General features: G+C 42.0%; 1 protein-coding gene across 4 annotated transcripts; it reads right to left on the bottom strand.

The window, feature by feature from the left end:
* Positions 1 to 224: 224 nt before the first annotated feature.
* On the bottom strand, positions 225 to 84822 carry SGMS2 (sphingomyelin synthase 2). 4 transcript variants are annotated; one of them, XM_084872766.1, is made up of 6 exons: positions 84402 to 84822; positions 18386 to 19063; positions 14255 to 14372; positions 8050 to 8203; positions 6761 to 6927; positions 225 to 4973 (listed from the first exon to the last, which is right to left on the bottom strand). In XM_084872766.1, the coding sequence occupies exons 2-6, from the start codon at positions 18838 to 18840 to the stop codon at positions 4770 to 4772; spliced, it is 1098 nt and encodes a 365-aa protein (XP_084728892.1). In that variant the 5' UTR covers positions 18841 to 19063; positions 84402 to 84822; the 3' UTR covers positions 225 to 4769. The 4 variants fall into 4 exon arrangements, with proteins under 4 accessions (XP_084728892.1, XP_084728891.1, XP_084728890.1 ...); XM_084872765.1 differs by lacking the exon at positions 84402 to 84822 and adding an exon at positions 84014 to 84139; XM_084872764.1 differs by lacking the exon at positions 84402 to 84822 and adding an exon at positions 52591 to 52699.
* Between the last annotated feature and the right edge of the window lie 59357 nt (positions 84823 to 144179).

Raw genomic sequence — 144179 nt, forward strand, 5'->3', positions numbered from 1 at the left:
GCAGGGACCAACACTCCAACTAACTGAGTTACCTGGCCAGGGCTGAATTGTTTTTTTCACCTTAAATCCAACGGCAGGAAAAATAACACTCAGTTTAAGTTATCAGCTCACTTTAAAAACAGTACTTGAAAAAAATAATCCACTTGTGGACTAAACTTTTTAAGTCTTTAAAGAAAGCAACGATTTTTTTAATTGAAAGAAATAGTAGTACTGATTTTGAAAATATTGTTGCTGTCATGGTGGTTTATTGGGAAAATAGGAAGTAGAGGCTCTTGTTTTTTTGTGTGTTTTTTTTTTTTTTTTTTTTTAAAGCAAAGCCAAAGAGACTAGAAACCAAGTACACATATGTCTTTAGAATAAAAACATAAATTAGTTTTAACTAACAATTAGGCACTTAAAATGTAAATGTAAAATGGCATTTTGAAGTACAAACTATAGTTACACTTCTAAATTCCTCCTGAAATGTTTTTACAAATACAAAAGCACAAGCATGGAAAACATACTTCTAAACAAAGATAATTTCCTCTTTAAAAAAAAAAAAAGACCTGACTTCAAATCCCATGATAGACCAACGATTAAGGTACTGGTGGGTAGGAGAAAAGAGCTTCTGAAATTCGCATATTTGATTAAAACATAAGCATTTAATAAAACTATTATAATAACATACAGTATATATCATAATGAAAAATATATGTCAGGAAAATAACGCATTCTAGGCTTAAAATTTTACTTTACAACAAGGCACTTAACACATTGGAACAGTACAGTAAGTTTCTGAAAGAAGACAATAGGCTACACCTCTCAAATCTCGCAGTCATATTTCTTTTGAGAACATACCATGACATAACCATACATTTTGCAGCATTAATCATTGCATAGGAGGTAAATTAAATAATGAATCCCAACTTGGCAACTAGATTAGCTTATATTTATAGCTTCCTCTTATTCTTTTAAAGGACAATTTTAAATAATTCCAGAATAAAGAACTAGTCTCATTCATGATTCATTTAGAACACAGCATAGTTAAATTAATGAATAATTTAACAGATCCCAACTTATAAGGTGTAAATCTATCGAAAAACTTATCTTTGGGCACCTTAGACACAATTTTCAGTGTTTAGGTATTGAAGTCAAGAGCACTTCTTAACAGACAAAATATTTTTAGCAAGTAAATCAAATGAGTTAAATTATTGCAACACAATGACATTAGACAAAAATGCTAGGAATCTTTATACATACAAACAGAAAAACCCTCAACACATGGCATATTACTTTTAATATGCTTGATTTTTAAACATGCACACACATTTAATTCCTTCTTTCACTTCCTGTGCTAAGACCGGCTTAAATTTTTAATCGGTTTTACAGTGCAAAACAAAAATAAACGATAAAAAAATAATTCAAAAAAATGTTCAAAATATTCAAGGAACAAGATGTGAACTTTCAATAAAAAAAGAAAACTGCATGAGTTCTATCTAACATGTAAAATAAAAAAAGGCAGCCAACTTGGTGTTTCGAAGTAAACAAAGTGTCGGTTATAAAGAGAGACATTAATGATTGTGACAGTGAGAGGTAAAAATGGCCTGCAAATTTTCTTCAATCAAATGGATAAAAGATTAGAATTGCAACTCCCTGTGATATACGTATATTTTCCCTTTGGGAAAGGTTTAAAATACCTTTAACATAATTCCTTTTGCATTATGCTTTCAAGATTATTGGCAAAAAAATAAATAAAAAACATACGCCTTTTAAAAACTTGAAAATACACTTTAAAAAGTGGCAGGTTTGCGTTCCAAGTCATATAACATATTTTCACTAGGGGACGCTGGTATGCAGCCCAAGAACCTAATGCAAAGTCATCCATAAAGCAGACTAGACTCGCCCTTACTCAAAACAGCCTTCCACAGCAAAACTTGTTTTCCAAGATGCCAGTGAATTATAAATTCAAATTACTTCCACTGGATTTGAGGAAGAATGCTTTATTTCCAGAGCTAGTGGAGGAGCTCCAAAATTACAATGAGAGGAATTCATTTCCATTTCAAAGAATTTAGGAAAGAAGTAGTATAATTTAAAGGAATTATATGTTACAGATACTGCACAAGGGACTAAATTATAGGAAAAGCTTCCAAGAGGAGCACTAATTCACAAAAAGAATAATTGGTAGGATGTTATATCTTGATTAGCAAGGGAAAGGAGCTCCAGAAGTTTATTGTTTCAAAGACAAGATCGAAAAAAAATTTTTTTTTTAAAAACAGAGATATAAGGGACGTATTAATTTCAGGTTTACAACATAATGATTTGCTATTTCTATATACTGTGAAATGATCACCACCCTAAGTCTAGTAATGGTTCACATTTCATATTCCAAAGTGGCATGTTGGGTTAGATCTCAAGTTTGCTTCCTTAAATGTAAATGAGATTCGCTATTCTCACCTTCCCACCTTGAAACCTGATTGTTTTCCCTTCACCCTTGTTCTGGTACCACGCGCTTCCGCAGCGTCTAAGAGACAGCTATGGCACACACTGCCAGGAACACGGGGCAGCAGTGCCCACAGGCGGAGTCAGAAGCTTTTTTACAAGTTCTTTAAAAGGTGATGGCATTATTTAAAAACAAAACTAGTTACCTGGCTAAAATGCAAGTTTTACAATTTCGAGGGCCTCCAGCAACCAATGCACCAGGATTTTAAAAGCTTAAATACGTCCCCTAATTTGATTTGATGAAGAGGGGGCTCTCTCAGACAGACCGGGTTGCCTCATTGAACGCAGAGGCTCCATGGACCGGTGTCAGGAGAGCCAGGCCCAGGCTTCCCAGCCAGATGTTCTTCCTCACAGTCAGCCTGCAGGAATCTAACCTCCGTGTCTTCACACGGAACACCTTGTTTTTTCACCCGTGCCCCTACTTAGTATGCGAAAATGATGTGGGGTTCCAGCTAACCATCTGGCAAGGTATGGTTATGTTTCTTACTGGCTTAGTGATAAATACCAGAAGAACTTCTTGCATTTCAAAACCTGTCAAGAAGGTTTAAGGGTTTTTGCTTCTTGTTTTAAATACCAGGTGAGAGACTCTTTCTTCCTGGTGCTGCATTCAGCTACGTGTCGTTTAGTGATTCTTCTAGCACACAGGGCAGGCGCCACACCGGAAGCACAGAGAATGTTAGCACCAAAGCATCGTGACCCTTCCTGAACACATTGAAGTTTGTTCTGTGCTTCACTCAAGTAATTTAAAGGTCCGTTTTGTACATCCAATCAGGGGCTGACTAGTTCATGACACCTTCAGGGGTGGTTTCTGTTATTTTGTTGTTTGCTTTTCCTTCTCCGTGGCGGGAAATGTTTACCTTCAATGTCAATGTAACTGTCTTCCCTCACAGTCAGCCTCTCTCGTCTCTGTGGGGATGACTGTGTAACTTCAGATAGTTGCCTAAGGTCCTAGAAGTTGTAAGAAATTAAGAACTGTCCGCCATCCCAACAGCATGAAACCATGCACTAACTCTGACAGCGTTAAGTCTGATCCAGTCCCTCTCTGTTTGCATCACCTGAGAGGACTTTAGAAACGACGACGGGCCCCTGTATCGACTAGCTGCACTCACAGCTGGATTCCAACTGCAGGTTCGAGTGCAGCACCGCGGTGTGATTTCAGGGTCAGAGTAAAATGATTCCATGGTGGTGTGTCTCCTTAGCCCTTCCTTCCTATACACACCCCGTTTACAAGAAACTGGGCCTCTTGCAAAAAAAGGCAAGGATGCATTCATTAAACTTTTGGACCCCGTCTTGCTTTTCCCACAAAGCAGACTGTAACCAGGAAGAAGTGGGTCTAGTGAAATGTGACCAATTGCATGTCTGAGTTCCAATGAGCAGCCCTGAAACAGGCCTCACGGGGGGGGGGGGGGAGGGGGAATGCAGGCTGGTTCCCCACGTGGCACGGGCAACCGTTTGCCCACGCGTTGATCAGCCTGTGCCCGGCAGTCTGCCACCCTGGGGCACCGGGTGCAAATGCACCGGGCAGACGGCAGGCCAGGGCGCACACAGGGACCGCTGTGAGCAGACACAGCCCTGTGCCCTGTGCATCTGTCACGGAGCTCTGAAAACTAAATATTTACATCCAAGCAAACTCTGTGGGATGTGCCAAATATTCCCATATTTCCTTAGATCACATTTCTTTTAACGTTTTAAATAAAATGATCTGTTTAAAAAATAAAAATAAAAGTGAAGGTGACACACAGTACCTCGGGTGGTAGCAGCAGTACGTATCCGCAGACCTGACCCTGATGACCCTGATGAGGGCGGGGCGAATACGTTCACCCCAAGTTTACTCACAACCCCTGCGTCTCCCCCCTCCTCGAGAGGCCCAACGCTCAAATCCACTCTGGACATCAGGCTATTCTAGTGACACGGCAGTTGTATCCGCCCAGATAGTTTATTGAAAACCTTGGCAGGTTCTTCTGACGTTGGAGGAAAAGAAATCCTGAAAAAAAAGCTTCGGTGGAGAAAGACGCAGGAAAGGCGGCGTGTTCTTCGGAGGCACCTCTTCACCAGCTCGCCAGGAAGTCCCGGGGGAGGGCAGCTGGCCTCCCGCGGAGGAAGAGCCACAGGAGAGGACTTTCTCGGGAGGCATAAAAAACCAGTTCATCTTTCTAACCGTTTACACAAAATTTGGTCCACGTCTTCAATGACCAGTCAGTTCTCCTAACATAAAAAAAACTCACAAAACTATACCTTTGGTTACAGCGATACCTCTTTTGGCGTGAGAGCCGAAGCCGTGGTGCGGCTCCTCAGGTAGATTTCTCGCTGTCCTCCCCGATCTTCTGGACCCGGGAGTACTTCTTGCATGAAGACTTAAAGCAGCCGGGAGGCCAGGAGAGCGGCCAGGAGAAGCAGCAAGGAATCGAGCCTTGTACGTTTTTCTCAAAAAAGTAGAAGATGGGGAACCACCACGCACGCGATAGGAAATTAGTCTGCGAAGAGACCTTCAGGTTCTGCAAAAGGCGGGGGGGGGGGGGGGGGGAGGGGGGAGGGGGGGGGAGTAAAATGAGAAGTGTTTTTCATGCATCCCGATTCCCCCCGTTCATTAAACTGTCACAGCTTGCCGAAACCGGTTTGGCTCAATGGATAGAGCGTCGGTCTGGGGACTAAAAGGTCTTGGGTTCGATTCCTGTCAAGGGCATGTACCTTGGTTGCGGGCACATCTCCAGTAGGGGGTGTGCAAGAGGCAGCTGATCGATGACTCTCTCATCGATGTTTCTAACTCTCTATCTCTCTCCCTTCCTCTCTGTACAAAATCAATAAAATATATATATATTTAAAAATAAATAAAATAAAAAAATAAACTGTCACAGCTGTAGCAGCAGAGGAGCAGCAGCACCCGGACCCCAAGGCACACTGTCCGCGCCTCCTCTCAACTCAGATGTGACCTGGTCCCATCCCTCCCCAGCCCCTCCGTCTTCCCTCCTGGGGCTCATGCCAATCGCCTGCCTGCAATTCCAGCCACCACGGGGCCTGAGGAATGCAGGTGGCAGTTACCCGGGAGGAACAGTTTGCAGGAACTGAGTAGTGGGATGTGTGGGTCAGGGAGGATGGCAGAGGGAGAAGAGCACTCACAAGGGTGGGCTCTTTCAAGAGGAAAGATTGTGAGTTTGATTCCGTGGTGTCAGCTGACCCCTGAGTGGAAGATGGCAACAGGAGACTACCCAGCAGGAAACAGAGCTGCGAGACAGACCCGCAGAGAGGGCCTTTATCGGCGGGCACCTCTACTTGAGAACTGGACGTGGAGCCTTTGGGAAGGACACGTTTCAATCTCTCCCACACCCTCCAAACGCTGCATGCAACGGACAAAACGGCAAGACGGCCCAGGGTAGGTCATGGCGCACAGACTAACGGCTGGACACGCACCGAGGCTAGGAAAGCACAGGGAGGGGAGGAACAATTCCATGTGGGGACTCGCGGCAGAGAGCGGAGCCCGGGAAGGCTTCCCAGATCAGGTGGCCTTGGGGCGAGCTCTCTCAGAATGTGTGGGAGAAGAAAAAAGGGCATCTGCAAACAGGATGCAGCAGAAACCAAACAAGAAAGAAGGCAGAGAGCACCACGTCCCCCAAAGAGGCACGAACCCCGCTTATTCACAGGGGCTCTATCTGCCTGGCTTCCCAAAACAGTTGCCAAGCTGTTCTCAAGCTTAAGTTCTCTGAAGGCAACGGTTTGCCTAATTGCACCTCAGTGCTGCTCCAGAGAAGGTGCCTGCATTTTTTAAAAAATATATATATTTTATTGATTTTTTACAGAGAGGAAGAGAGAGGGATAGAGAGTTAGAAACATCGATGAGAGAGAATCATCCATCAGCTGCCTCTTGCATATCCCCACTGGGGATGTGCCCGCAACCAAGGTACATGCCCTTGACCGGAATCGAACCTGGGACCTTTCAGTCCGCAGGCCGATGCTCTATCCACTGAGCCAAACTGGTTTTGGCATGTGCCAGCATTTTCATTTAGTATGTGCTCTTCTTTAATTCTCATATAAACTACTGAAGGTGAATTATTATAACACTGTGCTCTGTAATCATACATTTTTGTCCTTAAATGTTATTTATACTTGTGACGTTATTTATTTTAAGACGCGATAGTGGCTATAAGTGCAAGAACTGAACCGAGCTAACCACACGCCTGGGCAGCAACAGCAGCCACTCCCACGAAGCCACCAAGACCCCGCTGTACGAAGGGGCTCCTTGCACGGAGAGAGGTTATTTATCCGAGGGCTGCCTCGGCGCTCTCACCTTCTCGTTGGCCATCGAATGGTACCACCAGAACAGCCGCGTGGTGATGTAATAGGCAACGACGACGTCGACCGTGTAGTGCTCGTGAGCGACGAGGATGCAGATGATCCCGGCGGCGCTCAGCAGCCAGCAGACCAGGTGGTACCACCAGAAGTGCCGGGGCGAGTCTGCGCGGGAGAGAACCGGAGGAATGAGGTCCCCGGAGAGGAGCTTACTGACCCGTCCCTCCTACCGGCCTCAGGCAGAACAAGTCTCCAGAGATGGAAACTAATAACCCAAAACGAGTGGCTGGGACAGCCCAGGGCTCGTTCAGGTAGGAAGGAAGGAAGGAAGGAAGGGGAGAGGGGATGCCACAGGGAGCAGGTGTAAAAGTGGATGACACACATATTAATAACTCCACCGTCTGTGGGACCCTAGCCCAGCTGTCAAGTGAACAGAGACGATGGACTTGGTGTGATAGCAAGGTTAAAAAGATGTCTTCTCAACCAGCAGGACATAGAGTACGAGGAGCCAGGCTGATTCTATAGGAACCCAGGCCCAATGACAGTATCTGCCCGGGGGGTGGGGGGGAACCTTCTGAAGTGGCCCTGCTCCCACGTTTTCATCTGCCTGTGTGACTGAATTCAAACCCACTCACGGCAACGGCACAAATGAGGAGGAGTCCAAATTGGTCAAAAGGCGGGAAAGCAAAGCATGCATAAACGATGCATCGCATCGAATCCCAGAAGCAGGCTGTTCCGAGAGACCACTGGGACCACTGCTTACTCAGGACGACGGCACATGTATAATTTAGAAAGTGACTGTTTCCCCAATTGCATAGGACACGGGCATAACCATGGAGTGCCCTGTTGATGTGGAGAGCCGACTTTAAAGCTGAGTTGTATTAAGATAACAGATTTGCCGTTTTACTTCAAAGACTGGAACGAGGAGAATGTAATTCTCTCCTTGCTCCATGGAAACTTACACAATTTAAAAGATCTCAAGCCAGCCCTGGGCGGGTAGCTCAGCTGGTTAGAGCCGCCATCCCACCAAGGTTGTGGGTTTGATCCCCAGGCAGGGCACACACAAGAAGCAACCAATGGATGCATCAATAAGTGGAACAACAAATTCCCTTTCTCTCTCTCTCTCTCTCTCTCTCTCTCTCTCTCTCTCTCTCTCACACACACACACACACACACACACACACACACACCCCTATCAATTCTAACAGAATAAGGGCTCCCACCGGTTTCGGCGCCCAGCGATCCCTCCCACTACAACGACCCACCAAGTGGGGATGAGTTCCTTACATTCTTTGATGAACAGATACGTCAATGTCAGCACAACCGTGTGGCCGCTGAAGAGGAAATCTCCGCACAGGATGTGCGATCCCGTGATGGACAGCCCGCCCCCGGAGATCAGCCGCAGGATCCGCTGCACTTTGGCCTGAGAGTCTCCGTTGAGCTGAGTGACCCAAGAAGATCGGGAGGAAAATTTACAAGCTGATAAAATCGTATTTCAGCCTAATTTATGTGATGCTTGGAAAGGTCACCAGGTGTGACTTTTTCTTTTTAACTTAAAAAGTAAAAAAAGAATCCCGGGGGGGGGGGGAAGTGCCCAAACTTGGCTTTTATTCATTATATTGGCCAGTTTTAGTGACAGGTTTTTAATTATTCAATGCGTTACTAATAATACATTTTGGAGACGCCGTATCCTGAGCAAAGCTTTTAAAAACATTAATAACGATGACCTCACCACAGCTATGTGCTAAAAAAGATCAAAGCTACGCTCTTCCCTCCTTGCCGGGAGGTGTCATGGTTTCGATGGTTAATATTTGATTTAGCTGAATAGCACCTCACTAATATTGAACAGTGTGTTCATACCTTGTGTTAAGTGGGCAGTCCGAGTGTGTAGATAGCTAAATTAAGATTTGATCAGACACAGTCTAAAAGGGAAGCTGCAATACTTTAAATAATTTTGGAAATAATGGATTAGCGATGCTTGTAGCCATTAACACGTAAGCCTACAAGGAGGCGGAGTGGGCCGAGGTGCTCCCTACGGTGGGGGTGGAAAAGTGAAACACTGACATTCTGGGAGGCCAGAGGGAGGATTTAAGATCAATCTAGAATAAACCGACTATGTTTAGAAAAATAAAGGGTGGTACTCAGAAATAAGACTGAGAAACAGCACATGAGAAGAGAATTATAGGCAGAGCATTAATGACTATTTTGGGGACCTGAGGGAACAGCTGAATGACAGGAGGCCCTTTATACTCAACACCGACCCTCCGGGCAGCCGTCCCCACAGCACGGCCAGCTCCCCATGGCGGCAGCTCGGCTGTGTGGTGGGAAGGACAGGGGAGTCTAGTCCGGGAAGACGTGAGAGAAGGACAGGAAGAGAGTCCAGGGGCAGGGAAATGAAGGTAGCCTCAAGCACGCGGAAACCCATCCCATCCAGGACGGTGGGAATTGGGGCAGGAGAGCTGACCAAAAATACCCACAACGGGAGCCTACACCTTTCCCCAGGGATAGCCACCTGATGGGCCTGGGGAGCTTTCCGGTGTTCGGTGAACCTTGTGGAAAAGCCCACACCACGATCGTTAGCAGCTGAGAAAAAGACGTCAACCAGGATCACAGGGCAGGCTGGAGACTGGGGTTTTGCAGAAATTTAACCATGAAAAGCTTACTTAGGGCCAAAACAGGTTTGGCTCAGTGGATGGAGCGTCGGCCTACGGACCAAAAGGTCCCGGGTTCGATTCAGGTCAGGGGCATGTACCTTGGTTGCAGGCACATCCCCAGTGGGGGGTGCGCAGGAGGCAGCTGATGGATGATTCTCTCTCATCGATGTTTCTGTGTATCCCTCTCTCTTCCAGGACAGCTGACAGCTCAGGACGAGGCTCAGGTGCAGCTCCGAGACATGCCGCCAGCCACACGCAACTCTGTGGAGGACACGATCCGGCCACGTGCCTCATCGGACGAACCACAGCCCTTGAGGAATTTGTCACACGGCTGGTGCAAACAACTGTCAACTCTGAGATCAAATAAGGTCCATACGCTCTGCTCCCAGTCTAAAAGGACACGTTATTCTTTATTTCAAAACCTAATAATTTTTTTTTTCATTTACTCACTCATCCCAACTCAATACTCTAGATTTCTAAGAGCAGAAACACTTGGAGCCATTCCAGGCTAGATGACCCCAAGGCACATACAAACTAGGAGCCAAAACAAGCAGACACGCTCTTCTCTCTTTCAGCTACTCTGGTGACTGGAGCTTGAGAGCATCTGACGCAATACCCTCCACAGGACAGAGGGGGGCACTCTCTCCTCGCCGTCTCTCTCAGGGTTTCGTCCCTCAGGGTGTCACCCCTAGATGTCAGATCACACCCAGAATAAATAGAACAAAAAGTTTTTAAAAAAGAGTGTAGAAAGAATATTGAGAAATGGGGGGGGGGGGATAATTAGGTAAATACTGGATTGTTTCCTCCTCCTGTTCTAATTCTCTTCTAGTTCACTGGAACCCCCGCCACACACCACATAAGAACCCAGTTCCGCCAAATCCGGTCTGGCTCAGTAGATAGAGCATCAGCCTGCGGACTGAAGGGTCCCGGGTTCGATTCCGGTCAAGGACATGTACCTTGGTTTTGGGCACATCCCCAGTAAGGGTTGTGCAAGAGGCAGCTGATTGATGATGCTCTCTCATCCATGTTTCTAACTCTCTATCCCTCTCTCTTCCTCTCTGTAAAAAATCAATAAAATATATTAAAAAAAGAAAAAAAAAGAAAGAGAAAAAGAAAAAAGAACCCAGTTTCTATTCCTTCCCTCATTTTTCAGACACTATTCTATGCCATTACAGCAGGGGTGGGGAACCTTTTTTCTGCCAAGGACAATTTGGAGATTTATCACATCATTGGCGGGCCACACAACATTATCAACTTAAGCGTTCGCCTGCTGTATTTGATCACTTAATTAGCTCCCCGCTAAGGCCTTGGCAGGCCCAGACCAAACGATCTGGGCCTACTGGCCGGATGTTCTCCACACCTGCACCACTGACTATGGAACTGAAGGTGTAGAAAGCTGAGAGGAGAAGCATCAATCATAACAGCCAAAGCAGATGCGGCTCAGTGACCTTCAGGACTCCTCAAACTGTGACCACCACATCCCGTTTTCCACAAAAATAAATAAGGTTCAAGAGAGCCCAGCCTGACGACTGCCAAACCGAAACCTTCCCCTGCACACGTCCCTTCAGCGAAGGTAAGTGCAGTGGCATCCGCAGCCAGGGTGACCGGGGGCTTCTCAGGGCTGGGGCTGTAACTGTGCCAGCCCAGCATGCTTGTACGTGGCCACATGGGCTTAACGAGCTATGTAATTTCATGCGCTATTTATTTATTTATTTATTATTTTTAAAAATATATTTTTTTGATTGTTTACAGAGAGGATAGAGAGTTAGAAATATCAATGCGAGAGAAGCATCGAGCAGCCGCCTCCTGCACACCCCCCACAACCAAGATATATGCCCTTGACCGGAATCGAACCCGTCCGGGACCTTTCAGTCCAAAGGCCAATGCTCTATCCACTGAGCCAAACCCGTTTCAGCTCATGTGCAATTTATTTAAACACACTTTTCAGAACAAAGGTTTTGTGACTGCTAACAAAAGCTTGGGCTGGTGGCTTAACGCAAATCACAAACAGAGGACTTAAGGGAACCCAGAGGGTAGGTATGGGGCAAGGCAGCTGGAAGGAAGACCGTGAGAGCCACGATGTCCCCAGGGACCCGGAGCCGTGATGGCTGCTGGGGCGGCCACAGCCGGCGAGGAGCGAGCTGGGTGAGGCCTGTGAGGAGACCTGACATCCTCCCACAGCAAGTGGGGTCCGTACACACAGCTCTGCCATTGCCTACAGTCTTTTTTTAATCTATTTTTATCACATATTCTTTTTTAAAAAATATATTTTATTGATTTTTCACAGAGAGGAAGGGAGAGAGATAGAGAGCCAGAAATGTCGATGAGAGAGAAACATCGACCAGCTGCCTCTTGCACACCCCCCACCGGGGATGTGCCCGCAACCAACGTACATGCCCTTGACCAGAATCGAACCTGGGACCTTTCAGTCCACAGACCGACGCTCTACCGCTGAGCCAAACCGGTTTCAGCATTGCCTACAGTCTTGAAGGGTGTTCTAGAGAGTCAGCAACAAAGGAGGCAGGCAGATTACCTAGCAGCCCGGTAAGCACATCGACGGAGCACTGGAAGCCACATGCGGGATGCAATTCTCATTCCTGGTCTAACGCAGCGATCGCTTCTGTCGAACAGAGCGGCCATGTCTGCCTCACGGAGTCACAGGTCGGGCACTGAGCACCTGCTCAGACTCCAGGAGCGCGGGGGCTGGTTGGTAAGGATGCCGCCAGAGCCCCCGCTGTCTGTGTGGCCGGGTTATCCAGGGCGACGTTTACTAACGTGGCTTCTGGAAATGGCAGCTCCTCCACCGAGGACACTGTCTGTCCGTAATCACCACTGCAAACCTCACCCACTAGGATGGATGCCTGCGTTTTTCCCCTGAGGCCGTTTCTCCATTTACCACGTTGCAAGAACCCCTTAGAAATGTTTATTATGCTTCTGAACTTCTCCTGTGCCTTAATTTAGCTCTGCTAAAAAATCAGCCAATGTTTAAATTCAATATGTACACTGTTTTAATCACAGACACTCTCTGCTTTGATGGCTTCGGAAAATTACAGCTTCTCCAAACCACACCTATATTTGGGGCGGGAGACTGTTGACTGCTTCACAACAACTCTGTTTTTCCGTCCACCTTGGACATCTGCTTAGTGTCCAGTGAAATACGGTGTCAGACTCCATCCCCTTGTCCAGGGAGCACAGGCAGGATTTGTAAGTCTCCTTTGTTATAAACCAGGGTGCACCGGGGCTGGGATGATTAAAATCTCTCTCGAGAAGCGACTCTCCCCAGAGAAGCTGTAAATCCTGCTTAAGGCAGCTTCAGTGCCTCACACTGTCTCAGCAAAAGGCCACTCTGCCTTTCCAATTGCTGAAAACTGGGGTCATCCTTGGCTTCTTTCTCTTAAACCCACATCTTACTTATTAGCACAACCAGCTGGCCCTACCTTCACCATGTCCCAAAGGGAACGACTCCTCACTTCTTACTCACTTGCCACGACCATGGTTCAAGTGCCTGCGATGGCCACGAGGCCCCATGGGATCTGTGGCTGCACCACCTTGATCTACACAGTTCCATCAGCCGCATGACCTCTTCTCTCTCTCTCTCTCTCTCTCTCTCTCTCTCTCTCTCTCTCTCTCTCTCTCTCTCTCGGACGCACCGTGACTGAGCTGTTTCCTCGGCCTGGGGCTCTCACCCTGTCCACAGGCTCCCTCCCTCCTGTGATTGCTGCCCAGATGCTTTCTCATTGAAGGGGCTTTCTGACCCCTCTGCGAACTAACACCTACCCTCACAGTCCCTTTCACTGGGATTCAGGTTTACCATGCATCTGATAGCCGCCTGGCTTATCACCATGTGACAAGTTATACAGTTCTTTTTAAAAGTATGTTCTTATTGATTTTAGAGAGAGAGAAAGGGAGAAGGAAAGAGAGACAGAAACACTGATGAGAGAGGATCTGCTGCCTCCTGCATACTCCCACTGGGTGTAAAGCCCGAAACCCGGGCATGTACTCTGCCAGGAATCAAACTGCAATTCCTTGGTGCATAGAGTGACGCTCAATCACTGAGCCACACCGGCCGGGCACAATTTATACATTTATCCGTTGTCATCCCTCAATAGAATGTAAGCTGTAAGGGAAGAACTGTTTTAGTCACTGCTGCTACACAGTGCCTGGAACATAACAGGAGCGGAGCACTTGCAGAGTGAATGCATAGGCCAGTAAGTAAAGGTACAACAGTGGAGTCAAATTCCCAACAGCAACTTTGAGGTAGCAGAAAAAATGAATTTTTTATGTATGAAGATACACATTTTATGAACACATTTTAATTTTCTTACCCCTAAATCTAAAGAAAAACAGAAAATATCCTATATAATAAAAGCCTAATGTGCTAAGTGCCCAGTCGTCCGTTGTTCAATCATTCAAAGCTTAACATGCTAAGGTATGCTAAGGCTGCTCAACTGCTTGCTATGATGTTCACTGACCACCAGGGGGCAGACACTCTGACCGGTAGGTTAGCTTGCTTCTGGGGTCTGGGAGATCAGATGGGGACTGAGTGAGCCAGGCAGGACATGCCCTGGAGCCCTCCTGTGCAGTCCCTCCTTGGCTGGCCAACCTTCCCCATCCCTCAGCCTGGCCTATGCCCTTTTACAATCCAGGACCCTTCAGAGGATGTCAGAGAGCTGGTTTCAGCCAGATCCCACAGGCTGGACCAAGGGACCCCACTGGTGCATGAATTCATGCACCAGGCCTCTAATCCTATACAATATTTCAGTTAACAGGTGAAAGTGTTCTGAAGACCGTAACGGAGAACAGGTGTTTAGTAAGTGTTTTCAGTCAGAGGTGCTTACCTTCGGAGCGCACTGGAAGTGCATGCCAGGCACGGGCAGCGTGGTGACGTACATGGTGACACAGCGGTACAGGTACAACGTTCCGATAATAAAGAAGAACCTGCGCCCCACTATGGACCTGAGGGAATCAGAGGAATGGGGGGGAGACAAGGTCACTCGCTGTTTCTGTCCCTAATGTTATACGAGAGTGTGTAACACAGGGGTCTTCAAACTACGGCCCGCGGGCCACATGCGGCCCGCAGAGGAGTCTGATCCGGCCCGCCAGGTTTTTTGGGTAGTGAGCGCAGCCGAGGTGTTACAGTAGGAATTAGTAGTTCATATAGTCCGGCCCTCCAGCTCTCTGAGGGACCGTGATCTGGCCCCCACTTTAAAAAGTTTGAGGACCCCTGGTAACAGAATAAAAAGTAACGCAGAATGGCATTAACAGACCCCAGTCTCACCGCTCATTTCTGAGCCGCCCCTCCCCACAAGCCCTCAGAGGCGCCGCACGCAGTCCTCACCTGCTGTCGTCAGCCCAGGTGGGCTGGGCCCAAGGGGAGCTGAGTTTGTGGGGACTGAGGGTTCTAGAAAACCACCTCTCTGAAAAAAAGTCACTCTCTGAGGGAAAATTCAATGAGCCACTCTGTTTTCAGCCAACTCAGTGCATTAATAAAACTCTCCCGAGGACATATCAAAGGTATAAGCCACCCACAGCCACGGGGGATTAATTGCAATGAGCTCAGGTCATGCCACGTAATTGGACACGCAGGGAAATGGGACAACGCATTAGACCTGTTATATAAGAAACAAGGCTTATTTGGGGACCACCCAGAAGTGTTTTGACAACCTGGGCATTAACTATTTTGTCTATGACGACACTATAGATTTTTCTGAGAATATGATGAAGATGTTCAGAGTATCCTTGTGCATGTAAGAATATTTGATAATGAAGTTATAAACTCATTAGTCTACCCTTATTCAATCTTGACCAAAAAAAAAAAAAAAAAGCAAACAAACAAACTCCAAAAAAAATCCAAAACAAAAGCACCACAAGTCCTTTTCCACTTTATAATTTTTGGCGGAGATTGTTGTCTTGACTGACATTAGCCCGTCCTACACCATCCATGTCCTCGCTCTGAGGCAGTGGTTCCCAGAGGCTGACCCTGAGTGCACTGTTCGTACTACAGCCGCAGAGGGACGGAGTGGGCAACAAAATGAAGACGGAAGCTCCTCTTCTGTTGTGTAGTTCGGGGGTGGGTCTACAGACTCTGGGCTCCGGGGATTAAGAGGCCGGTGGGATCCCTAGAATTCCCAGTTGGAACTTCCCTATTACACACACTCTATTATTCCAGGTCTCCCCTTTTCAGAGCTCTCAAACTTCCAAAGCTGGTAATGGTCAGACTTCTGGACAAACAGGCAGATCCATGCATGTGGCAAATTTTTATGTATGTATGTATGTATGTATGTATGTATGTATGTATGTATATTTTAATCCTAACCCGAGGACAGACATGCTTATTGTGTGTGTGTGTGAGAGAGAGAGAGAGAGAGAGAGAGAACGAGAACATTGGCCAACATAGTACCATGGGCCAGGAGAGAGAGAGAGAGAGAGAGAGAGAGAACAAGAACATTGGCCAACATAGTCCCATGGGCCAGGAGAGAAAGAGAGAGAGAGAGAGAGAGAGAAAGAGAGAGAGAGAGAGAGAGAGAGAGAGAGAACGAACAAGAACATTGGCCAACATAGTCCCATGGACCAGGGCGAATATTTTAAATTTTCTACAAAACTGAGGTCTGAAAAAAATACATGCTGGGACTTCTCATTTAAAGGATCATGTACAAATATAATTTTAGATGCTTATTTCCAGTACCTATTTTAAGAATATTCCAGGGTTTCTGGAGCTAAAATAGAGAGGATCGCCACCTCAAGGAGTTGATGAAAGTATGTATTTATTGCAAGGCTCTGCTTTCAAAGGCTTGCTATTCAGGCTCTGCCTTTTTTAGCACCGAAAGGGACAGGGGACAGACACGGCTGAGTCTCTCCATGTGGTTGAGTGAAAGATGATTCACGTTTTGATTCAACCCCAGGCCCCAAAGAGGTCTGAGCTGGGCTCCATGTGCTAGGCAAGGGGAAGTGATAAGCAGGAATTATATGAGTCAATTATACTCATTCCAGCGTTCTGAGTCCAGCTGTAGAGAAACCTAACTAAGAAGGTAAGGCATTCACTTCTGCAGCCTTGTTGAGGAAAGGAGCTATTACCAATGACATTTCCCATAACCAAGAAGGAGCTTGAGAGAGAAAGAGAGATTTCTCATTCAGCCGGGATGCTCAAAGCAGGTTATAAAAATTACTCCACTAGTTCCTAAAACATACGCTCCAATTCTACCTCAAAAATGAAAATAAAAATTAGTGTGATTTCCCCAGCATCTTTACGATGATGGGTTGTGACCAAAGCAGTATGTATGACTAAAATATGTGGCCAGCTGTGTGACCACAAGTTTTGACATGGTGAAATCTCAGGTAATAATGGAGGGGTAGTCAGCAACAATCAGGTGAAGATTCAAACAAATTAAGATCCTCAGGTTGGCAGCTAGAAAATTTCTTTTCACACATATATGCATACACTTGGCTCTAAATTAAAGGAGAAAGCAGGTCTTTGGCCCAAGCAGTCTCTCTTCTATTCAGAGTAAATTCCAGACACAGAAAAGAAAAATGCTAAAGCTCAGTGCTGTGAAGGCCTATGAGGGGTGGGGGGCAACATGGGGGCTGGGTAGAAGGGGTCAATGGGGGTAAACAGGGAGACATCTACAGTACTGTCAATAATAAAGATAAATTTAAAAAATACACTGAAGTTCAACAAATATAGTTCACTTTTAGCATAAGCATGACATTACTGACAATTTTAGCGGCAAAAAATTCTACTAAGTAAAAGAAAACTGACAGCTATTTTACTTACACATATTAAGAAACACATTAAGAGACACACTTTAAGGAAAATGCTTAGGAATGACTTGCTGGTGGGCTAAGTTTTTTGAAACTGCAAACTTGCATGTAGGGGACTGTTGAGCAAAAATAGATTGAATATTTCTAACCTCAAAGCAACAACCAGCTGAAAGAACAATATAGCATAAATTCCCTCTTCTAAAAATGATCTTGTGGCATCAGCATTGAAATCCTACTGACCTCTGAGTTTTTGAATTGTACTGATTAAACCGGCATACATTACATTTTCAAAGGCCTCAGTTTGTGCCTAATGTTTTGATCAAACTTTTACTTTAGTGGTTTCATTACTAGCATCTTATTAGAGAACATATATCTGAACACGAATAAGGCGAGAAGGGAAAGAGAAGGGCTTTATTTTTTTTAGGGAGTTAACAGGAAAGAAACCACCACTTGAGAGCTATGTCCTATTTTCAAGTGTCTTCAAAGCACAAGTATCTGGCTTAGGACTTCCTGATTCTGCTATACCTGAACAGGGAGACCGAAACCGGGAACTAAAAGCTCCTTTGTGGCGCCCTGGAAACCAGACGTTTGCTTTAGAAATCTAAAACCAAAACCGCACGGCCCGCTTCTAAATCCAGTTTCTGAGACGGATTCTTGGGGCTGGATTGCCAACAGGCCCATGGAAAAGAAGTGCAAAATGTGAGAACTCCTGGACAGAAGTAAACCTCAAAACACACGCTCCCGTCTAGGGTCTCACACAGTCATCGCATTGTGAGTAACGGGGAGAAAAGCTCCCCACACGCCCCTGGCCCCACCTGTCAAGAGCCTGAAATAATTCAGGCATGATGAAGCGAATGTTCCTCCTCCCCACAGCCCTTGATTTATCATACAAATACCATAGTGCCGCGTTGCCTGAAATCAGAACTGCACCTTCAATTCACAAGCCCTGAGTCACCGACCACAGCACCTCTGTTCCTTCCTATACAACTGTCACTTTCGGGCACATAAATGCTTATTGGGTAGTGAACTGGTTATCCAATGTGGCGGGCCTTTCTAGTGATTCCTTTCATCAAGTGCCTGGATAAGACTGAATTGATGAGATAAAGCCAAGGAAGGTTAATTCCAAGTAACACATCTACTCACATCAGTACAATGGTGCATGCCCCCCAACACCCCCCTCAAACCACCCCAAACGTGTCAGACCTACTTACTTGTATCTCAGAAAAAGCCACTGGGTGATCCATAGACCGACTAATATAATCCCATTTATTTCTGATACAGAAAACGCCCACTTCACCCGGTCAATGTAATCGAAGAACTTGTCTGGGAGCGGCGGGCTGAGCTCCTTGGGAGGCACCCTCTCGTGCACCACCGTGATCATGACGGTGGTCAGGACGAGGTTGAAGAGCGCGTACACGAAGGCCACGCCCGTTTTCCACCACTCCAGGGGGAACTTGCTCCTGGAGTCCGTGGGCATGGAGATCTGGATGTAGTCCGGGTACTTCTTGGTGCCCTTGCGCAGCCCGTTGGACAGGCTCTTGGGTTTCCCGTTGCCATTTTTCTCCTCTTCCTCGGCAGGCTCCGCGGGCCGTGGGTACGTGTTGGCCGGGTCGTTGGTTTGGTTTTCCATGTGCTCTTCCAGCTTTGCTGTCTCTATGACATCCATTGTCCCCCCCCCCCCAGGCTTCAGATCCAGAAGGAGACGGGAATGTTCTCAGTAGACACGTTTTCTAATCCTTCTGCTTCCAGGATAAACATGGGCTCTCCGACCGATTCTGTCTCCCGGTGTGAAGCACAGACAGCGGCCCCCAGACGCCGGGGCCTCCCATGCAGCTCTCCGCTCAGGGACGCAGGCCGGCCGTCTTCCCCCCGAGACCTCACTGAGGCTCCTGTGAGAACAAAGCAACACTGCGGTCAGAGACCGTGCCCCTCCACCTGCCAACCACCCAGAAAAGAACACGATCAAGACACAGAAACCAATACCAAAGCCGTTCGCTCTACAAAGGTATCGTCAGAACATCACTAGAGCTGCCGAGGTGGATTTATAAAGTACTGAATTGGTTTGTCTCAGAATTCTTCTCTTTTTCAGCTGATGTCAGTATAAATGGGAACATTTTAATAATCAATTCTTTCAAAGTTTCTTTACAAAGAAGCCAGGACCCAACACTGCAGCCACTTCATCAGCCACTGACACCTGTTGCTAACCATGAAGTCACAATAAGCCGGAACCTTCCCCCGATCACATCACTCCTTCCTAAGACTGCATCTTTTCCAGGACCCTGACAGGACAAAAAACTGTGATGAATGCCCCGCCTAGTGGTGGAGCACAGACCCTTGAACCAGGAGGTGGCCAGTTCCATTCTGAGTCAGGGCACATGCCTGGGTTGCATGCAGGAGGCAGCGGATTGAAGTTTCTCTCTCATCGATGTTTCTATCTTTCTGTCCCTCTCCCTTCCTCTCTAAAAAAAAAAAAAAAAGAAGAGAAAAAAATCAAACATGGTTGGTGTTGCTTAGTGGTCATGGTTTGATTCCCGGTCAGGGCACGTGCCCAGGTTGGGATGTGCAGGAGGCAGCCAATCAATGATTCTCTCTCATCATTGATGTTTCTATCTTTCTCTTACTCTCCTTTTCTCTCTCAAATCAATTAAAAAAATAAAATATTTTAAAAACCAATAAATACATATTTTTTTTTAAAAAACACTGTGATGATTACATGCTCTGAATAACTGTTACCCTCTGCATTTGACAAAAAGTCAGCTTTCTATTTTCTTTTTAAAACTCTGGAATCTTGTTCTGGCTGGGTGGCTCAGTTGGTTGGTTCTCTTCTTGAGACCCAACCCCTGCACCAAAAGGTTGTGGGTTCGATTCGCAGTTAGAACACACACCTAGTAGGTTTGCAGGTTCAATCCCTAGCTGGGGCTCACATGGGGGGCAATCAATCAATGTTTCTCTCTCTCTCTCTCTCTCTCTCTCTCTCTCTCTCTCTCTCTCTCTCTAAAAATCAATATACATATCCTCAGGTAAAGATTAAAAAAAAACACACACAAAAAAAAACCCTGTAATCTTTTTAAGTGACCACTTCAGAATATTTGAGAACTAAATGACACTGCCTCAGTTCACCCTTTTATAGTCAGAGATGCACACCATACACCAGGAAAGCGGACAGCCTTCGAAATAATGCAAAGCCTTAGAGACACAAAGCCCGAGCTATCTCACTGAGGTGACACACCCCACTTGTTTCCTGCAGGATAAAAGCACACACCACAAACGGCATGGCAAAGTAGTCATATTTGGGCGCAGCCACCACAACTTCACAGCAGACACAGGCACCGCGAGGACCCCGCGCAGGCACTTACCCGCCGGCCCCGGGGAGGGCAGGGCGCCTGCAGCAGCAGCTCCACGGACTCCGGAGAGCAGAGACTGCTCCACAGCCCCGAGCACCAGCACCCCCTCTTTATACGCGCCGGCCACACGGCCCAGCTGTTCTCAATCTAGGAAGGCAGCATTTAGCCAGCCTGCGGCCTGGCCACCCGAAGAGGCTCCCACGCCTTCTAATTAGTCCTCGGCCTGAGCACACTGTGCAATTTAAGCACAATCCTCTGCACTTTAGAGGCCTCTCTTTCAGGGTAACTTCAGGGAAACATCAAGGAGGAGGAAAAACTCAAAGCGGTGACAGCTAAGCCTTCATTTGCCGAGAGGGAAAAAAAAGTTGTTAAAATGACACAGTTAATAAGTACAGGCCACGTTTGTTGGGAGCCGGGGACGGTAAACAGAGTGACCACAAGTGTTGACTGTGCACCCAAATGCCCCAGTGGTGCGGGGGACCAGGACAAATTAAAAGGAGTTAAAAGAAAAAAAACCAACGAAATGATACCGGCCTGAAGAGCCACCCAAAGGGCTCCCAGTCTAACCCAAGGGACCAGACTCTTTGGGGAGACTGAAGGGCACGTTGTGCAGGGAACGAGGTGGTCCCTGGACAAAGGCAGCTTTACTCTCTCCCGCTCCCCTGCCGGGACGTGTCCACAGAGAGGCTCAGGCCGTCCGGGGGAGGCAGATGCCGGAGCAAGGTGGGCCTGGCAGAGACACGAGGGACGGAGGACATACGTTGCCGCCGAGGGAGAGCACGAAGCCTCTCGGACATGTCCCTTACTCTGGCCCCTGTGAACACCCCCGCTGCCAGCACACAGGAGTCGGATGAGAAAGAAGCCGTGCCCCTCTGTAAAACGGGGCTCCCTGACACTCTCTGTGGCAACCTGGCCCACGGCCGTGGGGAGAGTAAACATAACGAAGAGGTGCCTCAGGAAGGCAGGGTCCACAGCAAGCCTCCCACACCACGGGGCACTATCCCTAACGGAGGGAGCAAAGCACCAACGCAGCCATTACCTGTCTCGTTTTGCCGACTCTAGGCTATCCCAGTCATCGCATCTTGCCAAACGCCACCCGAATGTCCCCCACTTTCCCGCTCCACATTCTGTTCCAAATGCGAGCCTGGCATTTGTATGGGAAAGAAGCCTGTGATTTTTAAAACCCAGGGCCACCCGTGGACACACAGATGGTCTTTAGAAGGTGGCTACCCAGTTCTAGAACACAGAATGTGGAACAGAAGAAAATCCAATTAGTCACCTTTCAATTTTTTTTTTTTTTTAAAGAGGAAGTGCTCTGCCACTCACCTCATGGGACAACGGTGAGGATGACTGAAATAATTAATCTTGAAGAGCTCTGCACTCCTGGGAGAAAGAGCACTCTGTGAGTGCAGAACCCATTTGTCGTCATTAGTGGCTCGATTGATATTTTCCTTGGGACTTCATTAGGAAGATTCAATACACCAACCACAATCAGCAAGTGTCAGCCAATCCCGGGCCCACTGTTTGTCAGCGAGATGATGATTGCAACAGACTCATTCCTGTGGTCACCCTGCCCTGCCAGTAAGCATCTGGGGAAGTGACAAAGGCCACAGCGCTTCCTCTCCATGGATGGCAATCCCATTAGCTCATTTGCTTAGGGCGCCACACCTGAGCACAGGGCGGATGGAGGGCTCTCAAGGCCTCTTACCCTGCGAAGTACTAGAAGTTAACCTGGATAATTAAAGAGCTAAAGATCTCTAGAAACTAACCTTCCTTTGGAAGACAAATGCAAAACTCTGAATCTTTTAGTTCACCGATATTGTTCTGCTAAGGTATTTTTGTTTGTTTGTTTGTTTTTAGAAATAGGTATGATTTATTCCAGAAATGCAAAGAAGGTTTCGAATTAATAAATGATTGTAATAAAATATATGTAAAAATATATCATCTTGAGTGAAATCAAAAAGGCATTTGATAAGAAAAACTTTTGGGAAAGTTTTCGGTAGTAGAAATAGTAGTATACTCTGAGTGGCCAGATTATGATGATCTCTGAACACATAATAATCTGGCCATTCAGTGTATATCCTATATAATAAAAGGATAATATGTAAATTGTCCCCTTGACCAGGAGTTTGACCAGCAGGCAGGCCGGCCAACTGCCTATGACCCCTCCCCCTGGCCATGCTGGCTGGAGCCCATCCATGCACGAATTCATGCACCAGGCCTGTAATGTAACACACACACACACACACACACACACACGCACACACACACACACTCTTAATGGATTCAAGGCATTCTATCGCAGAAGCACCACAACATTTGTTAAACATTTTTACTACAGTGTTTTTGAAACCTGAAAAGAAGACACATGCTTACTAAAAAAAATCATGTATATACTAGCATGTGTGTGACATACTTTCCCAACAAAAGTAACATGCAGAAGAGTCCTTGAAAAACCAGCAGACCCCACACTTGTGTAGGTAACTGATAGATTTAAATTAGGGAAAGGGGCGGGCTTGTGCGGTAGCTTGGTGACACTATTCTGAGAACAGGTTATGGAAAACATTTTATTTTTTAAAAAAATATATTTTATTGATTTTTTACAGAGAGGAAGGGAGAGGGCGAGAGAGCTAGAAACATTGATGAGAGAGAATCATTGACCAGCTGCCTCTTGCACACCCCCTACTGGGAATGTGCCCAAAACCAAGGTACATGCCCTTGACAGGAATCAAACCGGAGACCTTTCAGTCCGCAGGCCGGCACTCTATCCACTGAGCCAAACCAGTTTCGGCGAGGCTGGAAGTTTCTTTTCGGGTGATGGAAATGTTTTAAAAAATTAGTGACGATGGCTGCACAATTCGGTAAATTTACTAAAAATCATTGCATTGTGCCCTTTTAAAACAAATGAATTTAATAGTAAGTTATAGTTCATTTAAGCTGTTAAAAGGAAGACAGAGCTCATCAAGATAAATGGTTCCTAAAGAATTAGAAAATCAAGGACTATCCCATATTCTGTTACAATCCAGGCTCACGTGTCCCTTACCAGCTGAGCACTTCTTCAGCAGTGATTCTGAAATCACACACACTTCTACAGACAAGACCAAGGCCAATGAAGAGCAGACTTAACAAGATTTGTGAAAACTGTGCTCCAAAAATAAATTTGTAACTAAATAATATAAAGTGACAAAAAAAAACAAACAACCAGGTGAGTTTTCTAACAGAACTCATCAAAATTTACTAGGAGTTAAATGAAAAGATGACCCGTCTTATTTCTCACTAAATAGGATTGCTCACTTTAACAGGCGAGGTAGACAGTTTAATTCTCACTAAAATGAATGCGTGTTTGCACAGAGCAAATATTAGCTGTGTAAGTGTGAAAACAATGCCTGTGAGATTGGAAGTATCTCCCAAGAAGGAGTTTTTGTAGGAGCCCAACGTATTGAGGGGGGGAGCAGTCCTCAGCACATCAACTGCTTCTGATTTCTAAGTTTGAGTCAAAAGTTGCCTTGAAAAATGTTCCACAGGATGTGCTACAATGTGGCTTCTATGTCCTAGCTGTTACTCTTTTTACTGGTGGCTGGAGAATTCCCACGGTCAGATTCAGATCAGACCGAGTTGCATTTTGGAAAGACAACGCTGCAGCCTGGGCCCAAGGGAAGGGAAGCGCTGCAGACTGGGGAGAGGAAGCTCACAGAGCAGTGGAGTCACACGGAAAGACAATTTAGGAATAAACAAATGAATGAATACCTGGGTAAGCAGGGAAGACAGGATAAATAAATTAGAATTATGGAGTGGATGGATTAGGTAGGTAAGGAGGACAGACAGGCAGGCTGACTGGGGCCGTGAAGATAGAAGAGGGCTGTACGAGGAGGTCAAAGATTAGGAATATCTAAAATAATCCTTTCAGTGTCCTTTGGGACACACTGTAAATCACAAATTCTCAGAATTAAAGGGTACTATGGGGACACATCATGCTCTTTTCCCAAAAGCTGGCCTATGCTTGCCCCTGCCCATTTCCCCAGCCCTATTCCTGTTCTGTCTAAAGCTTATGTCTGGAGGGTGGGAGTGGGGAGAATGCCAGTGATTTCTTTCTCTTTCTTTCCTTCTTTCTTTCTTTCCTTCTTTCTTTCTTTCTTTCTTTCTTTCTTTCTTTCTTTCTTTCTTTCTTTCTTTCTTTTCTCTTTCTTTCTTTCTTTTTCTTTCTTTCTTTTCCTTCCTTCCTTCCTTCCTTCCTTCCTTCCTTCCTTCCTTCCTTCCTTCCTTCCTTCCTTCCTTCCTTCTTAAAAAATATATATTTTAGTAATTTTTTTTTACAGAGAGGAAGAGAGGGATAGAGAGTTAGAAATATCCATGAGAGAATCATCGATCAGTTGCCTCTTGCACACCTTCCACTAGGGATGTGCCCACAACCAAGGTACCGGAATCGAACCTGGGACCTTTCAGTCCGCAGGCTGACGCTCTATCCACTGAGCAAAACTGGTTTCGGTGGTTTCTTCCTTTCAGTGTTGAGGAAAAAGAACTAGGCTGGAATTCTCTACTTCCCACCACTTCCAATGTACCCAGGGCCTCAGAGAATAAGCTGGGTTGCAGGCTTATCTTTGAGTTTAAATGCTTATCTACTTTAGCGGTGAGCCAAAGACATCCTCTATAATGTTGAGGCAGTGTTGAATAATCTTCAGGGTAGGTGTCACTACAATCACGGCTCCATGTTTCATGGTCAAACAAAGGCAGCCAGCACTTGCAGAGCAATAACACGCGGAGGCTTTATCAGAAAGGCTAAATCTTGGTCCGACAGTGATAAAGACCTGCTTCCACATGCCTCTTCTTTCTTACATGCCCCAAAGGCTTACGCACCCAGAAGTCGATTCCTGTAGGTCTGAATACTCATTTCTCTGGGATAGGTGTCTATGCAGATTACTCATTAAAGTGAGAAGTTTCTGGTAACGATAAAAAAAATTCCATTTAATATTTTTAGAAGAGATCTAAGTCTGATATTGGAGCTTGTATGTTCTCTTAAGAGCAGTGGCTGGTCTAAGAAAGACAGAAGCAGAAGCTGGATCTAACCATTTAGTATCATACTCCCCTGACCACACTTTTTCTAAATGATGTTAGAGATCTCATCCTAAGTAAACAAACAGATCACCACCAGAGCCAACAGTGTATTTCCTTGTCAACAAAAACAAAAATGTTTTCAAGTTTGGAAGCATAGTATCTTATTACAGGAAAACCATGCTAAGAAAAAAGAAGAAAAAGAATAGTTTCTTAAAAATAATTTCAAATTATTGAAATTTGAATGGTTTGGCTCAGTGGATACACCATTGGCCTAGGGACTGAGGGGCCCTGGATTCGATTTCAGCCAGGGGCACAGGCCTGGTTGCAGGCTCAATCCACAGCATGGGGCATGCAGGAGGCAGCTGATCAATGATTCCCTCTCATCATTGATGTTTCTATCTCCCTCTCCCTTCCTATCTGAAATCAATAAAAATATATTTTAAAAAATAATTTCATAATTGTCTACTTTTACAAATAAAGCTCATTTATTCCATGTCGTTCAGATTACATAGAAATATACCTATTGGTTTCTCTGTCTACCACATGCTGACCAAACTGTGTGTACATTTTATATGATTTCAAAAAAGTTTGCACTGAATAATATGAACGGGCTACTGAAATGGATATTTTAAAATAGCATCTTGAAACACTGCTTGCTGTTTACTAGTGCATTAGAGTGAGACTGAGGTGAAATTACCTGTAAGCAAGAATCCAGAGCAAGGAGTTCAATAACCCTGCTCTAGTGTGGAGGCAAAAGCAGAGACTTTAGGGGAAACATTTAACCCGGTGCCTGTGGGCAGTACATGTTGTGGTTACAGCGGAGAGCAGATGTCTAAGAACAGGAAAGGATGCTTACTCAGTCCCAGCGCTGCTGTGCAAATGACACAAGCTACACAATTTCCTTGTAGAGTTCTGAAGTCTAGAAATAGACATCAACGGGTTATTGGTTATCATATTTCTGCCTAGTGCTCTGTGCCAGCAACACAAATGCAAGAAGTATCTTAATGCAGCCTCAGAGATTTAGGGGAGCACTACCTGATATCCAGAATTAACACTGAAAAATTAAGGAGAAGGAAGGTTCTAGAATGTGCACCTTTGACAGGTTAGCCCCATCTGCTTGTGGCCATTTTGGTGTGCTTCCACAGGCCCTGGTAGAGGGCAGAGGTGAGGAGGGGGCATGAGGAAGGCTAGGTGGCCCTGTGATTCTGGAAGTTGTGTGATTCAGCCCACCTGGGTCCTCCAGGAAAAGAAGAAACATGAAAGGAAAGGGACCATGGTAGACCCAGAAAGCCCTGTAAAAGCCAACCTTTCTCATTCACATTCGCCAATCACAAAAAAGTTCTACAAATAAACAGAGAATATATTCTACTCATAGACAGTATATGCTATTTTCAGCTTCCATAAAAAACACAGATCTCATTCATTTTCTAGAGTTGCTTTTACATGACTTGCAGAATGAGCCATTGCTCTCAAATGGTATCTATCTATCTATCTATCTATCTATCTATCTATCTACCTACCTACCTATCTATCTACCTACCTACCTACCTACCTGAAAGCCCAGAGATCAAATGGCAAACAATCAGAACAGCTGGTTGACCAGTTGCTATGATGTACACTGACCACCAGGGGGCAGACACTCAATGCAGGAGCTGCCCCCTGGTGGTCACAGCTGACCAGGATGAGCAGCTGCTCAGGAGCAGCTGCTAACAGGCCTAGGATGAGGCCGAGTCTCTGCATTTATCAAATACCTGAGACAATCCAGACTCTGGCCCGATCCCCCCAGCTGATGCAGGACTTCTAAGGTATGTTCTAGAAAACCAGGACAGTCCTGCCCTGCCAGTGAGGCTCAGTGGCTGAGCATCAACTCACGCACCAAGAGTCCTGGTCTGAGCAGGTTCAACTCCTGGTCTGGGCACAAGCCAGAGTTACGGGCTTCATCCCAGTAGGGTGAATACAGGAGGCAGCAGATTGATGTTTTTTTTTCTCTCTCTCTCTTTCTCCCTCTCCCTTCCTCTTTCTCTAAAGTCAATTAAAAAACAACAACAACATGAAAAAACCGAAAGCAAAAAAAGCAGGACAGCCCTGAATATCTGGACGGAAAACCAAACTGGGGTAGGGTTTAGAAGTAGGCGCAGCAACACAGTCTTGAAAATCTGGGACAACCTACACTGCCGTTTATACCTTAACAATCGTAAACACAACTACAATTGAAATTAAGTTTGCGTGTCACAAGAGTCCGTCTATTTAGCAGAAATTGTTAGTTATCATATATAAATAATCAAATAGACATAATTAAGTCATGAATATAAGTAAATTCTACACAAACAATATATTCAAGACTTTTCCTTGGCACCTTGGCTCCCATCTTTCTTGGCACGTTAAGTCAGCTTTTCATTCTTGCACCCTTTGCAGTGAAGGCCAGTGATTCTAGGGACCTAACCTGGAAGCCACCCTCATACACACCACTGCGAGCACGTGGGAGGAGACGGAGGCAGAGAGAAATGCATGCAGTGAGTGGGGATGTGTGAGCAAGAAGGCAGAAGAAGGGGGGAACATTGCAGGGGCCCAGCCTCACAGCCATAACTCATTTCCTTGCTTTCTACTTGGAGTTGATTTCCCCTAATCCTCTGCTGACAAATCCTAGGACAAAGCTCCTATGACTAAATATTTCCCAATATTTATAACAAAACCTTCCTCCACAATGTCATACTGACAAATTAACACACACACTTCTGCCCATAATAATCCAAGGATAGGAATACTGGAAGGTGACCTTGACACAAAGCCCATTAAATGCCATTTAAGCCGTAATTGGAAAACAGCCTGAAAACTGAAATGCATTGCTGGTGGGAGCATAGGTTGGTACAATTATTTTGAAGGTATATCTGTCTTTAACCATACGCTGAGTTTTGTTTGTTTTTGTTTTTTAAAGTTAGTATCTCTTGACATAGTAACTCTATGACTGAGAATTTTGGAGCATGTCTTAATTATAGAAAAAATAAACACATTACCCAACAACATACTCAGTGAAACAATCTAAATCCAAGTAGGAGAGTAAAATTTCCATACAATATATTAAATTTATTGTTTTAAAAACAGCCCTGTATTCTTATTTTCTTTTTTCTTTTTTTTAATATATTTTATTGATTTTACACAGAGAGGAATTGAGAGGGATAGAGAGTTAGAAACGTCGATGAGAGAGAAACATCTGCCAGCTGCCTCTTGCACAGCCCCCACTGGGGATGTACCCACAACCAAAGTACGTGCCCTTGATCAGAATAGAACCCAGGAATTTTCAGTCCGCAGGCCGACGCTCTATCCACTGAGCCAAACCAGTTTTGGCTGTATTCTTATTTTCATAAAAATGTAAAAATATGCACTAAAAAGAGACCAAATAAATACACCAAAAGAATATCAGATATTAATGCTGGTGGTAGGGTTTAGAAGTTATTTTTTTTAACTTTCTTTTGTACTTTCCTATTTTCTCCAAATCTTCTGTGATAAAAGGATTCATCTTTGCATATGCTTATGAAAGCATTTTAAAATAGTTTCTAAAAATTATGCTTAAGGTTTAATGACAAAGAAACAGCAGTTATAATTTCAGTGATGCAAAGATGTATATTACACATATAAAAAAGAATCAGAAAAAATATAGCAACTATTAACACCATTTGATGAACTTATGGGCAGTTTTATTTTTTATTTATTCTCAACTGCATTTTCTAATTTTCCACACTGAACATTCTTATAATCAGGAAAATACTAATGGCTATCTTAACTATACAAGTACTGACAGAGTTCACTGGGAGAATGTGCTTTGGTTTTAAAAAGGTCTTGTGTTCTGTACAATCTGAAGTATGTAAAAAATGCATGTATAGAAAAGTCCGCACAAGTTCACAAAAATATTAAGAATGGCTGCCGAAGTGGTAGGAGGGAGGGTGAGATTTTTTCCCCTTCCTACATTTGTGCATGGTCCCTATTTTTGAAATGTTCATTTTAAATGTGTTAATTTATAGCTAAAAGTATCAGAAACCAGGTATAGTTGTTACTATGCTGCCACAGAAGTATTTGTTAACTGAAATCTCTATTTCATGTTTTCAACTCAGCCTCAATGAACTGCAGTAAAAAAATGTATGTTTTGATTGTTGTGTTTTTGGGAAAGTCTGCATTGTTGCTGCTGCTGAAGGAAGCCCGATAAACTAATAACTATTTGGATGTATCAGCCCCAATCTGAAATACATGTATTCGATTCAATTAAGTCTTTATTTAGTGTCAACTTCCATGAAGAGACTTAACTGTGCAAAAGAGTGATGTCTTTTCTGCAGGGTTTATGAGCGAGAAAGGAGTGAGCACTGCTTTATAACAAACCATTTTCATATAATGGGTGTCACTCAGTACGTCACAAACTAAAAACCAGTCACTTATTTGGCAGTGTTCTCCTGAAGAAAACCAGCTGCCAAATAGAAAATCAGGCTAAACTGCGTTTGATGGAAAAGAGGATTCAGTCAAAAATGCAAATCCCTAAGCTAGCTTTTATGAATATTGGTAATCTTTGTGCACCAAGGATGTTTTAATGAGCTTGTGCATTTGAGCATTTTTAAAAACATTTTTCCTGGTATGTGGTGGGTTCTTGCCTTATTGTACTCATTCATTACCAGCTAACAGTTTCTGTCCTCTACTCTCTGTGATAACAAAACTTTGGATATAAGCTAAAATTACCAAATGATTAGTTAAGTCAAGTACAGCATTCAAGAGTATGGACCCTATTTATAGAAATCATTTTAACAAATTCAAAGAACCATTGGAAACATTAACTTAATCCAGTTTGCAAAAATCCATTACAATTTACTGAGTTACAATCCCGAGTGTTCCAAAATTCTAATTTCATATTTTTTTTTTTTTTTTTTTAATAGTATTGTTGCCCTAGCTGGTTTGGCTCAGTGAATAGAGTGTCAGCCTGCGGACTGAAGAGGGGCCCCAGGTTCCATCCATTCAGGTTAAGGGCACATGCCCTAGTTTGGGATCAATCCCTAATAGGAGGCAGTCAATCAATGATTCTCTCTTATCAATGCAATGATCTCTCTCTCTCTCTCTCTCTCTTTCTCTCTCTCTCTCTCTCTCCATTCCTCTATGAAATAAATTAAAAAATAAACTTAAAAAAAAACTAGCATTGTTCCTCCTAATTTCAAAAGCTATTTGTTGCCTACTTTGAATCACTTCTAGGAATGTATCTTAAAGATACTGCATAAACATGAAAAGACTGTTCTCCAAATTCACTAATCAGAATTTTTTGGAAAAGATGCACTTAAAAATTCACAACTTTGGAAAGTTGTAGGTACATATAACATATATTAGATATATTATATAATCTTCAGAAAGATTGTAGATTGAAGATTAGATATATAATCTTCAGAAAGATTATAGGTACATATACCATATATTTGGCATATTGGGTCACATAGCTCATACTGGATTTGGGAGCCACTAGATAACCAAACATTAATATATCTGAATGAGACATAGGGATATATTCACATTAAATTGGGTGAATAAAGACTGTAAAGAAATTTTGGTCCGTTCAAGAAGGGTGTTAACACTAAAGTTTATTAAAGGAAGGAGGGAAGAAAGAAAGGAAAGAAGGGAGGGGAGGGAGGGAGGGAGAGAGGGAGGAAGATAAGGAGGGGAGGGAGGAGAGGGAAGCAGGGAGAGGAGGGAGGGGAGGAAGGAGGAGCATTTTGTTTTTAGAGTTTAGATTTTGAAATACAGAGAAATTATTCTGGACCTATTAAGACTAAAACCATACTGTCCAACAAGATGGGACTGGAGTTTCCTTTTTACTTTTACTTCTATCTAGTGTATGGTTTTACTAAACTTCAAATACTTTTTCAGGCACTTCTCTAAAAGTTGTTACAAAAGTATTTTTCATTGCTCACTGTTTCATTGTAAATATGTTTATAAACAATAAAATAACATCACACAATGTTGGTTGAGGGAATGAAGTTGCAAAATAGTGAGGAAACACTGTGTTATGTATAAATAAATAAATTACATGGTTGCTTGAAAGGGGCTACTACATGGAACAGTTACTTTACCTTTTTTGTACTGGAAAATAAAATAACACCACGCTCTGATTTTAACTGCCTAAAAAGTCAGACAATTACTCACTCAACAATATTTAGTAAGTACCTCCTCTGAACTGGGCACTGTTGTAAGGATACAACAGTTTTTAAAAAATCACTTTCCTCTTGCTTACTTTCTGTTAGCATATAACAGGAACAATAATAATGAAAAGATGAAGTGCCATGAAGAAAAATAAAGCAGGATGGGGCAACAAAAAAACAGGAGGGATATTCAAACTAGCCTTATGAGGTAACAGTCCATACAAACATTTTAAATGAATACTCTTTATCCTGGGGAAAATCAAAGTACCATCAAGTCAAAGGACTATCGAGGACATTTATATTCCAACCTGCTGAAACCCAAGCAAACAAAATAATGTACATCTGTGTACAATATTCTAATTATACTGGTCATCATGGACTTTTATTTCACCAATCATCCGAGTGCTGTCCTCTAAGGAATGTTTGACCCACATGAGGTTTTTAAGAAAAGGTTAAAGATGCAATCTTATGAAGACAGGAAGAATAAAAACGAAGACATTACGTAGGGACAGAAAAGCTGAAGCTATCAAATATCTAATGAGGTGTCGAGATTCCATTTCAATGCAGAAATTTTACAATTTTATCTTAAATAGGTGGGATAGAAGCTAGCAACATTGAAAACTTTAAAAACCACACGAGGTTAATGAAAAGACAGAACTCAAGTTAAGCAGTCCTTGAGGGTAAGTATGTAGTAACTGCGCTGCCCGGGAAAGCCTGGGCGGGAAGGCAGAGGAGTGCACAGCCACGTGGGAGACCGCCTTTTCTGGCTTCCGTCCTGGGCAGAGTGGGCTCGAGTGCTAAGCAAGGAAGGTAACAGAAGTGAAGGCTGGCTCCTATCCTCAAGCGAGTTTTGACTAAGTAACTTTCCCATTTTCCAACCAGAAGTCACTTAAAAACAAACAAACAAACAAACAAAAAACACAACAACAATGAGCCAGGAAAACAATTTTTGTAACAACTTTTAGAGAAGTGCCTGAAAAAGTATTTGAAGTTTAGTAAAACCATACACCAGATAGAAGTAAAAGTAAAAAGAAAACTCAAATAATGAATATAAAATGGGGGGGGGGGGGTCTGGTTATGTATCATTTAAGAAGTTTATAAATCTAGGGTATACAGATGAATTTTTTTTTTTTTTTTAGAGAGAGAGAGAACCATTAATGTGACAGAGAAACATGGATCAGTAGTCTCCTGTACATGCCCCAAATGAGGACCAAACCCGCAGCCTAGGCATGTGTCCTGACCGGGAATTGAACACAACCTTTCAGTGCACGGGACAATGCTCCAACCAACTGAGCCATCTGGCCAGGGCTGCAAACAAAAATTTAAAACTAAGAGCACTCACTTATTAGGTCTAGTAGTTTTTTGATAGAGTCTTTAGGGTTTTCTATATACAGTATCATGTCATCTGTGAATAAGGACAGTTTTACTTCTTCTTTTCCAATCTGGATGCCTTTTATTCCTCCTTCTTGTCTGATCGCTATGGCTAGCACTTCTAGTACTATGTCAAACAGGAGTGGTCAAAGTGGACATTCCTGTCTTGTTCCTGTTCTTAGGGAAAATGGCTTTGGTTCTTACCTGCTGAGTATGATGTTGGCTGTAGGTATGTCATACAGGCTTTTATTATGTTGAGGTATAAAAAAGAAGAAACTTTTACCATGTGCAACAGCATGGATGGACCTGGAAAGCATTATGCTAAGCCAGTCAGAAAAAGGTAAACATACGATCTCACTCATTTGTGGAATATAATGATCAACATAAACTGATGAACAAAAATAGATCCAGAGACAAAGAAACACCGAACAGACCATCCAACCTCAGAGAAGGCAGGGAAGGGTGTGTGTGTGTGTGTGTGTGTGTGTGTGTGGTATGGTGAGGGGCAAGAGATCAACCAAAGGACTTGTATGCATGCATATTAGCATAACCAATGGACACAGACACAGGGGAGGTGAGGGCTTGTCCTGGAGAGTAGGAGTGGCTGGGAAGGGATCAATTGGGGAAAAAGAAGACATATGTAATTAATACTTTAAAGAATTAAAAAACAAAACAAAACAAAACAAAAACAAAAACTAAGAGTACCTTTATTTTTTAAAGAGCCTTTAAAAACGCCAAGCTCCAAAACTTAATAGTGGACAGAAAAGCAGTGAAGTAGTTATCTATGCAGGTTAGCACTGGTCTGTCCCGGGGAGCCAGCTGCAGGCGGAGCTGTTTTCTGTGGAGGGAGGCAGACTTAGCGGGATGATTAAAAACACTGTGAAGGGGAGTCAGGAAACACTTGAAACTCGATGTCCAATTAGTACCAGGAAGCTAAAAGAGGTAATTCCATATTTAACCTTATTCCATGGAATCTAATTTTCATTGATGGCCCTGCACAAATAAAAATATTGGACTATAAATAATTACTTAAAATTGGCTTGTAAGCATAGATATGTTATAAAAAACAAAACAAAAAAGACAACACACCCATAGTTTAAAAAACTAAAAGTAACAGCATAGAACATGAGAGGTTATTTATTTTCTGTGGATTTTTCTGGGAGGGCTGGGGGGGCGGGGGCTGGGGCTTGTTTTTGCTTCCAAAATATCTGTATTAGTAAACTGGGGCCCAAAGCTTGTACTGAACAAGATCAAAAGTGATATTCTGACTAACATGTATCTGCACTTTAGGGGCACAACTTCAGAATTTCAAGGATTATGGGTTGGAGTATCTTTAAAGGAAGAGTGAATTCCATTGCAAGCATGTCAAACTCACGATGGGCAGGCTGGTGGGCTGCATGCAGCCCGCCTGCCCTGCGTTGGATATGCTTGAGAAGGGTTCGTGGCCCTAACAACAGAAAAAGCAGGTGCTTACAACTCATGTCCCCAACTGCCACGGTCCTTTCCCTCCACCAGGCAGGCGCCTCCTCTTTGGTTCCTTATCTCTGCAAACTGCCCCACCACCGACACAGGGTAAATAAAGTCACAGCTATCACCTCAGCTTCACACTCCCCCGTCCGCTCCCCGGACAATCGCCCCAGGTCCTGTCCATTTTAATCGACCGTCTAGTATTAATACTTCTTGCTCCCTCGAGCCTAGTTCAGTTCACAAACACCTCTTCCTTGCAGAGGACAGGAATGAGTCCAAACACATGTCAACAGTCACAAGAAATCAAATCCATCCACCGGAAAAGACACATTTACGTTATTTATTTAGCGAAAAGAAAGCCCACATAGTCCTAGGAACATCAGGCACTGTCAGGATGCTGCACTGCTAGAGTGCAGAGTGACCGTGTGAAGAGAAAAATGGGTAATAAACAGCCAACAGTCTACTGAGAAGGCCAAGCCATGAGCATTCCTGCACCAGAGAAACGGAAGCGCCACAATCAGGGGCTGCTTAGGTATTTAACCAGACTCCCTCCCTCCCTCGCTTTATTTGTTTCCAGTCCATTTTCTGCTTTATTGACTTACTGAAAGCCCTTAAATCTCTCCCCATGGTCAAAAATCCATTGCTTATTTCGACTTAAAAAAGCAAATTATAATAGAATTTTTCAAACATATTATCCTGAAAGTAGAGAGAATAGGGCAGTGAACAACCTCATCAGGTACGATTATCATGGAAAAATCTTTTTAATTTCTCCTCTACCCTGGATTTCCTTTGGAAGCAATCCCAGAGATCATATTTCATCTGGAAATATGTCAGTACACCTCAATAAAATAAAGGCTCTCTTAAAAAAAAAAAAAAAAAAAAGCAACCCTTAATGCCATTGTTACATCCGCTCAAAATTAACATAAATTTCACAATAACAAATACCCTGCCAGCCCGCCTTTCCCGATTATCTTATTGTTTCTCCAGACTGCTTCGCGGTGGTGTGTCCTTCTGGCATCCCTTACGAGGACCTTCATGGTCTGGCCTCTGCCTTCCTTCCAGGCTCGGTTTTTGTGCTTCCAGCCATATTTAATCAATTTCTGTTCCCTTTTATTATTAGGTCTTTACATATTAGGCTTCATGCCAACATTTTCAAAGCCTGGTTACTCATTTATATGTTTGCCATTTGACCTATATATTCATGCACCATTATTATACACATCCCTTATAGATGTTCTACAGATGCAAATCAGACATTAGTTCAGAGGTTGTCAAGAGTAAGCAAATCCACCGAATTAAACAGTACATTTAATAATCATAAAGCCTTTCCAATTTGCATTAGATATTTGGCTAATATGTGGGTGTGATACAGACAGGGACAATAGAGCTAGCCCGAACTCTTAAAGCAGGCTCTGGATTCCTGTTGTTAAAGGAACACAAAACGGCTTCATCTTATTCTGAAAGTGCCACCAACTCCTAAAAATATAAATCAAAAAATAAAAATCAAGGATGCTACTGTTACCGTTTTTCAACAGATAACTGACCAGCTAACTAGACGTTCTCTCTGGAGATTTTCACTCAAGTGCAATCAGACACCTATATTTGAAGATCACCTACCAAATAATTTTTAAAAAAATGTTGGTTGACTACTTTGTGCCACTTGCCTTATCTATAACACAAGATCATGAATAATAACCAGGTAAAAGTAAAAATTTCTCTGGATCTTTAACAAGTCTAATTTATATTGTGAAGTGTTGGGAGCAGCTATAGGGTTAAGCCTCTGACTGGCCTGTTGGCAAAGCCACAAGCAAGTCCCACCTTAGAGGGCATAGCCCTCTTTGCATAATTAAACTTGACCTTATGATGCCCCCTAGATCCTATCTGGGTAGCCAATGGGCTGTGGGAGGTGCAGCAAGTGCTGCCCAAACAAGTGAAACTCACAAGAACATTGTAACTATGGTGACCACTACCTTGTTTACCTCTGGCTATAAAATAAAGGCTCAGCTTACAGTCTGGATCTTTCTCTGTGGCCCCAACCAGGCACAGGGGATCCACCTAGACCCAGCTTATTCTCTTTGTCTGTCTTTTCTTCATCCTTCGCCGGCCCTCCCTCAGGCTTGCCGAACCCTTGGCTGAGCTGGCACAGCACAGTGAAACTAATTGATTATTATATTTCTGGCTTTGTAATTACTTTAAGAAAGCTTTTGTTTGAAAAAGTACTTATAAACACATACACTTTAAATACGACATTGAAATACTTAAGTGTTTAAAAAATGTTGACTTTGTATTCTATTACTGATTTATATTTACATGGTCTAAACTTAAGAATAAGAGCTATAGCTAACACTGACATATAATAGTATTTATTAATTGCCCAAACACTATTCTAAATATTTTATCTTATTTAATCTTCACCACAACTCTATGAGGTAGAGATCATTACTATCCGATTGTACAGATAAGCAGAGAGGTTAAGTGAATTGCCTAAGATCACCAGCTAGTAAGTAGTAGGACCAGCATTCGGTACTTTGGTCATTTCTGACTCAGAATGTCCTTCTACCACTTTTTAGGGAAAGCATCTACAAATAAGCACACAGCTTCAGGGCAAATTCTTACAGTAAATACAAAGAAAAGGGGTAGGGCAGCCCTCCTCAGTCAGAAGAACCAACCTCCGAGTACAGGTCTTTTACCTCTTCAGTTAAGTCTAAGTATCTTAATTTTTTGGTGCAATAGTAAATGGGATTACTTTCTTAATTTCTCTTTCTGAGATGTATAAAAATGCCATACATTCTGGGTGTTAATCTTGTATCCTGCTATGTTGCCAAATTCATTTATTCAATTTAGTACTTTTTGGGTGGAGTCTTTTAGGGTTTTGTCTGTACAATAGTATGCCATCTGTGAATAATGATGGCATGATATTGAAGAGTTTTAATTCCTCCTTTCCAATTTTATTTTTTCTTATCTGATCACTGAAGCTAGTACTTCCAGTACCATCTATACTAATGGTACAGGAATATGCAAATTTTCTGGGACACCATCACGTAATGACCATTCAGCAGGCTGCGTCCCCACCCTCTGCTCAGTCAGCTGCAAGGCCCGGGGTAGGATAGGATAGATAGGAGGGGATAAGAAAGGAGAGGGAGAGGAAGGCAGGCCTGGATGCAGGAGAAACAGAAATACAGAAAGGGAACAAGAAAAAGATGCAGGAACGGAAGAGGGGAAGGAAATGCGGGGCTGCACACGGGAGAGGGTGGCGACCACGGGGAGGGGGGGAGGGCGGAGCAGCTGCACCCGGCCAGGGGCAGGGCACAGGTGGCGCAGAGCCCCGCGCAGATGCGGGAGGATGGCGGTGGTCTCCAGCATGAGCTGTTGGGACGGAGGGGTGGATGGTTGAAGGACTTCGGGGCAGAGGCGCTCCTGCTCCGTGGCAGCAGCGCCCGAGCCACAGGGGCCTCGGCCACCCTCGCTGGGCCAGGCGCCCCGTGCTGTGAGGGAAGGCACAGCTGGGGTGGAGTTAGATACTAAGGAGGGGACGGCTTTTGTCCCTGAGGGCTGGACCCCAAAGACACTGGCCAGGGTTAGGTTGGTGGTGCGTTAAGTGTACTTTGATGACTAGAAGTTGGAGCGTCCCAGGCAGGGAATGGGAAGCCAGGGGAGGGGTGAGGGGGGTGCATTGAAGGCCTGGCTGGGCCTGGGCGTTAACACCCCCAGAACGGAAGCTTTAATATCAAAGTGCGCCCAGGCAGGTCTGGAAGCAGGTCCCAGAGAGGAAAGGGGAAGGTTTCAAAGAGAAACCAGTGAACATGGTGGGGGGGTGGAGGGCTGGGGGGGGAGGGGTTGAGGGCGGAGGGGGGGTGATAATAGGGAAGGAGGGAGGGAGGCAGGGTTCAGGCTCATAAGGGAAAGGGAAGGTGGGAGGAGTAAGAAGGAGACAGACACAGGGAATAAAGGGAGAGAAGGGAGGTGGGAGGGAGGGAGTGGGGAATGGGGCCGCAGGAGGTTCAAAGGGAGGGAGGGAAAGAAAGCAGGAGAGAGAAGGATGCTAATATGGGGTGAAGCCAGGAAAATGGTTAAATAAAAAGAAGAAACAGAATGGGAGAGTAAGGGGAGTTTAAGAGGAGGAGTTAGTATGAAAATTAAGTACAGAGTGATTTTTTAAAAATGTAGTCAATCATCCCTGAGGTCTCGCAGATTGTGAAATGGTACAGGCTTGGCTGAGGGCCCCCCAGATCCCTCTCCATGCACAAATTTCATGCACCAGGCCTCTAGTATTGAATAATAGTGGTAAAAGCAGACATCTCTGCTTTGTTCCTGTTTTTAGGGGAAATGGTTTTAGTTTTTGCCCACTGAGTATGATGTTGACTATAGATCTGTCATATACGTCCTTTATTACGTTGAGGTATGATCCCTCACAGTTTGCTGAGAATTTTCATCAAAAAAGGGTGTTAGATTTTGTCGGATGCTTTTTCTGCATCAATTGATACGCTTAATGTGATTTTTGTCTTCCAATTTGTTTATGAGATGTATCACACTTATTGACTTGCGAATATTGTACCAGCCTGGCATCCCTGGAATAAAGCCCACTGGCCCACGGTGTATGAGCTTTTGAAGGACTACTGCGTGCAATTTGCTAATGTTTTGTTAAGGATTTTAGCATCTACGTTCATCAAACATATTGGCCTGTAGTTGTCTTTCTCTGTAGTGCCTGGTTTTGCAATTAGGTTAAGCTAGCCACGTAAAAAGAGCTTAGAAATGTTCCTTCCTCTTGGATTTTCTGGAATAGTTTGAAGAGGATAGGTGTTAGTTCTTTGCATGTTTGGTAAAACTCCCTTGTGATGCCATCTGGACCAGAGCTTTTGTTTGCTGTAATTTTTTTTAAATTACTGCTTCAATTCCATTAGTAGTTATGGGCCTATTCAAGTTTTTTTTTATCCCTCCTGATTGAGTTTTGGAAGACTGTATTTTTCTAGCACTATGTCCATTTCATCCATGTTGTCCAGCTTGTTGAAATATAATTGTTCATAGTTGTTTTGTTTGTTTCTTTTTGGTTTTTTTTTTTTTTTTTTTTTTTTTTTTTTTAACATTCCTTTGTATTTCTGTGGGGTCAGTGTTACTTCACCTCTTATTTCTGATTTTGTTTATTTGGATCCTCTTTCTTTGTTTCCCCCCCCCCCCTCCATTTTCCACCTAGAAGATCTATCCAGTGATGTTAATGGGGTGGTGAAGTCCCATACTATGATTACATTACTGTTCATCTCTCCTTTAAAGTCCTCCATAAGTTTTTTTTTTTTTTAATATATATATATATTTGGATGCTCCTGAATTAGGTGCATATATGCTTACCAGAATTATATCCACTTATTGTATTGATCCCATCAGTATTATGAAGTAACCTTCATTGTCCCTTGTTATGGCCCTCACTGTGAAGTCTATTTTGTCAGATATGAATATTACTACCCCATGTTTTTTTTTCCACTTCCATATGCCTGGAAAAAATTTTTCTATCCCTTCATTTTCATTCTGTGTGAGTCATTTGTTCTAAGTTTCTTGTAGGCATTATATCTATGGGTCATGTTTTCTTATTCCTTCAACTACTCTATGCCTTTTAACTGGACTATTTAATCCATTTACATTTAAGGTTACTATTTATAGGTACTTATTTGTTACCATTCTTACTCTTTATCCATTTCTTTGAAGAGATAGAGAAATATATAAACAAGTGGAAGAAACTAGTGTGTCCATAGGTTGGTAGAAATCAACATCATTAAAATGTCCATACTCTCCAAAGCCATCTATACAGTCAATGCAATCTTTCACCGATCTAAAACAAACACTCCAAAAACTTATATGGAACCAAAAAAGATACTGAATAGCTGCAGCAATCCTGAGAAAAAAGAACAAAGTTGGAGGGGTCATAATACCACATATCAAGTTATATTACAAAGCAACTGCATCGAAACAACCTGGTACTGGCATAAGAACAGGCATATAGATCGATGGAAGAGAACAGAAACCCCAGAAATTAACACAAGCCATTATGTTCAATTAATATTGACAAAGACAAGACAGTCTCCTCCAATAAATGGTGTTGGGAAAACTGGATGGGTACATGCAAAAAAGAGGAAACTAGGCCACCAATTTACATAATATACACAAGGATAAACTCAAAATGGATAAAAAGGCCTAAATTTAAGTCATAAAACCATAAACATCTTAGAAGAAACTAAAGGCAGTAAAATCTCAGACATCTCTCATAGCAATATGTTTACTGATATATCTCTAGGGCAGAGGGAACTAAGGAGAAAATAAACAAATGGGACTACATCAAAATAACAAGCTTATGCAGAGCAAAAGAAACCATCAACAAAGTGAAAAGGGAGCCCACTGCATGGGAGAACATGTTACCATGATACAACCGATAAGGGTTTTTCCCCCAAAAAATATGTAATGTACTCAAACAATTTAACAAAAGAAAGACAAACAATCTAATTTAAAAATGGGCAAAAGACCTAAAATGGATATACAGAAGGCCAAGAGACATATGGAAAAATGCTCTAAGTCACTAATCATTCAAGAGATGCAAATTAAAATGACAATGAGGTATCATCTTGCACCTGTCAGAATGGCTATCATCAAAAATTCAACAAAAGACAAGTGTTGGTGTGGATGTGGAAAAAAAGGTGGGAATTCAGACTGGTGCAGCCACTGTGGAAAATAGTATGGAGTTTCCTCAAAAAATTAAAAATGGAACTCCCATTTGACCCAGTAATCCCACTTCTAAGAATATATCCTAAGAAATCTGAAATATCAAGCAGAAAGAATATATGCATTCGTATGTTCATAGCAGCACAATTTGCCATAGCTAAGATTTGGAAATAGCCTAAATGCCCATCAGCAGATGAGTGGATAAAAAAAAAAAAACAACAAAAAAAAACAACAACTGTGGTACATCTACACAATGGAATACTACACAGTGGCAAAAAAGAAGGAACTCTTACCATTTGCAACAGCATGGATGGAACTGGAGAGTACTATGCTAAGCGAAATAAGCCAGTCAGAGAAAGGTAAATATCATATGATCTCACTCATATGTGGAAGCTACTGAACAAAATAAACTGATGAACAAAATAGATCCAGAGACACAGAACCATGAACAGACTGATGAATCTCTGAGGGAACGTAGGGGTAATTATCAGGGAACTTATATGCATAGCCCATGGACACAGACAATAGTGTGGCAAAGGCTTGGGAGGGATGGCTGCAGGAAGAGGGGATAAACGAGGAAAAACAACAACAACAACAACAACAACAACAACAACACCCAAAGCGGACATCTGTAATACTTTCAACAATAAAGGTAATTTTTTTAAAAAAGGAACCAACCTTGGAGACCAGTAGATTTGCACAGCCAGAGTGCCCCTGCCGCTTCCTCTGGACACACAGTAAAAACGTTCTGAGCCACCTGGGAACACCTGGCATTTCCTTTATAGCTGTGACTCCCAGTCTGAGTCAGCTCACCGCCCCCAGCATTTCCATGTATGTTCACTTTCAGATATGGGGGGGGTGGAGGGCTGGGGGGTGGAAGAATGCTCAAGAGAAATAGAACAAGGCCAGGGTACGTTAGACCTGAGGGGTGGGCGAAGGGCCAGGGCCTTTCCCTGTGTTGTGATAAGAAGTCCGTTACAGTGATGTGTCTCAGGAAGACCACATGGACATGTCTGCAGGCCCCATCTTGCTTCAACTAGAAGAGCTCTACTTTGCTTTCTATTTTTACCCACAATCTCAGCTGAAATCTGAGTTCCACGGCCAAAAGGTTTAAAAACAAATGATGTCAATGCAAGGCCCTGAAGCAGAAGTTAACAGACCACCATCCTTATCTACACCGAGTGGCCAGATTATTGTGATCTCTGAACGCATAATAATCTGGCCACTCAATGAATTCATGTATGGGTGGGGTCCGGCCAGCCTGGCCAGGGGGAGGGGACATGGGCGGTTGGCTGGCCTGCCTGCTGGTCTAACTCCTGGTCGAGGGGACAATTTACATATTAGCCTTTTATTATATAGGATATACACTGAGTGGCCAGATTATATGCATTCAGAGATCATCATAATCTGGCCATTCCATGTATATTTGGCCACAGAGAAACCATGACTAACCCTGGGTAGGTCATTTAGCAACCTCAGGTTCCAGTTTCCTCACTAACACAACCCTATTATAAGAAGGCTTTCTAATACATTTTGTCATATTCAAATATATACAGGGTAGGGCCAAGTAGGTTTACAGTAATGGGTACGTGAAACACAGAGTTTATTCTTATTATTAATTAGTGTGTTATTTTCCATATGAACAACTGTAAACCTACATGTGCCCCACCCTGGACATACAAATAACTCTATAGAAAGAAAGCAAAAATATGTTAGTGATCACCCCAAAGACAGTTAAAGAAAGCAAGTAAAAATCCCATTTCCACAGAAAGAAAGGAAGTAGGGTGAGGTATCTTATTAATGAGTGTACTACAACCATCAGAAGTTCTAGGTATTTCCTCTTAGTCCTCAAAATACTACCATGTGATTGGTCCCAGGATGTGAGAAATCGATTCCCTCAAAGATTTAAAAATTTGGAGTATTTTAATTTAGCTTGATGTAGATAACTGATGGGCAACAGCTCCATATGATTTTCTGACCATGAAATGTCTTTATTAAGACACAGGCTCTTACCCTGACTTTATCACTTGATGAAAATTAAAGCAATCTGTATATTGTATTGTGTGTCCACTACCCAAAGTCAAGCCTTCTTCCATCACCATATATTTATCACAGAATTGCACACTTGAAACCTATATAATCTTATTAACCATTGTCACCCCAACAAATTTAACTTTTTTAAAAAGGGGGAAAAAATAAAACAATCTCCTTTGACCTCAGTTTCTTCTGCCTTTCTCACAATTCTCAAATGAGGGACTTTGTTAAATGATCGCTCACTTGCATATTACAATAAGAAAACATCGTTTATCTTATATCTTTATTTCTCATGGTCAGAAATCACGTTGTGGAATAGGCCACATGAAAAGGAAAATAAATTCATGGGAGAATCAGGCATTAGGTTCCATTCACTATTTAGGCATCTGAATGGAGTACATTCATCTCATGCAGAACCTCCTTTCCCACCAGGACTGAGCCAATAAAATAACATACCGTATTAATGAATAGCTCCTGATCTCAGGCTTAAAAAAATAGATTTAAAAAAATCAATAAGGTGGAAGGTAAAAGGTCATATCTCCTAGAATAAGAGATAGCTAATTAGATGCAAGGTAACTAGCTGACAGAAAGTTACTAGGTGAGCTCAGAGGTCAACACCAAAGACTATAAAAGAATAAAGTATTATGTTTTATGATACCAATTGACCATTATATGAATGCAGGTTCAAAATTAGATAATAATATGATACCGATTAGTTTAAACACAAGCTATATTTAAAATACTTGATGCTTAAAAAGGTCTTTTCTGAAATATTTAAAATTGAAAAAAAAATTTCCCAAATGATCTGAAATTTTATATCTTGATTTAGAGTTAATCTATTCTGCTAGCATTAATGTTTTAAGACAGACAATTTACATTATCAAACAAAACCAGATGTCTCTGGTAATGGATCAGCAATCCATTTAAGTTTATTTTTTTTCTGGGTAACAGGCTATTCCAGGTTTAATCCCAGACCTGACACATACTCCTGAGCTATATGACTTCTGAAAAGCAGCTGGTCATATGTTAGAATGCTGAGGCATTATTTATGGCTTCTTCCATTTTTGAATAGAAGTTGTCTTTTCATTATTATTAATACAACTTTTCATCAAGTACAATAAAGATTTCCAATGAAAGATTGATAATCTAAATTAATGGGGAAACTCTAGGCTCTCTATAAAACAAGCCAAACTTGAAAGCATTTCTCCTAAAGTGATATTCTAAACTCATAGAAAAGTTACTCAAGGTTTAAGAGTGCATATACAGCACGGATTCTACCTTCAATGCCAAATTCAGTGGAGCACTATGTATTGTGGCTTCGAGGAATGTCACAAAATTTTAGAGTTCAATAAGTTTTTTTCTTACTTTTTACAGAGACCCAAAAGTTAACCTTAAGTCATGAGGCCATTATTTTGGCAATAAAGAAGTCTCGATAGTTATTGAATAAGATAGTATCATGTACTTATTTTTTTACCACTGACCAGGGCTTTTAATAATTTTGAAATTAACTGTAGTACACAACGCTGAAAACCTTTGGAGAGGTTTCTTCAATGATGCTATAATTATAATTTCTATAATTACAGTTCTCAAAGTCATAAAAGAATAGACAAGTCGTTTAAAAGTTCTTACCTGTCTTTGGCTTTTCCTTCATTTCCTCACAATTCTGCCCCCACCACTTAGGGAGTTACCTAGTGCCTTTTGAATTTCCCCGGAGGATATGAGGCAACTGCCCTCAAGGTTTCTGATAAGAGACTGGACTTCCCAAATACTAACGTTAATATGCATAATCACTTTATGGGGTAGGTACCCTTATCAGCACCAGGTGTGGTAAGAGGAAGTGAAACTTAGAAATTCAAGTCCAGCATTCAAGTTCCTAGCTACTATGCTATGATCGATTTTCCAAGATTTTGGTCTGCTTTATAATTAGAAATGTACTAATATTTTTTTCTACTAAGAGCAATGGATTTCTCTTCCTCACGAGTCCTTCTGGGGAGAGATTCCAGCATGCCCGCCTCCAATCTTCTTCCCCATAGTTACCAAGCAGGTTGTAGTCAGCTTGCCCTTCCAAATATTAGCCAGCCCCACCTACTAACACATGGTTACCGGTTCTGGCTCCTCTGATGCCTTCAGTGGCTGAGATTCTAGAATGTTTATCTCACTTTCCAGTGACTTATAAGAGGGGCATTTCCTGGAAATATTGCAGGTGGACATTTCACTGTAATGAGATGTTTAGTGTCTGAGTCAGTCCTGTTGCCTAGAAACCTCTTTGTGTTTGGCAGGAGGAGGATGACTAAGGCACAGGTACAGTCAGACATAAAGCGGATATTTATTAAGCATGACCTGCTCCAGGCCTTGACTGTTAATTTCATGCTTAACCTTGACACTGTCCCTTCCCATATCACTCACTGTTAAGAGAGGCTCCTTCATTTATTTTTAAGACAGGTTAATCCAAAAGGCACTAGAGCTGAAATATATGCTACATTATTGTACTCATTGAATTCTGAAGAAAAGCTTTAAGACAAAAGATCATTTCTTGACTTATATATGAAGAGAACTAAAATTATGTGGTGTCATAGAAGTATCTGCCTATAAAACTCGGTTCTCTCTCATAAATTCAGTTAATATAATACATTCTCAAACAGTACTGAGTCACTACTTTTGACCTCAGAAAAGAAATAACATTTTCAGGCAACTAGAGAGCTGACTCATTTGGCAGGCCACAATCAAGCCAGAAAAACAATGATACGCATCTTTCTCTCTCTCTCTTTCTCTCTCTCTCTCTCTCTCTCTCTCTCTCTCTCTCTCTCTCTCTCTCTCTTTATTTGAGGGTGGGAAATAACAAGAAGTAATTGATGACCACATCTAAGTAGCTTCAGAATGGAGGGGTGTGTGTATATATACATATATAAATACACATACACACATACATACACTGAGTGGCCAAATTATTATGTGTTCAGAGAGCACAATAATCTGGCCACTCAGTGTATAAACATATTGCAGCTGGCCAAAGGTCATTTCACCAACTTTTATTTTCAAGCTTAAATTAGCACACACACCTAAGTCACTGTAGAAGCCAAAAACAAAAACAAAAAATCTAAAATAAAACACTCTATGCCGAAACTGGTTTGGCTTAGTGGATAGAGCATTGGTCTGTGGATTGAAAGGTCCCAGGTTCCATTCCGGTCAAGGGCATGAACATTAGCTGTGGGCACATCTCCAGTAGGGGGTCTGCAAGAGGCAGCTGGTCAATGTTTCTCTCTCATTGATGTTTCTAGCTCTCTATCCCTCTCTCTTCCTCTCTGTAAAAAAATCAATAAAATATATTTTTTAAAAAAACACTCTATAATTAAAAAAAAAAAAAGGCTTGCATTCCATATAAATTCTCCACCAGTTATTGCTATTCCCCTAACATTTTGGGGCTCCACTATTTTTCTTAGTCATTTCTATGTATTAAATATTCAAAGGAGGAAAAGAGGTTTAAACAAAAGCAAGCACATACACACTTATCAGATATTGGAGTTTTCTCTTTGTCCTCCTTTTCACCCATGCCTGCTGAAGACAAAACAGAAAGAACTAAAGGTGTGCCTAAATGTTACCTTATCTTAGTGGGAAAGTCCTACATCCTAAATTTATGTAATGCTTATAGGCTGAAGGATACAAAGTAATTTAGGAAAAAAAAATTTCCCCTCATGAACACTATCTATCCTAACACAAGGGTTCCAGTATGCCTGTATTAAATACTACTAAAAGTCTAATAGAGGAACACTTCCGGTCAAGGTGGTAGAGTAGGCCAATGCCATCACCACATCAAAATTAAACTGTGGAACAACCATCAGAGGATCGCCTGAAGTCTAACAGAAGTCCTGTAACTAAAGATACTAGATGTACCGATTAATAATGTGGATTTTTTTTTCAGTAAGTGGAGTTACACATATATTGATATATATGTAGTTGATATGTATACAATTTTGTTGTATTGACAACAAGCTTCAAATTTTCATATGTCAAATTTGCTGAAGGTGTTAACATCATAGATATTTTTAAGCTTAAAATGTCAAATTTTATGCCCCCCCAAAAAAAGCATTTTTGAGAAGTTTTAATTACTTTATTTTGAAGAAAAAGTTATCGTATACTTCGGGAAGCTTATGGTGAACATGCTGCATTTCAAGATACTTGTGAACAGTGGTTTAAATGCTTTAAAAGTGATGATTTCAATGTGAAAGACAAAGAACATCCATGTCAACTAAAAGTTTAAAGACGAACAATTATAAGCATTATTGGGTGAAGATTTGTGTCAAATGCAGAAACAACTTGCAGAAAGATTAAACATTGCTCAGCAAACAATTTCTGATCATTTACAAGCAAAGCAATGGGAAAGATTTTAAAGGAAGGAAAAGGGGTGCCACATCAACTGAACAAAAAACAAATGAAAAACCAAAAAGTCATCAGTAAAATGTAGCTTCCAACAGCACAAAAAACTTTTTTGCATTTAATTGTGACTGGTGATGAAAAGTGGATTTACTTTGAGAATCCCAAATGCACAAAATCATGGGTTGATCCAGGTCAAGCATCAACATTGGCTGCAAGGCCAAATCACTTCAGAAAGAAGACAATGCTCTGCCTTTGGTGGGATCAGGAAGGTGTGGTGTACTACGAGCCTCCAAAACCAGGTGAAACAGTTAATACTAAGTGCTACCAACAACAAATAATCAATTTGAACTACACTTTGATTGTGAAATGACCAGAATATGCCAAAGACACAGCAAAGTAATTTTGCTTCACGATTACGCACCATCACACACTACAAAACCAGTTAAAGACACATTAAGAGATCTTGCCTGGGAAGTATTAACCCACAGCTGTATTCACCAGACCTTGCTCCTTCAGATTATCACTTGTTCAAACAATGGCACACACACTTTCTGAGCAGCACTTCAAAATGCACGAAGAAATAGAAAATTGGGTCTCTGAATGGTTTGCCTCAAAACAAGAAAAGTTCTATTGAGATGGTATCCACAAGTTACCTGAAAGATGGGGGAAATGTGTAGCTAGCGATGGACGTTACTTTGAATAAAGCATTTTTGATGTTTCTCTTGAAATTATCATGTTTTCTTTGATTATAAAATCCACATTATTAACCGGTACACCTAACATTTATAGAAGCAGCAGCATGGAGACTTGTAGGAGGGGCACTGGTAGGATGGGCAGAGACATGGAACAAGCTAGTCTCACACCAGCGTGTGGTGGGTAAAAATCAAGAGGGAGGCTGCAGAGGTCCTCCTCAAAGGACAAGGACTCCAGGCCCATACCAGGCTCTAGGATTCTTTATTTGCAGGTAAGTTTTAGAATCAGAGTCGAATTAGAAATTAGCCTGCCTAACTAAAATCCTATGGCTACAAATCCAAAGGAATTTGAGCAAATGCATTTATCTAACCATCGGATTATAGAAAATTAAAGCAAGAAACTTTTAAGCCTGAATATGAACATTGGAAAGATCAGAGGACCAGTTGTGGACTTGGCACTAAACATAAAACCCTCAACACCCGGCAGCCTCCCTGTTGCCTCCATTTGTAGATGTGAATGCTAAATCACTGCTCAGAAACCTGAGGGATTACACATTTTACAACAGTACACAGACTGCAAGTCAAGATATAATGCCAACGGTCAGTTAATTGCATGCTTAAAATTTTTTTTGTGTCACTCACCACTAACACTGCAGACAGAATATCAGGGTTCCCAAGACCACTTCTAGTTCAGGATCACTAGGACTGAAGACTTAGAGGACCAGCATTTGGTTGCATTCGTGGCTATTATAGCAAAAGGACACAAAGCAACATCAGCAAAGGAAAAAGGCGCGTGGAGCCATGTCCGGAGAAGACCAGCCGCAAGCTTCCAAGGGCCTTTTCCCAGTGGAATCACATAGGGTCAGACTCAACTCCCACTCAATTCCCCAACAGCTGTGACAACACCTGTGAAATGCTATCTGCCAGGGACGCTCATTAGTGACTCAGTGCCTGGGGTTGTTATTGGGCTGGCCACATAGGCACCTGCCAGGCACTTATCCCAATGCCTCCCAGAAGGCAAGCAGATATTCAACATAAATATTATTGTCTGCACAAACAGTTCAGGCACAGAGACATCATGGTAGAAACCCTCCTCAAATCTGAATTCCCAGATGCCAACCAAGGGCCAGCCTTACAAGCAGGCCTGTCTAACTAAGGACAGCAGTCTCAGGCCCGCTGTGGTACCTCATTCTGTACACGGTCCTATTTCAATTCTCTATATAATACAGGACCAAACCACAAGACAAAGGACTTTCTCTTAGCAGGTCACCTAGGTACATCATGAGCCTGAGAAGCATTTTTATCCTGTGTTTTCAGATTTTAAAATGGAGCATTTTTAACATGAACAAGCATTATTTTAAATTACATAATAGAAGATTTAAGATGGTCTTTAGTAGTCCACCTGTACAATAAAAACAGCCGAATTCTAGTCCTGTTTAGTTTTCTGTGCATTTTCTTCTTAAAAAAAAAAAAAAAAGGACCACTGAAAAATCTAACAAACAGGATTCCTATATTGAAACTCCCGAGACACCACGTAACCTGCCGGACTGGCAAAAATCCAGACCCTGGACAGTTCCTCTCGCACGTTCCTAGCAGTGCTGAGAATGAGAAAAGCCCCGCCTGGGAGGCAATTTAATAACATCTATCAAAAGTATACACAAACCTTATAACTTGTGATTCTACTTTGAAAATTTACACAGATATCATTGCATACATGCAGAATAACCTATGTGCAAAGTTATTTACTGCAGCATTGTTTACGATTGGCCACAACCCAAATGCCTATCAGTAGGTCACTATTTAAATTGTGGTACATCCATACAATGGACTACTCTGTAATTCCTGAGAAAAACAAAAAAAGAATGAGGAAGCTCTCTTGGTACTAATGATAAACGCTCCTACATACTCTAGAAGGAAGACATACATGGCCGAGAGGTATGTCTTGTTATCTTTTCCTTTCTGTTGGGGGCCCATATAAATTCATAGTCACATTTGCTTGTCTGTGCATGGGGAAATGGCAGAATGCATATTAGACACTGACCGTGGGAGCAGGGCGGGGACGGTAGAGGCAGAATTTGGGCAGAATCTGCACACCTGAAGAAAATGTATTAAAATAGTACACTTGACAAGTAATTCCTCTTCTTTTCCTAAGCCCAACCCGGCATCTTATTATTTGTTGTTTTAATAGGCCTCTATATTGTTGCAATGGTTAATCTAAGGTTGCATTTATCTTGTTTTCCAAATCAGGTTCTAATAATTTCATCTTGGGTCCGGCTGCCATCTTGAAGGGGATTCCCCAAGGCACCTGGGAGTGAGCCACGTTCCCTGCACCTCCCTTCTCTCGTATGCTTGCTGAGGACATCCGGGAGCTTCTTTAAAGCTCCATGAAAACAAGGAGTTTGTTTTGTTCACTGCCTTGTTCTCAACACTGAAAAAAAGTGCCCGGTACAGAAATCATTCAGTATGTGTCTGAAGGAAAAATGAATTCTTTTCTTTGCCCAGCTTCAACGCGACAGACACTACCAGACAAAGGCAGAGATATCATTGGGATCAAACATTTAAAAATGGTTGTCATTCCCAGTATGGGCCTGATATAGGGATTCAAATCCCAGCAACAGTCCTAGAATTATTTTGAATTTTACAGAAGACAAATGAGCCTCTAGAATGTAGTGCTGAACAGTGACTCTTAAATTAAGGTAACCAGACATCCCGCTTTTGGCGGGACAGTCCTGATTTATAACAATTTGTCCCACAACCCATGGCATTTTTAAAAAGTCCCGATTTTTGGAATGGCATCTGGTCACCTTATCTTAAATGTTCATAAAAATTTCTTTTTCATTAATTTGGGATTATAAGGCCCTGGGGTCCATCTTAGCACTGAAGTCTTTTTCACCACACTAATTAGTAATGATGAAAAAGAATGGCTATCATTAAGACTCAAATGAACCCCAGTCATAAAGGGCTTATACTAGTATATGTCGAGGAGAGAAAATATTTTGCATTAAAAATGCAACTGATATTTTTATTTTCAAGAATAAAATTATCATTGAAATTAAATCCAAATTGGTATAGACAGTGAATTGACTTGCAAATGTCAATCAAAAAAGAGAAAACCTCCTTCCTCCTTAATGGACATAAAGGATGTAATTACCACTCTGTTTTAACCTTAGTTTAAATAACTAAAAAGCAGCATAGCTTTGCTAGTAATAATTGCAGTAAAGTTGCTGAATAGCTGCAGAGCTGACTGATGCTCTTTGAAGATTTTAGTACCACAAACTTTATTTTTTTAAATACATTTTTACTGATTTCAGAGAGGAAGGGAGAGATAGAAACATCAATGATGAGAATCACTGATGGGCTGCCTCCTGCACACCCCCTACTGGGAATCAAGCCTGAAACTGGGGCATATGCCCCGACCGGGAATCGAACATGACCTCCTGGTTCATAGGTTGATGCTCAACCACTGAGCCACATGACCAAGCACACCGAACTTTTCTTAATGCACAGCCAAGGCAGTTACTGAGTCAAGAGGTCTCTCTGAGGGAATGTTACTTAAGAGGATAATAATGGGGGGAGGGGGTTTCCAAGGAAGAACAGCACTCCAGGCTGAGGCGGAGCTGGTTCAAAGGCCCTGAGCAAGAATGAGACAGGTTGCCCTGGCCTGTTTGGCTCAATGGGTAGAGCATCTGCTTGTGGACTGAAGGGTCCCAGGTTCTATTCTGGTTGGGGGCGCATGCCTTGGCTGCGGGCTCGATCCCCGGTGGGGGGCATTCAGGAGGCAACCAATGATTCTCTCATAATTGAAGTTTCCATCTCTTTCTCCTCTCCCTTCCTCCCTGAAATCAATAAAAATATGTTAAAAAGAAAAGAAAAAAAAGAATGAGCCAGGTAGGTATAAAAGAATATCTTGGCAGTAATGGGAAGAGGTGAGAACATTTTGGTGTTACCTCTATTTCTCTTGCTGGTACTTAGGACAACAATGCAACGATAAAGGAAGCATCCATGTACCTGATTTCAAGCACTCTGGAAAGCTTGAAATCTAAGCCTCCCCTGAGAATAAACTAGAAATTCTCATTGATAAAGCATTTATGAAAGAAATATCTTAACTGGAACACAGAAGCTAGCAGAGAAGTTGCAGGACAATGGGAGGCAGCCAACCTTCCACTGATGCAAATTATATGTATGATACAGGGCCAGGGAGCCCCAAACCTACTGTTTGCAGATGGTGCAAGCGAATCCCACCCTGGTCCTCACAGCAGGTGGCACTGCCTCGCAGGGATCCTTTCTGCGAAGAGCGGTGTGGGGCAGAGGGTAGCTCTACAAGGTGGAAAAAGTGAGAGGTTAAATAACGATGATGCTCTGCTGTTATGTTTTGTTGGTTTCCTGGGGGTGGAGGTGAAATCAAGAGCTATCTGACATTGCCCCCAGGAAGACGCCGACTCTAACAGGACCAGCATCTCAGGAGGAGAAAAGCAACTTGGCTGTTCATCCCATGGGCATCTCCTTACTGCACGACAGACCCTGTTGGGAGGGGCAGCAGTACCGGCAGGCACAGTCCCTCCCCTTCTGACATGGGAACAAGCCAGCAGATAAACAAGAAGATTGTGGGAAACGTCACCTAGAGAAGTCAGTCCAGTAAGACCAGGGCTGATGTGGCTGATTTATAATAGGAGCACGCAGTCAAGGGGTCTCTCTGAGGGAATGTTACTTAAGAGGATAATAAAGGGGGGAGGCGAGGGGTGTCGTGGAAGAGCAGCACTCCAGGCTGAGGAGGAGCTGGTTCAAAGGCCCTGAGCAAGAATGAGCCCGGCAGGTATAAAAAAATAGAAAGGCGATATGATCACGGAGTAAAGAAAGGCAGAGGGCAGAGGGCAGAGGGCAGAGGGGAGAGGCCAGGCCACCCAGGGCTTTGCAGAGGCAGAGGGACCAGCTGCATACAGGGCAAACAGGAGACTACTGGTGTACAATCTGCTGCCTTCAAACCAAATGGTGGAAGATTCCCTTAGAAATACACACCGCTGCTGTGATCGTTTAGTGGGTTCTTAACGTAGACTTTGTTTTTTAGAGCCATTTCGGATCCAACACTGAGCAGAAAGCACAGAGATTTCTCCTAGTTCCCCGGCCCCCACACGTGCACAGCCCCTCCTTTATCAGCACCCTCCACAGAGTGGTATCTTTGTTATAACTGAGGAACCTACACGGACATAGCATTATTGTCCAGTATCACATAGTTTACTGTACTTTAGGGCCCACTCTTGGTGTGTACTTTCTACCAGGTTGGGAAAATTTACAATGACATGTACCTATCATTATGGCATCATACTGAGCAGTTTCACTGTCCTAAAAACCCTACGCTCCCTCTCCTCTTTTAATGGACTTTAAGTAACTAAAGTCTGGCTTGTGGGTGGAAGTAAAGAGATGCTGCCAAAGTCCAGGTTTACAGTTCCTAGAACCACCATGTGAATATCCTAAGCGCACAGCCCGAGATCAACACACACACACACACACACACACACACACACAACTGATAGTTGATCTATGTATCTATTTTTTTAATTGAATTTTTACAAAGAGGAAGGGAGAGGGATAGAGAGTTAGAAACATCGATGAGAGAGAAACATCCCACTGGGGATGTGCCCGCAACCAAGGTACATGCCCTTGATTGGAATCGAACCTGGGACCTTTCAGTTCGCAGGCTGATGTTCTATCCACTGAGCCAAACAAGTTTTGGCGATCTATGTATCTTTTAACCACCTTACAAATTTTGCTAAAAACCTATGTTTAACAATCTTAGGATAGATACCTATCTTCAACCAGACACTGATTTTCTATCGAGATACCATTTTCACCAAAAATATTCAACTGCTGCAAGAGACTCAAGAATGGATGTGTCACTCTTAGGAATATACCCATGGAAAACGCAAACCGTCGTCCACACAGAAACCTGTACGAAAACGTTCATGGGAGCACTATTCCCCACAGCCAAGAAGTGGAAACAATCCAATCTGCACCAACTGGTGAGCAGATATACAAAATGTGGCGCGTCTTATCACGGAGAACTCTTTGGCCAGAAAAAGGAATGAAGGGGCGATACATGCTTCACTGTAGGTGAACCCCGGCAACATTAAGGCTAAATGACCACACTTATGGGAAAGGTGCAGAACAGGTAAATCCACAGAAACAGAAAGTAGATTAACAGATGCCAGGTATTGGGGGTAGCGGGAAAAGGAGTGAACGCTAATGGATTTCTTTTTGTGTGTGTGTGTGGGGGGGGTGCATATGTCCTAAAAGTAGTGGCGGTGCCGAAACCGGTTTGGCTCAGTGGACAGAATGTCAGCCTGCGGACTGAAAGGTCCCAGGTTCAATTCTCATCAAGGGCATGTACCTTGGTTGCCGACACATCCCCAGTAGGGGGTGTGCAAGAGGCAGCTGATAGATTATTCTCTCTCATTGATGTTTCTAACTCTTTGTCTCTCTCTCTTCTTCTCTCTAAAAAAATATAAATAAATAAATAAAATATATTTTTTTAAAAATAAAAAATAAATAAAACTAGTGGCAGTGATCATTATACAACTCTGTAAAACCACTGAATTATCCTCTTTCATAAATTTCTACTGATCAAAAATGCCACGTGCCAGTGAGGCCCACCACAAGAGGTGAGCAGCGTAGTTTCCTATTTCACACACCAGACAGCACTCTCCGTGGGACGTGTCTGGCCCTTTGGAGGGACCCCCCGCCCTTGGAGGATTTTTTCTTATTTCACTTGGAACGTGACTCCAGCCGTTCACTCCCCTCTCTCTTGACTTCACTGCCATGCCCCCGACCCTGACCCTGCTCCCAGCCACTGCCATGTTTCCCCTGGATGTCAGCCATCTCTTCCTTACCCCACCCCCAAATGTCCACAGCAGTCTTCCTAAAACTCGACTCTCCTGCTTGAAACCCTCCAGAGGTTTCCCCCAAGGAAGGCAGTTCCTCAGCACGGGCATTCTATTAGGGAGAAATAGCGTATATTCAGTCAGGTAGTAAATGAACCAAAGGGGCCAGTCATGTGGCCCTCAATAGTGAAGGTGCTCACACAATAGTTTCGGTGTGCCACAGAATGCTAGCAATGTGTGCCAGGAGAAGGAAGAGCTTGAGAATCACCGGCTTAGAGAAATGCCTGATAAAGTAAGAACCGGACTAACAAAGAGATTTCTCAAGGAGACACCCCCCCAAGGGCCAGTGCTTTTCGGATACCTACACACACGGCCATATATAGGCACAAGCCCCAAGCGTCACACTGGGAGGAGCTGAAGTCAAAAGTAGCTCATAAAACAGAAACAGTTTGTTCCTTAGGTAGGAAGCACAATCCAAATAGAAAAGCAGATAGCAGCTCTTGAGCAGTAACTTAAGTCTGCGGACGATTATAATTTTTTATGACATGGTATTAATTACGCTAATAATGTTGTCAGCTCACAGATTTTATTCAGTTACATGGCTAAATGTGACTTTCATCTAGTCATATTTAAAGCGTGTGCCCTTGCCTGGCCGGTGTGGCTCAATGGTTGAGCGTCGACCCATGAACAAAGAGGTTGCTGGTTTCGATTCCCACTCAGGGCACATGCCCGGTTGCAGGCTCGATCCCCAATAGGGGGCGTGCAGGAGGAGGTTGATTAATGATTCTCTCTCATCATCGATGCTTCTATCTCTCTCTTCCTCTCCCTTCCTCTCTGAAATCCATAAAAATATATTTTAAAAGAACTTTTTTTAAATATAAAAGGGGATGTATAATAGGACACAAACTTGTGCTTACTAGTCCAAAGATTCTTTTTGTATACATTCTAATGTTGTGTCATGTTTAAAAAGGACCCATTTTTTTAAAAATGTCACAGACATTCATGATTTATATGAACTTTAAGTATATGTACCATGCATAACCTCAGAAAAGAATAAAGTAAATTATATAACGTACGAAATACGACCGTGCGAAGAACAATGCAGGGTCAGAGAGCCAGAAGTAGAGGCCGGGGTTCCTGACCACAGGCGGCTGAAAAGAGGCCTGCTATTTCTGTGACTGGAGGCTGCCCCCCTCCTCCCCCCTCCCCAACTCCTGGGACGGAATCCCTGCCGAGGCAGCAAAGCTCAGAGGCTGGGAGCAAGGATTCTGAAACCCAGCATTGCACCCAGCTCCTGGGGGACTCCTGTGCCTCAGTTTCCTCATCTATATGTAGGGATAACAACAGCACTGACTTCAGAGGGTCTTTGAGAGCCCTGAAGGAGTTAGTACTTATACAAAGCTCAGAAACAACACCTGGCATGCAGTATGTTATCCATGTGTGTTAGCTGACTAAAACAGAGACCAGACTGGGGGTAACAGGGCGTACTAGTACTAAAGTCTTACAAAATGACTCCTTGGCTCTCAACTCCTTTTTCCAGACTCTGAGAGAGAGTGTGTGCCTGTCCATCCCTGTGCGTGTTGGGAGGGGGAACCGGCTCTTCTTCATGTCGCTCTAATGTGGTCCCTTCAGGTCTGTGCACAAGAGACAGTGAGCAACAGCACAGACCAGAGAGACGCCCATAAGACCTTACATGCCAGTTCACTGTGCCCCTCGATACATTCCAGAGCATACGTTTCTAGAGTCTCTTTGGGAAGAAGCCAGGCGATGGGACACACATCAGCAGCTCTGATGACAGGGAAAGAACGGCTCCAGAAACCCGCCCTTACTTCCATTTCCCCAGCCCTGCTTCCAACCGGCTGAGGAGAGGCAGCTCCACGTTGGTGGGATAGGCTCTCTGCCGGCAGAAAGTGACAATAGTACAGCCACATACCAAGTAAACCTGATGCATTGAAAAGCGATTTCCCGCTCTGGTTGGTTTGGCTCAATGGATGGAGCGTCAGCCTGCGGACCGAAGGGCCCCAGGTTTGATTCCCTTCAAGGGCACATGCCTGGGTTGCGGGTTCGGTCCCCAGTGGGGCGTGTGCCGATCGATGATTCTCTCTCACCATTGATGTTTCTAGCTTTCTCTCCTTCTCCCTTCCTCTCTAAAATCAATAAAATATTTTTTTTAAAGAAAAAAAGAAAAGAAAAGCGATTTCCCCCACAAGGATGTGTTTAAGTCTAAAGAAGTTGAGAGTCACTCTCTGGCGAAGGAACAGCCATAATCATCTCAGGGGGGGAAACAGCTCAGAAAAGTATTCCCATTTGTCATAGTTACTTCAGGTTCTACCTAACAGTTAAATGGGGAGCTTCCAAATTGTGGTGAAGGCACATTCTACTGTAAGTTGGAAAACAGACAATTTTTTTTAAAGACTAGTTAGTAGAGAACAAATCGTAGCTTAAAAGGGACCTTCGTTCCTTCGGGTGTTCCCGGACTGCATGTGGAGGGCACAAGGCAGCGGAACCACCCTGGCTGGTCCACAGGCTGCGGACAAGCTGATGGCCCAGCGATGTGTCCACCTTTTTCCTCCCCTCAGCCACAGTGTGCTGCACTGAAGGCTAATTTTTAAAATAACTTTTCTTCTGAGGAAATAGTGTTCATCTTAAAGTTGTTAATCAACCGTATTTTCACTTCAGTACTTGCAGGGTATCGCTAAAGCCACCAAGGAGAGAAGAAGCAGGTATCTTCGTGCGCAGTTCACAGGCCCCTGCCTGCAGCACTCGGAAGGAAGGAGCGTGAGAGGTGAACCCTGTGCACCAGGGACAAACATCGCCTCCTAAGTCTTGGGACCTCAGAGAAGACACTGCCTCCATTCTCTCACACTGGGTTAGACCCTCCATCAGCTCCACACGTGCTGCCACACGTTTTCTCCATCATCACAGTCTGCCACCTGTAATTATCTAATCAAGAACTGGGTAAAGCTTAACCTGTCTCTCTTCTGTCAGACTGCAAACTCCACGAGGGAAACGGCCACATCTGTTCGCTTTTTGCTGTCTTCCCAGCACACAGCTGCCTACACTCCAGAATAGACCCTGGCCAGTATGGCTCAATGGTTGAGGTTGACCTATGAACCAGGAGATCAAGGTTCAATTCCTGGTCAGGGCACATGCCGGCAGTGGGGATTGAGTCCTATCCTCTTGACAGGACAGCCAGCCGTGCTCCTGAGAAGCCCAGGTAAGCTCCTCGCCAGGAAGAGGGCGGCATGAAGCGATCTTACAAAGGAGCGGGGGAGGGAAGGGCTTCGATACTACAAAGCCCACGGATGCCTTGAAGGTTTTCAGAAGCAGATCGGAGAGAGGAGGAGGGAGAAGACGGAGTGGGAGGAATGACCCACTAATCTAGATGGATGATTGCAGGATAAAATAGCATCATGAAAACTCAAACAGTGTTTTCTAATTATAGACGTTTAAATTTAAAATATCCTGAAAGTTCACTCTGTACTTTCCTCTGCCTAATACAGGTTGCATTCAAAACATCCCAGAAATAGCATTTTTCTTTTTCTTTTCTTTTTTTTTAAGCCCAGAGAGTAAGGTTGAACGACAGATTAAAATGCCCTGCATCTGGCAACCTCTGCTTTCTACAGTTTTTCTGTTGGGTCTCCCATGAAGAAACAACTGCCGATCCAATTCTTTCTCTCTCGACACAAAGTTGTTATTGCTCTGCCCGGACTCCTAAAACTGCTTCGAGTGACATGAAGGTCACGTACTATCATAACAGTGAAACTTAGGTAACTATTTAACTTAATGAAATGCTTTCAGACCTTCCAGAAACAAAAGGAAATAACCCCTTTACACCTTTACACGGAACGTGCGAAAGTGTTTACTCTTGTTGGTGAACGAAGAAACACCCATCAAAAAAGGGAGGTACTGTGTTTTGCATATTAAACTGGCAGCCCAAAAAAAATCACCAAGCGGCTCTCCGGCACTATTGTAAAATACATTTCTAATAACGTCTATAAGCACACTAAGAATGTGAACAAACATGAAGCTCTGAGCCTCTGACACTGTTAATAGCAGTGAAAAACTGGAAATGACGTAGTGTCCATTTATTTAAGCATCCTGGAATATGAAACTACTGCTTTACTCTGTCTAGTGACAGGGACAAGTTCATGATATAGTCAGGTGTACAAAACAATATATGTATGACCCTATTTATTCTGTTTTTTAATTTTTAAAATATATTTTTATTGATTTCATAGAGAAAAGGAGAGGGAGAGAGAGATGGAAACATCAGTGATGACAGAGAATCATTGATCTGCTGCCTCCTGCACACCTGGCACTGGGGATTGAGTCTGCAACCCAGGCATGTGCCCTGACCGGGAATTGAAGCATGACCTCCTGGTTCATAGGTCAACCTCAACCATTGAGCCACACTGGCCAGAGGCTATTCTGTTTGTTTTCTGTGTGTGTGTGTGTGTGTGTGTTTTAAAGCTGTATGTGTAAGCATAAACATTCTGGAAAGATAATGCAACATGAAAATGTTAACAGGTGATAGATACATAGATGATTTACATTTTCCGTTCGCTTATCCAGGTTTAAAATTTTCTAAAATGAACATGAATTGTTATTATCACTAACAAGTAAAAGAGAAAAGATGAGTTGGGAACTCCCAACCCAAATTTTCAAGTATCAACTACCATATTAACAGCCTCTAAAAAAAAGTTTATTGCAATAAGTACACAGTCTATTTAATATCATTATGTACTAAGGATTAAAAATAGTAAACCTCATTTTTCATCTTGGTCGCTATGTGTGGGACGAGCAAATAAAAATACTCTGTCCTGCCTGAAAACTTAAAAGTTTTCTTTTTAGCACGATGCCGTGTGTGGTGAAGTAGCACCAGGTAGCTGAAAGGTTGGCCTCTCCGGGTAAAAATAGCATAATTATATAGTTTGTAAAATTAAAATGTACATATTTATTAGGATTATTACTCTTGCTCAAATAAAATTCTCTTTGAAAATATAAATGAAACTAGACATGGATAAATAGGAATTAAGATAGAAACCAATTTGGGAGGTGGAGAATGTTAGAAATAGGGCTTCCAGAGAGAGCTCACCTCCGGTCAGGGGGAGGGGATATTTGGTAAGAAACAAGGTAACTCCTCAGAATACACATAAGCACTGGAAAACTCCAAGGACCCTGTAGTGCACACACCAGAGAGAGTTCACAGAATGAGGAGACTAGCTTCTCCCTGAGTAACTGAGCTCCAGCTAAACGTATGCTACTGTAGAGTGCGGCCAGAGAAGGCACCTGGACATCCTTTAAATTGTCAGCTGAGACCTGGGGCTGAGGGTGTATTCAGATTTTGACTTACCTCTGTCCAGGTGTCAGCAGGGGCGGGTCTAGATATGTAAACCCAGCAATGCTAGGGCTTAGTTAAGAATGCAAATAAGCTCCTTTGACCCTATAAATGTAAACCTGCTGTATGGGTTGGGGGTCGCTTGCTGCCTCTCCATCAGAGAGATGGCTCTCATCTAGCACCCAGCTTGATGAATCTATTTTTACTTCTTTTAAAAAAAATATATATTTTATTGATTTTTTACAGAGAGGAGAGGGATAGAGAGCTAGAAACGTCGATGAGAAAGAAACATCGACCAGCTGCCTCTTGCACACCCCCTACTGGGGATGTGCCTGCAACCAATGTACATGCCCTTGACCGGAATCGAACCCGGGACCTTTCAGTCCACAGACAGATGCTCTACTACTGAGCCAAACCGGTTTCGGCTATTTTTACTTCTGGTCTCTTTCTTTCTTAATCCACAGTTCCTCCACTCAGGAACCTGTTGTTTTCCGTGATGGACACAGAAAACAGAGAAACAGCCCCCCACCGCATGCTCACACTTCAGCTCTTGTGTAGAAGTCTCTTGTAGATTCCCAGCTGTTCAGGTCTCTTGATTCTGTCATCCATTTCCTCAATTTTTTATTTTTTCTCTCCTAATCTTTCATTGTCTTAAGATTTCTAAGAGGCTGTTTACTCGAGCCTCCTCACTAGTTATCAGCAGTTTGCTTCCATTATGAGAAACTTGTTTTTACAAAAGGGAATAATTTGTACTTACTTATAAAAACTTTATTTGGTTTACCTTATCCGTTATTACCCACATCAGACACCCTCACCAAACAGGTTTCCAACGTTCCTTCTACGCAACTTCAAACAAATTACATACCGGCTTATTTGCATAACTCTCTATATCACAAAGCAGCAACTTTTAATCGAGGTCTTCTTTTAAGCCTTGGAGGAAGGGTCATGTTTAGAGAACAAAGTGAGAATCAAGGAAGTTAACCTTCAGGATTCCCAAGAGCTATTTGGTGTCCAAATAAAGGAACTTTAGCACCAAGAATAACTGGGAAAGAGGAAGAAGAAAGAAGGAAGTGAAATGAGGGGCACACTAGAAGTTTGTGCAACTGAACCTTGAGCAAAGAGAAGAAAGATGACGCAAAGCGCCCCAAAAGCTTGCAATGATGAACACATGTCAGGGACTGGATCAGAGGTGAGCAGCAAGACTCAAACCAGAGCTCCTGCTGGTGGAGCCCAAGGCATCTTCCAGGGTCTAACGGACTGGACCGTCACAAAATGGGTGATGATGGTGACCAAATGAACAGGCAGCCCCGTGCTTCCATTCTGAGCTTTTCAGCCATGCGTGGTCAGAGGCTGTGCCTCAGGAACAGTTTAAGGAGTAAGCATTATGAATGCCATTATTCATAACCATACTACTCTCTTGTGTTCAGAGTACAACCCACAGGCCTTGGATAGCTACCACAGCGTTTTTCAACCGCTGTTCCGCGGCACACTAGTGTGCTGCGAGATGTTGCCTGGTGTGCCGTAGGTGCAGACAAGACAAGAATTTTATAATTTTTCACTATTTTGTTTACTTAATATTTCATAATAAAGTAATTATAAAATACTTTCTTTGTGTTTATTTGATTCCTATTCAAGAGAATTACTTTATATATAGTCAATATAGGCACAGAGTTAAATTTTTTAACATTTTCTAATGGTGGTGTGCCTCGTGATTTTTTTCATGAAACAAGTGTGCCTTTGCCCAAAAAAGGTTGAAAAACACTGAGCTACCATACCACCATGATCTCGGAATATGGCACCTTTAAGAGAAGGGTGCGCTTTAGCAGCACATGGAAAAATAACCCCGAGGTCCTCCCCCAACTCCCTAAAGCGTCTAAAGCTTGCTATAGGGGAAATTAAGGTAGAATTCTTATTCATCCTTGTACAATAGAAAGGTGTTTTTTTTTTTTTTTAATTTTATTGATTTTTTTACAGAGAGGAAAGGAGAGAGACAGAGTTAGAAACATCAATGAGCTGCCTCCTGCACACCCCCTACTGGGGATGTGCCCACAACCAAGGTACATGCCCTTGACTGGAATCAAACCTGGGACCCCTCAGTCCGAAAGCCGATGCTCTATCCACTGAGCTAAACCGGTTTTGGCCGTAGAAAGGTTTACAGATAGTAAATAATCCCAGTTTTCCATCACACTTCTAAACAAACAGACACGAATGTATAAAGGAAATGCAAAATGTGCGTTCTTTCCAGCGAGGATATACACATTCATGTTTCACTTTTCATGTTACTTCATTTTTTTTATTGTATTGATTTTTTTGGGGGGGGGGGAGAGAAGGAGAGAGAGAGAGAGAGAGAGAGAGAGAGAGAGAGAGAGAGAGAGAGAGAGAGAGAGAGAGAGAGATCGATTTGTTGATTCTTCTGTATGTCCTGACCGGTGACCAACCCCATAACCTTCGCATCTCAGGACCACACTAACCAAATGAGCTCCTTGGCCAGGGCTAAACAGTCACTTTAACAGACCCAGTGAGCAGAAAGTCAGCAGGGACACAGGAGAACTCACTAACACAATCAATCAACTGCACTGAACTGACATCTATAAACTATTTCATCCAAAAACAGCAGAACACACATTCTTCTCAAGCTCACAAGAAATTTCATTATGACAGACCACATTCAGAACCATAAAGCACACCTTAATACATTTAAAAGATCAATCATGCAATTGAGACCACACAGAATTAAACTAGAAATCAGATAGCTGGAAAAGTCCAAAATATCTGGAGATCACATACTCCTCAGTAATACACTGATCAATGAAGAAATCTCAAGAGAAATTTAAAAACAATCTGAACTAAATAAAAAATGAAAATGCAACTTATCAAAATTTATGGGTTCAGGAAAAGCAGTGCTTGAGAGCAATTTATAGCAGTGAATGCATATATTAGAAAAGAAAATCTAAAATCAATAATCTAAGTATATACCTTAGGAAACTAAAAAATAAAAGCAAATTAAATACAAAGTAAGTAGAAGAAAAATAATAATACAAAGTTAGAGCACAAATCAATGAAATTGAAAACAGGAAACCAACAGAGAAAAATCAATGGAACCAAATGCTGGCTCGTAGAAAAGATCAATAAAATCAATAGGCAAGCTAAGAAAAAAAGAAAAACACACAAACTACTAGAAATAAAAAGAGGACATCACTACAGATCCCATGGGTGATAAAAGGCTAATAAAGGAATACTATGAACATCCCTATGCCCACAAATTGAAACTATAGGTGAAATAGACCAATTCATTCGAAGATCCAATCTGTTAAAACTCACACAAGAAACAATAGGCTATCTGAATAATCCTACAGCTATTAAAGAAATTGAATCAATCCTATATAATAAAAGCCTAACATGCTAAATGTCCGACATTTGGGTGAGACAGGCCAGACATGCCCTAGAGCCCTCCTGTGGTACCTTCCCAGCCCTGACTGTACACTAGTGGGGTGTCCTCTCACAATCCGGGACCTCTTGGAGGATATCCGGGACCCCTCGGCAGTCCAGGCCGAGGGACCCCACCAGTGCACAAATCCATGCACCAGGCCTCTAGTAATTAATAAGCTTTCAAAATAGAAAGCACCAGGCCCAGATGAATTCAACTAAACATTTAAGAAATTATACTATTAGTTCTCTACAATCTCTTTCAAAAGATAAAAACAGGGAGACTACTTCCTAATTCATTCCATGAGGCCAGCCTTACCCTAATATTAAACCAGAAAAAAAAAATTACAAGAAAACTACAGACCAATATCTCTCATGAACACAGATACAAAAACCCTCAACAAAATATCAACAAAGTGAATCCAACAATGTCTGAAAAGAATTAGACACCATGACTAAGTGAGATTTATACCAGATATGCAATGCTGATTAAACACTTGAAAACCCATTTTTGTAATCTATCACATCAACAGGCTAAGGGAGAAAACCCACATGATCATATCAATAGATGCAGAAAAAGCATTTGATAAAATTCAGCATCCACTCATGACAAAAACTATTAGTAAACTAGAAAAAAGGTGGGGATTACCTCAACTTGATAAAAGAAAAAAAAATCTACAAAAAAACCCTACAGCTATTATCAGACATAACGTCGAGAAGCTCACCAGAGATATAAAGATGGCAAATAAGCTTATGAAAACATGCCTGACATCATATGTCACAGGGAAATGCAAATTGAAAGAACAATGAGCTACCAGTACACCTGTCACAATGGCCAAAACCTGGAAAAGAGACACCACCAAATGCCGGTGAGGCTGCAGGACAACAGGAACTCTGGTGGAAATTCACTGCTGGTGGAAAAGCAAAATGTGACAGCCATGGCATCAAATCACGGTCTGTACTTTCTGCTCAATTTTTCTATAAACCTAATACTGCTCCAAAAAATAAGGCCTATGAATGTACAAAAAGTACTTCTCATAATTACCTCGAAACACACTCATATTTAAGATTGCAATCATTTTTTCAAAAATAAAAATGCCAAATACTCCAAGTATTGTCATGTAAGCTGTAAAGCAACACTCAAAACATTAATGGCAAAACAGCGCTCGGTAATGTCCTTTAAGAACAAATGACCATGGCCCTGTCCGGTGTTACTCAGTGGCTAGAGTAGGGGTGTCGAACTCAATCAGAGAAGGGGCCAAAATCTAAAATCCAGCCTAAATCGCGGGCCAAATGGTTTACTGAACAGTCATAAACTGACAATGTCATAAACTGACAGCGGAGTGCAGTGATGACAGCGCGGTGCGGGCCACATTGCAAGGCCTGGCGGGCTGGATTTGGCCCGCGGGCCTTGTGTTTGACACATGTGGGCTAGAGCATCAGCCTGTGCACTAGAGGATTTCAGGTTCCACCCAAACCCTCACTGGCGTCTCTCTCACATCAATGTTTCTCTCTCTCCCCCCTCCCTCTTCCACTCTCTCTGAAAATCAATGGAAAAATAAAAATAGCCTCACTCCATAGGTGAGGATTAAAACACACACACACACACACACACACACACACACACACACAACAATTTGCTCAAGCACAACCATTGATCTGAATTCGCCTTGTAATTCAAAAACACTTAAGGCTTCTAAATGTAGAGAACATGCTAAGCAAGCACTGCTTAATGTTGATAAAACACCATCTGTGGTCCAGGCAGCACTCCTATTTGTGCTGTGACATGCTCAGATCTGTAATCCCATCGCTGCCCCCACAGGTTTTCATATTCTATGTACACATTCCTTCCAGCGGACATGAAGGCGATGCTCTGTATACCAGAAGGTGGGGCACATCCGATGCCCACTGAAACTGAAGGCTTTATTCAGCATGCGGCACAAGCACACACAGGGAGGGGGCTTAGCACCGACCTACAAGGTGCCATCTGCACAGCTGTACCGATGCAACTGCACATAAGATTTGCTTTGCTTCCCAGATGACATCTTTACAGCAGCCCCGAGGAGTATGCTCACAGCCAAAGCCTCCCTTTCACGGAGCCCCCTGGGTGACAGGTTCCCAAGCCTGTGCCTTAAGGAACCAAGAGCCTTGCTATCAGTTCAGACAGTGGTCGGCAAACTGTGGCTCTCGTGCCACATGCGGCTCTTTGGCCTCTTGAGTGTGGCTCTTCCACAAAATACCACGGCCTGGGCGAGTCTGTTTTGAAGAAGTGGCGTTAGAAGAAGTTTAAGTTTAAAAAATTTGGCTCTCAAAAGAAATTTCAATTGCTGTACTGTTGATATTTGGCTCTGTTGACTAATGAGTTTGCCGACCACTGAGCTAAGAAGATGAAGCTAACATGAGATGTATCTGCCAATAAGACAGAAGTCTGACTACAGACACAATGGCCGGACCCCAAAAGATACTTTTCTGCCATTTGCAAAGTTCCATGTACGTTTTATGCTGTGATTTTAAATTAAAACATCTCAATTTCCAACAGCCTTCTGAGGGCTTCCGCGGATTATATCTGTAGTTCATAATTACACGTGGAAACTGGCTGGTCACCCTGAACGCCTTTTGCAAAGCCGCACTCCACTGCACAATCATCTTACTCTTCAGTCCTAGCCCAAAGGGGACATACTGGGTGTTGGAGCATTTTCCGTGAAAGCAGCCTTAGAGAGGATGTGGCCAGGGAGCAGATCTCAGAGCTCCACATCCAGTGTCCCCCTTGTAGTCACACCCTCCGCTTACTCTGCTTCTCACTGGCAACTGTGTCCATGGCAATCCACCGCCGACACTACACTACTTCCACAACTTCCATTTTCAGACACGATATTTAGAAAACTACGAGGAACACTCGTGGCTTATAAACAAATAGTTTATAATAAAGCTGGCTCATCAGAGAGCTATATTTATTAAATTCTGGCTATGTTTAAAGAGTCAACTCAAATTCTCTTTAGGATATAATCTAATTGCATTTAAATATAAATAAAAATATTTTTTAGGACAAGTGATTCATAAAAAGCATTTTGTCACCTGGCCAGTGTGGCCCAGTGGTTGAGCACTGACCTATGAACCAGAGATCACAGTTTGATTCCAGGTCAGGGCACATGCCCAGGTTGTGGGCTTGACCCCAGTAGGGGCATGGAGAGAAGGCAGATCAGTGATTCTCATCATTGATGTTTCTATCTCTCTCCCTCTGCTTTTCTCTCTGAAATCAATAAAAATATAATTTTTAAAAAATTATTTTGTCACCCTAGCTGGTTGGCTCAATGGATGGCGCATTAGCCTTGGACTGAGGAGTCCCGGCTTCGATTCTGGTCAAGGGCACATGCCTGGGTTGTGGGCACGATCCCCAGTAGGGGCCATGCAAGAGGCAACCAATCAACGATTCTCTCCCGTCACTGATGTTTCTCTCTCTCTCTCCCTCCCTCCCTCCCTCCCTCTTTCCCCCCCGACTCGCTCCCTTCCTCTCTGAAATCAATAAAAAATATATATATATTTTAAAAAAGCATTTTTTTCAATCTTTCCTTCTTTATCAGTTTATGTCAGAAGGTATCAAAGGAGTCTTAGAATGAAAAAAATACCCAATTAATTACTTATATAAAAAAAGTATGTATGCAACCCTAAGATAGTTTTACAAATAGCATTTTAGAAATGTTTCAAGTACATCGTTTAAAACAAAACAAAGAAAATCTAGCCTCATTTCCTTAATGATGATGGCAGAGTAGGGCAGGGGCTCAATTGCTTGTGCAAATGGGGCAAAAAATGAACAGAAATGTGCCTGGCCAGTGTGGCTCAGTTGGTTGGAACATTGTCCCATGCACCAAAAGATTGTGGGTTCGATTCCTGGTCTAGTGGGGGTGAGTGTGGGAGGCAATCTCTCTCTCTCTCTCTCTCTCTCTCTCTCTCTCTCTCTCTCTCTCTCTCTCCCCCCCCCCTTCCTCCCTGACCCTCTTTAAAAAAAAATCAGAAATGAAATTTAGGAACTAACATCGAACCTGGGACCTTTCAGTCCGTAAACCGATGCTCTACCACTGAGCCGAACCGGTTTCGGCTCTATTAAACCATTTAGAAAGGACTTTTATAAATGTTATCCTTCTGGCTGCTGTTTCATAATTTTTCTGCTCCATGCTTGCCTACTGAAGGCAAGTGGTTTATTAAGAAGGAAAACAATACAACAGAAAAGAAAGATTAAGAGAAAGAGGGAAATGTAGTTTACATTACACCACTGAATATGTGACTAATGATTGATGAAGAAACAATAAAAGGAAGCAACCACTGTTTGCCAGGTTGGGCCTACCTCTAAAATTCATTGATGCATAATTGAAATGTAAAAGACAGTTCATAAAGATAAGACTCTTTACTCCAGTTTCCATCACTGTTTGCCAAGTAACCAGAACTAGCTTCATCTAAATGCTCTCTCACACACATATTAACACGCAGAGAGAGATACAGAGAAGAAGATCCAGAATATAGTTTCCTCCAAATATATTCCTGCATTCCTCCCAACCTAAAATATATAACACGAATTATCCTTAATAAACCCAGGGCCTCTAGAGGTGTATAATCTCCACCTTAATGATAGTAAATCCCAGCAATAAAGAACCATTTTATCACCCCCCTAATTTCCTTCTCCTAAAAGTTACTAGTCTTCTATATCTTTAGTTTACTTGTCTTCTTGGTTCCTACAAAGTTATCTTTGCAAATAAATGTTGTGCTGCTTCTGAAATTAAGAAACCATTATTAGTCAGATTTTTTCCTTTTTATCCCTTGTCACAATTGTCATTGCGCTTCAGAAATGTATGGGATGAGCCTGCCAACTTAACCTTCCTAAGATTACAACTTTGTGCACAGCCCCGTCTTTCAGGACGTCCCATACGCCCTCAGCTCCTCCTCCCGACAATCACTGCCTTCCTGAACCTGGTCCTTTCCAGAGCGTCCTGGAAACGGCACCAAACTGGATTAAAGACACTGACGAATCTCCACCTTCCTAGTAATCTTAGTTTCTAAATATAAAATTAGACTAACGACACTATTTATGGATTTTTTCATGCTTTACTTTTATTCCCCCCCTCCCAACCTAATGGCTGATTAAAAAAAAAAAAAAAAAGTACCATCCAAGTGGCATCATCTATTACTACTGTTGTCCCTACTAGAAACGGATGGTCTCAGCCTCAAGGAACTTAAAATCCAGTTGAAGATCCAAGGATACTAGAGTAAAGCCAACAAAAGTTTATTTCTGATTGTGCCCAAACAAGTCCCACAGACAATAACTGGTAGAGTATGCACTCTCAATGGTAAAAATTGGTGCTCTAAGGTTGAAAAAAAAAAAAAAAAGGTTTGTGATCTTCCAAAGGAGATTGTAATTTACTAGAGGCCCACTGCACAAAGATCTGTGCAAGAATAGGCCTTCCTTCCCCTGGCTTCACTTCTGGCCGCCCGGAAGCCTGCACGTCTTCACTCCTGGCCTGAAGCAAAGACTTGCCTGCTCCTGTAGCTCCCTTGCCCCTACACTTCCCCTCACAGCAGGCATCCCTCCCTGGCCACCGCTCTGCGCGCCTGAGTATGCAAATTAACCCACCATCTTTGTTTGGTAAATCTGCATATTCACTCCTGATTGGCTGATGGGTATCGAGGAGGTATGGTCAACTTGCATATTTCTCTTTTATTAGTGTAGCTGGGGGGTGGGAACAGAGTGGGAGGGGGTAGGAAAACCTGTCTAAAAAGACAACAGTGAAAACAAAATGTTGAGAAACAAAATGTTGAGAAAGACTGACGGAGGAATCCACAGTGCACTTTGTATTTGCTACTAATTGGCTAAATTACCCAGACAAATTACCTAACCTAGTCTCATCTGATATAACACCAATAGCATGGATTTTTTTTTTTTTAGATTCCAACTACATCTTCTCATCCTTCTCTTCTCAAGTTTAATGTTCCTTCCTCAAAGAGGTCCTTTCCTGACCACAGTCTAACATAGGTCTTCCCATCTTTTGCTCTCTCAGATCTGATCCACGTTCACAAGTTGTGGTTCTGTGCAGGTTTCCTTTCTTAACTGGCTGTCTCCCCATGGGGCGGTGGGCTCCGTGAAGGGGAGGGCCATGTCTGTTTGTGTACAGGAGTACACCCAGCCTGGCACAGAATAGATGCTCGCTCATTCTTGCCAAGCCCTTCCTCTTCACCAGCTTTTCTTCTCCTGAAGTACTAAAGGTGGGCCGGGACCTTTTCTAGACATTAACCCGAAGAGATGGTCTCCAATCCTAGCGATTCGTTAACTCTTACTTTCATTTAAAATCACTTCAAGGTCCCCTGGGTGCCAGAGGATAACCTGTCAGAATTTTCACCAAAATATATGGTGAACTATAAACATTTTAGTAGGATTTTTAGAGTTTCCTTAACATTCCTCATAACAACCTTGATATTAAGGGGAACGAGATGGGGAAAGAATATTTTTTACATATAAGATTGAATATCAGAATGACATATTTTTTTACATGAAAGATGGACTATCAAAATGACATTTTTTACTCACGAAGTCCGAGAGTTTAAAAGACCTTTCCTTTCTTAATCCCAATGGCTGCTGTGCCTCCTCTCAGGTGGGTCACTAACGGAGCTGCTAACTGAGAGAAGAGGCCATGGAGCCCTCTAGGATGTACACCATCCACATGCAAGGGGAAAACGGATGTGAGTGAGAGGGGGGATGTACACTGGGCAGAGGGAAATCAAACTAGAGATAGGGCGGGTTATTTCAAGTCAAACAGCAAACATTTGTACCTTATTGCCACCCTGAAAATAGCTTCTGCCCTCTTAGGAAGAGCCAGGTCAGGCATCATTACAGTGAAACACATCTTAGTGAAAATAGAACGTGAGGAGATGAGAAGATGACAATTCTTCTGACTTGCCTACAACAACAACTATGTGTCTTTCTACAGCATCAAGATATTTGTCAAGTTCTAAACTATGTTTAGTTGGAAAAAATATATACACATATATGTATATAATTCGCTAATATCCACATTTATATATAATGTTATGTGGATTAAAATAAAAATACTTCATTCCCTCAGTACTCTATTAAATGTGGTCTTTAAAAAAAAAAGTTAGATCTTGTGTTTTTTTGTTTGTTTTTGTTTTTAATTCATTTTAGAAAGAGGGTGGTAGGGGGAGGAAAAGAGGAAGGAGAAAGGAGAGAGGAAGGGGGAGAGGGAGAGAGAGAAACATCGATGGGAATCAAGCTTGCAACCGGAGCCCTTACCAGGAATCAAACCGGCAATTTAGGTGCACTAGTTGATGCTCAACCAACTGAACCACACCAGCCAGGGCAGTAAAGATTATTTTTTTAAAAAAGTTTTAAAAAATGAATTTTAAAAGATGAAATCTACAAAACATTTTGTCCCTAGGAGGCAACATCCTATTAAACAAAGGATATTAAAAGATAGTACATGATTAAATATAAAATTAATCTCTAATAGGACCAGAAGCTTAAGTAAATATTTTCTCTAATTAAGAAAAGCAATCCTTTCTAAAAACATCAGCTGACCCCATATCGCCATTTCTGTACCACAGTCTCTAGTACCACTTAGTTATTTTTGCTACCAGGATACATTTGCACAAAAACAAAATTAAAATCCTCCTCTTGCTTCTAATTCTTCCACCTAAAGGAATACTAGTAAGCTCCATTATTAGCAATACACTTAATAGCTCCACAGCAACTGGTATAATTGGGGTGTTGCAACAGGAGGATAACGAAGTGGAAAACAAAGCGATATTCGTGCAGAAGTAAAACAAAACAAAACAGGTCTATACAGCCTTGCTGGGAAAATACCTACAAAGGGGGGTGGGGGTGGGGCGGGGAAGAGAACTTGCTAAAAAGAACCCTTTGGAGGTTGCTGACAGTTGCTACGAGGCCTTCAGGATATTTCGGTATGCAATGGAGCAAAATCAAGTTTTGAAAATGGTGAAATGTATGAAGTAACCGCAGTGACTTCACCAAAAGAACGCAGGGGTGGGAAGAGATGAAGTTTCTGAAACATGAAAGTGATTTTCTTAAGTTTTTCCCACGTGACTTCCAGGAAGGTACGGGTCTGAGGGGACCAGAGCTAAGCGGACCTTCCAAATCGAGCATTGACAACAGGTGAGGGGAAGGCGGGAGGAGGGGTAAGGGACGGAGGGGAGGGGCACAGCTCTGACCCTATAGCTTTGGCCCAGGCTGCAGAAGGCAGAGGGCAGCAGGCAGGCAGCAGGAAAGCCGGCTCTTCATTGGCTTCTGCCGATACAACACAGGTGCAACGAATACAGGCCAAACAGTAGTATTTGAGAGTACTCAGCTAATTAATTCAGAAACATGTCTGCATCATGCTAGGCAATAGAAAAAACAAAACAAAAACAAACAACCCTACATATATATAGAAGGAAAATAATCTCAACAGAAAAATCTTATTATAGAATAGACTCCAGTGACAGTGAAAGGCCTAAGGACTCTGGAAGGAAGAGGGGCACCTCCCCACGCAGCTGACGTGGAGAAGGGAGTGAGGGAAGTTCCCCCCCGGCGGTGCTGGAGGTCACTTCGGCTTGTGCTTTAAAATCACTCCTCTAAGCATCAGCATGGCCTGACAAGATCACCACTTAGAGAAATCCTCCACATTGCAAAACCCAACGGACACTGTGTTCTCATCTTACTCAACCCCTCGTGGTCTTACAACAGAAGCGATTACTCCACCTTGCTTTAAGCACGTGATAATGCTGGCATCGGTACCACGGCTCTCTGGTCTTCCTCCTCCTCACTGGTTACTCCATGGTCTCCGACCTGATCAGTAACTCTGTTATTCCTCCGGGCCTGTTCTCTGTCTCTCCACTCTGCCTACAAAATCCACCTAGATGGTTCTAGATTTCCCATGACCTTATAACCTTATACGCCACTTCTGTGCCGGCACAACGCTGGCCCTGATCTTGTCCCTGAATGTAGGTTTCCCGATCACCGAGGGCCATTGGACACCCACCCCCATTAAGATGACTAATAGGCAACTCAACTAACCACTGGCTAAAACAGAGCTCTCTTCCCTACGGCCCCGGTCACCCACCAAAATACAGGAGTTCCGCTTGATTTCTCCTATTCTCTCAAGTCACCCATCCAAACCTATCTCCTAAGTCTTGTTGATTCTCTCTCCAGACCTCTCAAACCCATCCACTGCTCTCCACCTCCAATACCACTCCTCTACACCCGGTCACGCCACTTCTCGTGTAGAATGCTGCCAGGAGCTTCCTAATTGTTCTCCTTGCTTCTCCTCGTATCCCTCTCTACACACCCCAGCAGCAGCAAAACTAGACGTTACAAATGTAACTCAGATCATGTCCCTCTCCTCCTGGGATCACTTCGCAATGCCATCTCATTGCACCGTGAGTGAGAATGAGACTCACACTCCTTACAAAGTCTGTGAGCCCTTCCCCATCTGGTCCTGTCTGCCTCGCCACCTCCTCTCTCACCCCTCCCCTGCCAGACCCTGCAGCCTGGCTGGCCTCCCTCCCCCTCCCTCGAGGAGCAAGCACTTTCCCTCCCCAGGCGGATGCACAAGCTCTCCCCTCTGCTGGGTCTACTTATCCTTCGCATCTTAGTGCAAGTCTGACCTCTGCCAGCAAAGCTTTCCTGACGGTGTGTTGTTAGAGGTTCCCCACTCTTTGATCATGTAACACCCTTTCCTTTAGAGAAGTCCAAATCTGCACTTACCTTGTGTTTATTGGTTTTACTCACTTATCATCTGCTCAACTTCCCTTTCAACACCCTTTTCTCTCTCAACACATAAGCTCAAACATCTCCATTAAGGTAGAAACCTTGACTGAATCCCTAGAATCAAAATAATGTCTAGTAGCATAAAGCAAGTGCTCAAAAAACTGTGTTGAATGCATTAATCAGTTTCAGAAAGAATTAAGAATGGCTTGGGCCCCGTTTTAGCCATCTTGTGCAGTGCAGTGCAGGTATTTTAAAAAGTCAATCCGTTTGTGAAATCCAAGGCAACTATCTTGAGAAGTTTGTGACAACGGTGGCTTGCCCAGAGGCTAAAGAAAATTTTTTTTTGGTTTGAAATCCACTGCTATGGGTTCTTAGAAGATGGTAACTCCCTGGGGGCAGGTCAGCAGCTGCTCCAGAGCCAGGTCTTTGTAAGCTCAGAAACTATTTTATCAGTTCACCCAGAAGAGATAAATGCTGGATATCTGCTTTGTACTAACAAGGATGCAACAGAAAATATGAATCTATTAAATTTATCAACATTGCTAGAAAAAGAAGGAATTCTTACCATTTGCAACAGCAAGGATGGAACTGGAAAGCATTATGCTAAGCGAAATAAGCCAGTCAGAGAAAGATAAATATCACATGACCTCACTCACCGGTGGAATATAATGAACAACATAAACTGATGAACAAAAACAGATCGAGAGACAGAGAAGTATCAATCAGACTGTCAAACCTCAGAGGGAAGGAAGGGGAGGGTGGGGGGAAGGGAGAGAGATCAACCAAAGGACTATATGCATGCATATAAGCCTAACCAATGGACACGGACACCAGAGGGGTGAGGGCGTGAGTGGGGGGTGGAGGGCAATGGGGGGATAAGGATACATACGTAATAACTTAATCAATAAAGAAAAAAAAAATTTTTAATGCTGGGAGATTACTGGTGAAGGAAGTTACTTGCTTGATCATGTACATAGCCAAGACACATTCATTTTGCTATGGAATATTGACAGGGAAGAATAAGTTATTAACCAATAATGGCTTGATGGGGATAAAACGCAAGCAAATGAGTCAGTCATGAGGGACATTACACCCACAAAGCCATGTCTTGAGAACTTTCTAGACCGGAGAGGTAAGAGACTAGAAACTATACCATGAGATTAGGCAGCCCTTCCGTAGGGCTGGCATAGGAACAAATCAAAACATAGACTGTCCTAGTTACTCTCTGTATTCATCTCCTGTTACTCCTGTAACAACTCCTGTACTACAAATTAAGTGGCTTAAAACAAAACAAATTTATCTTTTCACAGTTCTGGAGGTCAGAAGTACAAACAGGCCACACTGAGCTAACACCAAGTGTCAGCGGGGTTGCATTCTTTCTGGAATCCAGGGGAGACATTTTCTCGCCTTTTCCAGCTTCTAGAGACTGTGTATAAGCCTTGGCTCATGCCCACTTCTATCTTCAGAGCCGGCAATGGCTGTTTGAGTTTTTCTAGTGATGCCAACTCTCTGGTTCTGACCCTTCTGCTTTCCTTTTCCACTTCCAAGGATGCTTGGCTTGCGATTGCTCAGAAAACCCATGAGTCTCCAATCTTAGCATCATCTGGTTAGCAACCTAATTCCACTGCCACTTTATTTCCCCTTTGCCATGTGATGGAGACTAAGATGTGACCAACTCTGGGGACCATTATTCTGCCTACCACCGTCGTCTGTCTTCCATCGTTGATAAGAAAACAGCCATATAAACTTCACACATACAAGCTACTCTCCTCAAATAAGGTTAGTTAACTACTTTAATTTATAATAGGTGAAAGCCCTAAAACTAAAAAAAAAAAAAAAAGAAATTAAATACTGCTAGAATAGTAGGCGTAAATCTTCTTGCTGAGCTGAGGGTGCTGAACAGTGCAATGGGAGAATACATACATCACTCCTTCCTGATAGCGCACTCAGAAGCTTTTAGACAGAAATGTTTGCTAATACCATATTAAAAACATAGTGTCGATAACTTTCAATAACAAGAGTGAAATATATGACCTAGCTGTAATCCTCCACACAGCAAATCATAAGAAGTTTGACAATCATAAGGAGTTTGAACAGGTGTGATTTTTCCCTTGATAAAGCTACAAATTAAAGGGCCCGACCTGTGAGATACATTACTAGATTCCACGGTCAATAGCGTAGTGGTTGGACTCTGCAAGCCAGACAGTCTGCTTTAGAACCTCAGTCTAGTGTGTGACCACAGGCAAGTGATTTAACCTCTGTTTCAAACAGGGACCCTAACATGGGCATAGTATCTGCTCCACAGTGATTTAGGGGGAGTAAATAACTAACAGCTCTAAGTGCTCAAAACCAATCCTCACACATAAGAAGCACTGTATTTGTTAAGTAAAATTTTAAATATTCCCGTTTGCTGCCCATAACTTGCCAACCAAGCTGTATTCCAAGGGAATGTATTTCTCAGCACTAACTAATCTATCAGAGAGGATATGATATTTTATATATATGTATACACACACACACATATATATATACACACACACACACACACACACATATATGTATATGTAGACCGGTGCCAGCAGCCAGGGGAAAGAAGGCCTATTGCACGATTCTTCGTGCAACGGGCCTCTAGTCTGGTATATATATAATTTAACATAAACAATGCCCTTTGTTGCTATGAAAGTTCGGTAGCAACTACTGGGGTAGCAATAAATGGATGATTAAGCAATTCGCTGAACAAATGCAAATCTCAGAAAACAAAAGCAGCTGCAGCTGTGGTACATACACCGTCTCAGGGCCTCATAAAGAAAGACGCAGAGCATTGGGGAGGACAGTAGGGTCTGTGATTCTTAACTGCCCCGGCATTTTCTGGGACAGTGGTGTTCATGGTACAATACTCCTCAGATGGCTGAGCTCTGCAAGGATAGCAGCGTCTGTGCGACACTAACAAGCATCCGCTGAGAGGCCCGACATATTGTGATTGCTTCTCTGAAAGCTTTCCAGCATTCACAGTGTTCTCATAAACTTCTCATCAAAGTTCTTGGATTCAACGGCAGTGTACAATCAACTTCCATATTTTCATTTTAACCCGGAAGGAAAGGAGGAGGGGAGCGTGGAACAGGATCCGGACCCTACCAGTACAAGGCAAGATGTGACACACAGATATTCTAATCCTAAAATATGTCAGCCACCTTAATGAGAAATACTGTAATGATTTGATTTGCTTAGGTAATAAGATTGAGCCCTTTGTTTTCAAAGTTAGAGGGGCAGCTTAGTGTGCAAAAAATAACAATAACAATAGCTAAGCAACTCCGTATTCATACGAGTCAGGCCTTATTCTCCATGTTTTAGCCACAGCAGGTCCTATCATCCATACATTCAACTTATGAAGCAAATACGATTTTATTTCCACTTTACAGCCAGGAAACGGAGCTTCATCTGGGGAAGGTGTCCCATCTCACCTAGTGCTAAGTAGTGGCCGTGTTAGGACTCAAGTCCGGGCTGGCCTAGGGAAGCCAGCAGGCATTCATCTCTGTGGCATTACTTCATGACCTTTAGGCAGCACAGACGGTGGAAGCATTCCAGGAAACGGGGTGGACATACCATCCCGTGTGAAAAATACATCCCAGCGAACCTGCCATGAGTATGAAACCAGTGGAAACTTACGGAAAGCGATGAAGGATCTTGGCCATTAGAATCCGCTGGCTATGGCTTCAAATCCCTGCTCCACCTCCTCCACCCGGCTCTGCAGCCTTGAGTACACTAACCTTTCTACAGGGCTGCTACCTCCACAGAGGAGAGAACACAACTCCTACTTTGCATGTCTGAAGACAGCATTTCATCGGATCTCCACTAGCTCCTATCTCAGAGGCCCTACCTTTAGGTAACTGCCACCATTTTACTCCGCTGTCTCCGGCCCTGGGTTTGAGGAAGCCTGGAGAACCAGCCTGAGTGTCTGGCCTCTCTATTTGGCCCCTGTTTCAAAGGCTTACCTGCCAGCCTTTTTCTGAAAGGTCTCCACAACTCTTCGGAGGTGGGGTGCTATGGTATCCCCTCCATGGCACCCCAATGAGTTAAGCAGTCCATGACCCAAACCCACTTACTCTTTGACCCCCTTCCCTACCCCTAAATAAAAAAGCTCATTCCTTCGCAGGTTATCTAGGTGTAGAGCAGACTGCCCAATGAAAACAGTTCCCAGAGGAGGAGAAGAATCCTTAACCCACGTGGGTGGGGTGCGTGTGAAGAGGCGGCTTCCCCGGACTGTCACTGGCGGAGCAGCCGAGAGACAGCCCTGACTCCCCGCCAGGCCCTCGGGCGTCACACAGCATGGCTCTGCTCCAGCAGGAGGGGCCACTGCCCAGGCCCCGGGAGGACACGCACCCCTCGAGGAATCTGAGCTTGGCATCGCCCCATCTTTCTTTCTGCTGTTCCTTTCCCGCCTCTGGGCCACACCTCCCTTCCGTCCCTCCTAATTTGTAGAAAAAAATATTTTGTTAAAGTTTATTTCTTGTCGAAACTGGTTTGGCTCAGGGGATAGTGTAAGGCTGCAGACTGAAAGGTCCCAGGTTCGATTCCTGTCAAGGGCATGTACCTTGGTTGCGGGCACATCCCCAGTAGGGGGTGTGCAAGAGGCAGCTGATAGATGATTCTCTCTCATCGATGTTTCTAATTCTCTATCCCTCTCCCTTTCTTTCTGTAAAAAAAAATCAATGAAATATATATTTTTTAAAAGTTTATTTATCATCATGTGTTTTGCATTTCTAATCATCTTAATTCAGAGAGGTGATTAAAGTGCAGGGATGGATGCTTACTCCCCAATTTTCCATCAATCTGATAACTCCAGTTCCACAGTTTAGATTGGACAGTAATTTGCCTTTATTCAGGTAATCATGGAGCCAGCCCTTCCTTGGTGTGGGCAGGTATGCTGGGTACACTTAGAGCTGCGGATGCTGAAGGTGGGTATTTCAGCTCCTGTTCAGTTTTGCCCAAGGTTGGCCCTGACATCCAGGCGTCTCCCTTCCCACAGCTGAAATGTATCCCTGCGCATCCTCAGCCCAGGCCTGCCAGGCCCAGAGTGGGACATTGCTGAAGGACCCTTCGGTAGTTTCACCCGACCTGACTTATAGTAGTTGGCTGTCTTTTCTGCCTCTTGGGCCTTAAATTTGTTACCTTTCATTCCCCTCCCATTTAACAATTTTACTATGTGATTTTATTTAAAAATTTTTAAACAGTACAAAGGGGTATATTGAAAGAAAAGACACACATATACCCGGCTGGTGTGGCTCAGTGGTTGAGCATTAACCGACCTATCAACCAGGAGATTATGGTTCGATTCCAGTCAGGGCACATGCCAAGTTGTGTGCTCAAATCCCCAATAAGAGATGGGGGTGGGGGGGTGCGCAGCCCATCAATGATTCTCTCTCATCATTGATCCTTCTCTCCCTCTCTCTCCCTCTCCCTTCCTCTCTGAAATCAATAAAAAAATATATTTTTTTTTAAAAGATCCACAAAGAAGGGCCTCAATCCAGTTAATGCTTCTTTTTCAAATGTTTGGTTTGAAAGTTTTAAGCAACTCTCAAACTAAGACACAGAATTGTAAGGTTGAATTTTGAATTGAAAACAAGTAATCAAATTAGTGTTTGGCAGTAGGGAAAAACCACTCAGCAGATAAGGGATTATCCTATTTACACATTAATTCTATTAACCGTTACTCTAAATTCTACTTCCAATTACAAGTCATTGTTAGAAATAAATAAATTTAACTGATTTTGGTTTCTGTATAAAGAGGCTGAACTGGACACCACTCATATTCCAGCATCCTTTATCAAAACCATCAGGATAAAGTAACTAGCACTGGAAATGGAAAAATAAACCCAAAGCAAAATTAAAATTTTTGACTCAGAGTAGTAAAAGGGTATGATATTATAGTAAAACTTGAGAATATTTATTTTATTATTATTTTTTAATCCTCACCTGGGGACATTTTTCCATGATTTTTGAGAGAGTGGAAGAGAAAGGAAAGACAGAGAGAAACATCAATGTGAGAGAAACACATTGATTGGCAGGGGAGGAGCCTGCAACCAAAGTATGTGCCCATGACTGGAATTGTACCCAGGATGCTCTAGCCACAGAGCCAAACCAGCTGGGGCAAACTTGAGAATATTTAAATGAAGACATGCTTTATACCTACAATGAAAATTAGCTAATAATTTCATTAAATCAACCCAAAATGTCTAACTAATAGCATACTTTTCAAGAGATCAAACCACAAATGTGTAAAGTTTTTTTTCTTTTTAAGGAAAAAAGGTGACCTATTTAAAATGTATGGACTTTATTTTGAACCTAGTGATAAATCTGCTAAATGCAATATCTGAAAATTTTAACCTATCCTCCTGAGTACCTAAGGAAGGAAGCTGAAGAAGTGGTTTTTATTTTAGAGAACTGCTTGGCACGATTAGCACTGCTCTATAGGCTAATAACAATAACACAAACACAAACAGTTCTTTAAGAAAGCCTGTGTGTTCCATTTCCATCAGATAAATCCCCTGTGTAATGAGCTATTGACCTATTGTGCACAAGAGAATGTTGATCCTATTGCTGAAATCTTACTAGAAACACTAAAGAGACACAGAAATTGGAACTCTTACATTTTAAAGAGAGGAGAAAGCTTTCTAATTCTGAATATGGTTTTTAAAGGGCCAGCTAAATTAGACATTATAAATCACTTTTAAAAATGCAACATGATTAAAATAATCACAGATGTGCCCAGAGATACAGGGAGAAGGATATTTAATACAGAGTTGCTAAATTTAAGTGAAAACTGCCCTGGCCAGGTAGCTCACTTGGTTAGAGCACTGCAGGTACAGGTGGATCCTGGTGAAGGCAGACAAGAATGAACCAATGAATGCATAAGTAAGTGGAACAACAAATCAATCTCTCTCTCTCTCTCTCTCTCTCTCTCTCTCTCTCTCTCTCCACCCCTGTTTCCCACCTTTCTCTCTCCTTCCTTCCCTCCCTCCCTTTCTCTCTTTAAAAATTAACTAAAATTTTGAAAGCTGAATTAGTGAAAACTGCAAACAAATGAACTGTCAACAGGCAGATATATAATAGAAAACTATAAATGATGTTGTAGGAGTATTTTGGTAATATAAAGATGTCCATATTTGGGTGGGGGAGGGGGGAAGGAAGTTACAAAGTAGTATGTAGAGAATGAACCCAGTTTTGTAGAGAATAACTTTCTAGCTGTGTAACTTCAGTAAAGTTACTTAATTTCTCTAAATCAGTTTTCTCTTCAAAGAAAAGACGGTAATCATAGTATCTACACCTCACAGGGCTAGAGTGAGGATTACAGGAGATTCCGGTGTATAAAGCAACTGGCATATTGCCTGCCTAATAGTAAGCTCAATACATATTAGCTCTTTGTGTTATATGTTCATTGGGTAAAAAAAGAGAATTTGAGAATATAGAGGTTAGTGATTTTCTGGGTGGTGGCTAATTTGTTTAACTTGTACTTTTAAACTTCTATAAGTACCATACTACTTATATTATATGGGGAAACACTAATGAATTGGAATATTCACATACAGTGATTATTCTTTAAAAAGTCTACCATAGGGCTTTGCTCACAATAAATAAATCTTGGTTGAGTTGAATTTATCCTTCAGAACTCATTTAAGCAAGTTTGCCCTAGAATGTTAAAAATTACTTAAGGGCTAAACTTGCTTATAATAAACTGGGTAAAGACAGACATACTTACATTGTTCAGCCCCTTAAACAATTTAACAGCCCCACTTCAAGACCCATTAGAAAGCCGCTAGAACTTTCATTATCAAGTGGGGGAAAGCCCAAGATAAGGTAATCACTTCTAGTTTCCTCCCAACTCCACCCCTCTCCTCCTCCTCCACACTTTCCTTTCCTTCCACACCCAAAGCCTAAGGGTTCTCTCCAGTAGACTGTAAGCCCCAAGGACAGTGAGTGCGCTTAGCATCAATAGTACCGAGCATAGTGACTGGTACCCAGCATAGTGACTGGAATGGTAGTTGCTCACTGAATGTTCACCGACCGTATGAATTGAATGTGTGATAGCAGTAGTTTCGGATAGAGGTTTCAGTTCCGCCATGAGAGAACTGGATAAGATAGGTAGATTTGACCAGCCAGCCCGGCTCAGTGATTGAGTGTCGACCTATGAACCAGTTGGATTCCAGGTCAGGACACATGCCCTCCTTGTGGGTTCGATCCCCAATGCCGGGAGTACAGAAGGCAACTTATCAATGATTCTCTCTCACCATTGATGCTTCTATCTCTTTCTCCCTCTCCCTTCTTCCTCTCTAAAAGTAAATAAAAATATATTTTTAAAAAAGGATAGGTAGACTATCTTTAGTTTGAAACTGTCTAGAATTCTTAGTAATTGTTCTTTAAACACACACAGAAACATCTCACTTCGAGGTATCACTTCTTTAAACAGAAAAAGTTCTTACTTGTACTCCATTGTCTATTTTAATGGAGATAAGATTATTTCCAGTTTTCCCTGTGCAATTTTTTTTTAAGTCCCACAAGAATCCCAGGGAGTTTGAGTAACTCATTCAAAGTACTTCAGCAAGTAAGTCACCCCCTAGTTAACCTCAGGTTTCTGGATGCCACTGCTCCAGATCTCTCTACCTGTGACCTTCGACCCTAAAAGTTGTAGATATCGGAAGAACAAGTGTTTTCAATAACCTGAGCAGGTGCTGAAGCTTCTTCCCACCATTTCCCAGGGCTTTTATGAGATTCTGCGAGAAGAGAAACTAAGGACAGCAGACCTCCAGGTTCCTATGTCAACCAGCTTTACTTAAAAACGAAAGAAACCAAATTAAATATTAACTCATGAAGAAAAAAAAAATCTTCAACCCGAAGACTATTGGGAAGCAAGGCTGTCATCGAACCAAGGGAAGGGCTATAGAAAGGAAGTTTGCACAGCTTCTATATATTTCTTAAAGGTGAAGGATAAAGTTTGAGAGTTTTCCACACAGGCAGCCTTCCTCCACATTCCAGGTTTTCACTTCCAGCCACTGCTAGGACTTTGTTTAAACACTAAATGGCAGTTCCCTTAACCAGAGGTGGGACCCAAACACCTTTCAGGTATGTACACGGAAACGCTGACCGTCCTGGTATACACACTCAGAAAGCAGACATCCTAGGAACCTGCCAAAGGATTGCACACACAGAACCTCGGTCTACCGGCTTTACAAGTACAAGATTTTGTGGAACTTAATTGGTTATTAACGGAGCCCGCTGGAACATCCTCTTATTTATACATAAACAAGTAATTTGTGGAGGTCTCCTTTGTGCCGGACATTATAGCTCCTTTGCTCTATAGTCCTCAAGTCCTCGGAAGTCCTAAGAGTCCCATTTTACTAGATGAGAGTGTTTAACTGAGAACCCACGTTACCAGATGGGGGAGGAGGGGTGAGCCAAGGATTTGAAAAGTGAAGTTTAAATTCAACATGCACACCTAACCTAGAGTCACTAAACAGATCTCTTGGCCAATTTAAAATGCATGTCAAAATCGATTTTACGGTCCTATCAGAGCAAGCAGGATAAAATAGAAGAATGACAAAGACTGACACATAACAGATTCCAGGACTCGCCACCAGTTATTTCAAGACGTAGCCGCGGGTTACTAACAAGTATCCCCATCCCAAAAAGAGAGACAGTTCCCTTCCACCTATCTGCGCTGAGAAACCAAATCCTTTCCTTCAGGGGACGGGGCCAAACGCTGAAAGGTTTCAGCGTGGGCTGCCCAGAGCAGGGTCCTTACTGTCCAGACATCATCAGCAAGTGCCTCAAAAAAAGAAGAAAAAAAGAGTCCGTCCCTCCTTCACCCTCTAAATCCAGCCTTGACCTCCGGAGTGTCACTCTGGACACTATATATATATATATATATATATATATATATATATATATATATATATATATATATATATATATATATATGATTGAAAGTGTCCTTTCCACGCCAGGACCGAGTCACCCGACATGGGTGCAAATGAATGAGTTGAACGTTCCAAGCCAAGAAACCAAACCAGCCTCGCATCCATCCTCCCTCCAGCCGGCAAAATCCGGCGAGGATGCCCCGGGGCGGCGGCGCGCGCGGGGGCCGAACCCGAGCCACGTCTCCGCTCCGTCCGCCTCCCCGCCCCATCCTCCTCCTCCGCCGCCGCCCCCGGCCCCTCCGCGCGCTCCTCACCTGCACCCGCCCCCGGCTCCAGCGCCCGCCGAGGGTCTGCGAGCCGCCGCGGCCACCTCCAAGCCGAAGCCGCTAGAAAGTTTGCTCCGCGTCTCGCCCTCTCGCGTGAGGGAAGCTGCTCCCTGGGTTCCCCTCCCACGGCCGCCGCCCCCGGGCCGCTCCGGGCGGCGCTGCAGCGGCGGCGGCGGCGGGGCGCGGGCGGCTCCGTGCGCGCTGGGCGGGGAATCCCCGCCCCACCGGGCCCCGGAGGCGCGGCGCTGGCTGTTTACCGCGGCCCGGCCGCTCCCCCCGCCGCTCCGCCCGCCCTGCGCGCCCCTGACATCATTCATTCCCGCCCGCCCGCCCGCCCGCCCGCCCCTCCGCCCCTCCGCGCCCGGCACTGACTCACCGCGGCCGCGGGCGGCGCCGCCGGCTCCCGCAGGGGTGGCTGCAGGCGCTGAGCGGAGCTCGGCAAACCGGTGCGACTTCTTAAGGAGAGAGCCCGGGCCCACCCTCCCCGGCCCCGGCCTTTAAAGGTGCGGGGAGGAGGGGCCTGGCTGCACCGGCCCATTGGCTCTGCGCGCACAGGCTGAGCGCCCCGAGCGGACCTCCTGGACCTGGAGATCCATCTGGGATCTGGGAAAGTTGTTTGTGTAGGTGTCACTCCCAGTAACTTTCGAGGGTGCGGCTGGGGAGGAATCCCCTCCCCACCCCCGCAACCTCGCCTCTTTCAGGAACTGCTTCCGGACGTGGAAGCCAGGGGGCTGGCCTCAGTGTCAGAGGTGAGTGTCCAAACCTCGCAGCGTGGCCTGGCAGGATTAGTCATCATCAGTCCCTCCAGCGGCCACGCGAGGTGCGAGCTGGAAGGGTGCTCCGGGTTAATGAAGCTAATAATACTTTCCCTTCAGTGACTAACCACCGTGTCATGCGTCCTGCTAATTGATTCACTTCTCGTTAATGATAAAGGAAACCGTAACCAAAATAAACAGTTGGAAGAGTCTTTCTCTGCACTTCCCCCGCAGCTTTGGGGGCACAAGGCCATCCTGTGTGGTTCCTTTGGTGAGCTCAGCGGACCAGCGATTATGTTTTTAGAAGGGGTGTTGCCTTCTTTTAAAAAAAAAAAAAAGGTTGCTTGGTGTTGCTAGTCATACACCTGCTGGGCAGTTTTCAAAGTAAAGGATGGCAGCCTCAGAAATTCCAACTACGATGAATCAGAGGGAATTTGGCCAAATCATTGTTGAATTTAATGGACAGAAACGTTTTTTGTTCATTTCTATCCGGGGAACAGGGTAATTATGTTTAGGATTGACACTGGCTGATGGGTGATTCCATATCATCCACGAAAACAATCCCAAGGCATGTCTGGATGCCTGGAGCAGAAGTAATGGGGGTAAACAGCCACTTGTCTACATGGCAATCAAACACAATGGCAGCAGAATAAAAACATACAGGGCCTCCTGAAACAGACAACCGTGAGATGTTCCGAGAGCAGTCTCCCCCAAATGAAAATGCTCCTGAAATTAGCCCAAGGTTCCATATCATTGTTGTGGAAAATGCACTCAGTAGAGAACACCAACAATTGATATTTATTTTCCTTGGGCCTATTTTCTCTTTTCAATAGGAGTTCATTTTTAATTTTACGAAGCCCAGGCAATTTGCCCAGAAGGCAAGAACAAATGGATTAGTTTGCTAGGATGCAAAGTAAATGGAAATTTGAACCAACAATTTTTACAGACAATCATAGATCTAAGCAGAAGCTTGGGTGGGTGTCCTGTCTATACCACCCAGAAACTAGATTCGAATGTGCAGACACAGAAAACTGTGGATGAACATCCCACAGACTTCCTACTTTATGTCCCAAAATTTGGACATTATGTCTGAATAAGATTTTCTACAGATCTTTAAAAATACTACGGCCATACCACCCTGAACGCGCCCGATCTCCTCTAAAAATAATGTTGTGGGCTTTGGGCCTAAGTACATGGATAGAGTAAAAAAAATATATCAAAGCAAAACCTGCCATCCTGTCTGCATTATTGCATTCTGTAAATCCTGCAGCTCTCTCACAGGAAGCTCTCTGTTTGTTTGGAAGGCTTTGTGGGTAGTTTTGATTTTGTGGTTACTTTTGGGCCTCAGTTTACATATCCTATATAATAAAGAGGTAATATGCGAATTGACTATCACTCCAATACACAAGATGGCCGCCCCCATGTAGACACAAGATGGCTGCCACAAGATGGCCAGCAGGAGAGGGCAGTTGGGAGGGACCAGGCCTGCAAAGGAGAGCAGTTAGGGGCAACCAGACCAGCAAGGGAAAGCAGTTGGATGTGACCAGGCCAGCAAAGGATGGCAGTTGGGAGGAATCAGGCCTGCAGGGGAGGGCAGTCAGGGGTGATCAGGCCTGCAGGGGAGGACAGTTAAAGGCAATCAAGCCTGCAGGGGGAATGGGCCTGCAGGGAAGAGCAGTTAGGGGTGACCAGGCCAACACAGGAGAGGGCAGTTAAGGTGACTAGGCCTGCAAGGGAGGGCAATTGTGGGTGACAAGGCCTGCAGGGGAGGGCAGTTGGGGGCAACTAGGCCTACAGGGGAGGGCATTTAGGGGCGACCAGGCCAGCAGGGGAGGACAGTTAAGGGCAATTGGACTGGCAGGGGAGCAATTAGGCGTCGATCAAGCTGGCAGGGAAGTGGTAAGGGGGTGATCAAGCTGGCAGGCAGAAGTGGTTAGGGATAATCAGGCAAGCAGGCAGGTGAGCAGTTGGGAGCCAGTAGTCTTGGATTGTGGGATCAGGCCTAAATGGGCAGTTGGGCATCCCTCAAAGGTTCCCAGATTGGAGAGGGTGCAGGCTGGCCTGAATGACATTCTCCCCTATCCCCTATAAATCTCATGCACTGGGCCTCTAGTTGTAAAATAAATAATTAGGTCATTTTATTATACCACTTAAAACATCCTCCAATAAATACCTATATATGTAAAAGGCTAATATGACAAGTGTCCGACTGTCCAATATGATGCACACTGACCACCAGGGGGCAGATGCTCAATGCAGGTGCTGCCGAGCTGCAATGAATTGGCAGCAGTGGGCCTCTGGTGACGCACCATGATACCACAGAGGAGGGAACCTCACGGCTGCATATTCCACCTTTGGCCTTGGGTTATGTTGTTGCTGGGGCACTGTCAGCTCTGAATCTGCTTTAACACACACTTGCATTTGCGTTTCCACACCCTGTATGATAGCAACTTTGCAGAGCGCCCTCTCTCACTCCAGGACCCCTCGGGGGATGTCGGAGAGCCAGTTTTAGCCTGATCCCCACAGGCCAGGCCAAGGGACCCCACCTGCGGGAGGGACCCCGCTCACTGCACAGAAGCCTGGGAGGAACTGTGGAAGGTTGGCTCTAGGGCATGTCTGGCCATCTTGCCCAATTTCTACCCGCCAGCCACCTTCTAATTAATTTTCTTCCAATGTGCACAAATCCATGCACCGAGCCACTAATAAAACTATAATTGTGATTGTGTTGTGTGAAGTTTTTCCATTTTACTCATTATCAACATATGAGAAAGTAAGTTATTCATCTTAATTTCTATGTTGAAAAATAGTGACTTTTCCATTGCACAGAGAGTGGTAATTTCTTTCTTTCCTTTTCTTTTTAACTGCAATCTTTTTGTGTCCTTATAATGCATCAAAGTTTACTAAGTCCCTGATTAGTCACCTTCCAAAATATTAATGCTGAATGCTCTAAGGGAGAGAAAGGACTGTTAGTTGTGTTGTCATTTCCCCCCACTATATTATTGCATACTGTAAGTTAAGTTTTAAGGATGGTCATTTAGTTTGATAAAACATACTAAGTTAGGAATATATATATATATATATATATATATATATATATATATATATATATATGTGTGTGTGTGTGTGTGTGTGTGTATATAATATGCATATGTAAATATATATTATATCTATAGTCTCTATCTCCTTTTATACTAACTCCTCCTCTGGATGTACCTAAGTCATTCGCTCAGCCAACAAATATTGTGCCCACGTTGTTTATCTAAGAATCATAATGTACATCTTCTAAACATATGGCTCAACAATGGGAAAGTTTGCTTTAAAAAGATTGCATAAGGATTTTCTTGCAGCATTATTTATAATCTTCCCAGGGTTTAGCAGGATGCCTGGCATGTAATTACTGAGTGAAATAAACACATGAACAAGCCTTAAGGAACAAACCAATGGTGAAGAAACTCCATGTTATAGGATTCTCTGTAGGCAATTTAAAGAAAATAAAATCGTTCCATAGGCTCTGACTTAGAAAACTGTCTTTGTTAAGTGAAAAAATATAAGCAGAAAGAAAACACACAAACACACCCACACACACACACACACACACACACACTGTTTTTCTGACACAAATACCACTCCCCTCTGAAAAATACATACCCAAACTATGTAGTACCTCTTGGCATGAAATATAGAAGGGCCAAGTGTGAGGGGGAAACCTGTATTTTTAAAAATATATATTTCATTGATTTTTTTACAGAGAGGAAGGGAGAGGGATAGAGATAGAGAGCTAGAAACATCGATGAGAGAGAAACACCGATCAACTGCCTCTTGCACACCCCCTACATGCCCTTAACTGGAATCGAACCTGGGACCTTTCAGTCTGCAGGCCGAAGCTCTATCCACTGAGCCAAACCGGTTTCAACAGGAAACCTGTATTTCTTGAGTACTTTTCAATGAGTCTGCACTACTTTCATAATAAAAACAACCCAAGCAACAATGGAACTTAGAAGGTAGTAAAACAATGAGAACATACCATAGGTGTGCTTACTGTCTGGTTGGAGAGACAACACCCAGAACAATGAGAGATTAAGGCTGCTCACCTTGTGGATTCAGGGTTTCAGATATTCGCCCTGAGGAGGCACATCCAATGAGCCAAGATCTACCATTTAGTGAGTACGCTGTGTATGCCAGGGACGGTGCCAGTTGATTTCCCCTATATTATCTCATTTAATCTTTTCAGTGACATTCTGAGGCAGGCACTCATAATGTCCTCCTCCACATATGTGATAACCAAAGATAAGAGTTTGCCAGTACCCTGAGATCCCACTCAAGTAAGGGACTTCCTCAAGGTATAAAATCAAAACTTTCTGGTCCCAGAGCTCATACTTTGACCATCATTCCCTAAATTGTATCATCTACACTGATGTAATAATAATCTTACTTTTTTAGTTTAAAAACTTTTATTATTTATAAAAAACATAAGGCAATAATACCATATTGTAGAGCAATTGGAAAATAAGTGTATGTGTGTGTGGGGGGCACTGTTAATATTTTGTTGTCTCTTCTGCATTCTTTAGATTTCTACTGGTTAACATTATTTCAACATCATACATATGATTCTTATTCTGATTTTTAAACATTTTTTATTGATTGATTTAGAGAGAGAGGAGGAAAGGGGAGAGATAGAAATAGACATTGATTTGTTGTTTCACTTATTCATGCATTGGTTGCTTCTTATGTGTGCTCTCATTGGGGATTGAACCTATAATCTTGGTGTATTGGGTTGACACTCTAACCAACTGAGCTACTCAGCCAGGACTTCTGATTTTTTTTTTAATTAACACAATATCATGTACTCTTTCCTAACAATTATTATATTAGTGGCTCCATGGTGTGCCAAAAAAAAAAAATGTATGTGCTTGTGCATCTGTGTTTAATAGAACATAATCTGAAATCCGGTAGCCAAATAATTAATTTGGGAGCAGTTTAGTATAATATTTTTACATTTTATTAATGAAAACACTTGGGCTATCTTTTTTTATAGTTAGTACTACTATACTGTGTATACTATACATAAGTTGTACCCAAACTATGTTGTACCTCTTGGCATGAAATATAGAAGGGCCGAGTGTGAGGAGGAAACCTGTATTTTTAAATATATATATTTTATTGATTTTTTTACAGAGAGAAAGGGAGATGGATAGAGAGAGAGAGAGAGAGAGAGAGAGAGAGAGAGAGCGCGAGCAAGCGAGCTAGAAACATCGATGAGAGAGAAACACCAATCAGCTGCCTCCTGCACACCCCCTACTGGGGAGGTGCCTGCAATTAAATAAAAAGTTTTTTTAAGTAAATAAATGTTCTAATTAAATAAAAAGTTTTGGGGGTATTCAGGAAAGTAAACTATCACACATTTTATTTATTATTATTGCCCACACTTCTGTACTAGAGCAAGATGGGGAGAGTGTAGGGAGAGTAACAGGTAGCTTTGCAGCAGTCCAGGTACAAGATGGCAATGGTCTAGGTTAGGAGAGTGGTGATGGGAAAGTAAGAAGCAGAGTGGATGGATTTCAAGTATAATAGATAGCATTTGAAGATCAATTAGATATGGGAATGAAGCCAAAATAATTCCTACATTTTTTGTTTCTTACTTGAGCACTTCGGTGGATGGTGCTGCCTTTTACCAAGCAATACAGGAAATGCCAAGAGAGGAACAGGTTTGTGGTGAAAGATGATGAGTTTTAAATATGATGTGTTTGACAGTGTTATGAATAAATAGAGATGTCAAGTGGACAGCTGATGGTATTAGCCTGGAACTCAGAAAAGAGGCATGAACTAGTGTTATAAATTTGAGAATAGTCAGTATGTGGGTGATAAGGAAGCCATTAAAAAAAAAAGTGAGAAGGTTACAGAGAGAGAAGAGGAGAGGTCCAAGGGAAAGCCCAACATCATAGGTTTGGTAAAGGAGAATGATGAAGATATTAAAATATATAACTAGAGAGATAGGAAGAAAACCAGGAGAACGTAGTGTCAAGGAAACCAAGAAAAAGGAGTTTTGAGAAATTTGGAATGGCCATTTCTATCAAATGCTTCTGAGAGAGCAAGAAAAATGCTGACTGAGAAAGTCCTGTGGATTTGGTGACATGGAGGTCTTCATCGGCCTTAACCAGAGGGAGTTTGGCTATGCTGTGGTGGAGCAGAATCCTGATCGAGTGGGCCATGGGAGAGCTCAGCAGGGGGCCAGTGAATTGGCTTCTGCTAATGTAATACCAGAATAAGTTCACAAAATACAATTTGGGTTGGTGGGAAATGAGGAGTGCTAATGGGCACAGGGTACTGTAGTGATAAAAAAATGTTCTACAATTGATTGAATGCTGATGGGAAGAAATCAGTAAGGACGATGAAGAGAGAGACAATTGGGAGGATAATGGATAGTCATGGCTTAGGAGAAGTCAGGAGGAGATGGTATCTGGAACACACATGGGGGGAAAATGGCCAGAGAGAGGAGAAGGAAAAGCATGGCAATGTTGCAGTTATATTTGTAGACTGCTTGCATAATGTTGAAATCATTCCTTCTGATGCTTCCATTTTTCTCTGAGTTAGAAGAAGTGCATTACTCTTCTATTGCTGCTATAACAAACAATCAAACACGTACTAACTGATGCCCTAACTGGTTTGGCTCAATGGATCGAGGTCGGCCTGCAAACTGAAGGGTCTCAGGTTTGATTCCAGTCAAGGGCATGTACCTTGGTTGCGGGCACATCCCCAGTAGGAGGTGTGCAGGCGGCAGCTGATCGATGATTCTCTCTCATCAATGTTTCTAACTATCTATCCCTTTCTGTAAAAAATCAATAAAATATATGTTTTAAAAAATGTACTAATTGAAAACAACACAAATGTATTCTCTCAAAGTTCTGCAGGTCAGAATTCCTACAGACTTCTTTGCTGGCTTCTCCGTTCAGGGTTTCACACGGCTGACATCAGGGTGTAGGCTAGTGAGACTTTTCTCAGCAGGTTCTAGCTAGCTTCCAAACTCATTCAGGTTGAAACTCTTCAAACACGTACCTGTGTTTAAAGATTCATATAACTAAAATTCTCCCACCTGGGTAATCCAAGCCGCTCTTTCTATATTAAGGTCCATCATTTTAATTACATCTGCAAAGTCCTTTTGTAATGTAATGTATTCACAGGTTCCAGGGACTAGGGTGTGGACATGTTTGAGGGCCCATTTTGCTGACCACAAGGGTATATCATCCACTGAGAACAAAGTGGAACAGGTGGGAGGTTTTACAAAGAATGGAAGCTGTTTGAAGTAGCCACCTGGAGAGTAAGAACATGAACTGATTAAAGAAACTTCATAAATCTGACAGATGGCATTAAAGACTTAAATGAATTTGGGACCACAGTGTCTTTCTCCAGCAGCACTCAGCCACTGGGCATGGCACAGAGAATGAGAGTGGTGAGTGGGATACTTAGGCAAAGGAATAGTGTCAATAAAGCAGTGGACTTGGGAATAAAAGATGGTCAGGGAGAGAAGAAAAGAGAGAATGAAGCCAATGGACCAAAGAAGAGTACAAAGACCACTGGCCTAGAGACTGAGTTACCCTAGGTGGGAGAATTTGGAAGCATAAGAGATTGGGTGGCGAACTGTGTGTCTCAGCAGTCTGGGCCAATGGCAGGGCCTTGGAACATGGCTGTGAGTGGGTGAGTGAAGTGGAAGGAAGGAGGAGAAGAGAAAGATGTCACTTCAGAGTTGAGCGCATCAGAAGAGCAATTCTCGGGGATGCTGAAGTTACCAGAATGATGGCCAGGCCAGAGGTAGAGAAGACTGTAAATCAAGTGTTAAACAACTATACGTTGGGATATGAGAGGAAGAAGATGGTATAGACAACATGAAGGCCTCAAAAGAGTGGGACCTTTTCCTAAAGCCAGGCATCACCTTAGTTCAGAAATCTAGAAAGCAAAGGGACACAGACTTCACCTTTCAACTCCAAGGTACAGAATGTGAGGAGATATTCAGATACCCTTGACAGGCTGCAGAGAAGGTATGTTCCCAGATTTCAGTTGAGCCCACCCCCCCCCCCCAAAAAAAAAAGGGGGAGGGAGGATATTCCAAGTAATGACTGAACATATTGGAGGGGTTTTTATCATAAAGTAGATATTATAGAGGATGCATGAGAAGGGTTAGGGATGCATGGGTAGATTCAGGGAGATCAGGAAAAATAAGTTATAGAATATTATGGAAATAAATGTATGGAGATGGAATAGGCATTTGAGGTGGGGGATGGTTTTCCTCCTAACCCCACCCCTTACCATTTCTGGATCTGACAACCTGACCCTTTCCTAAAGCTAGATTATAGTAAGTGATCTTGTGTAAGGCTGGAGTGGAGACATACATTTTTAGAGTAATAAAGTTCAGGAGATATGCCAAGAGGAGGTTAATCTTAGGGGAAATGGTCTCATTTTATATTAGCTGTTCCACTGAGAGCCATCAACTATGAAAATTTCTGCTCCTCAGGATCCAAAAAATACTTCCTCTATGGATCAAGAGAGGAAATCATGGCCTGTTAGGATAGTACACAGCTATGGGGGAGCAGGAAAGGGAGTGAACTGACTGGGCTAGAGAGAGCAGTACCAAATATCCATCACTCGGTGGGGGTGGGGTGGGAGGAAGGGGAATCTGATGGATTGAAATATAATTGAACCAGAAGGTTCTGTATATATGCTTGACTGGCTAAGATTGACATTATTTTTACTGTATGATCCTCGCATCCACATAAAGGGTTATGTTGGGTCCATATGGGAAATGGCAGATCAAGTCCTGAGAGTCCCCTGGAGGGTAGTGGAAACAGGCAACTTGTAAAATTCAGCAGCAGCAAAAAGGAGGCCTGCATAACAACACTGATTTAATTTCTATATAGAGTTGCCTGGAGCAGCATTGCCCAAACTTGCCAGTTTCATAAGACTCATCATCATGTGAGGCTCACATGAATCTAGGGGAGGAATTCCAGATACCATTTAATTAACTGAGATTATTTTTGTGTTGAGAAAAATTTGGAAAAGGTAATGATTTATATATATATATATATATATATATATATATATATATATATATGCGCAAATTACACCCTTCCTAAAGAAATACAGTATTAGCCATAATTTTCAGTCAAGGACTATGGCATCTTGGAACAGACTATACAAATTTCAAGGCTGTCTAGGGTTGAGCAGGATAGAGGGAACTTAAGTAGCTTTAAACAGCTTCCCCAGAAAGACAGAATCCTTCTCAACAGGGAAGGTCATCCTCTACCATCTCACTCCAACCTCTTTTCTTCTTTGATAGTTGCTGGTCCCACATGGAATTTAGTCTATAGAAATAGAATTCACCAATGAGCTGAAGAGTTATGCACTGATGTTTAAAGTGTTCTGTGACTGTAATTCTTGTGAGTTGGTCTCTAGGCCAGTCACCTTGCCATTCTAGCACAGTTGAATGTTAAGCCTTCCAAACAAACTAGAGGCCAGAGTTCACAGGCTGGTGTCCATACCAGGAAAGAGACTACCCTATAGGACACATCTGGACAGCCTGCTAGTGTCGCAGGCTGTACTCACTTTCTTCATTGGCTTCCTCTCCAATTGTTTCCCCTGGTTCGTTCCAATTCCAATGTGCGCACACACACATCCTCTGCCACACAATTTATTAGGGCACTGTAGGTGATTATATCACCTTACTCAAACTGGCCCTTCTTAAAAGGATGGGGCTTGAATTGAAAATTAAAACGGACCATTTTTTTCTAATTTAAAATGTGAAGAAGGATGATATTGTAGGAGGACATGCTAATGTTTTGTAGTCCTGAATTTTCAGCCATTCGTTCAAACTAAAATGTCTAATAAGAAAGGTATAAAGTCTGCTTGTTGATCCACGCTGTTTTTGTAATAAAATGAAGGTAATCATTGTACAGTGTTATGCTTTTTATATGAAAGTATCTAGTCAACAGCATCAAACATGTAATAAATACTACAGCAATCATCTCTACAGCTTCCTGGTAGGTAAATATAGTTAGGGATGAAGAGGCATAGGAGATAAGAAGTAATAGATGAAAACCTTTGACTTCTCAGTTTCTTTGACCCTTCTCATCTGAGGTGTGTTTTCAGACAGAGGCCATTAAAGTATATTTTATATAGCCAGTCTACAAACTCAACATAAACAATTCCTCGCTATTATACTAATGTTGTTACTGAAAAGAATCCACAACACTTTCATATAACATTAACTCATTAATATTTTTACAACTTTCTCTTAAATTAAATTAAAATGACTTCTTAGGCTGCATTCAGTATTTAATAGCAAATGTTTTAAGATTCAGCAGAAAATGTTTGCCTATAATAATTTTTAAAATTATCTTCTATTTTCTTTTGTGCTTTTAAGATTCATTGTCTTCTACATAACTTCTTGACACCACTCCCCAACATGCACTCACCCAACCTGACATTCTTCATTCTCTTGCCCTTGACCATTTTTATCCATTTATAATAAACTGGAGGCCCAGTGCAGGAATTTATGCATGGGTGGGGTTCCTCGGCCTGGCTGGTGGTCAGGGTTGATTGGGACTGTCTCCCCAAGTCCAGGGGGAGGGACTGCAGGAGGTTGGCTGGCTTTGGGAGGTTGGCTGTGGGAGTGCACTTACCACCATGGGGCAGCTTCTGTGTTGAGGGTCTGACCCCTGGTGGTCAGTGTACATCAAGTGACTGGTCATAATGGTCACTTAGGCATATATATATATATATATATATATATATATATATATATATATATATGTATGTATATATATGTGTATATATATACATACATACATACATACACACACACACACACACACACACACATACTAGAAGCCCAGTGCATGAAATTAGTTCATGGGGGGGGGGGGGGCGGGTTGTCCCTCAGCCCAGCCAGCACAGTCTCCAATCTGGGATCCCTCTCACAATCCAGGACTGCTGGCTCCCAACTGCTCACCTGCCTGCCAGCCTGATCACCCCTAACCACTCCCCTGCCAGCCTAATCAATGCCTAACTGCTCTCCTGCTGGCCTGATTACCCCTAACTGCCTTCCCCTGCCAGCCTGGTCACCCCTAACTGTCCTCCCCTGAGGCCTGATCACCCCTAACTGTCCTCCCTGAGGCCTGGTCACCCCTAACTGCCCTCCCCTGCAGCCATGGTCACTCCTAACTGCCCTCCCCTACAGGCCTGGGACCCCCTCCCAACTACCCTAGGTTTCTCTACTTATCAACATGGTGCTAACTGAATTTGATTAATTGTGCTTTTCACCCATATTGAGTCCATCCATCCTTTAAACTTTGTCAAGTGCTGCCTACTTTGTGCTGAATTTTATAAGGGAGACAAAGAAGTAGCATATAGCCCTGTCTTCAAAATATTCTTAATACAGTCTGGAAAATACAATATAATAAAGGCATTACAATTATACTCTCAAAATGTGATCAGATTTCACCTAGAATTAACTTAAAACATAATGTACATATTTCACATTTGTTTTCAATCCAACTAATGGACAATATGTCAATCTGCTTAGAAGCCACTTTAATTGAGTCTATCAGTGAAAAGGTTGGCTTCTTCCCACTGCCCCTTCAACCCTAGGATAACACCCTTTAAAACATGCTAGATAGTGTAAGTTTTAGATCATTAAATCAATGGAAAAAGTTAAGAGGAAAACATTGAATTATAATAGTAATTATTTTTACCGAAATGCTGGACCTTAAGCATGTGGCTATACATTCATTTACTCATATAGATAAAGTCTTAGCCAGAAAAAGATGGCATACTCAGAGGTGTGTGTGTGTGTGTGTGTGTGTGTGTGTGTGTGTGTGTTTTGTTGTTTTTTTTAAAGATCTAATTGGTTTTCTTAAGCGATTCATGAATTGGACAGGATCCCATCTACAACTAGAAGGATGCTCCCTCAGAATTTAACTAAAAAGAGTTTAATGAAGGGACTACTTATAAAGAGTCTAGTCAGAGAGACTAGTACTAGATAGAACAAGAATGGTGATCTGCTGGAAAACAAATCAGTTTCACTAAAAAAGAGATGTTGACAGGAAGCCAGGAAGGCTGGTCAACAACCTTAATTGCTTTAACCTTTAGTTGAGATATTGTTAGCTGAAGCAGCCTCCACCTTGTTTGTCCCGTGTAAGTTTCTGTTATTTCCTGCCTAAGGGCTACATGTAAATTTCTGTTTATATTGACTAAGATGTTTTCCCCAAAGCCTCAATAAAAGGGGATGGCAAGGCCAGAGCAGGGAGTAGTTCTCCCACTAGAGTTGGACTACCGCCTGGCCCCCCATATCACCAAATTGAATTTCTTCAAGTCCCAAGTCTCTTCATTTGTGTGCAGCCCTTCTCCAGAACCCAAACCCTGAATTGGAACTCTTTCTTTGTGGGCTGTGAAAGAGTTTAGTGATCAGCATACCATGATAACTATCAAATAACACCCCCCTCCCAACACATACATACATACACACACATACACAAGAATGGTAAAGCACCCAAAGATACTGGGAAGTCATTTCTACCTCTAGGCCTGAAGGGGGAAAGGAAAAAGGAAAGATGTTTCCAGGGCCAGGTGGGAACTAGCACTATGGAAAAGAGGCTGCCAGAAAGGAGCCATGGCCTTAGGTGGAGGAATGCAGCAAGAGGGGAGAGGGTGAGAAGAACAATGATTCTGACCTCTCTGCTCCTGCCCTCAGATTTCCTGCTGATGACTACCCTAACTCAAAGCTGATGGGGGCAGGAAGCCTAGATGATAGTGGAGGTAAGGATTCAGTGTCCTACAGAACAGGGCTGAGTAGGGTCAGCATGGACCTAGAATGGCAAATGGAGAATAGCCATCCCATCCCCACAGTTTTGGGAGTCCATTACAGGTGGGTTTATGATAAGGTATTTCTAAGACAGTGAACTTCAGCATCTGCAGCTCAGTTGGAAATAATGATAATAAGGCAAATTGAAGAGATCAGTGACCTCAAAATTTAGCTTAACCAGTCACGCTCTCAAACCCCCTCCAAACTACTATACAGCTTAAATGTAGGCATGTTGTTAACATTCATTTCCTCTTATTTGGTGGGGGAAAAATGGCCTTTTTGTCAGGCCAAACCTCACCGTTTAGTAAGTGCCAATTAGGAGAAAAAGAGAAGCCAACATGAAGGGAAAGGAAGCAGTTATGAGGTTTGACTTGGACAATCTCAAGTTAAACCACACACAGGACAAAAACCATCCTAAGGTTTGTAATGCAAACACTCTCGAAATGGCCTCTCCTCAGAAAAATGCAGATGATCCATGCCTAGGATCTTATTTAGAATTAATTTATGAAAACATTATAGGGGATAAATACAAAAAAAGTGATCCTTAAGTATTGCAATTTACCAACTGCTTAGTCAGTTAAGTGTCTGGGGCTCTTTGCTTGTAGCAAATGACCTTCTCTGGCCACCTCATCTCACCATGGATCCCAAACATTGCTTATTGATGGCCGAGTTCTCTTACTAATAAACAACTGGGCCTTAATAAAGCAGACAGTGAACGGAAAGTAGCCTGCTCCTCTTATCTCCACCTACTTCCTGGCTGCCAAATGGTACATTACCTTGAACAAACTGTGATCATTTTAAATAAAGAAGCTCCATGATCAATAAACTCTGATATAGAACGGATGAGGACAGAGAAGTAAACACTGCATTTGTCACTGAGGTCACTGGTGTCCTTAGCCAGAGCAGTTTTGGTGGAGCAGAGCTTCCCACCTGGCAATCCAAGGGAGATGGTGAGACATGAATGATTGCAGGTGAGCTGAAGAATAAGCCCCTTAAGTTCCTGACATGTCAGGAGGGGTTAGAGTGACCTTGATTGCTGTCCACAGGGTGCCAAATCCTATCTAATAAAAGAGTAACATGCAAATTGACCATCATTCCAACACACAAGATGGCTTTCCCCAAGTGGTCAAAGATGGCTGCCCCGAGATGGACACAAAATGGCCACTACAAGATGGCCAGCAGGGAGGGCAGTTAGGGGCAATCAGGCTGGCAGGGAGCATTTAGGCATCAATCAGGCTGATAGGGGAGTGGTTAGGGGGTGATCAGGCTGACAGGCAGAAATGGTTAGGGGCAATCAGGAAGGCAGGCAGGCGAGCAGTTGGGAGATAGCAGTCCTGGATTGTGAGAGGGATGTCCGACTGTCCGAGTGGGACCAGACCTAAACGGGCAGTCAGACATCCCTTGAAGGGTCCTAGATTGAAGAGGGTGCAGGCTGGGCTGAGGAACACACCTGTTCCCCCCATGAATTTCATGCACCGGGCCTCTAGTAATATAATAGTTTTCTCTGGTTGCTATGACATGGAAAATTTGAAAAGCACAGCTGTAGAATGATTCCAATGGAAATCAAATCAAAATTCAAAAAGACTAAGTGGAGAAATGGATGTGGAAGCTGCAAGTGTAGACAATTCTTTTAAAATACATGTCAGTGAAAGAAAGGAGACAAAATAGACAATTCTAAACAGGTTTAATAGGCAGATGCTTGAGCACATTTATAGAGACTAGAGGAGGATCTGGCCATAAAGATAAAGATATAAGGGAGAGAATAGGTATTTAATGTTAAGGCAGAAAGAAGGAGTGCTAAGGTTGTTCACTATTGTGACTATTGTTTTCTTTATTAAATTAGAGGTTGTATTATCAGCTGAGAGTGAGAGAGACAGGATCTTGTTAGAGAGTATTAAGAGAGGGGAAAACTCTGCTATCAGAAATATCTGATATCAGAAATGAGAAAGGAAGCCTGCAAATATAAGTAACACTGTGCCAATGATGAGAGCCACACTGAGAATGAAGCTTATAAATTTATAATTAAACTAATCAGCAGCCGAAACCAATTTAGCTCAATGGATAGAGCGTCGGCTTGGGGACTGAAGGGACCCGGGTTCGATTCCGGTCAAGGGCATGTACCTTGGTTGCGGGCATATCCCCAGTAGGGGATGTGCAAGAGGCAACTGATCGATGACTCTCTCTCATCAATGTTTCTAACCCTCTTTCTCTCTCCCTTCCTCTCTGTACAAAATCAATAAAATATATTTAAAAAAAAAAGAAAAGAAAAGAAACTAATCAGCAGAGTTCTGTGTCTAATATAGCTGTGCCAGAACCTCTGGGTGCTTGAGAAGAGACAGGGGTTAGATGGTTTCATCTAGAAACAAGACCTGGAAGAGCAAATATATTAGAATGATTGTCTGACAAGAAAATCCAGAGCTGGTAATAAGAGGAGGTATAGAATTTGTTATAATAGGAGCTCTGACTTGTTTATCTTGTTCATTTCTGCATCTCTAGTGTCTGGAGCAGTGATCCTTAACCTTATCTGTGGATTAGAATCACCTGGGGAGCTTCTGAAATTCCTGATGCCTAAAGTGCACTGTAAACCAATTAAATTGGAATCTCTGTGTGGGTACCAGGCACAGCATTTCTTAAAGGTCTCTGGCCCTGGCTCAGTTCGTTGAGCATCATCTCATGCACCCATGGAGAGGTCCACCATTTTATTTCCAGTCAGGGTTGTGGGCTCCAGTAGGGGGCATGTAGGAGGCAGCTGATTCATGTTTCTCTCTCCCCCTCTCCTTTTCACTCTCTCACTCAAAAAAAAAAAAAAAAAAAATCAATGAAAACATTAAAAAAAATAAAGGTCTCTGAATGATTCCTGTATATACTGTACAACTAAGGAAGAGAATGACTTGGTCTAGAACAATGTCTAGCATAAAGTAGAAACTTAGTAAATTTAGTTCAGTAAATAAGAGAATGGCATTCAAGTTAGATTAGAGAAGCCCTAAAACTAGGAATGGCTGAGATTGAGAAAAGAGGTAGAGACTGAAGTCTCAATGAACTTGAAGTGTAGGTTTGAGATTTAGGTACTTACATTGTTTTCCAAGACAGAGATTTATAAGTTTATTATTTGGAGTTGGCACAGTTTTGAGTGACATGATTTAATTCAATTTTGGCAAAGGGATTTTTGCATAAAGACCATGGGGTTGAAGCTTACTGCAGTAGTGGCTGTTAAAGATCTGACGTCAGGTTGTTGGAAGGTTTGTGAAGTTAAAAGGTCAAGTTGTACAGGGTGTGTTCAGAGGGGAGGAGGAAAGGAAGTTAATGGCTCTCAGATTGGACATTGATCTCAACTGAACCGGTTCTGGCTTGCACTTCTTCCTATTAATTTCATGATCTTAAATTATTGTTTTTCAGCAAGTCCCTCGGACCCTCTGAATCTGAGATCACATTTGCTTCCCTGGGACTAGGTCCACCTTACCGTGAAACACACACACTCCTGGTAAAGTATTATTGTGATTTAGCTTATTGATTTTTCTGCTTTCAAGAGACTATTAGGTAAAGGCCTTGAAGACTGGGAACACAAAGAGTAGTGATATTGGAAAACGTTGTCAAAATTCACCTTGTTTACTTACATTTTTGTTTGAGGCTATTCTGATCAGGGCTTCTATTGAGCAAAAAATAACAATAGAAAAATCCACAAAACTCCTTCCACCCTAAATACCATAAGGGCTTAGGAGAAAAACAGAGAGGCCAATGAAATGGCATTTCTTTTTTTTGTTTGAATAAGACACTTATTGTTCATTTATCACAACCCACAATCTCAATATTGGATTATGAGTCACACTGGACTCTGATGATGGTGGGTTGGGCTCCATGAAAGAGTTTATGGACACCCTCCCCGCTGACCAACAGCCACGTCCTCTCCAAGGAATACGTGGGTGAGGTATGGTCAGGTGGTAAAGAAGCTTGTCGCTCATTCTTTTATTTTATGAAGAAGTACCTGTGTTCTTTCTCCCAGTGAAGTAAAACATTAACTTCTAGATGGGAACTGCCATCCTTGACGTTTCAGAGGCACCGGATTACAAGACATATCTAGGGGCAGCTCCAGATGGCAGCCTGTAAAACAAATGGTACAAGCCTCAAGCAATATTTGATTAAGAATTGTGCTCTTGCTGAAACCGGTTTGGCTCCGTGGATACAGCATCGGCCTGTGGATTGAAAGGTCCCAGGTTTGATTCCGGTCAAGGGCATGTACCTTGGTTGCAGGTACATCCCCAGTAGGGGGTGTGCAAGAGGCAGCTGATCAGCTGATCGATGATTCTCTCTCATTGATGTTTCTATCTCTCTATCCCTCTCTCTTCCTCTCTGTAAAAAAAAAATCAATAAAATATATTAATTAAAAAAAAAAAAAAAGAATTGTGCTCTCTGTGGGAGACAATCAGCCCTCAAACCAATAGACAATGGTGAACTCTCCCTGCGTCTCCCCCCCCCCCCCCCCCCCCCCCCCCCCCCGTCCCGGGGCAGGATGTTTGGGGAAGTTTCAGGAGGACAAGTAATATACCCCTTGCTGCTGTAGGTGAGAGGAGGTGAGCCAAAGAAATGGTCACATTGGCATCTGAATGGGAAGGAAGAAGACTCCAAAGTGAAGACATGAAGCCCTCATCAAAGCAGCAGAACTGAGGAAGGCCACCAGTTCTCTCCATCATCTTGTCAGAACTCTGTCCGGGTCTCCCAGCCCTGTTTAGAACCGAGGACCAGCAGCAGAGTCCTGCATCCAGCCTGGGCCCCCTCCATTCCAGTTCAAGTTCTGCAGCCATTGGGCCCTTTCTAAAATGCCATTCTGGTTTTATCATTCCCCTGCTTACATCCATTACATGACTTCCTGTTTCTCGCATTTCTCACAATCAAGTACAGCTCTGAGCAGCTAGAGCTGGAAAGGTCTACTATAACTCAATTTCTGCCTACCACTCCATTTTTATTTTATTTTATTTTATTTATTTATTTATTTATTTAAATATATTTTATTGACTTTTTACAGAAAGGAAGGGAGAGAGAGAGCTAGAAACGTCAATGTTTAGAGAGAAACATCGACCAGCTGCCTCTTGCACACCCCCTACTGGGGATGTACCCGCAACCAAGGCACATGCCCTTTGACTGGAATCGAACTCGGGACCTTTCAGTCTGCAGACCGACGCTCTACCACTGAGCCAAACCGGTTTAGGCCTACCACTCCATTTTTAAATTTTTCCATTTCTAGATTCCATTCTTAATTACATTAAACTTCTAGTTTGTTTAAACCAGTGAAGCTCTTTGGTTTCCTCTTCTGGGAATTCTCTTTCCCTTCTTCTTTTTCTGGCTAGCTCCTCCTTATTTATCATGACTCAATGCAGGTAGCCTAGTGGTACTCCTACAGCACCCTAAAATGGGTACGTCCCTTAGGCTGTTTCCTTACCTTCCTGACTTTCTGGACAACATTAGCTCACATTGAATTTAATATTCATAATGCCCTATTTAAGTAATTTTCTTGTCATAGCTCATGTGATTCCCATAAGGATCCTCTAAGACAGATATTTGATGACAAATAACCAAGGCTTATGTTAAGTGATATGCTTAAGTCCTGCAGCTAGAAGGCTCTACAGGGCAGGATGGTGTCAGTCTTGATACCAGGCAATAATTGTATACCTTGCCCGTAGATGTAGCCAGCACTTACATTGCACTTAGAATGTGCTGGGCATATCTCAGTCTTATACCAATAGGATGGTGAAACTGAGAAATAAAGGTTAAGTGGTCACACAGCTCATGGTCACACAGCTAAGAAGTAGTCAGGCTGGGATTTCAACCTAAGCAGCTGGCTTTAGAACTGCTACACTCTCAATCACTGTAACGTTCTTCTCTTGCATGAGCAAAAATGGCAGAAATGTTAAGGAAACACAGTCAATAAAATAAAGCAAATTGAAATCACCATTTAGTGAGGCAATTTGTCAGTTCTTCAGACTGCCTCCTAGGGTCTCTTCCACAGTACAGACAGAAGGATGGATGCACAGTTCCCACCAAATGAAAATATGTCTGAATCATTTTTTTTATCTGGGAGCATCCCAGCTTCACTGAGTAGTAATCAGTGATTTTTAAAAAATGCAATGAAAATTTCCTTTTGGCACTGAAATATGTGCTCAACGTACATTCTTTAGAGAATAAGAGGAGGAGAAATCCAATGGGATTACAGTGAAAAGTCTAAGAAAACCAGCTATAATAGAAGAGGACTGCTGTGGTTTGGGGGGGAAAAAAGAATGGAAAAATCCTTGCCATTCCAAACAAGGCAAAGAAGTTTAGTTTGGCATGGTCAAGTTCAAATGGAACTTGGGTGGCAGACAGAAAAAAAGCAGAGGAATGCTTTCATAGTTGTGTTTTTTTCTCCCTTCCCCAAATGGAAAATCTTATTGCTGTTTCTTCTGATTTCTGTATTGCTCTGGTGGTTTCTTCCTCTCCTCCTCTCTCCTCTCCTCTCCTCTCCTCTCCTCTCCTCTCCTCTCCTCTCCTCTCCTCTCCTCTCCTCTCCTCTCCTCTCCTCTCCTCTCCTCTCCTCTCTTCTTCTCTTCTCTCTCTCTTTCTCTCTTCTTCTTCTTCTTCTTATAAGGCCACCAATCCTGTTATATTAAGGCCTACCCTTATGACCTTATTTAATCTTAATTACTTCCTAAAGCCCTATCTCCTAATATAGTCACTTTGAGGTTAGAGTTTCAACATTTGAATGTAGAGAGACAATTCAATCCATAGCAGTAATCAAGAAATAAATATTGACAGTGTGTTTTTTTATGCATTTGGGAACCTGTTTACGACCCAGTTATTCCACCCTGATTAACACAAGTGGCTCTGACAAAGCAGAATAGTGCTGAGAGAGCCAGACACCAGGCCTCTCCAGAGGGCAACCAACCTCTCCACCTGGATCAGAAGACAGCTGCTGTCTTCAAGTGGTTGGGAAAAATTATTGGTAAAGGTTCAACAGATGTACTGGAACATGTAGAAAAAAAGTTAATGGTAGGCACATGGGAAGTTAAGTGAAGGCAGTTTCAATTCCAGGAAAAACAAAATGTTATATGAAGAGGAAATATTCCTAGCATGCAACTTGGGTTGAACAATGAGTATTCACTGGTCATAGTCATATAAGTGACTGCTGACTTAGCTAAAAGTTAAAACAAGGCTATGAGGAGGACCAAAGTTTTTCCACCCCAAAATATTCCATTTGCTATATTGATTTCAAGCTGGTTATTAAGAAACAAAAGATTTAAAAGAATATTTGACCCTTCCTTCTAACTTGACTATGAGAATTCAAATAGAAAAACCTGCTTAAAGGAAGGGAGCATCACGCAGCATCATAATAGAACCTAATTGTGGCAGACAGGGAGAAGTCTAGCAGTTCCGGTTCCTTCTGTGTTCCATTGCTTCTGGGTGGCCCAGGTAATAATTTGTTTACCACATGTTTGTCTTTCTCATCTACCTGTAAATTGCCTTCTTTCCCTTTGAAATCCCAGACCCCTGTCCAGGATCCTATCTAATAAAGAGGGAATATGCTAGTTGACTGTCACACCCTCACAAAGCTGGTGGCACCCAAAGCCAATGAGGGAATATGCTAATTAACTGCCACGCCCTCCAAGATGGTGGCGCCCACAACCTCAAGATGATGGCGCCCAGTCTCCTCAGCCCTGTCAAGGTGGCAGGTGCATGGCCTGGCTCGCCCACCCCCGGGGATGGAGCCCTCCAGACCCTTCAGTCCCCCAGCCACCCAGGGCTACCCGAGGTGCAGGTAACCAGGACCGGCCAACGCTTGTGCTGCCAGCAGTGGCAGCAACAGAGGTGTGATGCAGATGTCACCTCCTACCCCTGAGTGCTACCAGACTCTGAGAGGGGGCAGGCTGGGCTGAATTTTCATGCACCGGGCCTCTAATGGCCTGTAAGCATCAACTGTCCAATGTCTTCTTGGATCTAATATTCTTATGGAACCCCTGCACGTACATCCATAATACATTTGGGGAATTTACCCTTGTTGCTGTCTCTGCTAACTGGATTATTAGCTCAGCCAGAAGAACTTAGAAAGGTGAGAAGAAAAATTATTTTTTGGCCCCCGCAGTTATATTGAGAGGATGAAGAAGGAAGGGGAAGTGGTGTGGGTGGGTGGGTGTGCGCGTGCACCCATGTGTGTGATGATATGTTTTAAATTTTATAATAGACGGGTGCATAGAAAATATTTAAATTTTACCAAGAAATAGCAGTATAATTCTATAATTTAATAATGTAAATAATCACTGGTGGACAGTATTAAAATTGAAAGTGGTTTCCCCAGGAGTGGTGTAGGGGAGCAGGATTGTAAACTGGGCAGGGGAGTTTTTGTTTTCACAAAAGCCTTTTACTAGTCAAACATTTAAACATAATATGTATATCCTATCTAATAAAGAGGGAATATGCAAATTGACCATCACACCATCACAAAGATGGCATCGCCTACATCGGAGGCAGGGGTTTCTGTAACAGAAGATGGCTACATCCACAGCAGAGGCTGAGTTCCCATAATGAGCTTTAACAAGCAATCAGCAGGGACCTGAGGCTTCAACCCCCTACTCAGTGGGGCTTGACAGGGGACCTCAGGCTGCATCCTGGCCCTGGAACCAGGTCTGGGGACCTCAGGCTGTGCCCCCTGCCCTGGTGCCAGGCCAGGGGACCTGAGAGTGCTCTGGGGGACATGAGGCTGTGCCCCCTACCAGGCAGGGCTTGACAGGGAACCTGAGGCTGGGCCCCCTGCCTGGTGGGGCTTGACAAGGATGTGGCCAGCTGGGCCTGGATCTCGCCTAATGAGGGTGGGGCTGGCTGCGTCTGGGTCTCGAGCAATTTTGAGGTGCCGCAGGTGGGTGGGGACTTAACTCTGGGTCCCACGGCACACCCCAGACTCTGACAGGAGGAAGATTTTCATATACATTTTACTAATTTTCTTTCATCTCTGACACTTCTATTATAGAGAAAGGGCAAATAGCAATATTAAAATATTTCCTCTAATTTATTCCCTTTTAATATTCATGAATTCTGTGTACCGGGCCACTAGTATTAGATAAAAGTCAGTTACACATTATACCTCATTTAAATATATAAGGTGACCCCAAAAAATGTATGCACACACTTTCAATAATTATAAAGGCAGCATTTATTAAAATACATTTCAGTTTCTAAATTGAGCTCTCAGCTGTTAAAGTGTGTGTATATTTTTGGGGGGACATCCTGTATTGTACAGGAAATGAAAAAGAGGAGACAGGCTATGTGGACAGCTCTTTCAGGAAATCTTTGCCTGCAGGGAGGGGGCAGCAGCCCAAACATTCAATGGTGAACTTCAATGTTTTTAAAAATTAAAGTAGTAATACCTAGTTAGCAAATAAAATAGTGCTGGGTTTATAATGAAAACAAAAACAAAAAAACCAGAATTTTCTGTCCCTCCCTTTCCAACTCAGAGCTTTTCATTCATGGATAAACATTTAAAGGTATGACTTCTGCCCCGCAGTACCGGTGAGCACAGTTTCCTGCTCTGAGAGAGGAAGGCACATTTCGGATTCTGCAAAGGGAGAGGGTGCTGCACTTCCTTGCGAGCTAGTCATTTACTGGCAGTGCGCTGCCCAGGTCTTACCCCAGCAGTCCTTTCAGAGGGAGGACTGCCTAGAGGGGAAGCTAGGAAGGTACAGTTAGAGCATTTCTGTGGCCCTGTTCTGCGCAAACCTATGATCTCTCAGAATCCCACAATCCTCACTCTGCTTAGAAAAATGCTTGTGCGACCAGTTGTGTTCGCTGCACAGCTTAAAGCTGCAAGGCCTGATTTCAACTGGAGGAGTAGAGAGCAAGTTCCTATCTCCACACTCCTTGAGAAGCGAAGGTGAGAAGAGAGTCACAAAGCTTTCTGTTATCTTTGTCCAGACCCTGTGTCACCATAATTATAAAGAAGTGAACAGCTGAAACTGGTTTGGCTCAGTGAATAGAGAATAGGTCTGCGGACTGAAAGGTCCCAGGTTCAATTCTGGTCAAGGGCATGTACATTGGTTGCGGGCATATCCCCGGTGGTGGGTGTGCAGGAGGCAGTTGGTCGATGTTTCTCTCTCATCGACGTTTCTAGCTCTCTATCCCTCTTCCTTCCTCTCTGTGGAAAATCAATAAAATATATATATATATATTTTTAAAAAAGCGAACAATAGTTCTTGTGGTCACACCTTTACTAAGAGCTCTGTAGGTAGGGATGCATTTTATTGCACTCAAGTGCATATAAGAATAATGATATATTGTAAGCATACTTTGAAAGTCAGCATACAATGTTTACTTTCTGAACATTAATGAAACATTATTAGTATAGAAAAACAACAAAAACTATGAAAAATGTCAAAGCAAATAATAATAATAATAATAATAATAATAATAATAATAATAATAAAAACCTAAGGAAAAGACTTAGCTGGCTTGCAGATCATTTAATAATTTTTAAAGATTACATTTTAAATTATGTGGTAACCTACCGTCTCCTTTTCCCAGCATATGTTAGAGAATGACAGATCTGCCAGGTTTGATGTAATATAACCCATTATAAATGTTACTGAACTCGAATGCTGTAGGCAGAGCTAGTGTGCAAACTTATGCCACTGCCCAGGAATGGGAATTCATTTTGGAGGGAGGTCATGGTAACTAACTTGGGGCAAATCATCCAATCATTTTCAGAGAGATGTTTCCTAAGTGTTTGCCATCAAGGACCTAACTCCCTGTTATTTCCAAGTTACTGTCTGCCGCGGTGCTGAAATGTTCATAGGGGAGTCAAGCCACCACATCTTTTACTGGTCGCGCTGTCACGTGGTTACAGCAGCCTAGAAGGGGAAACGCATGCGCCTTCAGGGACGAGGCAGGTAAGTAAAATGGAAGTAATGGTGGGATCCCAGAGTCCATGGGTTGAAGCAAACTTACACTTATGCATGCACATGTACATGTACACACCAGCCACACTCCTGGCCAAATCCTTCTGGGAGCGACCAGTGTGTGATCTCCGCTTAGCTGCAGGGATAATATCCCTCTACAAACTCTAGGATCAGCCGGGACCGGTTTGGCTCAATGGATAGAGCGTCGGCTTGGGGACTGAGGGGACCCGGGTTAGATTCCGGTCAAGGGCATGTACCTTGGTTGCGGGAGCATCCCCGGTAGGGGGTGTGCAAGAGGCAGCTGATCGATGACTCTCTCTCATCGATGTTTCTGACTCTCTATCTCTCTCCCTTCCTCTCTGTACAAAATCAATAAAATATATTAAAAAAAAAAACAAAAAACAAAAAAACAAACTCTAGGATCATAACCGACCTCTAGACTCTAGGGTTTCTGACCCCCTCCTGGAACAGAATGAATTTAGGCCAAAAGTAGTTCATTCGAAATGACTGCCTGAAGTTCCACCTGTCCTTCAAGACCTGCTCTGTTCCAGCAATCTCACATTGCATGGGTATGTGCCAGTTTCAGCCCCTGGGTCCCTTAAATAGATAGGTAACCCCATAAAACCTAAGTAAGAAATTTCTGTATATTTTGATTGGCATATAGAAATTATAAAAATTAAAAAATCCTAGAACTACATTCAAACAAAAGAGTATCTCCCACCCAAAGTATTCTCTTCATGTTTCCCAAACTGGTGTTCCTTAGAACTCCAGTCCCAAGAGATGCTCCCTGAAAAGTGCTCTTTGGTGAAATGCTGCACTCCAACTCCTAGAGACAGAGGGCACCTTGGAATTATAAAGGCCCTGAAGAGATCAGGAGAGATTAAAGAAAAATTTACCTTCTTTTACTGAGAGTTCTCTTCACACGGTTGACCATGGTCCTACGTTAACTAAGCAATTATCACATTGTAGTGTTAAACTACCAAATACATATAATCTAGTCAACGACTTCAATAAATACCCAAAAGTGACTTGCATGGTAGGGATGTAGTTATTGTAGATTTGCTGGTTGGAAAAACTTCCCCACATAATTTTCACACCATTCATTCATAAATACATTGAAATGTCCCCTGTGCTATAGTGCTGCTGAGTTCTAACTCCGCTTTAAACAATTCATCCTAAGTGATAAGTCTCAGGATAGCATGTTGTTCCTCAACACTAGTTAACATTTCCTTCAGCTGTGTCTCAACTTGAGTGAATCGACTGACAGGAGAAGGACATCAACTTTCTAGTTACCTCTGTGAGAAGAATCGCACGGCATCGCACAGTCGCTGTGGGGATGTTTACACAGGTGGGTGCGTTTATACCCTCATTGATTTCTCATGGACCGTTTAAAAATAGGAGCCATAAATTATGTATGGCCAAGACCTATTAGGAACAGCAAGGGAACCACACTTAAAGCAAATGGCCCGAGAACTGTAAAGTCAGCTGGCTTAGAGCAAGAATTTCTAACAATCATTTATTTGTAACCGCCTAACGGGTGTCTCTGGCGTGGCTACAGGTCAGGTGCCAGCTGTACACAGGTCAGATGCCAGCTGTGGAGAGGGCACACATGACCTGGTGCTTGCGTAGCACCAGGGGTTATTATTACAGTGGCCCCAGGACTCTGCTCATCTCCACAGATGATGCCCACAGAGGGCCCCCGAGTTCCTCCCACGAGGCTGTGTCCTTTATAACTGAGCAGCATTCTCCTCATGCCATGCTGTGAGCAGGAATCACAGGAGAGTGTGAGGGGCTGCATGTGTTCAGTATCAGGGCCAGTGACACTACTGGTCTGAGATGCTTCAGCAGTGGTCTGCCCCATAGCTGCCTTAGGAGGGCTTGAGGCAACGGCTGTGCTGCCACAAGGTAGTGGCAAGCACATTAAACTCTCCTAGTTAGAGAACTCGTAGATAAAGGATTGGACTTGGCACTCAGATAAAGGACGTGGTCTCCTTGGAGTTCAGGCTAACCGACACGTGACAATCCGACAGGCGGTTATCGATAGGAGTGCTTTCATACCTTCTGACTGCAAGTGGAAGTTGATGTCTAGAAAAAACGAGGGCAAGTAGACAATCTGCGTGGCCACCTGTACCTCTCCTTCTCCTGTGAGAACCAGGCCGAGAAGGAGCTAGTTGTTCTTCTGAAGGATGGCTGAACAACCGGGAATGGTTAGCAATCTCTGGACATGAGCCAGCTCTGCGACAATTAAAAGGCACATCCTGGTTCTGTTCAAAAGCTTCGCCCTTGGGCAGGGTCCTAGAATCTGGAAAATGGCTGGCCAACGTTCTGAGACCTTTCTTCCTGGCAAGCAGTGTGGAAGTGAGGTTTGTTTTTGCCACTAATGTTTATTTACTGAGCTTGAGCTACGTGCTAGTTGTCAGGACTGCCATGGTGAGAGACCCCAACTACCTTGATGGAGTTTGTTATTAGCCTAGTGAGGGGAAAATACTTGAAAACCAAGTCACAGAAATAAATATGTATTTTCAAATAATGATATAAAAGAGAAATACAGGATAATTTGAAACATTGTAAATGATATTAAGCTGAGAGCTGAAGGGTGGAGTTGAGAGAGAGAGAGAGAGAGAGAGAGAGAGAGAGAGAGAGAGAGAAGAGAGTGTGTGTGTGTGTGTGTGTGTCCGTATGTATGAGAGTGGGAGATGAGAGCTGGGGAGACGGAAAATATCCTGAGCTGAAGGAACAGCAAATGTCGTGTGTGTATGTGTGTGTGTGTGTGTGTGTGTGTGTGAACTAGGGGCGGTGGTGGGGCTGGGGAGTGGGAGGGTGCTTGACCCTTTTGAGGAACTGAAAAAAGCCATGTGCTTGTCATGTGTGCCTGAGGCAGAGATGTCTGAGTTGAAGTTGGAGGTGGCAGGGTCCTCAAGCTCAGGGCTTTGTAGGCCATGATGAGCGTTTGTGATTAGATTCTAAGGAAAGAGTGTGCTTGTTGCTGACCTGCCATGAGTAGATGGGTTGATGTGCATACCCCAGCTGCTGACCTGAGGACAGCGTTACTCAGCGGTAGTTCTTTAAGGTGAACAAGGATTGGAGTGTGACCTTGGGTGCAATGCCAGAGAAACTGGGTCACATTTCATTACACATTTTGTAGGTTATCAATGTTGGCGATAAAGCTCTATCAAGGTTGTGAGAAAGGCATATAGTCATGCAGGAAAACACCTGATGTTTTCCTGCATGACTATATGCCTTGATCATAGGTGCAAACATTTCTGAAGCCTCTGATGACATGATCACAGGTGCAAACAACCATGAAGGCAGAGCCAGTGGACAGAGAGGATCCCTGCTGAAAAGAGAATCTGGAGGCAACTGTTCACCCACCCCCCTGCTCTAACAGAACATCTTGTAAGCGGCGCCCTACTACACCTCAGTTCAAGAAATAGGAGGGGACTTCAAATACCTCACTCACTGGACCCTTATCCTAAACTTAATTTTTTTTTTTTTCTGAATGATTTTTAGAAAACAGTCACCAAAAAAGTAGGAAGCTGCAAAATCTTTCACATCCCAAAGAATGCCTGCCGCACTGCCCACATGTGCAAAGCCTGGGCTAGGATCTTTAAACATTAAAATCCTACTAATAATCCCAAGAGGAATGTGCCTCATAAGGTGCTTTTTGGAAGTACATCCATGTGAAAGAGACACATGGATCAGTTGGTTCCCACACGTGCCTTGACAGGGAATCTAATCTGTGACCCTTTGATTTTTGAGCTGGTGCTTTGACCACTGAACATACCAGCCAGGGCAATACTTCATTACTATCACTGGTTTTATTACTATTCAACTGGTTTTATATTTCATCTGAGAAGTGACTCATTTTTCTTTTATATTTGGCGTGTGGGAAGCTCATGTGCAATTATGTGTCAAAACCTTCAACTCCAATGAACCAGGGAAACCTTAGAGATTAGTAGAGGAAAGAGTTGCCATTTCAAGTTATGTTTTTATGAGTTTAACTATCAAATATTAAAAAAAAGTTGTTGGGTAAAAGTATTATTTATAGACTACCAGATGAATTATATGACCTACTGTTTACAGATGTATTAAGTCAGAAGAGCGATGCATTCTGGGCTTTAAGTAAAGGCTGCAGATTACAACCATGATGGCAACGGAATGAAGAGGCAAGGACTAATTGTTTCAGAACATTGAGAATGAGAACAAAAATGTGCTAGAAAAGCACAGCATGTATGAACTCCGCATACTGCTCAATATGACCCACAGCCTCCTGTCCTAAGGCAGTAAGTCTGAAATAATATTTTGCTGTTATGTGCTTTACTTCATAGAACAATAACTCCCTTCTGTCTCGTTTGCATAACCTTAAGAAAAGTGGGAACATAATACAGCAATAACCTACTTGATAGAAGTGTGGCTTCGAAGAAAAAAATAATTCTAAAGTCATTGGCGGATGGGGGCTAGATCCATAGAACTGAACAATCTGAGGGTTGAACAAATACTTCTCAATTTCTGTTTGCCAAAGGATTGTGAAGTTGGCCTCTAGAGAGCATAGCCAGACCTTTATCTCCACAGCCTTGGACCATGGAGAATGGATGTAGCTAGCTAGACTAGACAGTTTAAACATAAGATGTTACATAAACAAAACCACTGTAGACTCAGTGTTACATAAATACTTCATTACTATTTTTGTTGTTATTGGTTGTTGTTAATCCTCAGCTGAAGATATTTTTTTTCCCATTGATTTTTTAGAGGGTTGGGCGGGGGGGATAGAGACAAAGAGAGACAGAGAAAAAAACATCCATGTGAAAGAGACACATGGATCAGTTGGTTCCCACACGTGCCTTGACAGGGAATCTAATCTGTGACCCTTTGATTTTTGAGCTGGTGCTTTGACCACTGAACATACCAGCCAGGGCAATACTTCATTACTATCACTGTTATAGTATTGATTCTTGATTGCCTATTGAGGTCAATTTTATTTTTAAATTTTTATTTATTGGAGAGAGAAGAGAGAGAGAGAGAGAGAGAGAGAGAGAGAGAGAGAGAGAGAGAGAGAGAGAGAGAGATTTGTTGTTCCACTTATGCATTCATTGGTTGCTTCTTATACGTGCCATGATTGGGGATTGAACCTGCAACTTTGGTGTATTGGAGTGATGCTCTAACCAACTGAGCTACCCAGCCAGGTGATTCCATCCTAGAGTACAAGGAAAAGGGGCACTTCACAGCTGTGAAATGGCATGCTCCTACCAGCTGCCTTTATCTAAACACCCTTCATGGGACACAGTGAACACTGGAGGAAAGGATGTTGACTTGCAATTGTTTCTTTGGATACTTTGGCAGAGGAATAAACTCTCTGCCAAAAAAACGTTGTAAGTTCTTTCAGTGAAACAATAGTAAACCTTTTTACTATAAACTACGATTATTTTCAGGTACTTAATACTTTTTATTTGCTGAAAGGGTAGGCCTCATTAACAAATGCTTTTTTTTGTGGTAAGTTTATGTTCTGAAGCATAAGAACATAAACTCTACCCGCTAACTGTAAGAATTAACTTTGATTTATTAATTTTATGGGGCTTAAACGGATTTAAGATTTTTAAAAAACTTTAGATAAAGCACAGTAATGTGATTTCTAGTATACAGATTAGTTTCAATACTTGAGATTATGTTTCCTGCAAAGCTCTATGCTTGGACTTTGGATTGTAGATTTTCCATGCCCCATACTTCTACATCATCCAGTTCTCTGGAGGTCATTTCATAAATTGCTAGATTCTATTAGAAGGATAAAAGTTAATTCATTCTTTCATTTCAGGAGTTCTAATAATTGACGAGATAAGAATAGAAAACTGAGAAATAAGTTTGTTTTATTTATTTTATTTTACTATCTCTGCAGTTTTAACCCATACTTCTTTCCCCCCTTCATTTTCAATATTATTTTTGCACAATGTCTGCAGTTTGCTTTAAGCAATACAGTAATAAAAGTGTAAAGATATGGTCCACGTGTTCCAGGGAGTGTCTGTATAAAGCAATTAGTACGAATAACTGGGACTTGGCAGAGCCTTCAAATGGGATTTGCCTCAGCCATACTTTAATGAGCAAACTGGTCTCAGTGGTTTATGTAATACCCTTGGGTTTTCACACTATTGAACAGGTCTATCTTCAGCCTGTAATTTACTTCTGGGACTCCAAAGTGGGTTGAGTTGCATTCTGGATAAAATAAGCTGTGTTAATAATAGGTAAGGTGGAGACTGCTAGCTGTTTACCAAATTCGGTTTCATCCTTCTTCTAAATTATAACGTTGTAGGTGGGCCCATGGCTTACAAGCTGGGAGTGCCATTTTCAAACCCCTTACAGTTAGATATGGCTAGGTTTCTAAGTTCTTAATAGAGTATAAATGTGAAGCCATTTGCAGGTTCAGACCCTGAAACACTACATGTATACTCCTTTGTGCTCTTTCCAACTTGGGGGTGCTAAACATGGACCATTCTGAGACCAAGTCTCAACCATGCAAATAATAAAAACACTCTAGACAGTAGAGGAGAGACAAGACTCATTCATTCTTGCAACTAATGTTTACTGAGAATCCACTCCATGCCAGCATCATTCTAAATGCTGGGATACACCAGTGAATAGACAGACCAAAATCCCTGCCCCTCTTGAGTGCATATGGGCGATAACAACGGTAAATAAATATAATGTATAGTTTGTTAGAAATAATAAATGCTAAGGACAAAAATAAGGCTGGAAGGGAGATTGAAAATGCTGATTGGGTCTTATGCCTTTATAGGAAACTAAATGAGACCAACTACTGGTCTAGACAAAATAATAGAACAAGGAGCTGTTGCATTCTGGGTGTATGTAGAAAGTGGAGAGCCAAGAGGATTTGCTGAGAGACTGGATATTGGGGGGTGACAGAGAATAAAAAAGAGTCAAGAAAAACAAGATTTTGGTTTGAGGAACTTGAAGACGGGGTTGCTGTTCATTTATACTGGGAGGACTGTAGGGGAGTCTGAAGAGAAATATCTGTAACTCTGTTTTGGACACAGTTGTAATGACCATTACATTTCAACTGAAGTGTTAAATGACCAGTAAAAATATGTGTCTGAAGGTCAGAAAAGGAATCTAGATTAAGAGTATTCATTTATAAGTCATCAATGTGGATGTTATTTAACACCATGGGAATGATGGAGATCACCTAGAGAGTGAGTGATGCAGAGAAAAGAAACCATCCAAGGACTGAACCCTGCCGCCTAACTGTTAGAGGTGATATGGATGAGGGAGAACCAGCCCTCCCCAAACTGAGGAGTGGCAAAAAGGACTGGAGGTATACCGGGTGTGATGTTCTGAAAGACAAATGAAGTAAGTTAGAAAAATGGAGAGTACACAGATCCCTGAATGACTCTATGGAGCACAGCAGCCCATTTATTCACCCTATGGGATTGTTAAATGACAGAAAAATAAACTTCGTTATTTTTAATTCACTGAAGTGTTGTTTCTTTGAAACAAAATTTAAACTTCTACCCTAATATCAGGTAAATAGCAAATAGTATAAGCATATATAAGTCTTTAACAATAACAACCACAACAAAATTAACATTTATTAAAAAATCTCAAATAGTAAACTTAGAAATGTGATGTGTGTGTGTGCGCACACACAAGTGTATGTACATGCTCATGTGTATGTGTAAGGAAGAGTTTGAATATTTTTTAATAAGTATGTTTTTATTGATTTGAGAGAGAGAAAGGATAGAGAGATAGAAACAATGAGAGAAACATCATCCATTGGCTGCCTCTTGCACGCCCTCTACTGGGGATCAAGCCCACAACCCTGCCTAGGAATCCAACTGATGGTTTCATGGATTGATGCTCAAGCACTGAGCCACACTAGCTGGGTGAGTTTGAATATTTTAATAATTTAAAAACACACACACACGTAATTTGGAGTTGACTCTATTACCACTTTTTTTTTTTTTTGTCATAGCCTTAGAGGACTTACTTCCGGGTAGAGTCTACTTATATATTCCTAATAAATACTTCTAGCTTTATTTTCTTGAGAACTATCCAAGAGGAAACTGAGATAGTAAGAAATAACTTATGTGATGAGTCCTTTTTGTGACCTTTGACCTTAGTTTTCCTATGGTTTTGTTATATTAATTCTTTTCACTTTTAAGGGCCAAGAGGTCTACCTCCTCAACCAACTTTGACTAATAATAGTTCTGCTTGAAGGAAATGAACATGGAAAGAAAAACTCATTTTTTAAAATATATTTTATTGATTTTTTTACAGAGAGGAAGGGAGAGAGATAGAGAGCTAGAAACGTCGATGGGAGAGAAACATCGACCAGCTGCCTCTTGCAAACCCCCTACTGGGGATGTGTCTGCAACCAAGGTACATGCCTTTGACCGGAATCGAACCTGGGACCTTTCAGTCTGCAGACCGATGCTCTACCACTGAGCCAAACCGGTTTCAGCGAAAAACTCATTTTGATGCTCGTGAATTTGTTAGGTAGTAGCTTTCAAATTTTGTTTCTGTGAGTAGGTATTTTATGATGGGCATATATTCACAAACCAATGACTAAATATTACATGAGGAAACCTTTCTAAGATTTATATTTGCTGTTAGGCCTTTCCTCCCACATCCTGTTATCATCTTTTAACCTATAGATTATGAGGATCTTTGCCACTATTGTATAGCAGTATTGATTCTGTACCCCCATAATCTTCTCTCTTGCCAAATAATTTCTAGCATGGTTCAAGTGTTTTGTTTTATTTTGTTTTGTTTTCAGGATATGAAGGCTACAAAATGACAGAGAACTCAATAAAAAGAACAAAATAGAGTAAAGTTGCAAATGCAAAGCTGACTTCATCAATGTATGTAGGCAAACCTTGGAAAGGGGCCACATACTTAGATCTGGCCCAAAGGGAAATACCCTCACACAGAGAAATAAAGAGGAGAGTTAAAATACTCTGAGTAGTAGATTGCCAAATTTCTTCAGCCTTCTGTCCAAGAACTGCAACTCTCTAGAGTTTAAATGACATCATATCTCATGAATCAGAAGACCTGGGTTCTAGTATCAGCTTAAACACACACCAGCTCTGCCTCTTAGGCTTTGGGGAAACACCAACATTAAGGGAGTAAGCAAAACTGAAGGCCATGGCAATGGCCCATTTGGTATTCAGAAAAGTCTATCTATTCAGGTTTCTAAGATTGAGAAGCCAGAGCATTTCTCAGAGCTCAGCTTGTGTAACCAGAAAGCCAGGAGAAGAGACCAAGGGCAGTAGTTGAGTGTGGTCAAGAAGAAGAGAACAGCCTAGGAAGGGGGGTACAGGGTGGAGGGGGGTCACTGGGGAAAAAAGGAAGTCATCTGTAATAACAATAAAGAAACATTTTTTTTAAAAAAATGGAGAGAACATTTCAGTAGAATAGTCTGGAATAGCTGTTTGCCGGTGACCATTATGGAGCAGCTGTGGGATGATCGTTGGCTGGGTATACTCTTTTCATGTGAGACAAAAAGCCTGTCCCACTTGCATCGACTCTTCGTTCACTTGTACATTTATTCCTTCACTCACTCAACAAACACTTTGGTGTGAAAGACACAGAACGAGGCAGTGGACATAAAATGGAAGCAGCATAGACATGATTTCATCTTAGCCTCATGGAATTTACAATCTAGTAGAGACCACTGATTTTAATCAATGAAAATTGTTGTGACTTAAAAAGTTTTTTTTTTTTTTAATGTTTTCCAAGTCATTTTGTGTACTGGGGCAGAGAACCACTTATGCAGGTCAATTTGTTTTTTGAAATTTCTTTTAACTTTACCTGATTATTTTTTTCTTTCCATTTTTGCAGTCATTATATAAATATCTAATATCCTAGGTTTCCTATAAGACTTAATGTAGGCCTTTGCCAATCTTTTATAAGCACACCCCCTCAAAGTAAGTTTCTCTCCCTTTTCTTCCTTTCCACTTTTATTTAGTACATTTTGAAATTCAACATGAGAAAGATAGAGATCTTGAAGATAATAGAGTTTTGCTCTCTGAGCCTTTGTTCTACCCACTGGGTTTATTATAGCCTTATGCTTTGGTCACTAGGACAGAAATCGGCTCCAGCAATGTTAGTTGGCAAGTACATGTGCAATGCATAGTTAGTGAGGGGCCTCTCTTACAAATGCTATTTAGAATCCAACAAATAGTGGCTTTGGGGCTTGAAAAATTCAATGAAAGAGCTGAGTGAAGTTTTAGAAGCTATTTAAAGTTCAAGGAGTCTCTGCCTTCAAAGGCAAAGCAAAGTCAAATTAGGGGTTTAGAATCATAGTTCTGAGTGTGATATTTTCAAAAAGACATACTTTTGTAACTAGTTTAGGATATAGTTTTGCCTAAGATTATGTACACTACCCTCTAATCTTTTTTCTTCCATAATCCTAGCCTGTGTTTTTGTTCTGTTTGTTTTCTTAACTCATGGGTAAGAGCTACCAGAATTAAAGACATTTTGGGGGTATTCTTTTGTAGTAAAACACTGTATTCGTTCCATGGTAAATAAACTGTCACAAAAATTTTGATCCCACTTGTTAGATAAATACATGGATAATTAGAGTGGTTTCAAAATGAACCATCCCACATAAGAATATAAATAAAAAATTGTTAATTTTGTGAATAAAAATATTCTATCAGTAGAACACAGAATTTTGAGACAATATTTGAAAAATATTTTTAGAAAATATTTGTTCCATAGGAATTCACATTACTGGAATAATATCTCATTTCAAAGTATAAACAAGTATCTTTGTAATAAGTTTCTCAGATACAAAATTAAGAGAAAATTTGACTATTTAACTAAGGGAAAATCAAGTCACCCAAACTAGATTATTTAGACCACCCAAACTTACATTAATTGGATTTAGTTAATTTAGCAAAATAATTAGCAGTTTTAAATTTATTTTTATATTTTATTACATCATTATCATTCTTTTTTTATTACTAATTATAAATTTACTATCCAGTAAATAATCTATTACAAAATTTAAAAGTACATCTTAAATGAAATAGTCTTGCTTCTTGTTAAAATTATAAAACTTTTAAATTAACAAATTAAACTATCAAATTGTTTGGTCAATACTTATTCATGGTAATGCTTTGAGTAAATGAATCAAGAAGCTAAACTTTGAATTAGCCTGTGTACATGAACTTATGCTTCATTCTATATTTTTCCTCATACTTGCAATGTTTGTGTGAACTAAATGAACTAAATGATTTAAAATTTTGGGGAAGTTAACCAGAAGCATTAACTTTGGGACTTGAAAAAATTCAATGAAAGAGTAGAATGAAGTTTTAAAAGCTATTTAAAACTTGTGACTTGTATAATACATATACCAATATATCAAAAGTACTAAATAAGTAGATTTAAAAAAAGAACTATCACATTACCTGTGAAATTAATAGGCGAGTTCTACTGCCAAGGCATGTTATTATTGGTTTTCTATTTCTGACTGTAAATTTTCAGTTTTTTTCCTTTTCTTTTATCTTCTTAGCTTATTCCCTCTCCGCGCCCCCCCCCCTTCTTCCCTTCTTTCCCTTCTGCCACTTTCCTTTCCTTCCTCCCCTCCTCTTCTTCCATAAAATTTGTAGTGAGTCCATGCTATGCACTGAAGAGTGTGCTAGGTCTGGGACATGAGCAAGACAGACCTAATCCCTGCTTAAAGACAAGTTTATATTCTAAGTTGGAAGACTTCGATGAGAAATTACAATATATGAGATAGTGATAACAATAACTAGCAAATGTTTACTATGCAGTGCTAAACATTTTACTTGCATTTTCTAATTAATCTTGCTTAACAATAACCCTATGAAACTAGTAGTATTGCTTCTCCTGGTTTATTGAAGGTGTAATTGAGGCCCTGAGAACGTTAGATAACTTGGCCCCGTGCAGAGTAGTAAATTGTGGGAAGTGCAATTTAAATGCAGGAAGTCTGACTCCAGAACCTGTAGTCTCAACCACTAGACTGCCCCACATACTAGAGAAATCTTTAATTGAAGAGAAGGGAGGAAATTAAACAGTTTGGTTGGTTTATTTTGACCATAAAAATAATAGAAAAAATTGTCTGTGCTCTTTTATATAAATATAATTTTAACCTAGTTGAGCAGTGAACCTTTCATCTTGATTATGTGGTTACTATGGGTTTGTTTTAGTAAGGTTTAGTTCACAGTTATCTTTTTATATATGGGATCCAGTTTGGGTTGAAAATATGCTCCAAATTTTGACTGCAGAACTGGAAGGTTGCTTGCCTGCAAACTAGATTGCCTGCAAACCAATTGCTTGCCTGCAACTACACCTTCCGAACAAATGGCTTTTCAAATGGGTTTGGCAAAGGATTATGTGTATAATGAAGATACATGTCATGTCTAAGCATTGGCTGTGTGTTCCCTTAGGAAAGATAGTTAATGTTGCACAACTAGCATTTCCCACTTGAATTTTGAGATAAATAAGGAAATCTTTCAGTTTGGGAGCTGATGTGCTATCTATAGTTATAGCTATATCCAACAGCTCATGTTTCAGATGCTAAAGATAGATGCTTTACTGTGTGTGTGTGTGTGTGTGTGTGTGTGTGTGTGTGTGTGTTCGACATATCAAATGGTTTTCTAAGTTTTTTTTTTTTTCACATATACTGGTAAATGTGCCAAAACCCTAGAAGAAAAAAAAATTATTTGTATGTTTTGTATACTATCCTTTTACAGGTGTGCCTTTTGCAAATATTTTCTTCGAATATATTGACTGTCTTCTCATTGCCTTTCACAGAGCACACATTTTTAATTTTCGTGACATCCAGCTTATCATTTACTTCTTTCATAGATAGTGAATGTGTTGTGTCTAAAAAGTCATCTCCAGACCCAGGGTCAATTAGGTCTTCTCCTATCTTACCTTCTAGGAGTTTCATAGTTTTGCATTTTACATTTAAGTCTATGATCTATTTTTAGTTAATTTTGGTGACAGGTGTAAGGTCTGTGTCGGGTTCATTTTTGCATGTGGATGACCAGTTGTCCAGCACTGTTTGTTAAAAATACCACCTTTGCTCCCTTGTCAAAGATCAGTTACTTTTATTGAAACATGGAATGTTCTTATGCATGAATATGGGATATCTCTTCATTTATTTAGTTACTAGAGGCCTGATGCCATGGTTGCTGCCTGTGCCTTGGCCCCCACTGCTGCAGCTTTGTCCAGAAGGTTGTCCAGAAGGATGTCCAGAAGGACATCTGGTCTAATTAGCATATTGTGCTTTTATTATTATAGACTAGAGGCCCAGTGCACGAAATTCGTGCACGGGGGTCCCTCAGCCCAACCTGCACCCTCTACAATCCAGGAGCTCTCAGGGGATGTCCTACTGATGGCTTAGGCCCACTCCCCTTCTCTGCAGGCCTGGAGGTTTTACTGCAGCCATTGAGATGAAACCCCCATGCCCTGCTCTCTAATCTCTGCCTATGTCACCATGCGCCATGCGAAGGAAGCCCCAATGCCCTGCAGTGTGCTCTGTCTGCCAGGCCTGGAGACTTCACCAACACCAACACATTAAGGAAGTCCCCATGCCCTGTTGTCCTGGCTCTGTCTGTGGGCTTGGGGGTGTTCCTGTTGCCAACTTGCTAAGGAAGTCCCCAAGCCCTGCTGTCTGGGCTCTGTCTGCTGGGCCTGGGTCTTCCCTGCTGCCACGGAAGCCCCTATGCCCTGCTGTCCGGACTATGTTTGCTGGGCCTGGGAGCTTCCCCAGGTGCCGCTGCGGTAAGGAAGCCTCCATGCCCTGCTGTCTGGGCCCTCTTTGCTGGGTCTGGGGCTTCCCTGCTGCCGCTGCCTCGCTAACTGCTGTCCAGGCTCTGACTGCCCTGTCTGGGGTTGATCAAAACCCCTCCAGAGGGGGATCCAGCCTTGCTACTCCTGTGGACAGGCTGGACACTCCAGCAGTGGAGCTGAGGGGACTGGGTGCCGCCATCTTGTGGCTATGGGGGCTGCCATTTTTGTCATGGAGTGGTGGTTATTTTGCATATTACTCTATTATTAGATAGGACTGGAGGCCCGGTGCAGAAAAATTTATGCACTGGGGGAGGGGGTTTCTCAGCCCGGCCTGTAACCTCTTACAATCCAGGACCCCTCTAGAAGGGTCCCTAGACCTGGCCTGATATCAGGGCCTATTGGAGCTTTCCTTCATCTGGCTGCAGGCAGCTGGCTCCACCCCCACCACTGCCACTGCTTGCCATCTGTGCAGCGCTGTTCCCCCTCCCCTGCTACCGGTGGCCTCCCTCTGCAGTGACTTGGGAGACCTGGACCTCCTTTTTTCTTTGCTGGGGGATGGGGCCAGCCTTGCCAGGGACCATTTGTCTACCTGATCACCTTTAACCGCTCACCTACCTACCTGATCACCCCAAATTGCTGGTCTGCCTACCTGATCACCCCTAACCACTGTGCCTGACTGCCTGATTGCTCCTAACCTCTTGCTTGGGGTGGGGCCAGCCCAGTGAGGGACCTTCTGCTTATCTGATCTCCCCTAACCACTCTGCCTGCCTGCCTAATTGCCCCTTACTGCTGGGCCTGCTGGCTTCCCAGCACTGACTTCCGGTTTGTCAGCCTCTAGTGGTTACTGGTTGTTAGGACCCAGGGGTTTTTTTTTGTTTGTTTTGTTTTTGTTTTTTTAATATATTTTATTGATTTTTTGCAGAGAGGAAGGGAGAGAGATAGAGAGTTAGAAACGTCGATGAGAGAGAAACATCGACCAGCTGCCTCTTGCACACCCTCTACTGGGGATGTGCCCGCAACCAATGTACATGCCCTTGACCGGAATCAAACCTGGGACCTTTCAGTCCTCAGACCAATGCTCTACCACTGAGCCAAACCAGTTTCGGCAGGACCCAGGGTTTTTATATATTAGGATTCTTTGATATCTTCTATCAGAGTTTTGTGGTTTTCCATATATAGATCTTATACATATTTTATTGATGTATGTGTAGTGCATATTTTAGCTAATAAATACTAATATGTTTTTATTTAAAATTCCACTTATTCATTGCTGTATACAGGAGAGCAATTGACTTTAGCATATTAACTTTGTATCTTACAACCTTGTTATACTAGTAACTAGTACAAGGATTTTTCCCCAATTCTTTCAGACCTTTTACACAGATAATCATGTCATCCCAGCACTGGTTCCCTTGGGAACCTTCCCTTAGAGGTGTCTGCTCTGGTAAATTGTGATTCTCTCTGTCTGCCTGTCTGCCTCTCCAACTTTTGGTGCAGTGGTTTGCTCTGTGACTTCATTTCTCTGAAGAATCGAAGAACTATTGACTTTTCAGTTTGTTTAGCTTCTCAGCTATTAGGGCAGAGGTATGACTTCTAGGCTCCTTATATACTGGAGCAGAAATCTAAGTTTTGTTCTTATTATCATTTTTTAAACGTATTGAACTTATTGGGGTGACATTAGTTAATAAAATTACATGGGTTTCAGGTGTACAGTTCTAGACTATATCATCTGTATATTGTATTGTGTTCACCCACCCAAGTCAAGTCTCTTACCATCACCAATTATCCCTCCATATTCCCTCTCCTCCCTCCCCTCACCCCCTTTCTCTCTGGAAATCACCATACTGTTGTCTGTTTCTAAGAGTTTTGGGTTTTTTTGCTTAATCCCTTCATCTATTTCACCTAGCTTCCCAACCCTCCTCCCCTGTGACAGCTATCATTCTGTTCTCCGTAGCTGAATCTGTTTCTATTGTATTTTGTTAGTTTATTCTGTTCATTAGATTCCACATATAAGTGAAATCATATGATACTTGCCTTTCTCTGACTAGCTTATTTCACTTAGCAATATACTCTCCAGGTCCATCCATGCTGTCCCAAAGGGTAAGGTCTCCTTCTTTTTTTAATTTTTTATAGCTAAGTAGTATTCCATTGTGTAAAAGTACCACAGCTTTTTTTACCCACCCATACCCTGATGGATACATGGGCTGCTTCCAAAACTTGGCTATTGTAACTAGTATTGCCATGAATATAAAGATGCTTATATTCTTTCTGATTGGTGTTTTGGGATTCTTTGGATAAATGCCCAGAAGAGAAATTGCTGGGTCATAAGGCAGTTCCATTTTTAATTCTTGGAGGTAATCCCACAATGATTTCCACAGTGGCTGTACCAATCTGCATTCCCACCCTCAGTGCCTATTCTCTTTTAAGTAGAGGCCCGGTACATGAAAATTCATGCACTGGAGGGGGAGTCCCTCACCACCTCTCCCAGTCCAGGAGCCCTCAGAGGTGGGAGGTGACCTGGTGATCAGGGGGAGGCAAAGCCCCCATCACACCTCTGTTGCTGCCACTGTTGGCAGTGCAAGCCTCGGCTGGCCCTGGTTACCTGAGCCTTGGGCAGCCCTAGACAGCTGGGAAGCCATCATCCAATGCTTGCCTGTGCCTCGGGCATCGGGCGTCGGCTGGACAGCCACTATCTGAGGCTTGCCTGCACCTTGGGCTGGTTCTGGGCAGCTGTGGGGCTGAGGGGACTGGGGGACTTTGGAGGCAGGTGAGTGGAGCGGCCAGACCTGCCTGGGGGTGGGCTGGACCATGCCACATGACTGCTGCCCTGTCAGGGCTGAGGGGACTGGGTGCCACCATCTTGTGGATGTGAGCGCTGCCATCTTCGAGGGCGTGACAGTCAATTAGCATATTTCCTCTTTATTAGATAGGATAGTTGATTCTTTTCCATATTCACTGTAGTGGGCTTTCAGTTATAAAATTTTTTCAAATCAATGCATTTCTGTCACTAGTAAAATGACATATTTTAATAAACTGCTGCCGTTACTTATTAAATTCTTGCCTCTCCATTGTTAGAGTGATTTTTTAGTACAGACATATATGCTGGTGAGACATACTTATATTCAAATGTAAGTACAAAAATCACACATTGTAAGGCCATACATTACTTTGAAGAATCTACCACGTTGCCTTCCAATTTCTGTGAACTTTGAATTTGCTATAAAATAAAATGTTTATTTTATTTTAATAAGGTCAGATAAAGTTGCAATTATTCTGAAGTGACTGAAAATGAATGAAGCTTCTCTGTTTTTTCTCTTACCCTCAGGGATAAAACAAAAGGTGGTATTTTTATATTATTTGGTTATCTAGTAACCACAGATTTTGATTATTTAGCAGCAAAGGAAACATGCTACTCAGACGTTCAATCATGTTCATACAACCTTTTTAAACTAACTTATCTTTTTAAATGCTTGCATAGATAATAGTAGAAAAATTGAAAAATCTTCAAAGAGGATCTAGTGTGAACTATGTTTTCCCCAACCTCCAGCCACACCTTTGCCCAGTGGAAATCACTTTCACGTTTTCTTACATATTTTCCCAAAGATAATCTCTAAATATTATATTTTCATAAAGGAGGTTAATGATGATCACAAATGACAATATTTAAGCAAAATACTGCTCTAAGCATTTTACATAAATCTATTTAGTTCTTACACTAGCTATATGCTATGTACTAACCCTATGATAGCACCTTTTAGAAATAAAGAAATGGAGGAACAGAGAGGTTAAGTAACTTTTCCAAGGTCCCATCTTTTGATTGACTTGGTTAAGCGCTTCTGTTACTTGAAATGATAACACATTAAAACCCGAAGCTGACATTCATTTACTTAATTAACATCCTGGTGATCCAGAATGAGTTTAACTCTAGAGAAATTTGGGCTCTCCTCACCCCCCTCAGGTAGAGACTGATCAAGTGGCTGAGTCTCCTGATCCTTCTGGAGCAGTTTTAAAAGCTGCAAAGTGGACAATCTGTGAAGATAAAGTAATAATTCCCTAGTGAATTTTATTTGGATAATTTATATTTTTTTTATTTAGAAATAACAAAAGTAATACATGTTCATGATAATTTAAATATTGAAGGATATAAGGAGAAAAAGTTTATCTTACTGCCTGACATAATCCTGCTTCCTAAGGATAATCACTGTAAGAGTTTGTTATGGAGTATGCTAGATCTGTTTCTTATATATGTATAAACATCTATGCATATCCTATAAAATAAAAGCCTAATATGCAAATCAACTGAACGGTGGAACAACTGGTGGAACAACCTGTCACTATGAAGCACACTGACCACCAGGGGATAGACACTCAACGCAGGAGCTGCCACAAGCCCGCAGGCTCCAGGCCAGCCAAGACGAGGTGCCAGTGGGGCCCCCCATTGCCCTGCCAGTTGCCCCACAGATTGGCCCTGATTACAGGCTATGGCTAGGAACCTTACCCATGTACGAATTTCATGCATCGGGCCTCTAGTATTTATTATAAATACACACATATAGTATTTTCCCCACAACAATGAGCTCTTACAACAATGAGCTCTAATTATCTAAAACTTAATTCCCATTTCCACTGTAATTCATTGGTTTATCATGAATATCCTTCAAGTTAATCCAACCAGGTCTAACTCATTTTTTTTTCTATTTTTTTTCTAACTCATTATTTTTAATGACCATATAATATGTTATATATTCAGCCACTATTACCTTTTACTGATAATTTGAGGGAACTCCTATTTTTACTGTTTGATAATACAGCAAATAGTACATATATGTTTGAACATTTCCATAATTACCTCTCAAGGATAGATACCAAGAAATGGACTTACTAGGTCAGAGAGTATATTTAAATTTGGTAAGTATTGTCGGTGCATAGAGTGCCTATTATATTTGCCTATGGCCTACTAAAAAAGTTAGAAAAAAATAAGTGATTAATGACAGAGGCAAATATTTATGCTACTGTGATAGATTAATTATTATACAGATATTAGTAGATAGCTTATGGTATAATATGAAAATGATAACTATGAAGAAATTTTTTACAACATGAAATGTTTATAGCATACTACCAAGGATAAAAAGCAGAATGCTTTGCATGTAAAATTATTTTGTATAGGTATGAGAAACAAAAGAGTACATGGAAGAGTAGAAAATAGTTTGGATGGTGGAAATAGAGATAACTCCTCCCCTCCCCCTTTTTTGTTCTCTGGTATTATTATTTATGTTGTTTGTGCAATTAAAAAATGGTAACCTTTAAATAATAAAAAAGAAAGATCAATACAAAAATAAATACTTATGAGACTTATTGGCTTGTCCCAATCTAGCCTTGATTTGCTATTTGTCCATCAAATAGACAATGACAAATTATATGTGTGATGGAATATTATCTGGCTGTAAAATGAAGGAAATCTTACCTTTTGCAATAGCATGGCAGTGACTGGAGAACATTATGCTATGTCAAATAAGCCAGACAGAGAAAGACAAGTATCACATGATCTCACTTATATGTGAAATCTAATGAACAAAATAATTTTTTTTGGGGGGGGGGTTTGTGAAACCCAGGATTGAACCAGAGACTAAACAAAATAATTTAACTAACAAAACAGAAACAAAATCATAGATATATGGAACAGCCTGATAGCTGTAGGAGGGTACGAGACTGAAGGTCTGGGTAAAAAAGGTGAAGAGATTAAGAATATATATAAAACAAATAGACACAGACAACAGTATGGTGACAATCAGAGGAGGTGGAGAGGTGAAAGAAGGGATAAGTGGGGATGAAAAGAGACTTTACTCTGGGTAATGAGCACACAATACAGGATGCAGACAATGTTCTGTTGAATTCTACACTTGCAACGTGTATGGTTTTGTTAGCTAATGTCACCCCAATGAACTCAATAAATTCAATAAAAACAAAACAAATTATATGTGTTCATGTTGTTGGGACTAAATGCTTTAAAAAGATGAAACCTCTTTAATAGAGAGTGCCATCATGCTCCCAAAATCCACTGGCAGATCACATTGTAAAAATTACTATTGATGCCAATAATAGTCTCTTGAATTTGAACAGATGTTCATGTTTAAGTTTTTCTTTTGCCTAAGAAGATCATAAAGGGTGTCTTTTATTTTTTCCTCCTTAAGTAGTATTTTAAGTTTTAATCATAAAACAAAGTTTTAAAGATGATAAAATAGAATTGTGATAAGAAATACATTTACCATTCCCGAAGCAGATTTTGAAGGACAAGAAGGAGTTGGCCATGCACAGAGGAGATGGGCCCAGGTATTAAGATAAAAGCAGCCATGGCCCAGCATATGTGTGGTTCTAGGAAATCCATCTAACTTGAGCAGAGGGTGCCTGTTGTGATGGGAAATAAGGTTAGATAGGCAGAGGTCAGGGAGAGAAGGGCAGGCATTGAAAGCTAGGCAGAAAAGAATTGGGATTGAACGCATTCAATTGGATTAATTGAAATAAGGAGACACTCTAAGATTATCAGCCATGAATTGAGAAAAAGTGAATGTTGTTATCTTCAGCAGGATGGGGAGGCGTGTTCTTCTCTAAGTCTGGAGTGAGGGAAGAGAGGGAAAACAAAGCAGCATTTTGTCTTACTGCTTTAAATTTTTTTTCAGAGACAAGGTCTGCTTTATTCCAATCTACACTAATAAAAGAGATACATGCAAATTGACTATACCGCTGCTACGACCACAAGCCACACCCACCAGCAAATCAGGAGTGAGTATGCAAATTAACCTAACCAAGATGTCTGTGGCCACAGAGTGAGCAGGAGGCTTGGGTTTCCCCTGCAATGAAGGAAGCCAAGCTTCCCACCTGCTCTGGCCTGCCCTGGCCTCCACTCAATGCTACAAAGATTCAATTATAGAAGATAAATAAATCCCAACAAAAATGGCAGCAGCCACAGAGCTGGAGAGGACAGGAGGCTTGGGTTTCCCCCAGCGATGGAGAAAGCCAAGCTTCCTGGATGGTCCTGGCCTCTACTCAAGGCTACAAAGTTTCAAATGTAGAAGATAAATAAGGCCCAGATACCAGGGACTCCTCTTGGGTCGACGGGTGTCTGGCCAGCCTGCAAACCACCACATGTCCCTCGCCCAGGCTGCCTCACACCCCAAGGGAACCCCCACCCTGATCCGGAACAACCTTCAGGGCAAACCACCCAGCCCCCACCCATGCACCAGGCCTCTATCTTAGCTAATAAAAGAGTAATATGCAAATTGACTGTCACTCCAACACACAATATGGCTGCCCACATGTGATCAAAGATCCTGCTCCCATGTGGACACAATATGGCCACCACAAGATGGCCAGCAGGGAGGGCAGTTGGGAGGGGCCAGGCCTGCAAGGGAGGCCAGTTGTGGGCGATCAAGCCAGCAGGGGAGGGCAGTTAGGGGTGAACAGGCCAGCAGAGAAGGGAGGTTGGGGCAACCAGGCCTGCAGGGAAGGGCAGTTGAGGAGGACCCAGGCTTGCAGGGGAGCAGTTAGGCATCAATCAGGCAGGGGAGTGGTTAGGGGGTGATTAGACTGGCAGGCAGAAGCAGTTAGGGGCAATCAGGAAGGCAGGCAGGCGAGCAGTTGGGAGCCAGCAATCCTGGATTTTGAGAGGAATGTCCCAGGCTGGGCTGAGGGACACCACCCCTACCCCTACCCCACCCCCGTGCATGAATTTTGTCTAGTCTTCGAATAATATTAAAAGAATACCTGGGATTTTTTTGTTTTATTTATCAATGCAGTCATGGGTTAAAAATTGTTGAGAAATGCAGACTACAAGTTAATTTAATTACAATAATGGGATATAACAGAATAGTTATAATTTTTAAAAACTGAGCTTCTTTTCTCTGTGCTGCCCTTGAGCTTTTCTGTACTTGCTGTCCTTAAGCCCAGGATCTTTTTGATTCATGTTTGCAAGAAATCAATGCGAAGTCTGAGAATTAGGTAGGGAACATCACCAGCTCTTTGAAGTCTGTCTCTTATGCAGATTCTAAAATGATTCTCTTAATTCCAGATCTCGGCCTCACAATCCTTTTCTGCAAACCCAATTCTTGAGCCTTTGCAGAACCTCCCTCATTCTGAAGAAACTGAGGCTCAGCTTCCCCTACTTGCCTGAGTCACCAGCTTTCTATCCTTCAAAATATATTATTTCTATCCCCTGTGTCCCTTTTCTGGTTGCTGTTGTGTGTGTGTGTGATATATATGATATATATATATATTTTTTTTTAAAATAAAAGAGTAATATGCTAATTAGGCCAGACATCATTCCAGGCATCATTCCGGATGTCCTTCCAGATGAAGCCAGGGCCAGAGTGAAGCCCAGGACCCACGTGCCTGCTTGTGGTCAGAGGGAAACAGCCCAGGTCCTGGCAGCTAGGGGGAGGAAGGCCTACACTTGCATGAATTTTCCTGCATCAGGCCTCTAGTCCTATATGATAAAAGGCTAATATGCAAATTGGCTGCATGGCAGGATCACTGGCCACTATGATGAGCACTGACCACCAGGGGACAAATGCTTAACACAGGAGCTGCCCCCTGGTGGTCAGTGTGCTTTCACAGTGGGAGCACTAATCAGCCAGAAGCCGAGCTCACGGTTGCAAAGGCAGCAGTAGTAGTGGGAGCCTCTCTCACCTCCTTAGCAGCACTAAGGACCCCTCAGGGGCTGTCCTCCTGTCGGGGCCTAAGTCAGCAGGAGGACATCCCCCAAGGGGTCCCAGACTGTGAGAGGGTGCAGGCCAGGCTGAGGGAAGCCCCCCACTCCCCCAGTGCATGGATGTCATTCACCGGGCCTTTAATATATATATAAAATTGCATTTATTGGAGTGACATTGGTTAACAAAAGTATACAGGTTTCAGGTGTACAATTCTACAATACATCATTTGTATACTGTATTATATATTTACCACCCCAAGTAAATTTTCCTTCCATAAACATTTATCCCCCCTTTACCTTCTTTACCTTTCCCCCACTCCCCAACCCCATTCCCTATGGCAGTCACCATATTGTTGTCTGTGTTCATGAGTCGTTACGTCTATATATTTTAAATATTATTATTGTCATTTTAATAGGCATACAGGAGAGAATAGGAGTTATACTTCTATTCAAATTCACCATATTTTTATTTAAAATCTTATGGTAGTAGTTTATTTTTTTAAATATTTCATTATAAAATTGGTTCTTCAAAGAAACTTTGGTACAACTATAAGTAACGAATTGAGTCATCCTTCTCCTTTGTTATAACATGGGAATTATAAAAAGAGTAGCATGATCACTCTTTGAACTGCCTTTGAAAATGTGATTTTTGGTTTTTCACAAGTGATTTTTTATCTTTCTCTTGAAAATCTTTTCCTTTTACCAGTGCCTCCTCATAATCAATTTGTTATATTGATTCAAATCCAACAGTCCTATGTCTCTGAAAGTATCCTCTCCAAATCCTCCAATTACTTTAAAATTGCATTTCTTAGAAAATTTAGATTAGCTATTATAATTCCTCTATACAACTATATTTCTGGAGAACACAGTGGCTGAGGTAAAGCTGCTAAAGTAACAAGTAAAAACAACACGAGGTTAGATTACCAGTTCTTGTACATATAACTCTAAGAATTTTATAGACTATCATCATGTGTGATGGGCTTAAATGAGCTGCTGTGTGTGCACTAATAAAGCTGTTAACACTGAAACATTAAAGCTTTAATCAATCATGGATTGGCTTATAATAACTCTTCCAATATCTCTTACAGTAGAGCTATTATTTATTTATTTATTTAGTCCTCACCCAAGGATAATCTTTCCATTGATTTTTAGAGAAAGTAGGAAGGGGAGATGGAGGGAGGGGGGAAGGGAGGCATGGAGAGAGAGAGAGGTCAGAGAGTGCAGGCCTACACTACCATTGAGCAGCACTTGCCAGGGCACAGGGCACAGTGGAGCTATTCTTGAGTGAAGTGTCTATTCAATGCATATTTGCTTGTGGTTTTTGTTGTTGTTACTTTATTGTGTGTGGTTTTGTTTGCTTTTACAATTTGCTTAAGACTTTTGGTATATAAAAAGTAGGTAAACTAGAAGGAAATTTGCCCAAATTAAGTGTACATATATCATGAAATAATTATTTTTTCATTTGATGCAAAGGAAGGATTGCCTTATTTGGTACTGGAAAATCATTACTCTGCTACCTGTGCTTTCATACTCAGTCTCTAGTCAATTTAGTAAATTATCAGCTCACTTTATATCTTTCACTTATTATCAATCCCGCGCCCCCCCCCCCCCCCCCCCCCCCCGCCCCGGCCCCCAAGTCTTAACTTCCTGACTGTGGAATGCAGATTGGAAACAATACACAAGTCTCATTGTATCTTTAACTATTTGATGATTTCCAACATTAGCTCAGTTTTACTCCCTAGAGAATTTCCTTACCAACTGACCACTGAGACTATCCTGAACTTCTGTCACTTTTATCAACCCTACCCCTGTAGATATACTCCCCTTATCTCTGCCCTATTAGAGAAAATCAACAACGGCAGTTGCCACATAATAAGCACTTATTGCCAAGCACTTTACAACAAAACTGCACAGTAGATATTTTACTCAATTTTTGTAGGCGAGGAAAGTAAACCTCAGAGGAGTGGAAAATAAACATACTCAAGGGTACACAGCTCATACATACACACGGCTCACCAGAAACACCTGACTCTTGCCTTATCTTTTTCCTTTGTTTTTCCATTTATTATAATCTAAAATATAATATTTGATATGTTCAAAAATATGTGTATAATGTATATATAGTTGTTACAGCTAAGTAATAATATGAATGTCCATCATCTAATTGAGGAAGTAGAACATAATCAGTACTATGTTTTCTTCCCTCTCCCATTCTCTGACCTCCCCTCACCCCTCATTCGAAGAGGTAACCACTGTTTTAAGTTTATCATTTCCTTGCTATTTTTAAAATTTTTAATTTCCAAATATTTTACAGCACAAAAATTCTTAAAGAATATTATAAAAATTTTCTGTATGTCCTTCATTAGATTCAACAACTCTTACCATTTTGCCACATTTGTACTCTTGTTCTTTTTCTCTATGCATGCTGTTATTATTTCTGAGCCACTTGAGACTAAGTTGCAGAGATCATCCCCCCTTGTCGCTAAATACATGAGTGCATATTTTCTAAAAACAAGGATTTTCAATTATCAAAATCAGAAAAGTTAACACTGATACCTTATTATATCTAATCTATAGTCCATTTCAAATTTCACCAGTTGTCCTAATAAAATATCCTTTATTGCCATCCTACTACACACCTCAACACACCACTCTCTAACCCCCTACAGGATCTCATCCAGGATCCCATATTACATTTAATAGTCTCTTCACTCTCCCTTAATCTGAACAGTTCCTCAATTTATCACTGTGTTTCTTGACCTTGACATTTTTTTAAACATATCTGGCCAATTTTTTTGTCAAATTTCCCTCAATGGAACTTTATGATTTTCTTCATTGGATGCTTCTTCATAATTGGATTAAAGTGATACATTTTTGACAAATTATATTATACTAGAGGCCCAATGCATGAAATCCGTGCGAGGGGCTCAGGCCTTTGCCCAGCCTTCGTCCCAAAGGACATCCGGTCTAATTAGCATATTATGCTTTTACTTTTATTATTATAGATAAGTGAGGTTATGCCCTTTTTAATGCAATGCTCAAGAAACATATTATGGTGATGTCAACTTTGATTACTTGGTTAAGATGATGCCTTTCAGTTTTACCCATTCTAAAAGTACTATTTTCCCCTTTATAATTAAATTTTAGCCCAATAGTTTTGACATCCATTAATAATTTTGTCTGGCTCAGCTATTACTATGATGGTTGCTAAATGGTGATTTTTCTACTCCATAACTCTTTCTACATGAGATTCTTCTGTAAGAAAGAATTTTTCCTTCTTCCCTACTTATTGATTAATTATCAGTAGAAACTCATCTATGTATTTAATCTCAGGATGTACTTTCCTTACTGATCAACATAGTCACCTTGCCATATATCAAGTTTCCATATGTTCTTAGGTCTTTCTGGGCTCTCTCATTCAATTGGTCACTTGGCTTTCTCTGGGTGGAAACAACACTATTTCAATTATTATGGCTTCATATTAGTTTCAATGTCTAGTTGGCCAAGTCTCTCTTTATATTGAGGAGATCCTTGGATATTCTTGTTTTTCGTAAAAGTAAACAGTATCAGCAGTCACAAAACCTCTGTTGATAGTTTGATGGAATTATATTAGCTCTATAGGTTAATTTGGGGAGAATTCACTAAGAAAAATGAACATATTCTCTATTTACTTAGGTCTTCTGAGTATCTATCTATCTATCTATCTATCTATCTAATATTTATTGACTTCAGAGAGGAATGAAGAGGGAGAGAGAGATAGAACATCAATCATGAGAGATAATTATGGAGACTGCCTCCTGCATGCCCGAAACTAGGGATTGAGCCTTCAACCTGGGCATATCAAACCGTGACTTCCTGGTTCATAGGTCGATGCTCAACCACTGAGTATCTTTTATATCAGAGGTTCCCAAACTTGTTTGTGCCGTAGACCCCTTGCCATGTTTTTCGGTTTGGGGTAGACCCCCTACTTACCTCATATTGATTTTTTTGTAAACTTCCAACTGTAGTGAAGTTTAGTGTTAAAAACTTGAAATAAAAACACATGTTAAGTTTTATACATTTATTTATTGAATTTAAATTAAAACTACTCAAAATAAAATTTTGTATCTGTTATATAAAATATACGTAACATAAAATTTAATAAAAAATAATGTACCTACTTTTCTCCGGCATTCTCAAACAAAATAACACTGATTCACTATAATTTGTATGATAAACTACCAGTTTATATTTTTTTAAATGTTTTCTCAGCACTTTCCTATTCAAGATTCAGGAAACGAATGAACGTATTTTTCTCACATTCATATTTATAGAGTGACGAATTGAACAAGTCGGTGCAAGTTCGCGAAGCTTTGAGACAAAAATTGGCAAGAATGTTTACTGCGCGTATGCTTGTAACAAGATGATACTGGTATATCATTATGTGCAGGTTTTTATCCTACAACTTACACAATTTTATAAACATATATAATAAATTTTTTACTTCATAGGTACTTTTATAAATAATTTATATGTTTTTATATTATAAGATAATATGATGTAAGTAAATAGGTACTATCAGTGTATGTTGAGATCCACTATCGTGGACCCCCATTTTCATTTCATGGACCCCCAAATTTTTTTCCCGCTGATGTAGACCCCTTGCAGGTTGTCATAGACCCCTGGGGGTCGATATAGACCACTTTGGGAATCACTGTTTTATATTATTATAGTTTTTTTCTATATCAGCTTTGTACATATTAAATTTGATTTTAGGTATCTTATTTGAAATGAAATCTCTTTTTAAGTTATGTTTTCTATTTGCTTGTTGTTATAGAAATTGTTTTCTGAGTACTTAGATTTTACAGAAGTGCAACTAAATTCTGCATATAGATCTTATGGCAAACTCACTATTTCTAATAACTTAGATTCTTTCATAGACTATCATCATTTGTGAAATAATGAAGTCCTTTTTCTTCCTTTGCAGACTTTTGTCTTTGATTTTTTTCCCCCCTTATCTTTCAGTATGAGATGAATACATTGAGTAGGAGAGCCTGCACAGTCATGGGGCTGTTGCTTCATTAGCCAAACCCATCCAGGTCCCCACTAGAGTTTGGCACCATCTGGTGGTAATTGTCCACTCCAGCTTACATAGTGATGGGGAAAATTTAGGGTCTGTAGTTTATTGGACATCAATAATTTCAGGAATTTCCTATCTAGACAGTACCAGTTTTGTTGGGCAGGTTTGGGAATGTTGAATTGGGAAATTATTGAGCAAGCAGTATTCAAACTCCACTTCCCCTCTGGGTTTTGTGCTATTTTCCTCTCTGCTGTGTCCTATTTCTTTCCTCATCCTCAGGAGGTAAGAACTTTATCCTCTCTCCCTCTGCTTCATTTCTGGGGCTGGGGGGTATATGGGAGTAATTAATCAATTTTATACTCCCAGAATTCATGACAGTTTGCCTGATTTTATTGCATTTTTGTATATTTTTTCTCTCCTTTCATTATAACCTAAACTTTGAAAGCTTGAAATTTTTATGTTCCATTCACAGTCAATAAGTAGAAGCGTTCCTAGTATGAAAGCACTCAAACATATGTATTGAACAAAATGAGTAAATCAATATCAAAATCCTCCTTTATATGTTAATGTCTTCCTGTAATTCTATCAACTATTGCTTTATATATTATTATTGTTGGCTTTATATATTTGAGGCTCTTTTATCAGATGTGTACAAAATTAAAATTGTTATAGTCTCTTGATGAACAATATTTTGGGTTTTTGTTTGGTCATGAAACCTATTTCAATACTAACATGCCACCAAGCTTTCTTTCAGTTACTATCTGCCAAATATATTTTTTCGCCTTCACTTTCAACATTTATATGTACTTTTATTTTATTCCCCTCGCTTTTAAATAGTATTTAGTTGTATTTTTTAAATATATTTTATTGATTTTGTACAGAGAGGAAGGGAGAGAGATAGCGAGTTAGAAACATCGATGAGAGAGAGTCATTGATCAGCTGCCTCTTGCACACCCCCTATTGGGGATGTGCCCGCAACCAAGGTACATGCCCTTGACCGGAATCGAACCCGGGACTCTTCAGTCCCCAAGCCGACGCTCTAACCAAGGAGCCAAACCGGTTTCAGCAGTATTTAGTTGTATTTTTTAAATAACAATTGTACAATTAGTCATTTAATTGGTGAGTTTAGTTCATTTATATTTATGTATCAAGTTTATTTCTATATATCTTCAAAATTTGTTTAATCTGGTTATTGTTTTAAAATTTTTAAGGCATTTTTCCATTCCTAGAAAATCCTTTTACTTCTAATTCCTCTTAGTCTTGTGTTGCCTGCTGATCTTTAATTCCATTGTAATTTGAATAATTCCATTGTTTATTTCCATATGTATTCTATTCTTAATCCTCCATTAACAGTTATAACAGTTATACTAGGTAACATTTATATAGTGCTAATATAACTGTTAAGTACATTAGATAAACACATATGTGCAAGGCACTCTTTTAAAAAATATATATATATATATTTTAAATCAATCTTTATTGTTCATATTATTACAAAGGTTCCTCATTTTCCCCCCCCTCCACCAGGTTCCCACCCCACCCTCTGCCCTTTCCCCACCCCCCATTGTCCTCATACATAGGTGCACAGTTTATGTTCAGTCTCTTCCTGCATCCACCACTCCCCTTTTCCCCGAGAATTGTCGGTCTATGCCCCTCCTGTATCTCTGATTCTATTATAATCAACAGTTAATATTGTTCATCAGGTTTTTTAATTTCCTTTTGTTGTTGTTTTTTCAAAAAATATATTTTTTATTTAAACTATCATTTCAATGGGAACTCTTTTAGGAAATTTACTTGTGTTAACTAATTTAACCTTCATTTTACTAATTAATCCCATTTTACAAGTTAGGGAACTACAGCAGTGAAAGGTAAAAAATTTGACCAAGGGCACATATTTTGGTAGATTTCTGAATGGGATTTGAACTCAAGCTGTCACTATACTTTCTCTAATACTCAGTATGAGAATAAGGTATGGGGAATGAGGAAACAAATTTTTTTTTGGCAAAAAGATAATTTTTAGTTTTGATTTTTAAAATGTTAGTGATTTTCAACATTATTCACATGGCTTTTGCTCTTTTTTCCTTAGTTTATTATTTATATTCATTGTCCGTTTTTGCCTTGGAGAACTAAATAATCTTTTGTATTAAAAGCTCTTTGCTTTGAAGTACAATAAAGTGTACTTTTATTTAATAAAATTCTGCATTTTAGCAGATATGAAATCCCAGTTAACATTTTAATTTTCTAAGAAAAATTAGACAGATTTATACAACATTTCCTGTTTCAAAGAAAATATAGCTCTGCTCTTCCTCATCCTTACTACCAGGAAATTCTCAGCTATTATTTTCTAGTTCCTGAGCTCAAATGTCCATAAGGAAATCATATAAAGAAAGAAAAAAAAAAAGTATGCATCTTTCTGTTATGTATATCATGTTAAATATTATTTCTGGAGTCTGTGTGAAATTAAATACAAATTTATTAGATGCACCAAATAACTACTTCTATTTAAAATGCCACAAACATAATTTTACATAATTCCAAAATTGGCACAATTTATATTTCATATTTTTTAGGACACAAACAAAATTCAAAAAATTTTGAAAAAGTAAAGATTTAGCAATTATGCAAAGTATAAAAAAGTATCCTTTATTTTCAAGAATGCTTTATGGAGAGATCCAAAGGCTTATCTGATTTTTAATACTAAAATAAAAAATACATATTCAAGAAACTAAAGAATCATAGACTTCCATTTTGAAGCTCTCAGCAATTGTCATGATCAAACCAAACCTTGGGAAAACAGCACAATTTAAGAATGTTGCCATCTAGTGGTCCCCTTTAGAACTGTCCCCATAGGTTAATTTCAAGTAAACAGATTACTTGAAAATTTAAAGATCTTGACTTCTTGAAATTGGAACCAGAGATCAAAAGAGAGTTTCCTTAGGTAACTGAGCAGTTTTTAAAATTACCTATGGAAAAAAAGGAGAAGGCTACTAACAATATATGTGTATGTACATGTGGGGACAGCAGTGAATGAGGATAGACAGTAGAGAGAGAAAATGGTAAATACAGTACTCAGTATCCTTTACAGTGATTAAAGACCATGACAAAAAGGTTGACTCTTGAAGTTGTAGGAAAATAGTGCCATTGTTCATTGAAATGTATTGTATTGGAATTATTTTTTTTATGGTGGAGTATCAAACTATTTCCATTTTATTCTGCATCATACATTGCAATTTTAAAAACTTTGATTGTTAGCTAATACAGTAATACAAAAATTAGGGAGAAAAGATATTATTCATTTTCATAAAGTGCAGAATTAATTTTAAATTGTTTGCCTTAGTAAACAAAACCTCATTTCAGGTCCACCCTTACCCATGGAGGAAGAGAAAAGGTTATTTTAAACTTTTTACTTAACGAATGAAAGATCCAATAAAGACAAGATTTTTTGCAAACATTTTTTTCTGGGTAAGCTTTCTAAGGACAACTGGTTGTAAAATAACCTTTCATAGTTAATATGAACCTATATAATAAAATAACAAGTACATAACTTAGACCTCCATGCTTGTTTTGCAATGTTTAGGTCTCCAATTATGAGAAAGGAACACAACTGAACAGGAACAGTTACTTTTTAAAAAAATATATTTTAAAAAATTGACTTCAGAGAGGAAGGGAGATTGAGAGAGAGAAAGAAACATCAACGATGAGAGAGAATCATTGATTGGCCACCTCCTGCATAGCCCCCCCACTGGGGATTGAGCCCACAACCTGGACATATGCCCCGACTGAGAATCGAATTGGTAATCTCTTAGTTCCTGGGTTGATGCTCAACTGCTGAGCTACACCATCTGAGCAGGAACAGTTACTTTTACTGAAGTTACTTGAAGACATTCTCTGGTTTTGGCCCTTGCAGGAAGTTAATTCTTACATTCCCTTACCAATTATAAAAATACTAGGGGCCTGGTGCATGAATTCGTGCACCTTGAAAGGAATTGTGTGAGCAGTGAGGTTGGGCACAGGGGTGGATCTCAGCCCATCCTCCATGCCCCTGCCTGGCTGCTCCTGCTGTGGCCCCCAGTCCTCTGTCTGCCAGCAGCCCCACTCCTGCTGCCACCACTCTCATACAGTAACAGTGCCAGCCCCACTCACACCCACTGAGTGTGTGGAGTGATTGGGGCCGGCGCCAGCACCAGGTGCGAGCAGCAGCTGCCACCCCAACAACCCCTCAGGAGCAGGGGGAGGTGGAGAAGCTCTCAGGAGCGATCAGGGCCAGCAGCTGCTGCTCATATCTGCTGATGGTGCCAAGCGATCTGGGCCAGTGCTGGGCATTGGCTGCGGGTGAGAGCGGTGGCTCTGGCCCCGGCAGCAGGTGCGAGTGGGGCCAGCGCCAGCAGCAGGTGCGAGCACCTGGTGGCACACGGCGTGCGGGAGCAAAGAATTTTCAGTAACCAACAGAGGCTCACCCTCATGACAGCGACAGGTGCCCCACCTTGATCTGGTGGCCCCACTCACCTGTTCCACCATCCTGCCGCAGCCAATGCCCACCATGTTTGGTACTCTGCTGCCTGCTGCCGATGCCTGTCATGTTCTGCACACATCCCTGCACACATCCCCTGGTTATTAGCACACGTCAGTGACCAGCTGTTCAGTTGTTTGGTTATGTTGTTTGGCCTATTTACATATTGAGATTAAATATATATATAGACTAGAGGCCCAGTGCACAAAATTTGTACCCAGGGTGAGGGATCCCTCAGCCCAGCCTGCATCCTCTTGCAATGCAGGACCTCTGGCTCCTAACCACTCACCTGCCTGCCTGCCTGATTGCCCCTAACCACTCTTTCTGCCTGCCTGATCACCCCTTACTGCATCTGCCTACCATAACTACCACTGCATGCCTGTCTGATCACCCATAACTGCTCCCCTGCCAGCCTGATTGACCCCTAACTTCTCCCCTGATGGCCTGATTGCCCCCTAACTGTTCCCCTGCTGGCCTGATCACCCTTAACTGCTCCACTGCCTGCCTGATTGCTCTAACCACCTCTGCCTCAGGCTCCACCACTATGGCTTTGTCCAGAAGGACATCTGGAAGGTTGTTCGGTTTAATTAGCATATTACGCTTTTATTAGTATAGATAATGTATTGGACATTTACAACTTCTGAAGGATTTTTGTTTATATAATAAAAGCTAACATTTGTTGAGTGCATAGTGAGTGTTGAATAAGCTTTGGTAACTGTTAGATAATGCTTTTCCTGTAATATACTAGTATATTTGACTTCTATAATCACTCTGTTAGTTACCTCCATTTAAAGTTGAGAAAATTGAGGTATGAAAAGGCTACAAAGTTGGTAAGTAACAAAACTAATTTGTCTAAACCAAGAGGCAGGCTGCAATATCTGTGCTCTTAACCCACTTCCTTCTCGATTAAGTACAGAACTTAGGCTGTATATATAACATTATATAGAAAGTTTAGTCAATTATCCAAATAATTTTTATTAAATTATTTTAATAATTTTTATTAATTTATTTTTTTATTAAATTATTTTTTAAAATATCAAAATATTTCCATTTTATTTCTGCATCATACATTTGCAATTTTAACAACTTTGATTGTTAGCTAATACAATAATACAAAAATTAGGAAGAAAAGATGTTAGTATTCATTTTCATAAAGTGCAGAATTAATTTTAAATTGTTTGCCTTAGTAAACAAAACCTCTTTATTATTTTTATTATCTGGATCTGGTGTTTGCACTGCTAAACTCATCCAACAATTGTTTCATTTCCTTTCACATCTTACTATATTCTGGATAAACTCTAGTATGAAATTTGTCTACTTATATTCATATAAGAATATTATAGTGCTCAGATTTCATTTATAACTTCTTTGGTAAGGTTCTCTCTTCAACTCTTGGTCATCTTCCTGGATCACCAGCACAACTGTGGTCACGATTATGGGTTGACTTGTGTACCCTACCTTTCACTTTCATATACTGCAGTCCTAACCCCCAGTACCTCAGAATGTGACTGTACTTGGAGATAGGACCTTAAAAGGGTAATTAAGTTGTTATGAAGTTATTGGGGTGTGCCCTCATAAGAAGAGAAAATTTGGACACAGTTACAAAGGGAAGACTCGGTGAAGACAAGGGAAAAAGGCAGCCATTTGTAAGTCAAAGAGAGAGGCCTCAGAAGAAACCATCCCCGTTGACACCCTCATCTCAGACTTCTAGCTCCCAGAACTTGGAGAAAATAAATTTCTGTTGTTTAAGTTACTCAGTGTGTATTACTTTGTTATGGCAGCCCTAGCAAATTAATTCAGTCACCGTATCAACTGCGGTCTTAGTTGACCAAAAAAACTAAACCAAAACAAACTGAAAACCCAAAATGAAAGAACCCTGCTCTTGCTAGTTTCAGCAGAAAAAAAGACATTTCTTAAGGAATGTTAGTCAGCTCAGAGAATCTTTGGAGGACCAAAGAGCCAGGTTGGGAGGCCACGCAGCCAGCGTGCTCTGGCTTCTGCTTTGGGAGGTGGATCAAAAGGCAGGAAATTGTCTAGACAGGGAAAGAGTGCTTGAAGGGTGGTATTACCACAGCAGTCTGATTCTTTGATCAGTAGTTGCTCTGATGGTACATTTCTCTGAGACTTGGTTGTCATTTCTGCAGACCTTAAGCTTTCCTTAAATCTATTTTTATTTTCACTGGATAAAATTCTCCCTGGTCTAGAATTCAAATAACTATCAAGAAAAAGTAGTTGGACCCCTCACCCCACCTTATTGTGTATCATTTTTTAAATTTTATTTTGCGAGTACTTTCATTAAAGTTGGAGTTAGCGAAACTAGGAAGGACTTAGGATAGAAGAAGCAACAGGAGAAAGTCCGGGCAGGGCTGCTGTCAGCTCTCTAACGTCAGAGAAAGTGTGGCTTTGGAGACATGTTCAGGAGGTAAGCCCAGGATGAGCTGCTGCTGCCCATTTGCTCCTGGTTGCAAGTCCCATGGGGACCCTCAGAGTTTAAGAGATGTATGCCTAAAGGAAGAAAGGTGGGCATGCTGTGAGGGAGAGTGTGCTTATTGTGTACCTTTTAAAGAAAGAAATTAAGCAGCTTACTAGGAAGATATTGCTTGCCAAGTATTCTTTCCCCCTTATGCTAGGAACATTTCCTCATAGCCCCCTCCCCTACTCCCCCGCCTGTCTTTCCCTGTGGTTTGTGTGGGTAACATCCTGTACTCTGTTACTCCTGTGCAAGTTCCAGACTCACGGTTCCGCTTGGCCAATTAGAACATACACACCCTATCCCTCCTCCCCAGCCCTGTGATCAGCTCTAGAACAAGTAGTCACATTGTCCAGGACACACTAATGAGACAGGGTCCAGGACACATCCTAGCACAGCAGACTTGCATCTCTCTGGCCCCTCTATTTCTGCTGTGGGCTGCTAGGCTAGGATGTAATCCTGGAGCTGCTGCTGCCTGAATTAATACTCCCTGATGAGAACTTTCCCGAGAGCAAAGCGGACACAGAGGAAAGTAGAGACAAGAGGGAGATAGACACAGCATCCTACCTATTATATCTTGAGCAGCTTTGCTTGAAGCTTGTGTTGCATCTGGATTTCTGTTTCCTGTGCCATAAAGTCACTTTCAGCTTAAATCCATTGGATTGATTTTAGTCACTTGCTGTAGGAAGCCACCCATTGTCTTCACTATCAGAGAAGTGAAAACAAGGAGCCCAGAAGGCTGGTGAACCCTGCGCCCTGGCAAGGGCCAGAGCTATGCATTGTTTAGTCCAGACAATGGTGGCTCAAGCAATCTCCTGACCAAATAGTCTCAGAGTAAATCTTTACTAATATTTACTGACCTTTAAGACGGGCACCAGTGGAAGTCCTTCCCCTTGAGCTGGGCTTCCCGCCTGGCCCCCAATATTTCCAAATTATTATTTCTTGTCTCATCTCTGTCATTTGCGCACAGCTCTTCTCCAGATCCAGAACCTTGAACCACACAGGATGTGGCTCTTAGAACTTGCCACCAAATACTCTTGACTAATTTAATTTATCCCCCTTATGTAATTTTATTGTTTAAATAAAATAAGTAAAGATGTCCCCTAATAATTTTGCTTTA

The sequence above is a fragment of the Pipistrellus hanaki genome, assembly GCF_964339955.1.
Source record: "Pipistrellus hanaki genome assembly, chromosome: 1".
Lineage (NCBI taxonomy): Eukaryota > Metazoa > Chordata > Mammalia > Chiroptera > Vespertilionidae > Pipistrellus > Pipistrellus hanaki.

What these genes read in the sequence shown, in the direction of transcription:
- SGMS2 (XM_084872766.1), bottom strand. Translation starts at nt 18,840, where the DNA reads ATGGATGTCATAGAGACAGCAAAGCTGGAAGAGCACATGGAAAACCAA. An exon ending in ACTTCCAGTGCGCTCCGAAG is followed by an intron (nt 8,204 to 14,254) that starts GTAAGCACCTCT and finishes TGGGTCACTCAG; the next exon opens with CTCAACGGAGACTCTCAGGC. An exon ending in ATTCGATGGCCAACGAGAAG is followed by an intron (nt 4,974 to 6,760) that starts GTGAGAGCGCCG and finishes CGCCTTTTGCAG; the next exon opens with AACCTGAAGGTCTCTTCGCA.